General features: G+C 43.1%; 5 protein-coding genes and 1 long non-coding RNA gene across 13 annotated transcripts in view; 5 read left to right on the top strand and 1 right to left on the bottom strand.

Moving 5' to 3' along the window:
• Nucleotides 1-8076: 8076 nt before the first annotated feature.
• LOC310846394 lies at nucleotides 8077-55927 on the bottom strand. 3 transcript variants are annotated; one of them, XR_014565269.1, is made up of 5 exons: nucleotides 55847-55927; nucleotides 37249-37322; nucleotides 32055-32216; nucleotides 26843-26991; nucleotides 8077-9583 (listed from the first exon to the last, which is right to left on the bottom strand). It is a non-coding gene; the product is annotated as an uncharacterized lncRNA (long non-coding RNA). The 3 variants fall into 3 exon arrangements; XR_014565270.1 differs by having other exon boundaries at nucleotides 26859-26991; XR_014565271.1 differs by lacking the exon at nucleotides 26843-26991.
• JUN (Jun proto-oncogene, AP-1 transcription factor subunit) lies at nucleotides 10986-14578 on the top strand. Its single transcript, XM_083742798.1, has one exon. It carries the CDS (start codon nucleotides 12240-12242, stop codon nucleotides 13185-13187), a length of 948 nt encoding a protein of 315 aa, XP_083598924.1. The 5' UTR covers nucleotides 10986-12239; the 3' UTR covers nucleotides 13188-14578.
• On the top strand, nucleotides 50322-54858 carry LOC310846369 (CARD- and ANK-domain containing inflammasome adapter protein-like). Its single transcript, XM_083742739.1, has one exon. The coding sequence runs from the start codon at nucleotides 50684-50686 to the stop codon at nucleotides 52952-52954; it is 2271 nt and encodes a 756-aa protein (XP_083598865.1). The 5' UTR covers nucleotides 50322-50683; the 3' UTR covers nucleotides 52955-54858.
• A 152-nt stretch (nucleotides 55928-56079) lies between the features above and the next one.
• On the top strand, nucleotides 56080-75309 carry MYSM1 (Myb like, SWIRM and MPN domains 1). 4 transcript variants are annotated; one of them, XM_083742737.1, is made up of 20 exons: nucleotides 56080-56216; nucleotides 58377-58452; nucleotides 59042-59112; nucleotides 60967-61044; nucleotides 61142-61165; nucleotides 61507-61585; nucleotides 62098-62196; nucleotides 62901-63631; nucleotides 64375-64505; nucleotides 65889-65992; nucleotides 66767-66844; nucleotides 67769-67857; nucleotides 68161-68215; nucleotides 68296-68346; nucleotides 69164-69238; nucleotides 70235-70423; nucleotides 70713-70728; nucleotides 72662-72767; nucleotides 72890-72947; nucleotides 73723-75309. In XM_083742737.1, the coding sequence occupies exons 1-20, from the start codon at nucleotides 56140-56142 to the stop codon at nucleotides 73885-73887; spliced, it is 2352 nt and encodes a 783-aa protein (XP_083598863.1). In that variant the 5' UTR covers nucleotides 56080-56139; the 3' UTR covers nucleotides 73888-75309. The 4 variants fall into 4 exon arrangements, with proteins under 4 accessions (XP_083598863.1, XP_083598861.1, XP_083598862.1 ...); XM_083742735.1 differs by having other exon boundaries at nucleotides 70713-70845; XM_083742738.1 differs by having other exon boundaries at nucleotides 56102-56602; nucleotides 70713-70845.
• Nucleotides 75310-85620: 10311 nt separating this feature from the next.
• On the top strand, nucleotides 85621-87364 carry TACSTD2 (tumor associated calcium signal transducer 2). The gene has a single exon (XM_083745890.1). The coding sequence runs from the start codon at nucleotides 85734-85736 to the stop codon at nucleotides 86658-86660; it is 927 nt and encodes a 308-aa protein (XP_083602016.1). The 5' UTR covers nucleotides 85621-85733; the 3' UTR covers nucleotides 86661-87364.
• Nucleotides 87365-95999: 8635 nt separating this feature from the next.
• The window catches only part of OMA1 (OMA1 zinc metallopeptidase), a 32049-nt gene continuing 4436 nt past the window's right edge, over nucleotides 96000-123612 (top strand). Inside the window, exons 1-9 of one of the 3 annotated variants that reach the window (XR_014565266.1) lie at nucleotides 96690-97143; nucleotides 99784-100278; nucleotides 104867-105095; nucleotides 106365-106538; nucleotides 107233-107340; nucleotides 107900-108028; nucleotides 112528-112602; nucleotides 115131-115280; nucleotides 117230-117357. Coding sequence is in view for 2 of the 3 variants with exons in the window: in XM_083742791.1 (XP_083598917.1) it covers nucleotides 99806-100278; nucleotides 104867-105095; nucleotides 106365-106538; nucleotides 107233-107340; nucleotides 107900-108028; nucleotides 112528-112602; nucleotides 115131-115280 (1338 nt within the window). In the remaining variant the exon portion in view is untranslated. Of the gene's footprint in view, nucleotides 96658-96689; nucleotides 97144-99783; nucleotides 100279-104866; nucleotides 105096-106364; nucleotides 106539-107232; nucleotides 107341-107899; nucleotides 108029-112527; nucleotides 112603-115130; nucleotides 115281-117229; nucleotides 117358-123612 lie in introns of those variants that run through there. The other 2 variants (XM_083742791.1, XM_083742790.1) reach the window with 2 other exon arrangements.

Raw genomic sequence — 123612 nt, 5'->3', positions numbered from 1 at the left:
AAGGGACGGTTTGCATGGTTTCCTACTCTCTTTTCTTTTAAAAATGAATACCTGGGTGAATATTTATTTATTTAAAAATGTATCCGATACAGGGGTGCCAACTTGAATAAAATATTGGGGGAGCAGGTAAGCCCCCCCCATAATCGATCACATGACACAGTACATGCATACCAGTTGAATAGCAATGCCCCTTCAAATAGTTTATGGGGGGGGCTGCTGAAGACCCCTTGCCCCCTTGGAGTTGGCTCCTATGAATTACTCTGGACATTGCAGGGGGAATGGGTTATTGTCGGTCCTCACGAAGTAGAGGTAGTGATGGCTACCAACTTGGATGGCTTTAAAAGACAAATTCATGGAGGATAAGGCTGTGAGGAGATACTAGCCACTATGGCTACAGGAGGCAGTAAGCCTCCAAATACCGTTTTCTGATCATGTCTGTTGCACTGAGGTTCTGCTTGCATCTTTCTCATAGGCATGTGGCTGGCCGATGTGCAAACGGGACCTTAGGGCTAGATGGGTCTTTGGCTTCATCCAGCTGGGCTCTTCTTATGTTTTTCAGAAGAGTCGTCTGTGTTGCAGGGAAAACAGTAACAACGAATTTGCTGCTCGCTTCATCAGAGGCATGGAGTGATACCCTCAGCTGCAGGTACCGAGCAACGGGGTCAGAGGAAAATGAAATGTGACAATCCCAATGTATAGAAGGAATGTATGCAAAGAAAGCATACAGTGTTCCACCGCAGTTGTTATATTAACTCCGCATTAATAAGTTGAGTGTTTTTATCACCTTTCGCTTCTTTAGGAAAGGGTTGCTATGCTTATTTTGCATGCATTCTAGTCCTAATTGAATTGTCACCATCCGTACTTTTTTACATTTCATTTTCCCCTGATTGCACTGCTTCCACACCCACCCGCACACACCACGGTCTATATACACCAACAACCGAGGATTACATTTCCTGCCTCATTCAGACAAAGTGGACACTAGACCATGAAAGTTTATGCCATAGTAAAGGTGCTTGTAAGGTGCTGCAAACCTTGCTCTTGTTTTACTGGTCATGGGCATTATTCCAATAAGTGTCTGCTACTGTCACTCCAACCAAAACTGCAGCGCCAGCCGTGTTTATGGGGGCAATTTTAGATTCTCCAGCATCCAGCTTAAAAACCCTGCAAAACTGGTTTGTCTAGAGACACAACAGCCTCTAGCCAAATAATGGAGCATAGCAACAATTCAGTTTCCAGCATGAACCTGTCGACACTTCTGCTCCCAGACACAACAACATTACAACAAGGAGCACAAAAGCAGGCCCTGACAACATCTGCTTCCCAGAAATTGTGTGTGTGTGTGTGTGTGTGTGTGTGTGTGTGTGTGTGTGTGTTTTTCTCCTCGAAGGCTAGAGGAGAGGGCTGAAATCTGTATACAGCTCTGTAGCAAATATGGGGCTCAGTCTCTTCATTGATTAATAACTTACAAATCACCATTTCCAGCCCTAGAGCTCAGTGGCTGCCAATCTAAGCCAACATACAAGGTTAACATTGTTTATTATTTTTAATAAGACTATCAAAATCTTATGAGCAATGAGATACACATGCTTCTTTCCCTCTTCATTTTATCCTCACTGCGACCCTGCAAGGTAGGCCTATCTGACAGTAACAGGACAAAGGACACCTAGTAAGCTTCATGATTGACTGGAGGTTTGAACAGGAGCATCTACCAAAACTTGCTCAGTAGCACCCATCATCACACCTGCAGTCCACAAGGCAATTCTTGGTTACTTGCAATTGGCTTGTAGCTTAATTTAAACCAGCTTCCTTGTTTTATAGAAGCTCGGTTGTAAGACTGACTTCAAGAAGGATGTTGTACCATGCAACTAGGGATACCACAAACTTGAACTTATAATCTGCATCAGCAAGGGCCTTAGCTTCAGTTCAGGAAGTATTTCCAGATAAACCGTTTAGGCTTGTGTCATCAAGCATCTCTATTAAAGCATCATATATACTTCCAAGATGATAGCTCAGTGGTTTCAAAGCATGAATGCGACTCTCCCAACTTGTTTCATTCAATCGCTTAACAGTTATGCCTAAGTCTGACACGTGGCCAGTGCAAAGAAATAATTATAGATCTGTTGAACCAAACTGAAGAGACCATTTGCTTCCAGACAACACTTAACAGGCATCATTGACTACCAAGTTTAAAAGGTGTGCATTGCAGGGCACAAAAAAGTCCTGTGGACTCTCTTTTGCACACCATTTTCTTTGCCTTTCATGTTACTTCCATTATCCTAACCTTGACCATGCAGGTTCTCAATTGGTAATCCCATTTGCTCAAGCTGTTCAAGAAGTTTGTGTTACTGACTGCATTCAGGATGGGAAAACTTTGGCCCTCCATATGTTCTTCAATGACAGTTCCCATCATCCCTGGGCATTGGCGATGCTGGCAGGGTCTAAGAGGAGTTGGAATCCAGCATTTGGAGGTCCACAGGTTTATTTCCTGCAGGCAGGGCTGGATTTAGATTTGATGAGGCCCTAAACTACTGAAGGTAATAGGGCCCTTTATATGTCTAGCTGTCCTTTGTCAACAACAAATTGTTGCTGTTTTTTGTGTCAAGTATATGCTATATGGTAATTTATGGACCTAATAGGTATCTAAAGCCATTTGTACATAAATAGGAGCCTACACAACACAAAACACTGTTGCTGTATGTAGGTTTTATTTTATTTGTTTTTTATCTTATACTTTGGAAATGTACATCCAGTGGCTTTTTTCTGTAATTTTTTTTGCCCCCCCCCAAGAGAGTGGGGCCCTAAGCTATAGCTTGTTTAGTTTATATGTAAATCCGGCATTGCCTGCAGGCTTCAACCATGGAACTGGCCTTGTGACTTCCTTGATGATGTCTACCTGAAAACTGGCAATAAACTGAACACCTGTGCCCTGGACATTTATGCTGGATTGGCTGCCCAAACATCACCCCACACTCCATGCTTAATGTAAGGGATTAGGAAAAGAGAAAACAAAAACCAAACATGTCTTAAAACATTTACCCTTCTCTATGGTTTACCTAGCTTAGGCCAGCCTAAAGCTGAATTAAAGAAGCAATGAAGAGTGGCACCTTACAAATGATGCCCAGATATCTGAATGTTGTACTTTGTTCCTTTTTCAGAAGTTGTCTCCAAGTCATTGTCCTTAAAAATTAGACAGACCATTTTTGGGTGTCTCTTCTTGTACTGCTTAGTTCCACCCAGTGGCGTAGCGTGGGGGGTGCAGGGGGGCCCGGCCGCACCGGCCGCAATATCTGGGGGTTAGGATTAGGGGGGCAAATCCACAGGTTAGGGGGCGCAAATCCACGGGTTAGGGGGCGCAAATTACTTGCCTTGCCCCGGGTGCTGACAACCCACGCTACGCCACTGGTTCCACCTTAAATACAGGCAGAGATTTAGGCTGTATCCAGATGCGGAAAGGCAAGTGAAATGGCAATCGACTTCCCACATTATCAAGAGTATTATGCTTTTTCCTATAAGCTGGCTTGCACATAACACAAAGCCAAACCATGACTTAATGTGTTTACATTACGTGTGAGGGCTCCTGGAAGAGATGGAGGTTCCTGCACTCCTCCCCAGAGTCTCCTGCTTCTAAGCCATGGTTTGGCTTAGCTTGTCTCCTCCATCAAGTTGTAAACTCAAGAACAAAACTTTGCTGCAGGTGGAGCAAAGGAAGAAGACAAACCTTGAGCCCAGGTTGAGCTACCGGTAAGTCAAACCATGGTTTCACTGACACCAGCAGCAGGACCAAAGCAGGAGCAAAGCTGCCACAATGTCGTCTTTAGGTCAGCATCAGGGCTTTTTTTCAGGGGAAACTCAACAGAACGCAGTTCCAGAACCTCTCAGTTGGGTGTCATTGCTATTCTAAGATAAAGAGGGAGGCATTTATGGTGAGAAAAATAGCACTGCAAAAAGGGCTCCTTATGTCCATCCCACTGTTTTTCCTGGATGGAATGCTTGAACTCTGATGGTGACTCTTACTTGCTTGAATGGAAGACAGGAGGGGTGTGTGAGTGAGTGTTGAGTGCTGTGCGCAGGTAAAGTATATGTTATGTACTGAAGTTCTAACCCTGGGCCAGCAGGGGGATACTGTAGATAGTTTTCACTCAGGTCCACTTATGCAAATAAGGAATTGAAAGTGACATTCAGTGACTGGATAGTTACAGAAAGTGGTTACTGTTGCGTTGTAGCGGAGCTCTATATAAGCAGGCTGGCTGATATAGTTCAGTTCAGTTCTGTTCTGGCCTGTGAATAAACAAGAGCTGTTTGAAGAATCGCTGTGTCATCTGATATGTTCACCCACAACTTAACAGTTTACATTCATTACTCCACTCACGTTTGCCTCTGCCCCTGCCCAACACTGTCATGTTGCCCTCAGAAGGTTGTGCAGCCCTCAGGTTTTGCCACCCCTACTTTAGACCACACCCGGACCTGTTGAATATTCCTGGTTAGTGAAATTACACTATACCCAAAGGGTAGGAAGAAATGTTATCTGCCATTTTCACAATCTTTTGTCGCCAGGTGTAGGGCAGGCTACTGAAACTGTTTTGGCAGGTAACTATAATCCATGTGAGGTAATCCTGAGTGCCCACCTTGAGAATGTGCGTGCTTTTCAGTGTCCTTGTGTCAGCATCAGGTAACGAAGGTATAATCAAGAGATCAGCCAAGTGCAGCACATGATTATAGGATTCCTGAAGAGCCAGCCAAGTGCAAGTAGGTGGAGAAACCCACTCTGCAGAGGCCCCACCACATTTCCAAGTGAACAATGGCTTTTAAACAATTATATGAGCCCACATTTGAACCTGAAGCTCAGGTGTCAAGCTTCATCTATGTGTGGAGGAGGTGGCAGGTTCAGTCACTGCTGGTTTTTCCAGAAAGAGCTGGGGAAACCCTCTATAGACCCAGCAGAACTAGATGACTGGGAGCAAGGTTAACTTCCTTTGTTCAGTGAAGTCAAAAGGTTCACAACAATGACAGACAGTTTTGCTTAGGAATCCCTCAGGCTGCAATCTACAACTGCATCCTCTGATCTCACAGAGATTTACTTCCTTCCCTGTTTTTGGCTAGGCACAGTGCTTCCTTCCTGGTTGTCAAGAGTCCTATTGCTCTGACAGCTGCTGCAACAGTATGAGGTGTCAATCTGGATAGGATGCCAAATTCTGTTGGAAAAAAAGAATTTAAGCATTCGGGAATCTTTCTGGGCCGCTGGCTAACTAATCTGAAAACTGACAGGATCTTTCACTATTGAACTTTATCTGTTGGTAAACCAGATAAACTTAAAACTTTGCAAGAGGTAAAGCTGATGCTCCATTAGGGAGCACACTAATAAATACAAAATAAACATCACAATAATAAGACAGCATAATGATAAAATAACAGCCCCCCCCACACCACTTTAACAAGCCTTATATGATTTAATGGCTAAAGACCAGGGTAAAGAGGAATGTTTTTGCCTGGTGCCATTTTTTTGTTGATGATTATTGAATTTTACTGTGTCTGGTTTATTTAAACCAACAGTCTTACTGCAATTTTAATGGTATACTTTAATGCTTTTTATATGTTTGCTATTGATGTAAGTCACATTGGGAACACTATGGTCTTCACATACTTGGAAAATAATAATAATATTTATAAAATTATTATTATTATTTAACTTTTACTTTCCATCTTAAGTAGCATAGAAATTCTTTAGTTTGCTGCAACAGAAACAGAAAGAAAAGCAAAAAAAGACAACAGAAAACAAAACACTTGCTACACATAAATTCTCTTCTGCTTATACAGAATTATTAATGCATTATTATCCTTATATCCTGCCTTTCCTCCAAGGAGGTCCAGGTGGAGCACACACATCTCCCCCTCTGCATTTTATCCTCACTACAACCCTGTAAGGTAGGTTTGGCTGAGAGATGGCAGAAGCACACTTATTTCACTTTGTATACTAAAAATGGTATATTTGTATATTATGAAGGAATATATGTAGTTTTTTATTTCTGTGCTCAGCATTATTATCTCTGTTTAGCTTTAAGCTGTTAAATCAGGGTAGCTTATTAGTATTGTCTTATCAACAATGTTATATATATATTTTTAATACTTATTGATATTATGATTTATAATACATTTTTAGGATGGTTATATTTCTTGTTGTTACAAATAAACAGGTGATGGTGGTTGTGTTCTCTACAGAAGGATGCACAGCTGCCCACTCACAGGCTTACTCAGACATGCAATTGGAGGCCGTCTGCAAAAGACTGAGTTTATGCTCCATTTCAATAAAAAGAATATTTTCTTTAGCATTTGGCAAAAACATACCTAAAGGAATAGATTAATTGTGTAGATTTTTATGGTGCTTTTAAAAAACTGAGTTGCATGGCAGCAGGCCACAATTTCTTGATATTTATGTCTTTAAATTTTACTTTCCTTGAACTACTTTTGTATTATAGCAGGCATAGGCAAACTCAGCCCTCCAGATGTTTTGAGACTGCAATTCCCACCATCCCTGACCACTGGTCCTGATGATGGGAGTTGTAGTCCCAAAACATCTGGAGGGCCAAGTTCGCCTATGCCTGCGTTATAGCAAAGGGAACAGAGGGGATCTGCTGAGTGGAAAGCTGAGATTTCCAAGACTTTCCAAAGCCAACACTACCTGATATTTCAGAACACGATAACCTTGTACATGACTGCATGCCATATTAGCACATGATCCCATTCATGCCCCACGTCCCATTTTTCAACTTTTGCATGGAAGTAACACCCTTTGATATGCCAAAACAATAGCACAATAATATCAGGTGTGGAGTTGCAACAGAGCCAATTGTCTCATGGTGCTCTGTGGTCCTGGTATCGGGTCAACACTGTTTCAATGAATGCCTTTCTTCAGCTAGATATTGAAGGGGTGATGATGTGCAAAAGCCACAGGTAGGAGATATGTGGGTACAGAAGGGGCATGCTGGAATAGGCCTAAGGGCAGGACTCCTATATGCCCTCCTTAAGAGCCAAACCTACATGTCTCAAACAGGATACTACTGATTAACAGGTCTGCACCCATATGATGATTGATAGTATTACACCTTAATTGGACATGAATTACTTGGCCGTGTTACCTTTCGCCTCCTATAGATTGCCACAGTAGCATGCAAGAGACCAGTACTTTCAACTGACCACATAGCTTCCAAATAATTAAGAGCACAATTAATGCTCTGAAATATCATCTGCCAAAGGTACAGGCCTACATCTTGTCCTCAGAAGACTTGGAATGACCTGCTTTGGTCACACAGTCAACCCTTAAACGTCACATTTGTATATGAGAGAGGAAATATCTGTCTCTGTTACATTAAGTGCTTACAAAAGGAAAGCAGTGGGTGGTGAATAAATGGATAGCTTACTCCTGAGGTCTAACAAGCCCAACAGATACCATTTCATTGATGGCAGCATTGTACAGTTAGAAACTGAAGGGTCAGGAACCATTTCTACGTAGCAAACTAGATGTTTGAATCTTCATGTTAAGGACGAAGCTGGGGGATGGAAAAAACAACAAATTCATAAAGTTGACGTAACAGAACTTGCAGATGGAGCTAGAAAGTGAACTAATTGCTAGAACAATTGGGCAATTGACTGAGAAAGAGCCTATCCAGGCCTTCACCCAGGTAGACATCCTGAAAAAGTCCAGGTCGCTTTACTCCTGTTCTGTTTCCCATCCACCAAGCCTCCAAGGCAGCGGCTGAGAAAGAACAGCTCTCTTCCTTGTAAGCATGGCTGTGTGGGTTGCCTGCTGAGGACAGCAGTCAGAATGCTGTACTTGCACCTCACATCACTGCTAGGCCCAAGCATGGGCATAACCAGGATTTAAGGGGAGGGGGCAGAACCAAGTTAACAAACTGACCAATTATGTCACAGGTATTTTTACCTGTGCCCCCTGCCTTGCTATACCCATGGGCCCAGGCTAACCATACCATTTCGAAAGGTTTGCAAAGTTGAACTTTTGACTCTTCCTTTACCCTTTCCTCCAGTTTTACAGGCTTAGGACCCTTGGGCATTCAAGCAAATGTATCCCACAGAACATAAGCTTCCCAAAGAAATGCTTGTGTGTTTGGGAGTAGATGCCTTCAAATGCAAACTAGTCTTTCAAACCTGAGCTTTTCTGCCAACCAAATTATGTGTCCTGATGCTTTTATCATAATACTGGGGTTGTTGTTGTATACCACCTTGTTATTTTCTGTATGAAACTGTGATTTATAAATGTATCCCACTGTAAATGGTTTGCTTTGAGAGCCACTGTTACCGGCCATTGTTGCTGTCATGTTATCGTGGAGGAGCCAAAGGATGTTCACAAATGTATCTGGGCAGCCAATTCTTAGAAGTACCGTCCACAGGGCATTACGTACGATTTACAGTGTTGAAGGCCTTAGTCAGGTCAATAAACACCATATACAGGGGTTGATTTTGGTCTCTGCATTTTTATTGAAGCTGTCAAGCAGTGAAAATCATGTCCACTGTCCCACTAGAAGGTCAAAAACCATTTTGGGTTTCAGGATTGAATCTGGGCCCTTCTGCTTACAATGCAGTTGCTCTACAACAGAGCTATGGCACTTTGCGCACCTATGCACACTTCTAGGAGAGTAAACCCCACTGAGCAGAGTGGAACTTCTTTGCAAGTAAAGATGGATAGGATTGTGCTGTGTTGTTATTAACAGCTCCATCGAAGCTGAAGGTAGACTCTGTTTCAGAAATGGGCACTAGCTGCAGATCCTGATTAGTAGGATCTCTTCCAAGCTAACATGAAAACATTTTCATTTCTCATGGTTGCAGAGAAGTTTCTTACCAATAATGTGCCACGTAAGCTTTCTAAAACATCAGCTATGAAATAAAGAAGCCTCAGGAATCCAAATCCTATGCACCTTTGCCTAAAAGTTCCTTTGATGCTGATGTAGCTTATGCATAAATTACGCTTCTGTTGGACTGTGAGTACAATCCTATGAACATTTCCTCTGAAGTAAGTGTCACTGCCTTTATTAATATTGTTCAAATGCCACCCAACAACAGTGTTCTGTGGGTTGTTCATAAATCAAACACTAAAGTACAACAAGAAATTACAGCACTACACAATAAAACCAATAAACAAACCCCAGCATTAAAAATTCTGCATTTGAGTCAAACCCCACAGAGAAATAATCAGAGCCAATTAACCTATAAAAGCAATCTAAAGTTCATCGGAGTCAAAAATTCACGATTTAAAAGCAGGGAAATGGGGAAAGCTATTCCGCAGGGAAATGGGGAAAGCTATTCCACCCAAGTAAGTGTGTCTGCAGTTGCCTCTGGAGCTTATTGTGGGTTTTGCTTTTGCTTTGTTAACATCCCCGTCATTCTTCGTCTGCTTGCAGAGTATTCTGAGATTTAAGGCAGCTTCTGACCCTGGGATAGAAAGGGTTAAGCTATGTGGCTCAGTAGCCAAAACTGGCCAGGTGAAGTCACCTTTCAACCCGTCACGACTGGGTTGAAGCCGACGCTTCTCTTCCCGCTGTCCCCAGCATTTGAAACTAAGCACACCGATCTGAACCAAAGAGGGAGAAAAATAAAGGAGTGAAGGAAAAACTAGCAGGGATCGCGCAGACAAAGTGTTAACAAGTTCTTGGCGGGAGCTGGCCAAAACATGACGATTTTTGAACGTAAAGGGAGCGGGGCGGAATTGCAAACAAGCCGGAGATTTTTAAGATCTCTCGGAAAGGTCTATCGCACCAGTGGGCTCCGAAGGAAGCCTTTTCGGCTGCACGCGAGTTTTCCTTTTAAAAAATAATGTCACTGATTCAAAAACAAGCACACACACCGGACCGCCTCCCCACCTCGAAGGAGACCATCGCGCTCCAAGAGGATCGTAAAGCGGAAAAGTAGACGGCCCGGCTCTGTCCAAAGTGCCCACACCCCATCCCGGGAAGTTTGCTAAAGAGAGAGATCCTTCGGGGCAGCGGCGGCAGGTGTGTTAAAGAAGCGAGGTTTTGAGCCCCCTGACCCCGATCTCCTCCAGCCTCATGTGCGGGCTCAGAAGCAAGAGACAGCGAGTTCCACGGGACTGCCCCTCTCTCCAGCCGGTGAGCGCAGGACATCCCGATCCCGGCGCAAGCTTCCTCGGAAGGAAGCCGGTGCCAGCGGGATGCACTTCCAAATAAGTAGGCAGCCTCTCTCTTTCTCTCTCGCCCCCTCCCTCTTGTCCCCTGCCTGGAAGCTCTTAGGCTGCTGGGGAAGGACGCCGGAGGGGGGGGGGAGAGAGAGCCCGGCGAGGCGGAGGAAGGAAAATCACGTGAGAATCAGCCCATCGCACCTCCTCCCCCGGATCCATGTGCCGTGAAACAGCAGCAGCCCCGGAGTCCTCCTTAAAGAACGCGATTGCCGGGCATGGCAGAGGCGGGAGGGATTTCTCAGAAAGCTACTTAGGACAGGACTGAAATCCTATTCAGCCAAATCCACTGAAATCAGGTGGCATCAAGCCTGGGACAAACTGCCCCTATTTCCCACGGAAAGAGATAATCAATTAATAAATTAATTAATATTTTAAAAAATTGCACTCTGCGTAAAGTTACCCCTTTGGAATTCTGCGCTTGATGATGAAAACGATGGATTATTATTATTTCTACCCCATTACCTTTTGCCTAAAGTTGCCCTTTTCGAACTTTGCGCGTGTCGTCGTCCCCCCTTCTATTTCCCACTTGGTATCACCAGCGCCCCCTCCTCACATTTCCCACTTGGTATCTCCAGCCGCGCCCCGCGCGCGTATCTATCCCTGCCCGGTTCTTCCAACCCGGCCAGAGCTCTTAAGCGGGTAACCAGATATTCAAAAACAATACGTCAGCCCACAATGCCCTGCACCGGAGCCCAGGCATTACCTCATCCCACAATGCCCCGCGAACCAAAGAAGGAGAGAAAAAAAAAGAAAGAGGGCTGGGAAGCTTCTGAAGGGGGTGGGGTGGCCATGGAGATGGGCTGCTCTGCAACAGGCTGGGCCCGGCCGCCCTCCCTCCCCCTCCCCGCGTGAGAGGCGGCTGCAGCCAATGGGAAGGCCCCGGGGTGACATCATGGGCTATTTTTAGTGGGTTACTGCTCGCTGATAAGTGTTGGGCTCCACGCTGGGAAAGAGCTCAGAGTGGGGCTGAGTGCGCGGCAGAGGAGGAGGAGGAGGAGGTGGCGGCTTAAAGCGGCAGCGCGCCCAGCAAAGCAGCACCGGGAAAGACACCCGCGAAAGCGGCAGCGCCAGCAGAGACCGGGCCGGTTGGCGACGCGGAGCGCTCGAGAGACCCTCCCGTTGCTCCCCAAGGGAAGGGCGAGCGGACAGAGCCTCGCTTGGGCTGCGCGGCTGGGATCGCCTGGCTGGGATCTTGCCCGGACGTGTTTGATCGGCCGCCGCCGCCGCCAGCGGAGCGACAGGTTTCCGGAGCCTGGGTCCCCGGAGGAGAGCCGGTCGCGCGGAGTCCGGGGACGCAACTTCTCGCCGCAACTTGTGGATCGGAGCCCGAAGTGAGGAGCGACCGAAGTTGCAGCAACTTTCCCCCCCACTGAAAAAGAAAACTCTTCGTTCGGGGCGAGTCAGTGACTGAGAGCCACTCCGGTGTTGGTGGGGAAGAGAGACTGGAAAAGGAGGAAAAGCGGAGAGGACGCGAAACAAGTGTGTTTGAAAACTCGCGAACACTCCGGCGCAGCATAGGACCCTCCCACGAGGAGGAGGGAGCCATCGAGGAGTCGCGGGGGGGAAAGGAGGACTTTTCCAAAGTTGTGGGACTCGCGAACCTTATTCCCCCCCCCCGTCCAATTCGGAGCGATAAGAAGCCACGTTTTAACTCCTGGGATTCCTTGGCCGGGAGTGGGAATTCCGCACTTCGATAAAGAACTTTATTCCTCTCTTTTTGGGCGAGTTGTTTTTCTGGAGCTCCGCACTCTTGATGACTGCGCTGAACCTTGTTCTTAGCTGAGGAAGCCTCCGCTTGTCAAATCCAGACCTCCTTTTTGGAGTTTGGGGGCGGAAAACGGGGACAAGCGAGCCAATGACTTGTGGCAAAAAACCCAGACTTTAATTCATCACCTCTCTGGGTTCTTCTCCTCTCGGAAAAGCTGTTTGAAAAGTTTTTTTTAGAGGGGGGAACCCTGTGGCACAGCTTCCTCTCCTTGTTTGTTTGTTTGTTTGTTTGTCCTAAGTAGGACCAACTTGTGGACTGTATTCTATGACTGCAAAGATGGAACCTACATTCTACGATGATGCCATCAATACGACGTTTGTGCAGCCAGAGAGTGGTACTTATGGATATAATAACCCCAAGGTGCTGAAGCAGAACATGACTCTCAACCTGGCTGACCCTTCCAGTAACCTGAAGCCCCACCTGAGGAACAAGAATGCTGATATCCTGACTTCCCCAGATGTGGGCCTTCTCAAGCTGGCCTCTCCTGAACTGGAAAGGCTGATCATCCAGTCTGGCAACGGGCTGATCACCACCACGCCGACCCCAACCCAGTTCCTCTGCCCAAAAAATGTCACCGACGAGCAAGAAGGGTTTGCCGAAGGGTTTGTCAGGGCGCTGGCGGAGCTGCACAACCAGAACACCATGCCCCCCAGCGTCACCTCCGCTGCCCAGCCTTCAAACACCGGCATGACCCCCGTCTCTTCCATGGCTGGAAACAACAGCTTCAGTGCCAACTTGCACAGTGAGCCTCCGGTCTATGCCAACCTCAGCAACTTCAACCCCAACGCACTCAACACGGCGCCGAGCTACAATGCCAGCAGCTTGAGCTACCCTCCGCAACATCACCTGAACCCCCAGATGCCTGTGCAGCATCCTCGGCTTCAGGCTCTGAAAGAAGAGCCTCAGACTGTCCCAGAAATGCCCGGGGAGACTCCTCCCCTGTCGCCCATCGACATGGAATCCCAGGAGAGGATCAAGGCTGAGAGGAAGCGCATGAGAAACCGAATTGCGGCCTCCAAGTGCCGGAAAAGGAAGTTGGAGCGCATTGCCAGGTTGGAGGAAAAAGTCAAAACTTTGAAAGCCCAGAACTCGGAGCTGGCATCCACTGCCAATATGCTGCGAGAGCAGGTTGCACAGCTGAAGCAGAAGGTCATGAATCACGTCAACAGTGGGTGCCAGCTAATGCTCACACAGCAGTTGCAAACTTTTTGAAGAGACTGGAAAGTAACTTGTGTGATGGGGCAAAACTAAGCAAAAAAAGAAGGAAGTTGGGAGGTGGAAAGCTTCACTTGGGGGGCGGGCGGGAAGAAAAGGCTGAAAGGCATTGATTCCGGAGAGTGCCCCCCTCTTCCCCCAAAGCATGCGTGGAGAGAGACTGGTGTGCCTTTTGGTTTGAGGTGGTGGCAAACCAGTTGACAGTCCAGCTCCGCAAGAGGGCTGTTCTATTCAGACGAGGCATGAAGAAGCCTTGTGTTACCTTTTTCTTTTAACATTGACCAAGACCTGCATGGACCTAACATTCAACGATCATTCAGTATTAAAGGTTAAACTGCAGTAGACACTGTAGATTTGCTTTCTCTAGTACTCCTTAAATAAAAATAAAAATGGGGAGGGAGTTTGTGGGAGGCTAACAACAGAAGCTGAACTATACTGCCTGCCTTCAAGTCGAGTTGTTTATGTACATATATATTTTTTATTTTATGACAGCTGATTAATGTCAATAAAACTACTTCATGACTTTGTAAGTTATTTTTATGTTCATTTGGGTTCTGCCCAGTATTGTTTGTAAATAAGAGATTTTTTTTAGCAACCTTTGAGTTTTTCCCATTTGTAATAAAGTATATAATTTTTTAAATGTTTTTTTTGTTCTGAACAAGAAATGCATAAAGGGTTGGTATGTTTTCTTTAAAAAATAATAATAAGTCACCCACTTTCTTTGATTAGTACCATTAAGACAGGCATATACAGAATGAACTTGTGGTTAGATGTTAAACTATTGTTAACTAGTGCTGTAAAGGGGGGAGGGGGAAGCCCAACACTTCTGTAACAGTGCAAACCTGCCCATGCCTACTCAGAAGTAAGTCCCATTGAGTCCAGTGGGACTTGTTCTCAGAGCTATATCCATAACAGGATTGCAGCTTTAGCAACAACAAAAATGTCTTTTGGCATTCCTGATTTTAAGGTGCCATAAGACTGTTTCTTCTATCCTCTATTAACTGGAGGGCACATAAATGACCCCCTGTGTTGGAAAGAAACATAGATCCTGCCTGTATGATCAATTGAACTTGCAGTCTGTATGGTCTACAAGGAACTAGTGACATAGTTTTAAAAACTAACTGAAGTAAAATGGGATGGGCAAGAGTAGAGGTCTGTTGCTTCCACTGCTCTGCACCGTGAGTTATCAAATGTAACTGGTCATTCCCAATTTATGTGTCCAAGTTAAGCAAATATTCTTTGCCTGAAGACAAGGAAAAGTTTTCAAAAAGGGAACGTTCATCTGGCAATCTGTCACCTTCATGTTTTTGTTATCTAAAAGAGTCTCTGTTCATGAGTATTTATTGCTATGCCTGTTGTCCAATAAAGTCATTCTATTACTCTTTCAACAGATTTGAATTCCTTTTCCCGCTTATGACTTTGTTTCACCAGAAAGGGGGGGTGGGGATGCAACTTAAACTGGTTGGTGTGTTTTGAAACTTGAGCCATACAATGCACTTGCATTTTGGGCCGAAAGACATTAAGATTATTGCTCTTTTGTTTTTCAAAAGAAGATCTTCATATGCAGCAAAAAGAGGACTAATGTGATCTTCAGTCTGCTGAAATGAATGAGACTTACTTTTGAACATATATGCCTAAGAATGTATCTTAAGGTTGCTATTCTATGATCGAACTGCATTTTAACTTAGTGGGATTTACTTCTGAGTGAACACATTTAGGTCAGGCTGCACGTCCCAGTTGTTTCTCCGGGGAATACAAAGAACAGTGTCCTCTAGCTAGGTTTATTTGGAAGCAAGTCCCACCCAAGTTGCAGTCCTATGGAAACTTGCTAGAGAGCAAGGGGTTTCAAACTTGGAGCTTGTTTCTAAGTAAACATGTTTAGGTACATGAAGTCTGTTCAACAAGACACTTGAGTAATGCACAGGTTCAGTGTAATTCTAAAGACATTTATTTGGAAGGCAGTCCCATGTATTACAATGGGGCATCCTATGTAGTAAACATGGGATTGTAATCTTAAAATGCACCTTTATGCACAATTACTTAATAGTACCATTAAATGTGATAGTACTTCTCCCAAGTAACCATAAGATTGGGCTGTCAAAAATATTTAGCTGAGGCCAAGTGTTACTGCATTTTTTGGGACTTAGAAAACTCAAAAGGCAAAATGTTTTCTTAGGTTCTTCAGATTTGCAAGAGAACCTTTACCTCGGCTGAGGAGAACATCCCTTGCATGCAATAGGTCCTGTATTAAATCTCAGCATAAGCCTAGTGAACAAGATCTCTTGTCTGACAGGCAGTTTTCTATATTCTTAACTTTCCTCAATACTGATCTGTGTAACTTACACTTTCAAAATTCTAAAGCTATTTTTGAATTCAATTACTTTTGATCTTATTAACCCCCCCACACCCCTCTTTAAAACTCGAGACATTAGCAGGTAAGAGGTATTGGTCCATTAAAACATAATTCCAGCAGTGCCAGAGACTGAGTCTTGGGAGTTAATCGATTCTTGACTACTGAAGAAAAGACACAGGTTATGTCTGTCTGATTAATGGAACCAACCAGGCCTGTATTAGAGTTGCAACCTTTTTTTGTTTTTTAGAAGGTGGGGACAAGATTTGTTTGATTTTACTTCCTGACAAACAGAAGTTCAATGGGTGTAACTCTTCCTTGAAAGTAGGAATATATCCTTGCCTGTCCGTCAGCTGTTCAATGTATAGAAGGTCCTTAAGAACAAAAGGGGACAGCTCTAGCTGAAACAATATGGCCTGCAAAAATCAAAATTATCTTCTTTTAAAAGTTTCCTCAATGAATCACAACTCACAAGGGGTTCACTTAGAAATAAATGATGTTTACCTCAAACCTACTAGTGGGATAGGAGAGCTGGAAAAAAACAACAACACCTGGCAACCAATGCACCTCTTTGGTTTCAGATAGAACATCAGTGGACAAGTCTAAGAAGCCCGGGGCGCAGGTTTTCATGGCCTTATAGTGGCTATGATGGCTCATTTACCAGAAGTAATGTATTTAGCATTAACTCATGTGTATATTCGATTCTGACCAAACTAAGCCTCTTAGAGCAAAACATACACCAGGAGGCTTAGTTTGGTCAGGATCGAGTTTACACTTCCAGAGTTAACGCTAAAGACATTACTTTTGGTAAATGAGCCATTATAGCCACTAGAAGGCCATGAAAACTTGTGTCCCGGGCTTTTTAGACTCTACCCATGTACTATCCGAAACCCAAGGAGTGCATTGGTTGCCAGATGTAAAATCTATTCACATTATTTTCAGCTCTTTAACCCCACTATAAGGACACAGGTGGCGCTGTGGTCTAAAACACAGAGTCTAGGGCTTGCTGATCAGAAGATCGGCGGTTCAAATCCCCATGAAGGGGTGGAGCTCCCGTTGCTCGGTCCCTGCTCCTGCCAACCTAGCAGTTCAAAAGCATGTCAAAGTGCAAGTAGATCAATAGGTACCGCTCCGGCGGGAAGGTAAACGGCGTTTCCATGCGCTGCTCTGGTTCGCCAGAAGCTGCTTAGTCATGCTGGTCACACAACCCAGAAAGCTATCTGCGGACAAACGCCGGCTCCCTCGGCCAGTAAAGCGAGATGAGCGCCACAACCCCAGGGTCATCCGCAACTGGAACTAACAGTCGGGGGTCCCTTTACCTTTATCCCCACTATAATTCTGTAATGCCTTCAGCATTGAGATGAAGGGGAGAGCAAATCAACTTTGTTATATCATATAGGCTTCACCTGATGGATTTCTGCCTGTTGTGCAACAGCTAGAAAAGAAGCTTGCTGTCAAAGTTCTGAAGAGTTCGAAGCAATTTTCCTCCTACTCTTAGGAGCCCAGTGCCCCTAAGTGACATAATGAAGCAATAATGTTTTGGGGTGGGTGGGTTTGATCTTGTTCAGATTCTATATTCTGCCATCCTTGCATGAAATAGAATATATTAATAGTGGATAGAGACTTTGCCTTTCTGTTTCCAACTCATACATACTGGCAGGTATAATGTTGGGGCGTATTATTTGCTTACTGCTAAGTAGATGTATACGTTTGTATCAATAGTTACCAAACAAAGAGTTACTGGGAGGATCACAGACTGCTTTGCTGAGTGTACATACTGCTGACATAGGCAACCCGGAAGGTAGATGATTTTGACCATATGTGGAAGCAGGCAGCAGGGGAGTTGCACAGCATGGCTGGGTGTGGCTTTGCAGCTACTTAGCAAGAGCCAGCTAGCAAAATAAGTCCAGCTACCTGGGGAGGTAAAAGGTGTAAGTCTCACCGCAGAGATCTATTGTGAAAGAGCGTTCTAAAGCTTCCATGCTGCTCTGGAACCGCTCAGTATACATTTGGCACACCCAGAAGTTGAGCATCTTCTTGCCATATCACCCCCATTTTGAAGGCTTTTGGACTCTTAGTGTTGCTGCAGTCGGTTTTTAACAGCCTTACCCATGTGAAAAAAACAATCTCCACACAAATATAAAGAAGGAATTCCTAAACATACCACAATCTTCTCTAACCACCCCCCCCCAAAAAAAAAACATTGCTAGAGTGTCTCCAAATGTAGCAACTAATAATGTGCCAGCCCACTTAGTGGTCTTGAAGTCCAGGAACAAGAGAGACCCGTTTGGCAGGGAAGGGCTTTATTTCTAGCAAGCCGCCTCCGACTTCGACTGTATGACAGACAGAAATCCAGTAGATAAAGTCCCAGCATTGAGAGGCAGTGATTGCAAATCTTCATGGGTTGAATTTCTGCCTGCCTTGCAGCTGTTTGTGTCACAGTTACCCTGCCAGCAATGGTTAAAGGAAAGGTAAAGGGACCCCTGACCATTAGGTCCAGTCGTGGCCGACCCTGGGGTTGCGGTGCTCATCTTGCTTTATTGGCCGAGGGAGCCGGCGCACAGCTTCCAGGTCATGTGGCCAGCATGACTAAGCCACTTCTGGCGAACCAGAGCAGAGCACGGAAACGCCATTTACCGTATTTTTCGCCCTATAGGACGCACTTTCCCCCCTCCAAAAATGAAGGGGAAATGTGTGTGCGTCCTACGGGGCAAATGCAGGCTTTCGCACCGACCCCTCTCGCTCTCCAGGCTTCGCGCAGCTCTCTGCAAGCCATGGGAGCCCGGCGCTGGGCTCCCACGGCTTGCGGAGAGCTGCCTGTTCTGGGGGCTGGGGGGGAAAAAATATTTTCCCCCCTTTATTTCCCCCCCAAAAAACTAGGTGCGCCTTATGGGCCAGTGCGTCCTATGGGGCGAAAAATACGGTACCTTCTCACTGGAGCGGTACCTATTTATCTACTTGCACACTTTGACATGCTTTCGAACTGCTAGGTTGGCAGGAGCAGTAGATAAATGGGAGCTCACCCTGTCGCGGGGATTCAAATCGCCTTCTGATCGGCAAGTCCTAGGCTCTGTGGTTTAACCCACAGCACCACCCGAATCCCAGTGGTTAGTATAGCTTAAATAAAGAGTGGTTAGTAATAATATTTTTTATTTGTACCCCATCCTCCCCAGCCAGAGCCAGGCTCAGGGCGGCTAACATCATAAAACTAATTACAGGTAGGTAGCCGTGTTGGTCTGCCGTAGTCGAAACAAAATAAAAAAATTCCTTCCAGTAGCACCTTAGAGACCAACTAAGTTAGTTATTGGTATGAGCTTTCATGTGCATGCACACTTCTTCAGATACACTGGAACAGAAGTCACCAGACCCTTATATATAGTGAGAGGATGGGGAGGGGTACTACTCAGAAGGGTGGTAGGAATGGGCGATTGGATGATAGGTGTGGTAAACCTGTTGACTGTTAACAACTGCAATTGGTCTTACAGAAAAACTAAGACAGTATACAAAGAACATAAGAACAGGCAATCAATTAAAATACATCTCAAAATTAGTTCAGAGCAAATTAAAATCTGGACAGATGGCAGTCCACAGGTAAAATTGAGAGTGGTTAATATTCTCTAAGGCCAACTGTTACCACTGGTCTTATAAAGGACCTGTGAGCAGGCTAGGAGGCCTCTTTAATGCTTGTTCTTATACAGAAAGAAGAATCAGACTGAACCCCGACCAAATGCCTGACGGAACAGCTCCGTCTTGCAGGCCCTGTGGAAGGATGTCAAATCCTGCAGGGCCCTGGTCCCTTGTGAGATAGCATTCCACCAGGCCGGGGCCACAGCCAAAAAGTATTAGTCATGGATAGCTTTATCCTCAATGAAATTTGCCCGATTCCATTTTAAAGCCAGTGGGATAGGTGAGATTAGACCAGACATTTAAAAATCCCACCTTTAGCATCATTGTATAGGAATTTGAGTGGCCTGAAACAATATTGTTAACATGGAAACAGCACAGAACTAATGAATGCACATGAAATTAAGTACTTTACATGGGGTAGTCATGTGGCAAGTGCCCCCTAAAATATAGGTGTCTCGTGTGAACCCAACACAGCCAGTCAGTCAACACAGCAATGTGTCTAATAATCATCCGAAGAAGACAGGTAATCCTCGTTTTATAAATAAAATGTTAAGTAGCACATCAGACAAGTGGAACAGTAAGCAGGCATTGAGAAAAATGCCACTGGGATCCTGTGATAGTTGTACACCATTCTGGCTTAATGTCAACTGTACAGTCCCCTGTCAGAAAGCATTTTGTATTTAGTTATCACACATCTGAATTGCTTTTCATTCTAGCTCTCAAAGTCCACAATACTTAGATGCCTGTATTGCTATTATATAATAGCAAAGTACCAAAGCAGAAAACTGCTCCAAATGTTTATCCCATACACATCTATAAATTTGGAATGCTAGGCTGGGAAGTAGGCTTTTGCTTCCAACCCAGTCCATGCACAAAGACTGATATGAAAGGATCAGGGGCAGGTTTCTACCTTCTCCAGTAAAAGACTATCCCCCCCCCATGGTTCCATATTTTGAGACCTATTTGCCGAAGTGAGTTTCTTTAGCCACCTCCTGCACCCAGGGGTGCTTTCTAGAGAAATCCTTCATACCCTACAGGGAGTTTCTACCTAAGATTCCAGGAAACTGACTTCTCCTTGGCCCATTATGCTACATGACTTCCAGTTTGCTGTGCAGTCCATAGTGTTGCCTTCACATACTGAAAGTGGTCAGGTTTTAGAAAGAAAAGCACCTATTCTTACAGAAGACAACCCTTGTGTTTCCAAGCGGGACAGTGGTCACAGCTTAATGGTGCGATGAATATTTTCAAAGTCCCTAATGCCCGATCCTTGATAAACTCCACCTGGAAGAATTTGTATGGGCACACCTTGCTTTATTCTAAACAGCAGCCCTGCAGTGTAGATTACGCTAGCAAAAAATAGCACATCCAAAGTCATCCAGAAAGCTTCAGTGCTGAGTGGGGATCTGAAACGATGTCCCCCTGACCCAAGTTCAATGCCACATCTCAATATTGGTTCTGGGTTAGGGAGAAACATTGTCATTAGAATGGATGATAGTAGGCTAGGGGGACTATGGGTTAGTCCCAGTACAAGAAAGTCTTGGCCAACCTGGTGCTCTTAAGACCTTTCAGTCTAGGGCAGGCATAGGCAAACTCGGCCCTCCAGCTGTTTCGGGACTACAACTCCCATCATCCCTAGCTAAAAGGACCAGTGTTCAGGGATGATGGGAATTGTAGCCTCAAAACATCTGGAGGGTCGAGTTTGGGGTGGGTGCTTGGTCTAGGGCTCCCACCAGTCCTGGAATGCACTGCTGCACTGGCTGGAGCTGATGGGAGTTGTAGTCCAAAACAACCAGAAAGCACCAGGCTGGCTAAGCTAGCACAAGGCAACTCCTTATTTTGTTTTGTAATTTTTGCTTTAACCAGGAATGTAGGCAGCTGCCATCTGGACATGATGTGAAAGCCAGCACTGAAGCACATGGGCTGTTCTGTTTACACTTGCAGCATATCAGTGGAAATTTCCACATGATGGCTCTGTTCCATCAGCCACTCAAGATGTGATTTTTATCAGAGGCCACCATAACCGGGCATTGGCGTTTACCTTATTTATTTGAAACATTTTTATACCAACCTTTTAAAAAACCCAGAGTGCTTTAACATTTGACAATAAAACCAGTCCATTAAAACATAAGAAATGCAGTTGAAACAGCAACATCCACAGTAACCAGACAATTCAAAATGACATTGGTATCAGTGACCAGGATAGGCCTGGGTGAACTCGTTTCAATGCTCCAGAAATTGTTCCACAAACTAGAAAAGGCCCTGCCCACCTCCTGAAACCCTGGCCTACCTGGCAGCAAGTCAGTGTGCCGTTGAAAGTCCGAGGGCCAATCCACACACATGAAGCCCAGAGTCCAAAGGTCAGAAACTGAGGTTCAGGGGCAGTCCAAGTCACCAAATCTGAAGTCCAGGAGTGAGGATACAGGCCAAACCCAAAGCACAATGCCATAGAGGCTCTGAAGCACCCAAGTCCCTCAACATGGACAGCTGAGCAGACACAGCACCTCAGCTCTGCTTCCATCTTTGTATTCTACATGCTGATTGCAGCATCTGGGCTTAACGAGGCATGTGATCCTCACCTGTTCTGAGCCTGCTCCAGCTGAGGAATCACATAGTGAGCCTGGCCAGCTAGGGAGCTGGGCTGTGGGTTATTGCCTGCCCCAGCCTCCTACCTAGAGAGTCTCTTCTGCTGCTCCCTACGCTTCAGTCTGCCTTGTTTGTGGAGACAGGGGCTCTTCTGGCTCTGGTAATGGGTCCTGCTGATCTGGTTCCTGTGCACTGACCTCCAGCCCCTCACCATTCTCCATCACCCAGTGAGTACTTCCTACACCAACCTCAGCTTCCCCATTCCCAACATGCCTCGGTGTGTCCCAATCCCAGCAACACCCCTTGCTGGGATTTTCCTCCTCCTCCCAGTTCATGACACCCTGGTTACCACCAGAGGGAATTCTTCAGGATATGGCACCACCAGGATGGCCTTTTCGGTTGTAGCCCCTCGCTTGTGGAATGAAGTAACGTAGAGATTTAACAGCCAGAATTGAAACCAACAGAGTGAGAAAGGTTCCTTTAAAGGTATATATTTGAAGAAATGGATAAATCTGCTAGATATACTATGTTGCACTTAACCATTACCCCCACTTCAAAAGATGTGGCAGCAGTGACATTTATTTATTTATTGCATTTTTATCCCACCTTTCCTCTATGGAGCGCGAGGTGGCATGTATAGTTCTCCACCTCTGCATTTTATCCCCACAACAACCCTGTGAGGTAGGTTAGGCTGAGAGCCAATGGCTGGCCTAAGATCACCCAGTGAACTTCATGGCTAAGCCCTGGTCTCCCAGGTCTTAATCCAACACTCTAACCACTACACCACACTGCCTCTCTGGCATGTCTGGATTCAGCTTCTGCCTGATGCCGAACATTTAAAGTGACACTGCATATCTCCACAATGAGGGCAGGGCTGCCCAGGCAGGATTTTTTGTGCTTCTTCCCATCCTTGCTGTTTTGTTCTGTCACTGATATTTGATGCTTATTTTTACATTCATTAACTAACCATCATTTCATGAAACAATCAGATGTCTGCAGTGACAGTCAACAATCAGTCAGAACTGATAATGAACAGAAGCCACACATTTAAGTAAAGCATATGCATTTTATACATCCATTTCCGAATGTCTGGAATTGAACTTTTTTTTTTAAGGAGTCACTGTTCTAGCTGGCAGCTAGGGACCATTTTGCAAATACGCACATGGTGGCTATGTATTTTGTTGGAACCTGAGTGTTGTCAGCAGATTCAGGAACTGAAATTGGAAGAAAACAGGAGTATGGACACAACAGGCTCTACATCCAGGTAAAAGGTAAAGCGACCCCTGACCATTAGGTCCAGTCGTGGCCGACTCTGGGGTTGCAGCACTCATCTCGCTTTTTTGGCCGAATGAGCCGGCGTACAGCTTCCGGGTCATGTGGCCAGCATGACTAAGCTGCTTCTGGCGAACCAGAGCAGCGCACGGAAATGCCGTTTACCTTCCCGCCGGAGCGGTACCTATTTATCTACTTGCACTCTGACGTGCTTTCGAACTGCTAGGTTGGCAGGAGCAGGGACCGAGCAACAGGAGCTCACCCCGTCACAGGGATTCGAACTGCTGACCTTCTGATCGGCAAGTCCTAGGCTCTGTGGTTTAACCCACAGCACCACCTGCATCCAGGTGTTGTTGTTTAGTCGTTTAGTCGTGTCCGACTCTTCGTGACCCCATGGACCAGAGAACGCCAGGCACCTCTGTCCTCCACTGCCTCCCGCAGTTTGGTCAAACTCATGCTGGTAACCTCGAAAACACTATCCAACCATCTCGTCCTCTGCCGTCCCCTTCTCCTTGTGCCCTCCATCTTTCCCAACATCAGGGTCTTCTCCAGGGAGTCTTCTCTTCTCATGAGGTGGCCAAAGTACTGGAGCCTCAGCTTCACAATCTGTCCTTCCAGTGAGCACTCAGGGTTGATTTCCTTCAGTATGGAGAGGTTTGATCTTCTTGCAGTCCATGGGACTCTCAAGAGTCTCCTCCAGCACCATAATTCAAAAGCATCAATTCTTCGGCGATCAGCCTTCTTTATGGTCCAGCTCTCACTTCCATACATCACTACTGGGAAAACCATAGCTTTAACTATACGAACCTTTGTTGGCAAGGTGATGTCTCTACTTCTCAAGATGCTGTCTAGGCCTGTCATTGCCCTTCTCCCAAGAAGCAGGCGTCTTTTAATTTCGTGGCTGCTGTCACCATCTGCAGTGATCATTGAGCCCAAGAAAGTAAAATCTCTCATTACCTCCATTTCTTCCCCTTCTATTTGCCAGGAGGTGATGGGACCAGTGGCCATGATCTCCGTTTTTTTGATGTTGAGCTTCAGACCATGTTGAGCATCCAGGTAGGAAACTTTAAAAATGAAACCTAATATTACTCAGAGTATTGGAACCAATAACATATTTAAGCAGGAGCAGAGCAGCTGCTTTGAATCCAGTGTGGCAAGATGCCTGCCTATGGTCCCTGACTGCACAAACATTGCTCCAGTCTTAGATCTGAACTTTCCTTCAGCCTGAGGAATAAATGGTGCTGGTGCTGCTGTCACTGTTGATCAGCTGTTTGGCTGCCAGAGTGATTTGCTATTAAACAGCTGCTTACTGCCAAACAACTGCCTTGTGATTAAAGCAGCAATATTCTCCCATCACCCACACTGCAAGATAAATTCCAAGCAAGTTTTGGCAAAAACTCATGCAGCGACCACTTGAGTAATGCTAAGAATATAATCTCTTCACATTAATACAGTAATGATAATTACTTGTCATTACTTGTATCATCATCATCATTATTTATCTATCTAGAGACCGATGTCCGACCCTCATCAGAAGTGATCTCAGAGCAGATCACCACAATCTAAAATACAACAAATCAATTAAAATGGAAAATAAAATATATTATCAGACCTTTCTACCTTTTCATTAATAGAGTGTTCCAAGTGGTCCACATAAATTATTGTAGTAAAACTAATGAAAACTCAGTAACAACAAATTGAGGGGAGGTCCTGTAGTTCAGTGGCAGTAAATATGCTTTGAAGGCAAGAAGATCGAAGGATCCCTACACGGCATTTTCAGTTAAAAGGCAATCGGCAAAGCTAGGAGTGGAAAAATCCATCCCTCAGACCTTGGAGCAAAGCGGGTAGGATTCAATATGTGTTCATTTATGTGACCACTACTATCCTCACACTAGAGATGAGATTCCCAAGCAAAGAGTGCCTTTGTCTCAGGCAGGGGTAAGGAAACTGTGGTCCTCCAGATGTTATTGGAATCCAGTTCCCCTCATCCGATGCTGGCTGGGGTTGATGGGAGGTGGATTCCAACAACATCTGGACAGCCACAGGTTCCCTATCTCTGGCCTAAACCTATGCCCACTGTGTGAATGAAAGAGGTGAGATTTCCACCAGTCTTTTAGTGCAGCTGTGTGTGTTTTTCTTCTTTAATTAAGGTAAGTACTTACCTAACTAACAAGGTTGTTATGTGGATGCTGCTTTGAGCTCCTGGGTGGAAAGGCAAAATCCTGATCCTAACACACATACACATGTATGTAGTTTAAGCCCAAGGCTGCAATCCTAACCATACTTACCTGAGAACAAGCTCCACTGAACATAGTGGGATGTATTTATAAGAAAGTGTGCCTAGGAATGAACAACATCTCTCACTTGAAAGCCCACAGTACCCTGTGCTGAATTGTGGCCTTTGCTTTCTGAGAAATCAACCAAATATACAAAATAAACCAAATGTACAACAACAAAACAGTGCATTGTAATGTATTACATGCACACTGTTGGTACCTGGAGCCTGAAATAGGAAGCTGGGTCCCTATCACTTCAGGTCAATCTGATCAAGGAATGAGTGTCTGGGAAGATATCAGCACAGAGTCCTCTGCACTGCCAAGAAGGGGGTAGGGAAAGAGAGCCCCAAGGCAGAATGTGCCCTTGCCTGTTTCCTTTTTGTTTTGAGAATTGCCTTCAGAAGCCTATAAAAAGTTCAGATATTTCTAAATGTGGTGTGGTTGGGCGTGTGTGTGGGGAGGGTGTTTTTTGTTTTGTTTTGTTTTCTTTGCTGCCATACATGTTTTCCACCCATAATTGTTTTAATACAAACTACGAAAGGTTTTAAGACATACAAACTAGGAAAGGTTTTTTTACACCAGAAACAAAATTTCTCAAAGTGATGGAAAGTTTTATTAACAGAGCACTATTGTATGGAATAAGAGAGTTCCCAAATCAAGAAGTTATATATTTATTAATTGGGGCGGGGACATATTACTGATGCCACAGTTCTAAACTTTTTCACAATGAGTTCACACACAGGGCTGGATTCAACTAAATACTTGTGCTAGTGGGAATCAGCACAATGAGGCTTCAAGGTATGCAGACCCTCCAAGTGTCCCTGTTTTCCAGGGACAGTCCCTGATTTACAGAAGCCATCCCGGTTTCTGATTTCATCCTGGAATGTCTCGCTTTTCCTTAGCTTAGGATATCCCTTTTTTTAAAGGAGAAATGTTGGAGGGTATGGAGTTATCCAACTCCCGAGTTGTCTGAAGACAGCCCTGTACAGGGAAGTTGTTTAATGTTTTATTATGTTTGTTATATATGTTGGAAGCCACCCAGAGTGACTGGGACAACCCAGTCAGATGGGCAGGGTATAAATAGTAAAATTATTATTATGGAACAGGACATCCCTATTTTCACAGGGAAAATGTTGGAGGGTATGGGTAGGTGGTAGTGCACATACCTTGCATATAGACACTCAGGTTTGCTCCTGGGCACTTCTGGTTGGCTTAAACCCCTTGAAAGAAGCGAATAAAAACCCAGCTAAAATAGTTTTTAAAAACAGTACAGAAACAACTGAAAATGGGTTTCAAAACAAGACAACATGAAGTCAGAGACCTTTTCATTAAGCTAGGAAAGCTTGGTTTGTCTCTTTAGAAGACAGTCTTATGTATATTCATAAACCCAACCAAGGTCCTAGGTTAATGTACCCTGCCACTCAATAGGCCTAAGGATATCTTTTGCAGTTGCTTTTAGTTCTCCTCAAGCCCCATAGACTCATTCTCCTATAGTCTCCAAGTTGTATGCGTAATCTTCTCTGCCTTTGGGAAACACTCATTACCTTTCTGTGTCCTCACCAGAAGAATTTGACGAGCTCCAAGTTCACAACACCTTAAAGGGTGGCATTGTTTTCGAAGACAGCTCAGCCACTGCAATGAGGCCTCACTTAGGTTGCGGTTGACTTGAGGCACACCTTCATTTCAAAGTTACCTGTAAAAAAACACACACACACACACACACACACACACACAAAGCCTGCTACCTATAAAAATAGCCCTGGTGTTTGGCATGAATACCTGTTAAATATCTTTTCAAAGTATGCCTAGCACACCCTTAATTGCTTTCAAGAGCTCTCTGGCACTTTTTGTCTAGGGCCAATTCGTTCCTACGTGCAGAAATGCAGAGCTCTCAAAGTCAAGCCACTCCCTTGGCTCATGCAAGGAACCTCTGCTCTACCCATTGTGACACTGAAATGTACATGGTATGTATTTACTATGTGAATTTTTAAATGGCTGAATACCAAAGGTACATCTTCCCCCTACTCTTTAAAGAAGGAATGGGATAAAGGCAGGGGGCTCCTCCAGATGACACGTTTATTGAGCATCCTTCCTAACTGGTTTGCACAACACTTATGTGTAGCTGAGTTTGTATTCTCTCTTTATTGAGCTTTCATTCTGATTTGCTTGCAGGGCAGTTATACAACAACAAACATTTGTCCTGCATTCACTTGTGGGGCATTCATACATCTTCCTGTTAGCCATTTGTTCATGCCACACTTTTTGATGCATTTCCCCAGTGCCCTTCAAACTGCAAAAAGTCTGATTCTTCTTCAACATGGATTTGTTGCATGAGGTTGACAGAGCCCTTTATAATACTAATTTAATAATAACAATTTATTATTTATACCCCGCCCATCTGGCTGGGTTTCCCCAGCCACTCTGGGCGGCTTCCAACAAAACATTAAAATACAAGAATTCATCAGCTATTAAAAGCTTCCCTAAACAGGACTGCCTTCAGATGTCTTCTAAAAAATAAGAATAATTTAATCGGATTTAACTGCTCCAGGTGTGCACTTGGATCTCTACCACAAAATAGTCTGGAGCCACCCATAACACATACCCATGAACAGGAGGAGATGGAGAGCAGGGTGACTCTGGTTTTACCCTTCCACCTTTGCTCTTGAAAAGACATGCACACAGCTTGCAGATTGACTCCTGGTTGCCTCTTGACCCTCCTGCTTCAGTCAAGCTGTCCACTTTTCTTCCTGGTATGTTTACTCAATCAACCGTACGTCTGGTATTTTTTTTAGAGCAAATGCTTCAGGGTTTCCTCCCATCACCACAGAACTACTACAGTGCCTTCCCTTTTTTTAACCTCTACACAATAGCATTCTGAAGCTTAAATAAAGCAACAGGAAGGTTCTAACCAGGGACTTATTTGAACACCCTTCCAGCCACAAACACCACATGCTGAGGGCAGTTGTGTGCAGGCCAATGCCACATGGAGAAGTCAGTGTGGGTCAGCATTTTTGCAGACTGCTATGAATGGTTCTCATCTTGAGAGCAAGTCCTAACTGCTCTAGGTTAAGAATCCAAGATGCCTAGGAGACATGTCTGTGCTCCTGGGAGAGTAAGAGAAGATAACAAGCCAACTGATTTCAATGCATTTTCTCTGGAGGATGTTGATTCTGTGTTCTGTCTTTAACTAAACTGAAATAACAGGTCTGACATCCTTTTGGTGGGGGTGGGAGTGGAGAAAAGCAACTGGATCCAGTTTGTCCTTTTGATTGATTTCCCAGCATCAGCACTGAACTCACTGACAACTGGGAGCCAAAAAAATCAGCTTAGCTCAACCCAACATGCTGATAACTAAGTTGCGCTGCAGCTATCTGCCAAAGCAGAGGTTTCCTCCAAAATGATTTCTCTTTTTTTGATGTGTATGCACGTGTGTGTGTGTGTGTGTGTGTGAGAGAGAGAGAGAGAGAGAGAGAGAGAGAGAGAGAGAGAGAATCTCTTTACCCAGACAGAAAAGTATGATAAGAGGTAAGCTCTATGTACAAAGCAGTCGTGCTCAAATTCCAGTGTTAAAGTACTGCCGTATCGCTCTCACTTTTGACCTGTTCTGAGATATGCCCTTAAGATCTTGTCGTTACATTCTCCAAAGCAAAATAAGTTTAATTTCCTATTAAGAATGGATACCAAGGAGTCACTGGAAAACAGGGTTGTTGATACTATTTCAAGTTGCTGCTTAGGGCCACCAACAGGTGAGCAAGTGGCTTCAGGCATTTGAAATAGATGCAATGCCTCCTCCTTTCATGTAGCGATTCTTGAGCATTTTGCAGTAAACTGCTAAAAGCACTGAGAATTATACTAGGGAAAGGGTATAATACAGAGATTCCCAAACTTATTTGGCCTACTGCCCCCTTTTTTGGGGGGGGGGAATACTCAGCACCCCCTGGAGATCTCCCTTCTTTAAGCAAACAAACAGAAAGATGCAGACAAATTTGAGTTGTTTATTTGTTTTCTCTTCTTTCTTTATGCTTCCACCCCTCTTATTTTTATTCAATGTCCCTCCAGTTGCAGTGGAGGTTACTACTGCCCCCGTGAATCATTCCAGTGTCCCCCCAGGAGGTGGTATCACCCACTTTGAGAAATGCTGCTTAAGAGGAAGGGTGAGAGGTAAGGAGCTGGCCACTCAGGGATCACTTCCCATCAGCTGCAAAATCAGGAAAACCAAAGGTTTTGTCACTTGTGACTGGAAAATCAAAATATCCCCCCCATCTCTCTCTCTCTCTCTCTCTCTCTCTCTCTCTCTCTCTCTCTCACACACACACACACACACACACACACTAAACAATTATCTGCTCCCCTTTAACAGTGTCTCAAATATGCCACCAAAGGGTATCTCATAGCAAGGTGGCTCCTAAGTTGCTCTTCACTCAGAAACACAGCTGCATCAAGGAGGACTGCCTTTTTCACCCTCCCCCAAATTGTGCAGATGTTTTCCTGACATGTCCAAGTGTCCCTCCCAAGCAATGTTTTCCAATGTGTTGAAATCAGCCCTCTCAAGTTATGCTTCTCCTCCAAAGCAGAAGCTCTGACCTGAAATAGTAACATCTAAAAATATTCACTTGCCCTGGTCGGTTCCTCCACATTTTTCAACAAGCCCAATGGACAGGATTTTGTGCTTTACTTATTAGCAAGGGCTTTTTTTAAAAAAATGAATATTTATTAGCATTTTCAACAACAAACATAACAAAAATAAACAGAAAAAAGTAACAAAAATACAAAAAAAACTTTAAAAAGCAATTAAAAACATATACAATTTCAATTGCTTATTTTCATATAACTTCTTTCTCAGACCTCCTCACACCTCCCCTTCTTGTATTCCAATTCAATTGTTATTCCAGCAAATTCTTATTACTTATTTCTCAACCTTCGGTTAATAATTTTTACATATTATGGGGGGGGGGGCGGACTTCCTTTTTAACCCTTCGCCGCTCGTTCCTAATTCAACAAAATTTTCTTTAAATTCCAAATTTCATATTTACTCACGGGTTCTTATTTTTAGGTCCAAATGTTCCAAGGAAAAAGGCAGCGCTTCTCCGACAATGGCATGCGGCTTCGCTCCGCAGAAGTAGCAGTCTACTCACAGCACAGCACCGCGCCGTACCCCGTCCCCGTTCCGTAGCCTTTAAAAAGGCTCCTTCGCAGTTTGGGGGGGCGCAAATGGTGCCTGCCGAGTCACCACGCTCACAGGCATCTGCGCCTGTGATTTTTGAGGGTCCCCGCTTCGCCGCCGCGGACAAGACCCGATCCTGCGGAGCCGATTCCCGCCGAAGCTCAGAGGGAATCCACCATTAGTCGATGGCGCTAACCCGGAAGGTTTCATTAGCAAGGGCTTTTTGTTAAATAATAAGCTGATCAATAAAGCATCAAACCATCGCCAAGCAGGAACCTTCTTTAGTGAGGGGCAGCTCTTATCTGAGCTTTTATAACGGGGGTGTGAGAAATAGTCCCCAGACAAGCAGAAGGTTCACACAGTTCAACGTAGTGTCTCAACCCCTAGGCTAGTCAAGGAACTACAGTAGGGTGAAGAGTGCTGCAGTATGGGAGAATGGGAGCCGGTTGTTCACCTGATGCACACCTCATCCTGTGTTCTTACAGGCACCTTGAGATATACCCCAGTTTGATAACTGAAGTTTGGTTCACACAGATACATGCGACGTTTGATGGATTCATTCAACATTTGAATATGCGAGTGGCAGTCCTGTATGGTGAAATGGTTTGTTTCACCATTGAAAACTGGTGAAACAAACTTTCTACCTGTGGTGTTAAATCTGGGGGTGAGCATAGTAATAATTTGGTACTGTAGTCATTGATCAGTGATTGCGATAGCACAAAGCTTCCCTGAGAAAGAACAGGCCTTGAGCCATGGGTGTAGCCAGGATTTTTGTTAGGGAGGGCAGGACTTGGGGGGCAGAACCCACATGATTGGTCAGTTAATTAAGTATTTCTATTGTTTTACTTGATGGGGGGCGCAGCTGCCCCCTGGCTACGCCTGTGCCTTGAGCTGGTCCTGGTAGCCATGAATAGGGTGGGGAAAACCTTAGCTCAGTGCATAGGAGCCAACTCCTAGGGGCTGAGGTCCCTTCGCCCCCCTCCAATAAAATATTTGAGAGGACTGAGCCCCCCAAAAGATGGGCTTTGCCATTCAAATAGCGTGCATGTGTGCTGCATCTTGTGATCAGTTATGTGATGTTGGGCTTACCTGGGCCTCCTCAATATTTTGTTTAAGTTGGCACTCTTAGTTCAGTGACAAGAGCATATGCTTTGAATTCTGAAGATACTAGGAGAACTGTTGGTGGTCCAAATGCACCAATGTAGTTTCCTCTAACTGTTATGGACCCCATCAGTCTCAACATGTATTAGTCATTGGTGAGGGATAATAGGAATGAAGAGTCCCACATTATCTGGAAAGCACTGTAAAGGCCTGTAGTGAGCAACACTAAGCTGGATGGACAAATAGTCTGCCAGTGCAGTATATTGGGGTCTCGGGGCCTCTTCTTGAGTATCCAAGACATACCAGAAATCAGTAGATTTCAATGCAAAGGAAGATGCCTTTAAGGCCACAGCAAGAAACAAATTGACATTCCGGCAACGCAGCCATCTTTCGGTCCCTGCATGCTGCACATAGTGCAATAGTGAAGGAATGGACACAGGAGAGCAGCAACTGTTAAAGGTGATGACCTTCAGATGAGCTATTGAACTGACCTCTGTTCTGGTGGCTGTCCAGGTAGAGATTAAGAATTCCACAGAGCACTGTTTGCAGAACACCATCTTCTGCTTCAAATTTTCTGCTAATGCAGGTTTGGGTTTCAAAAGCCGAACTAGCAGTCCCAAAGGAAGAAGCGCCCCGGTTCACTTGATGGAACGCTACAAGAGCAAAACAAGCCGAAACCTGTTGTTGTTGTTTTAAATGGTTAAATATTAGCCCAGGTCACTAAGCTGAATGCAACCACCTGTATTTGATGATGGAGGCTGAGATAAGGAAGCCTCAACAATACAAATGCAACCGGTGGAGAGGCCAGTTTGGGCAGGATGAATTGGAGGAAGTCCCAATTGCACCCAGAAATGCCACATATACAAATGCACCAAAGATGCTGACATTCAGGAGCACCTGAAGAACTTGGGGTGGGGGACCTCAGGCCTGGGTGGCTAAATGTGGCCCTGCACACCTCTCTATCTGGCCCTGAGGACTCTCCCCAGCCACACCCTTTACTGGCCATGCTACACACCATCCACCAGTGCTTTTGCCTGGCTGGAATATGTCCTTCAGCTCTGACAATCCCTCTTGCTTCCCTGGATAAGAATAATAGAATCATAGAATTGTAAACTTGGAAGGGACCATAAGGATCAACCCCCTGAAATGAAGGAATCTTTTGCCCAATGTGGGGCTTGAACCCACAATCCTGAGACTGAGAGTCTACCAACTGAGCTATCACAGAGGATGGCGTGGGGTGTGAGAATGCTTGCAGAAACAAATTTAGTCATTGCTCGACCACCTTTTTCCTCTGGCCATGCCCACCAGCTGCATGTGGTCCCCAGAAGCTTGTGGAGAAGGGAAATATATATTTTTTATTTTTATAACTTTCCATTTCATTTCTATACCACTTTATATTTTTAAGGAAATAATAATAATCTCACAATGAATTAAAATATTTAATAATAATAATAATAATAATAATAATAATAATATCCCACCCTCCCCGGCTAAACTGGGCTCAGGGAGGCTAACATCAAAGTATATAATACATTAAAACATAAAATCCAAATGAAACAATCCAGAATAAAACATTACTGAAGAAAGTCAAACTTAAAGTATACATTCAAAGCAACAAAATTAGCAGGAAACTAAAACGTTTTCTTAAAGATTTCCAAATAAAAAAAAATGACAAAGGTGAATTACAACCACGGAATGCGCATTTAACACAGCAAAGTTACCAAAAATGAAAAGAAAAATTCCTTAAACATTTCAAAATAAAACATGACTAAAGGAAATATAAAATACAAATAATTAACAAGAGAATAAAATATTATCTCAAGCATATCTGCTGTTGTTGCAGCCAATCCTGCTCATGGTGGTTCATGGCGGGCAATGGCTGTGGAAGCTCAGGCTCACTTGGGTCTGCATGAAGCGAAAGCCAAGGTGGCCGGCGTCCCCCAGGCTGTAGAAGGCTTCCCACCTCTGAATTGGGCCAAGCTACATTTTGTCAATGAGTTTTTTTAAGAATGACATCAGGTGCCTGGATCACCTCCAAATATTTTAACCAGAAGAAGCTGATCTGCCATGCTTTTTTAACCTTGCAAGTTTCAACCTGGCAATAATCCTTCGTAACAAGAGGTGAAAACTGGAGCAGGGGCACTGAGGCTGGGAATGATAAAGAGAATCTGAAACTGGTGAAAAGTTAAAAGCTATCTACATCCCTTTCCAGACATTCTCCTTTCTTTCCAAAGAGAAATTAAAATTGCATCTTTTTTTTTTTTTAATTGCCACCGAAATGACATTGTACGCTGGATTAAAATGCTGAGCCCACCTTTAATTTCCTCCTCTTTACATGCAAGTTCATGACTGGCAGGTTGTGTCGCCCTGTTCTTATCATGTTAAAGGCCACCATGGCAAAAAGCCAGAAAGCGCTTTCATAGTCTTTTGACACGGTGCTGGGGATTTTTCTTGTCTGAATAGCAAGGCCTTATTCTCCCCGTTTCCTCTGTTCCCCATTATATAGCCCAGCAGCCATTCAAATCAAATAATGGTGTGTTGTGTTTTGTTTGTTGGCTCTGAACACACCAGCAGCAGTGAAGATGTGTGGGGCGCACTCACAATCCTTGGAAACGGTTGATGAAATACAAACTCTTGGGGAGGCGTGCGGTGCGGGTGGAAGCACACAAAAGGCGGGTGTCAAAAGGGTCACTTTATTGAGCCACAGGGCTTTTGATTCCGGCCACCAGTACGAAAGGACGACTTGCTGTGAGACATCAAAAGGAAACAACCTCTCCCGAACGCTTTCTGTCACGGCTTGTGCAAACAGCAATGTCACAGAAATGTTAGATGCTTGAGAGCCATGTGCCGCACTACCAGAGCCAAATCACAAGGCACCTTCTGCCATTACACACAGACACAACCCAAGCCTGCAATCCTAAACTCCCATTACTGGGGAATAAACCCTACCAAACTTGGTAGGGCTTCTAAGAAAGCATGTACAGGCTTGCAAATGACTTCTAAACTCAAGGTCTTCCATAGGCTGTGACCCACTGACATTTCGAATTTTTGGAAAGTTCTGCTCTGCATGCAAACTGAATGGGGCACTTTTGGCCGGCGGGGAGGCAGCCCGAGGCAGTGGGGAGAGGCAGGGCTTCAGCCAGTCCTGCAGCACCCTCATGAGATCCTGTGGGAAATTGTAGCATCCCATGCAATGGGAGTAGTAGAGGGTCAAGTGCAGGGGTCCCCAAACTAAGGCCCGCGGGCCGGATAAGGCCCAAGGGACTCGTTTTTCCGGCCTGCAGCAACCCCTGCCGCCCGGTGCCACTGGCCGCTTTTACCGGCACTGCGCGGCTGCCCACTTCTGGGTTGGAGGAGCATCGGAAATAGCTTGTGCGCATGCGCATGTGTTATTTCCGGTGCACATCCAGGTTGGAGAAGGCCCGTGCACATGCACACAAGCTATTTCCGGTGCTCCTCCGACCTGGAAGTGTGCCGGAAATAGCATGTGCGCACGCGTATGGGCACGTGCTCCCCTGCCCTCCGCGCGAGTGGCGCTGGAGATACCGGCCCGAGGCGCAATAAGTTTGCTTACCCCTGGTCAATTGCTTAAAAGCCTCAGCCACAAAGAGGCTGGGGCCATTTTGCCCTGCGTGCTTTCCCACTCGCTTAGTGAGGCCTTGTTAGGGCCTGTCTGTGCTCTTTGGGTCACTGGCTAACAGGTCCAGAAATGATTCCCCCCCCCCCAACCTCAGTTGGCTCTGGGTTTCCCACCTCTTTCCCTTAGTGAGCACTTCATCATGCTAGGCATTCTCAATCTTCTGCCACTACTTCATGCACAAACAGCATTGGGCAGGATCAGACTAGCAAGGATGTCCCCATAAAGGGCCTGGAGGGGATGATCGGTTCAAGGCATGGTCCTAGCTCGGATGGGGCACTGCCTGGCTGAGAGTGGACCTCTCCCCCAGATGCCCAGTGGGATCCTGGGTGCTTGGCTTGCCCCACAGCGGGGTCTGACACTGTGGCCAGCTCCCATGGGCTGGTTGGGTGCTTCCCAACCATCAAACAAAATGCCACTCCAATAGCAAGGGCTGGCTGGAATGAAGACTTTCCCTTTGCCCTCGTGCCATGCCAGCCCCACTGACCTGCCATATAATCAATAAAGCTGGACTTGTTTTCACTCAACACTCTTGAGCATCATGTGCCATTCCTACAAAAACCACGAGCCACAAACCTGAGATTCCCTGGTTGGTTAAGCAACTTCAAGGTCCTTGCTCTCCAATCTTATTGTTCTTTATCCTTCTACCAGACAGCCATTCAAGTGGAGAATGCCTCCAAACAGAGGGCAGCGCTCTGGAAAGTAGGACACGTGGCCGTGCTGGCTATATCTCGCGTAAAAATGGGATTCTGGTTTCCAATCTACTTAATTTAGTTTTCACAGCATCAAATAAGTAGGACAACTGTCTAAGTGGCTCATTTGTGCCAGTTTTCTCCTTCTCCTTCTTTATACAACTGTTCATGTTTGGATCGGAAGCACAGGAAGTGTGTACAGAAAGGCCTCTTCCTCCCCGATTTATGAAAGCTTTTCTTGGATAGAATGCCAGGCTGCGCTTGAAAAAAATCACATTGGCATCAATAATATAAGCAGCATCATAGGCATATACTTCTTACCAAGCATAAGCGTAGCCAAGAGGGGGCAGAGGGGACAGCTGCCCTCCCCCGCCCCAGATCAAGTAAAACAATAGAAATACTTAACTAACTGACCAATCCTGCTCCCCTCTAACAAAAGTCCTGGCTATGCCCATGTTACAAAGCCACATACAAAAACACACACAAAAAGCAAACCTCAAGTCAGTAGGCCAAAAGAATGGGGTGCAATGGGTTAGCAAACATCTTCTGCTGGAGGATATACTCTTTTCTTCCCTTTTCTGCATTATGCTAACACCGCTTCTTTCTTTCTTTTTCTCCACTCAGCAGGCTGCCAAGGAAGGGGCAAATCATTTGAAATTAAGCTAAGGGCTATATGAAATCCTAGGGTAAATGATTGCCCGTCCCTGATGTTATGCAAGGGACTCCTTCACTTTCCCGATGCAAGCCTACCTCCCCCCCCAAAAGAAATATGGCACTGAACAAAAGCTTCCTATTAGCTCCAACAATTTTCCCCTCAAGCCTAATTCTCAGCAAAGGAAGGGAAGGAGGTGAACAGTATAAGCTAGATAGGGAGGCCCCACAGTTCCCCGTCTAGTTGCATCAATATTCTGATTCGGTATACATGCTTGACTGGTTGTGATAATGGTCCCAAGAGACTGCCACCACTCAGTTTGCCCCTATCACATAGATTAGGAGAAAGAACTTTCCTTTCTAATTGAGACTTTCAAAGCATGTAAGTGATGGAAAATCTGAAAGACACCTGTGGCTGCTGGGTGCTTTGCTGAAGTTAAAGTACCTTCTGGAAGTTTCAGTTACAGATAGGTAGCCGTGTTGGTCTGCCATAGTCAAAACAAAAAAAATTCCTTCCAGTAGCACCTTAAAGACCAACTAAGTTAGTTCTTGGTATGAGCTTTCGTGTGCATGCAGTGTGTATCTGAAGAAGTGTGCATGCACACGAAAGCTCATACCAAGAACTAACTTAGTTGGTCTTTAAGGTGCTACTGGAAGGAATTTTTTTGTTTTGACTTCTGGAAGTTTGTTTATCAAATTTCTTACCTGTCCTTCACTGCACTGGCCCACATCCAGCCCACTGCAGCCTCCAAGCTGGTCTGGTACCTGATGTGCCTCTCCTGATTCAGATGAGAGATGGGGGTGGGGGGAGAGAGATGGTGACACTTCATTCCAAATTCCCTGCTGACAGCACTCAGCAGTTCGAGATACAGTGGTACCTCGGGTTACATACACTTCAGGTCACAGATGCTTCAGGTTACAGACTCCGCTAACCCAGAAATATTACCTTGGGTTAAGAACTTTGCTTCAGGATGAGAACAGAAATCATGCTCCGGCGGCACGGAGTTTCAGGTTAAGAACGGACCTCCGGAACAAATTAAGTACTTAACCTGAGGTACCACTGTAAATGTTAAATAGCATGGTGGAAAAGATGAAACCACATAGGATGCCACTGGACAATTCCCATAGTTCTTACGATCAACCAACCCCCCCAGCTCCCCAAGTCTACTCTGAACTCCATTTTGTGCTCATTACATCTCTACAGTTTGTGCCTCACTTTTGGTGTTGCTTTGCTGGCAACCCAGTTCCTATCCTTGTCAGTGGGAGGAGGTTTGTAGCTCAGTGCATATGCTTTCCACACAAATGTTACCATTGTTTGCAGGGAGAGCTAGGGAAGAATCCCATATGAAACTCTGGAGAGAAACCCCAACAGTCAATGTAGAGACAATGCTGAATATTGGCTGAACCACTCAATTGACTTGGTGTAAGCTCGGCCAGCCCTGCTATTAGGCAGAGAAAGCAGCCTCCTTAGGTGGCAGATGCGGATGGATAGAGAACAGATACTGTGTGAATTAAGCAGCTTGCCCTGTGCCTCTTAAGCTTGCCTGCTGGCCTCCTCCGGTGTGGTGGAGGCTCTGTCCCATTACCAGTGCTGAAGTAAGTTTCACCTGCCAGTCCTAGGCTTGCCATGTGTCCGGAATTTCCCAGACATATCTGGAATACTGCAGTTTGAAGCAGTGTCTGGGCGAAAATTGCAAAAAAAACAACAACAAAAAGTCCGGGAAAATCCGGATGTGTGGCAACCCATGTCGGCCGTGTCGTTTGGGGCAATTTCTGTTTAAAATTGCTCAAAAACTTCAATTTTTTTGCAGCCTCTTGTGTTCTTATGAGACAGTATGGAAGGTGAGCATGACTTGCAAATGTTGCTCTGTATTTTTTATGGGTGCTTGGCCTTTTAAAAAATAAAGGCTAAGAGATATAAGATAGCACGGCTATAAGCAGAAGGCTTGTGCAAGTTCAGAAGTGCTGTGAACTAGAACAAATCATGTAACCTCCTCATTTTCTTTTATTACACCAGGCAGGTACACTTGAAAATGTACTGGGCATGAGTAATAAATTAACTAAATATCAGTGTTGTCCAAGTAATCTGCCAGCATTGAGGAGGGCAGATTGATAGATAGGTAAAAGCAAAAGGGTACATTATCATTAAGCTGCAATTACATTCTCTGGTTGGAGCTATCTAAAAATGTAGCAGAACCTGGAGCAGAGAAAAGTGACAGATGCTACAAGGAAAAAGGGGGGGGAACCACCCTTGATTTCACAGCAAACTTCTTTTTTATATAATTAATGTAAAACGGCAGTTAGTAACCATTCCAGTTACTCCTCCACAGTGCAATCCTATGTTCCGCTTATTCTGAAGCAAGCTGCATTGGATTCACTGGCGCTTACTCCCAGGTAAAGGTGCATAAGCTTGTATGCTGAGACCATTAACAGTGCAATCATATGTATACGTGTCTACTCAGAAAAAAGGCCAGTGGTTTTCAGAAGGTGTGGTCCCAGTGAAGCTGGCACAGGGTTGCAATCAAAATGGATTAATGTGACACACCAGCTAGAAGGGCTTAATTTCCTTGAGTGCTGCTGTGGTGTGCAGGCTTGTGAGTTAGAGAAACATGGTGCCTAGGGTGTTCTAGGACAGTAGGGTAGTGCAGATGTTAAAAATGCATCTTTCAACCTCAGATCTACTTTCTACTCATAAAATGTACATGATAATGAGGTAAGGAATTTCTTTCACCTTGCTGAGAAAAAAAGGACATGTAAATAAATTGAAAATGAAGTGGTGTTGTTGTTGTTGTCTGACTTATCCAATAGCTTTTATTTGTCATGTCTGCTGCTGTTTTATTTTTTGTATGTAAATTTATTTTAGCTATATATTACTTGGACATTTGGGGATATAAAACCCAATAAACAATAGCTCAGGCCGTGTTGAGCACAACCAAATACTGGCTTCCATTCATATTGTATTTTCAACAAGCTTTAAACCAAGTCAGCGGCTGGCTTCATAGGCAAGTTACACCTGGAAAGAATGCAGCCACCCATCCTTCAACCATCAGTTGCAGGAACACCTGCTTGGGACTGTGTATGGCACAGGACAGTATCCACCAAGAAAGTTCCTTTAGATCAGACTTTCCCAACCTGATGCCATCCAATTGCTTTGGACTACATTCCCCATCAGGCCCAGCCGGAATGACCAGTGGTTGTGGGCCATGGGAATTGTAGTCCAGCAACATCTGGATGTCACAGGAGGCTACGATGACAAATTCCAGATGTTAAGAGAGCTGGCTCAAGATATGGAACAGCAAACGCCTGCCCTACCCTTGTTGATTAGCCATAGTACCCTAGGTTAGTCAAGTTGTTTTGGCACCTGAAGCAGATAAATCACCCAAATGACTCTCCTGCTCCCAGTCAGTAAAAACACAACAATGAATTAAATAATTAACAATTTGCTGTCCTTTTATAGCACCCCAAATCATCTACCTGAGGCGGCTCCTTCACTCTGCCTCACAGGAAGGCTGCCCAGACTAGCACTGCGGGCTATTTAAACTCACTGCAGAATAACCCCAAGACAAATTGGAAAGTTTCGTTGTGACCTCCCCTAGCACCAATCAACATCAGTGAAAGTGTCAGCCTAGAAAATTAATAAATCTATAAACAGCAGGAAGAACCTTCCTTTAAGAGGTTAAAGCAGGAAACATCTTACTTTCTGCAAAAATTTACTGACAGTGCCTCATCCTGACTGAAAACCACAGGAGGCCATTTGTGTTGAAAATAGGAAAGAGGAATTCTGGCCATTTTGCAAGGAACTCGAGGAGCTGTCTCATTTTGCTGATTCTTGAAGCTGCCTCAGCATTTGGTAACCTAATATCTCGGTATCGCTTAAACATTATGCTAATGAAAGGCTTTTGTGCAACTGCTTTACATTAAGCCTTGCCCACAGGAAAGTACAAGTTGTCATGTATTATTATTATTATTATTTTAAGAAGACAGATGGCAACTGTTATTTGTGAACAAGCCTCCGACTCAGCCCAGTTCTCCTCAAATCCAAGCTGCTCCCCTGCAGTGGCAGCGGCGCGGAGACGGCAGCCAGAGGGAGGCTGCCAAAACCCACTGGCTGCCTATGGCGCTCTGTTGCTCTTCGAGATTTCACAGGATGCGCTGCCGAGAAAGTGGCTGCGTGAAAGCTCCTACGGGGGGCCAAGCCACCGAGCTTCCTGGAGGAAGTGGTTGCTCATCACTCTAACCTGAGAAAAGAGGAAAGATGATTGGCTGCAACTCAGTCCTTCACCAGCCCCCAGTAGCACCTCAACTCTGGGCACCAGGAGACCACAGGAATATCCACCACACAGATTGAAACTTTTCCATTGCCCACTCCAGCTCCCTTCTGCTTGTGCCTCTGCTTCCCAACCCCTTTATGTTCTGCAAGATGCCTATGCTCTTGGCTTCTAGGGCCGGCCACTTGATTTCCAGACAGCTGTTCCAGGACATCAGTACTTGTCTCATGTCTTCCCCAGCCCTCAATAGCCCATTGGCTTTGCTCCACTCCCTTGGTGCCGTTTTGCCACAGCTTTGACACAAGGGTGAGGGACTTCTAGATGTTTTTGGACTCCAGTTCCCATCACTCCTGGCCATTGGCATGCTGGCTGGGGTTGAGAGGAGTTGGGATCCAACAGGCTCCCCATCCCGGTTTTACCATATCACCTCCTATGGTCAGAAGGCATCAAGGAAGGACAACAGGTCAGCTCAGTGGTAGAGCCAGGATGTCTCAAGTTCAATCCCCAGCATCTTCAGGTAGCGTTGGGAGATGCTTCTGCCTGAAGCCTTGGAGAGCTGCTGCCAGTCAGTGTAAATAATGCTGAGGAAGATGGACCAAAGCTCCAACTCGGTATAAGGCAGCTTCCTATATTCCTAAATACAGGGCCAGGCCAGCCATTAAGCAGGATGAAGCCTCAAGGGGCGGACAGGACACACCACTCTTGCCTTTTGGTGGCACTGAAGTCCCCCAGTGGTCACTATTGGGACTGCTCCTTTTTAACTTGTTCATAAATGACTTGGAGTGAACTGATTACGCCCAATTGTTCAGGTTGGTAAGAACAACAAGGGATTGTGAGGAGCTCCAAAAGGATCTCTCCAGGCTGGGTGAATGGGCATTCAAATGGTGAATGCTGTTCAATGTAAGCAAGTATATATATTGGAGCAAAAACTCCTAACCATATACCATATACCAACACGGCAGCTGCAGGCACACAAGTGTCTAGAGAGGCTTTACCTGGCCCCCCACTGAATTCAGACTTAAAACAAGTGGGGTCTGGCCTGCTGGCTAAATTTGGCCCTCCTGGGCTCCCCATTTGGCCCATGTCATGTATCTGTTTCAGGCAAGCCACAACCACTTGCTTTATATCTGATGTTGTTGATGAAGTCTGACATGGGGTGGGGAAGGGCCAAAGGGGGCTTTGCAGGCACTGTCAATTGGGGGTGCCTGCAAAGCACTTTGTGCAGTACTTCCCAAGCAGCAGATAACTAGCTGATCGTTGACCTTTTGGAAGTGCTGCCAAAAGGGCTATGCAATCCCTGTGCTTGGGAAGTCTGCGTAAAGGGATTGTAGAAACAAAACAAAATAAAAGTGCAGTGCTTCCCAAATGTGCAACAAGCTCTTTGACTGGTGTCACTCATCTGAATCACTATGACGTCAAATAAGATAATGATTTTGATGCAAAATCTGCATGCATGATTTACCCCTGTGGCATAGGACAATATGGATTTGGATTACATGGGTTACAATAGCTCACATGTGCACCATTTGTTGAATGGGCACTGGTGTTATAGTTTTTCTCATGAGTTAAACCCCGCCCCCACTTCCTCGCCCTAATAGTACAACGCTGGTCATGCAGATCAGAATCACCATCTGTACAATTCCTTGTACAATTCGTTTCAACAGTTCAGTGGTTAGTTGGACAGAGAGCTGGTGGCAAGGCATCACCTGATCGTAGTGACCTCTAAGCCTACCTCCCTTGGTGTTATCTGGATCACTTGCCCCATAATGTGTCCTTGTTGGGGCAGGAGGGCTCCTAAGTTGCTTTAATTAAGTTCAACTTGAAGTAATATAAATATACCATTTTTTCCATGCAGCACAACTTCAGACCACAGTTCTAGTACACTTTGAAGAAAGGTCTTCTAAAGTACAGGACATTTTTCCACATAAATATGTTTTAAATCTTAACATTCACTCTTAAAACACATTTATGTGGAAATAAGTCCTGTTGGTTTTAAGCAGCTTTCTTCCAAATAAGTAAACACTAAGAGCGAGGTGAAGGTTACAGTAACACTGCAAGGGACATATAAAACATTTGGATAATCAGCTGCAAGAGCTATATTTACACTGGGTTACTTTGACATAGAGTTGCATAGGAAGCAAAGTGATAAATAACAAAGACTTGCTGGCAACTCAATATTCACCATGTTTAATCAGAAGTCCTGTTGATTTCAATGGGGTTAACCTCCAAACAGGCAAAGTTAGGATTATGGCCTTAAGTAGCAAAATCCACATAAGGATTCAATTATGAACACATTTATGCAATGACGTTTTACAATTTAAAATGTAGTAAGTATTTGAGACCCCAGCATTGCCTTGCGATTTGTTCTGGCAAACCGTTATGGTCAAAGCAATCTGTAAACATTCGGGGCAACTCTAAGGAAGAGCAGCTTTCTGCTCATGGAGTCCTATGGAAAGTTGTCACCCTAAATATAGTAAACTCTATGCCTGTTTTCTGAGATCGGTTACACTATATAATGCAACAGGGCTTAATCAAAGATATAAGTTGGTAGGACTGCTGCCTTAGTTGGAAGTGGATTCCACTAGAATTTGCAAAGTGTACTTCTGTATAACGGTGATTAGCATGGATGGCCGAATCCTGTACATACACATAGGAAGGCCACTTATGCATTGCCGGGGTGGGGGATGGGGGACCAAACAAAGGAAATGCCTCACCAAAAGACACACTTGTTTGAAAGTGGAACAGTCTCCCTCAGGAAGTGGTGGACTCTCCTTCCTTGGAGGTCTTTAAGCAGAGGTTGGATGGCCATCTGTCATGGATGCTTTAGCTGAGATTCCTGCATTGCAGGGATTGGACTGGATTGACCCCTGGGATGCCTTCCAACTCTAAGATTCTGTGATAAAATGTGCATGCACAAATTTATATGTATACACTCACAATCTACTATATATCTTGAAAAGTTTTTGTTTGCTCAGAATTTGGATGTCTCTTAATGAACGCATTTTGCATGACGGTTCCTGAGAATAAAGAGCAGGTTTTCATTGTATGTTTGGATGCAGCTGGACACCATTTGGAATCAAGATGGCAGACCAAACCTTTCAAAACTGCACTGAACTTTTGGTTTCTTAGCACTCCTGAGGAAATACTGGATACAAAGCTGCTAGTTAGAAACAATCACTATCCTTTAGATAGAAATGCAATGGGTGGGATTCAACATCATGCTATTACGAATGTTCCACCAGCACAGGAATTTCAGCTGCTTCCCCCTGTGCACTCTTCTGGGGGTTCCCCCAACCCACCCCAGTCAATTTCAGGGGGCATGCAGAAGGAAGTCCATTGCACGTGTGGAAGTTCTTAAGCAGGGCTCAGGAAGTGAATCCTGCCCAACACATTTCACCAGGGTACAAAAAACTAGCCAAATGACCTGTAGGCCTGCTCAATCTGCTGCCCATGTACTAATTGTATACAAGCAATTCAATACTCCTACTGCTCTTCCTTCTTAGGATTTGTTCTCTTTAAAATGTGTTTGGATTAGCTAGCCCTTCAAATAGAAGACTGTAAATGAAGACACATAGACACTGTTTTGGGCTGGCTCTACCATTAGACAGAATGAGATGGCCTCCTTAGGCAGCTATTTCTGGGTGTCATGAGACAGCAGACAGCTCTTAGTAATTTGATGGTTGTATTTTTTTTTCCTGCCAGGAAGGGGCAGAGGAGCATGTGGGATTTTCAAAATCATGTCTTGGGCAAGCCCGCAACACACATTTTCATAACTGCCCCCTCTTTTCTAACTTTGAAAAGGTTGTAGACTGACTTTTCTTTAGCTGACCAAACCCTGATCAAGGTAAACGTAAAGGACCCCTAGACGGTTAAAGGTAAAGGGTAAAGGGACCATTAACTGGACCATTAGGTCCAGTTGTGACCGACTCTGGGGTTGTGGCACTCATCTCGCTTTATTGGCCGAGGGAGTTGGCATACTGCTTCCGGGTCATGTGGCCAGCATGACTAAGCCACTTCTGGCGAACCAGAGCAGCGCACGGAAATGCCATTTACCTTCCCGCCGGAGTGGTACCTATTTATCTACTTGCACTGGCATGCTTTCGAAATGCTAGGTTGGCAGAAGCAGGGACCGAGCAACGGTTGCTCACCCCGTCGCGGGGATTCGAACCGCTGACCTGCACAACCCACAGCGCCACCTGCATCCCTCCTAGATGGTTAATTCCAGATAAATTCTACTAAGGGGTGTGGCGCTCATCTCCCTTTCCAGCCAAGGGAGCTGGTGCTTTCCGGGTCATGTGGCCAGCATGACTAAACCACTTCTGGTGCAACGGGACACTGTGATGGAAACCAGAGCACACAGAAATGCCGTTTACCTTCCCGTCACTGTGGTACATATTTATCTACTTGCACTGGCATGCTTTCAAAATGCTAGGTTGGCAGACGTTGGGACAGAGCAACAGGAGCTCACCCCATTGGGCGGATTCAAATGGCCGACCTTCCAATCGGCAAGCCCAAGAGGCACAGTGGTTTAGACCATAGCACCACCCTGATAGTCTTTGTTAAACTCCTTCATAAAACTCTTAATGTCATTTTCTGCAATAGTTTGGGTCACTATGTTGAGGCAAAGCACTTGTTCATAATGCCACCAAGTAAAATGAAAACATTTGACATCGTCTTTCCAGAACAAGCCACTGCCTAGCTTGTAAAAAAGAAGAGGAAAAATAAAGTTATTGAATGTTTTCAATAAAGAGCTTGGTTGCATTATAGATAAGCGCTGTGCTTCAATGGCTGAATCTGAAATTAAAATGCATGCTGGGAAACATTAATAACACAACTTCACTCACTACTGATATATTTATGTTCATTTATTCCAGCTGTTATGTCAGGCCAAACACCCTAGAGAATGTAAAGAAGGCATTGGAAACCATTCAGTTACATTCAACCCGTTTTAACAGGTTCCAGGTCTCTTAATTAGTTTAAAGAGGACCTTCTGCCAACTGCGGCTGTTGAAAACACTCAAAAGAGAAACAGTGACCTCTTCTGGATTTTGTAAAGAAGTCAAAATTGTATTTGGCAAGCGTCTGATATAATATTAATCTAAGACAGGGGTCTGCAACCTTTAAGACAAAAAGAGCCACTTGGACCCGTTTCCGAAGAAAAAGAAACTGGGAGCCGCAAAACCATTGCGACATTTAAAACAAATATATCTCCGGAGCCGCGATCTGACAGCGGGTGGGAAGGTGACGTCAGGACGGTGCGTGACTAACCGCCCGCATGCGACGTCACAGCCAGTACAGCGCCCACCACAGTGGGGAGTGTCGGGGCACACAATGCGTCTCCTCCCTCACTAGTATCCGCCCTGGAGCCGCGGCAAAGGTGTAAAAGAGCCACATGCGGCTCCGGAGCCGCGGGTTGCTGACCCCTGATCTAAGAGGAGGGTTTTATTTGCTCTCCTCTATGGGAGAAAAATGTAAATAAAGGATGTCAAACACATTTCATGTTGACAAAGGATGTTGTTTTTGAAAACTGACTCTTTTATTAATTAAGAAACATCTTCATCTTGGGAAAGCCAGGAAACCATACAGCTTCAAAGCATGCAGAGCTTCAAAGCCAGATATAAAGACTAAACAATTAGTTGAAAAACACTCATCTCCCTCTTTCAAGTGAAGATTAACTTGATTTACTGGCCCAGTTATTGGACCAGAATTGCTAGATTATACAAACAAAACGCCTTGGCATGGTTTGGCGGTTACATTTCACTCCAATACAAAGGACCAAATAGAGAGTGCATTCAAATGTTAAATGTTCATGTGAGCATCACCAAAGCTCTGACTCCCCCCTACCTCCATGCTCCCTTATGCTAGTGGTTCACAGGGAAGCCATAAAACTTATAACATGGTTGGGGCAGATGATGCAAAGTGCCTTGATTCCATCATTGCAATGGCCACTAAAGTCAGAAGATTAGGAGTACATGAATTAGACTTACCCTGAATCACATCATTGGTCCCTATAGCTCAATACTGTCTACAATGACTGCCAGTGGTTCCCCAGAGGTTCAGACAGGAGACATTCCCAGCCCTCCTGGAGATGCTAGGTATCGAAACTGGGACCTTCTGCATACAAAGCAAATGCTATTTCTCTGAGCATGAAAATCTACCCACTGGGCCTCTCTGCTTTATCTACCAAATTTAACTTGTTCAATTCACCACCTACAGATGGGACACCACGTCTTCAGCTCAAACAACACATTACGTTATGTATGCATTCTTCTAAAGTGTGCACAAAACTGGCCATTTCCTTTTCAAAAACTACAACAGCCATTTGGGCCCATTGACAGAGATGTTACTACTGTACTTTCCTCTCCAAGCGCTTTCCCAGCCAAAAATCACACACACACACACACTTTTCCCTTAAAGGTGCTGCTTACTGCAAATCCCTAAGATTCCAGGAATACAGATCCTACCTGATCCCAACAGCATTTACACTGTTCTGTTTTATTTTGCTTTGCATTTCCCAACTCTCTAATTAATATGCAAAACTTTCTTTGGCTAGAAATTATCAAAGCATTTGTTCCAGTTTCAATCCTACTTTAACACAAACCGCACATTCCAGACCAAAAGACATTTTTATTTATTTGTATGTATTTATTATTCCATTTATATCCTATCTTTATTCATCCCTGTGGGGGTTCAAACCCTGGTCTTCCAGGTCATAACCCAATACTCTAACCACTATGCTACACTGGCTCTATAGGAAGAAATAAAAAAATGCTCTAAGATTGTTCTGGATCCCAGTTAGCCACTTACTTTCCTTTAGTTATTCAATCCATTTTTCAAAAAAACCCACCAATTTTCTACTATCTGCCTATGATTGTTCTAGGAAAAACTATATTCAGGACACAGTCTTGTATTTGACCATTGCTGGCTGAGGATTTGACAGAAACTCAGCACCATAAGCAGAATGCCAGGGATGGTGCAGACATGACAGATATGCTGATGAAATCTGACATCAGCAGAATAGTGGGGCTTGTGTAGGTTTTCTGCCAGTGAAGATCTGCCTGTGGATGGGATGGGAGTCAGGATGGGGTGGCCCAGAGAAGTGCAGAGTTACCTGATATGCTATACTCCTCTAGGCTCCAGTGACCATGTCATAAACAGCCAAAGATGCAAAGAGTTTCCCTCCTGCTGACACCAGTGGGAGATAAACTTCTTTAAAAAGATAAAAGGGGAAAAGAAAACCTCCTTGTGTCAATGACCATCCTGCTCACTTTGCTGGGTCAGGCATAGGATATGGTGTAACTCATCACCCAATCGCAGCACACCAGGTAAATAAATCCTGCATAGGGAGACTGCAGCTGAAGGCATGTCCCCACTTGCCCCATGCCTAGAGCTCCCAGAGGCCAGTGTTGGTGATGGGGAAACCGGGAAAGAGGTGGGGGGTTTTGCAGACACAGGAGTGGTTTCCAGAGACCTGTTTGTTGGGCATTTGGTCTCATTGGTTTGTACGACATTTCTGCAGAGGTTATACAACACTGCCATCAAGTGGGAATTATCCCACACTTTCTACTGCTTCCCCCCCCATCACATTTCTTACTGCAAAAAGCCTACTTTTTAAGCGTGAGAAGCCTGTAGTGCTGTTGCTGTTTACCACGATGTACCCATCTTCTTGGAAGGGGGTTAAGAAGAAGGGCCACGCTATTTCACGAAGGAGCATAATTGGCATCTATTCAAATGTGTGAGAGAGCCAAAAGTGATGCCAGTCTGGAAGCGTCCACAGAGAACCGGCTTCCAGAACATATGGGGGAACTTGAGTACCTCACTTCTAGGGGGAACCTCGAAACCCAACAATAACTCCCACTCTGATCCAACAACCACATCGCACACAGGCAAGCAAAGGAAGTAGGAAACACTGGCTGCAAAGTGTGACAATTGTGACCCATTTGTTCTATGTGAACTTTTCTTTTAAAATATATATCCCACTTTTTTTGAGGAACTTCCTCCACAAATGAGGAACTGCCCTCCTTGCGGAGAGCTGCCTATTTTGTGACCGCAACATGAAGCTGTAATAAAAAGACTATAAATCTATCAACTGCTTGTTAAATTCTTATCCGTGAAGTTATCAAAGGGAGGGGAGGACTTTCCGAGCCTGACACTCTGTGTTGTGCCATCCTATTCTGTGGCGTTCCCACCCCAGCACTGCTTGTGAGCAGCATAAGAAAAATGGAGCCCCTGCCTGGAGGGATGCTGGTAGAAGGAGGAAAGTTGTTGTTGCTGCCTGATGGTTTTGGGTAAGGTTACCAGATGTTTTTCCAATGAATCCGGGGACACTTTTCAACTTCAATGGATTTTGTATGGGGACTGATCTGTAAATCTGGGGACTGTCCCTAGGAAATGGGGATGTCTGGTTACCTTAGTTTTGGGTGCGGTGGCATTCTTTCATATGTTGTGTGGGGGTGTATCAGAATATACCCCTGCGCAGCATGCAAAAGAATGGCACAGTGCCCAAAAGCATGTCCTTTTCACTGTGAGTTCACTGGCTTCCTCTGTGTATGGTTCGTGTGTGGTGGATTTTGGCTATGTGTTCACGGATGCAGGGGTCTATCTTCTGCTTTTATGCTATTTTTGAATTTTCTGTTTTGTGTGTTTTCTCTTCTACTCCTGGGCTGAGCATGTATAGCCATCCTACCTGCTTAGCAGAATGCTGCTGACAGACCTATGCATTTATTGATTGATTGATTGATTGATTGATTGAGTAGCCAGTTATTTTAATGATTATTCCATACTGCTTTTAAAAAAATATTTTGTTATATTGCTGTGCACTGCCCTGATATTTTGTGAGAGGGCAGACTATGAATATGTCCATAAATATAAAATAGAAGTGATGCAACTTTACTCCTGGTGCAATTGCTATGTAAGATTGTTCTGCTAATCTTCTGTTTATTAGAAGCTGTCATTATAATTTGCCCATATCGCTTTAATGAAAATTCCTCAGTTGTTAAAATATTCCACCTTGAGGACAGATGTGTTTTCAATGAGAATTTGCCTTTATCGAAACACCATGAGCTCACAGCACTGATTAAATTATTACATGTTGTGAAAGGCAAAATAAATGTCTTCTTTCTTGATTTTCTTTCATGTTTCACCTATATGGCCCTTTCATAGCATGCCATTATGTTGCTGTCTGAAAAGTTTTATTGTTGTATGTACATTGCTTAGGATAGTCTTTTTTTAAAAAAGTGGCTAATGCATTTTTCTAAATAAATAAAATAAATGTGGGATCTACTTTTTTTGAAACATTAAACTCATTCTTAGCTACTTGCCCTGCAGCTTTTGATCACTGTGTGATATGCCGCTGTGTAACTAACTGACGGGTATACAATTTTATCTTAATGTTACACAAAGGCTAATTACATAGCAACAGTTACTAGCCTGCTGCTTTTCTTCTGACATGTTTGACAGATGGGTCACACATGCGAAATACTTTTTTTTTTAAGTTTCTATCCATCAACAGCTTAGCTACCAACTTTGAAAACTGCCTCTCGATTTTATATTGCAAGTTCTTGCAATGTAACCATTTTTACTGGAATATTTTTACTGAGTTTTGTTTTGTTTCAATTCGTCAACTCCAGTCTGTTGTTAAGGAAAAGAAAAGAGAATTGGAAGGCAACAGCGTTGCACAACGAAAGGTGAAAAGTTTATGCTCTCCCTTTCCCCCCGTGTGTGTGGTTGTCGCTGAGATTTCCAGTTGGATCACCAGAATATTTGTTGGCAGAAACTGGAGCAAACTTATGTAACAATCTGCACTTTCTCATGCTAAATGCCGAACTTCAAAGGCATGTTTAATGTATCGCGGGTGCATAATCTAAACACATCATGTATTCAGCTGGCATGTTCACAAATCCCTATGCCACAGAAGTACTGAGAACTAAAAAGAACGAACTTGTAGATGGCATAAGGAACCCTGATCAGCTTCTGAACTGGCTGATAGAACATGGCATTTTTACACCGGAGAAAAAAATGGTCTTATCCTACTACAGAACAAGAACTGCAAAGAACTCCCGGGTCCTGGATATATTAGTTTCTCAAGGTGAGCGAGCTTGCAGGCTCTTTTTTTATCCATGTCTGAAACAGATTGAGCCACAGCTATATAACAACATGAGGAGTTATGTCTGCAATGTGAATGAAAGAATTGGTGATGCCAGAAGGCAACTGATAGGGTATCTACTGGAGAAAGATAAAGGGTGGGTTCAAAAGGGTAAAGATCCTCACCAAGAAAAGAAGGATAGCCCCAGACATGTTTTATCCAAGCCAAAAAAGCTGACTCAGATAAAACGTAAAGTAAAACAGGATTCAGCTGCTGTGAAATCCCAAGACAATTCTTTCAATTCTCTTTCTGTCTTTGATTCTGTGGCTAAAGGTAATCTTTCCTATTTAGAAAAGATCTTAAAAGAGAATGATATTAACGCAGTAAACTCTGAAGATGAAACCCTCCTACACATTGCAGCAGCTCACGGGCATACAGAAATAATTGACTATCTAATCGGCAGAGGGGCTAAGCTGGAAGTTAAGGATAAGAAAGGAAGAACCCCGCTACACAGAGCTGCTGAGAGAGGTCACGGCGAAGCTATGAAAATGCTGCTCCAATCGGGTGCCAACATGTACACCTTGGATCAGGAAGGCAAGAGCCCCCTTCATTTGGCCCATCAGAACCACCACACCCATGTTCTGAAGAGCATCCTGAAAGAAGAGGCGAGGCAACACAAGAACCAACACAACTTCCTGCACATGGCTGCTCTCAGAGATGACAGTGAGCTGGTGCAAGCCATCCTAAAGAATGGCGCTTTGAAGGATGCCAAGGATGAGAGAGGACAGACCGCTTTGGGCTATGCTGTGTCTCGAGGGTTTGAGAAGACTGTCCGGGTTCTCCTGGAAGCTGGAGCCAACATTGATTCCAGCATCATCGATGTAGCCTTTAACAGCAACAGTCAATCTCTCTTCAAGTTATTGCTGGACTATTCCAAAGGCATGTCGCCGGCTACGATGGTGTCAGCTCTCTTTAAAGCCGTTCAAAAGGACCTGCATGGCATCGTAGCAGCTTTAATTGACAAAGGTACCAACAAAAATGCGCTCGATGAAGCGCAGTACACACCACTGCTTGTGGCATGTGAGATGGGCAAGACTGAGTCAGCAAAAGTTCTCATTGAAAAGGGAGCGAGCCTGACGGACAAGACCCCAGACTCAAGCAGTGCTTTACATCTGGCAGTTCAAGCTGGAGCCTCCTCCATTGCAAAGATGCTTCTGAGCAAAGGATTGGATGCCAACATTGCCGGGCAGGGAGATCAGACCCCCCTCCATGTGGCCGCATTGCACAATAAGGGAGGGCTAGTTGACTTATTAATTGACGGAGGTGCGAAAACTGATTCGGTCACTAAAGAACTGCTCACTCCCTTGCACGTTGCAAGTTATAAGGGCCATGTGGAAGTTGTGCAAAAGCTGCTGCGGCGAAAGGCTAATGTCAACGTTAAGGATAAGCAGGCAAAGACAGCTCTGCATCTTGCCGCTGAAGCAGGAAACCCTGCTATGGTAGAACTGCTGCTGAACTACAATGCTGACTCCAATGCAACAGACAAGGAGAAAAAGACCCCGCTTCATCTTGCAGCCATGGGAGGTCATCTTAACGCAGTAAAAGCACTGTTAGCGAAGAAGTCCAGGTTTGGTGCCAAAGACATGGACGGATGCACATCTATCCACTATGCCACCATCAATGGGAATGTGGAGATACTACAGGCCCTTCTGGCTGCTGGCAAGAATAAAAATATCGATGACAAAAATATTTGGAGGAAGACACCACTACATCTTGCAGCAGAACACGGACACAGCGACCTAATACATTTCTTCTTGAGCAACGGTTCAGCCATTAATGCTCTGGACAACAATAAGGACACACCATTGCATTGTGCTTGCAGAGCCGGTCATTTCAACTGTGTGAGTGCACTGGTCAGCTGGTCTGAGGGGGGTAAAGCAAATCTACAAGCCACAAATAGCCTGAAGAAGACTCCACTTCAAGTAGCAGAATCCAGCCCAACTGAAAGCCAGGCTCAAATTGTTACTCTTTTGAAAAAGAAAATGTTATTGATAAGATAAATGTGCTAAGAAGAAACTATGTAAGAAGCACAAGTTGTTTCTTATTGGTGTCTAGTGCCTTGTTCTCACCTGTGTCTGGGCTGCCCTATTTCAGGGTCAATGCAGGAAATCAGTGGTTGGAACTCTTTATTATTATTTTAAATCAAAATCTTAAAGGAGGGAGGGTTCCTATAAACAAGCCCACAAAAGGTCCTATCCTTAAGAAAACAACTAGTCTGTCCACTGGAGGCGGTTGGCAGAAGTGTTTCATTCCTGCCGAAGCAAGCCTCTCTGCATTCCTACAGAGGCAGGGCTTCCCTCACCTGCCAGCGCACTTGGTTTCTATTCTGAGCACAGAGGAGGAATGGGGCCCTCATCCCTCCTTCTCCTCAAGCCTACTCACTTGCCTGCATGCAATTCCATACTGCCTACAGGTACTAGGCTAGTCCTTAAATACAGTCATGGAAAGGTTAACCTTTTCCTGTAATGGCACCCAGCACACGGAATGCCATTCCATGGAGGGACTAAGCTATCTCCCTCCTTGCCAGTGTTGTTTTGGTTTGCTCTTCAAAATTATTTGGTTGGATTACCGCTTAGCATTAAATTTTAGTTTTAGATTGCCTGCCTATCTCTTATTGTTCCTGATTTGTTTTGATGTTTTATTGTTGTGTGCTGTTTTATTACAATTGATATTAGCTGCTTTGGACATAAGCTTGTCGGGGTGTGGTTGGGATTACAGATATTACTGTACTAGGAGGGTTCTGCCCATGGGTGTAGCCAGGATTTATGTTAGGGAGGGCAGGACATTGTTGGAGGGGCAGAACTGACGTGATTGGTCAGTTTGTTAAGTATTTATATTGTTTTACTTGATGGGGGGGGGGGAAGGGGGGAGCTGCCCCCTCTTGGCTACACCCATGGTTCTGCCCTCCCTGCTCATTCCATTTGGCAACACCCAATGCCCCCACATTAACCCCCTTTTTCTTTCCTTTTTCACCCCATGCAATTACGAAACCTCCATTTCACCTTCCCAACTATACTTTTGAAACAGCTACTCTCTTTTGTTCTGCAGCCCAACTTTGCACCTATTTCCACCCGTTTCCCCCTATGTCCATGCCTCCCCCTCCATTTGGGCACCCCTATTCACACAGGCCCCCCCATGCCTCCTCTTCTCTCCTATTCTGTAGTCCCATTTGCACACATACTCTCATGATTATATGTTATTGTATCTTTAAAACCTGGGACGCGGGTGGTGCTGTGGTCTAAACCACAGAGCCCAAGGCTTGCTGATCAGAAGGTTGGTGGTTCGAATCCCTGCGATAGGGTGAGCTCCCGTTGCTCGGTCCCTGCTCCTGCCAACCTAGCAGTTCGAAAGTTCATCAAAGTGCAAGTAGATAAATAGGCACCGCTCCAGCGGGAAGGTAAATGGTGTTTCCATGTGCTGCTCTGGTTCGCCAGAAGCGGGCAAGTCATGCTGGCCACATGACCCGGAAGCTGTCTGCCGACAAATGCAGGCTTCCTCGGTCAGTAAAGCGAGATGAAGCGCCGCAACCCCAGAGTTGGCCACGATGACCTCACGGTCAGGGGTCCCTTTACCTTTACTTTATCTTTAAAACAAACAAAATTTTAAGAGAAGGTATGTCAGTTAGCTTGTTCAGTTAGAGAAGGTTAAGTTTATGGTTGTTGTTTACCGGTATATATGGGTGTTTGCTTGATAATAAAATATCTGAATTACTGCATTGAATCTGGAACTTCATGTCGAAGGCAATACATGGCAAGAGTGAAACACTCTATGGGAACATACTATGAAAAATTTGTGAGATCCACATCCATTATCTCTCTCATATACGGTAGCTGAGGAGTGGAAGAAGGAAAGTAAGTGAAGAAGTGGGGGCTCTGAAAGGGGGAAAGTGACGATTTTAAGCAATGGCAGAAGTTTGAACAAAGCAAGGATGGAGAAACACCGAGAGTATTACTTGTTTCATAAAATTTCTACATTGCAAAAACAACAAAAACCTTCAAAACAATTTACAAAAAAAGATAAAACCAAATCTGTACTTGATGGTTGTACCTGTTCTTCCTGCTATATTGTTTATTTATGGAATTTGGGTCCCATTATTCCTTCAACAAGCTCAGAAGAAGCTTACATCAGAATAAAGCTGAGTCATGCTGACACCATTTAATGCAGGTGACATGCTGTCTGCTCTCACACAATTCTTGGTGCCTTAACAACTTTATAGTTGATAAGCTGAAAAGCTACTCCCAAATTTATTATTTCAGTCCCCTCTTTAGTTGTAAATATGAAATTTCTTGTTAAGGATCTGCGAAGTGCGTTTTACAAATCTCCTATACCTGAGCAATAGGGCAATACAGCGGTACCTCGGGTTAAGAACTTACAGTAATTCGTTCCAGAGGTCTGTTCTTAACCTGAAACCATTCTTAGCCTGAGGTACCACTTTAGCTAATGGGGCCTCCTGCTGCCGCGCGATTTCTGTTCTCATCCTGAAGCAAAGTTCTTAACCCGAGGTAATATTTCTGGGTAAGTGGAGTCTGTAACCTGAAGCGTATTTAACCTAAAGCGTATTTAACCCGAGGTACCATTGTAATCTAACATAGGCAGTGGCTACTGGCGGTGACAGAGGTATTTTAAACTGAATTCTAAGTAGGACCGGAATGTTACTTTTCTCCCGAGTGAGAGCTTTCCTTCAACTTCTATCCTTTGCTTTTGATCACCATCCATGGCTTGCAACCAGAAGAGGTCATTTTATCCCGTTTTAATTTCTCCCTGAGGACTCCCACTTTCCCTGCAAAATTCTGCTTTTTGTATGGTTACGTTGCGCTTTTAAGTTTTCATTTTGGAAGCTTCCCCTTGTCATCCAGCTATGTGTGTGTGTGTGTATAGAGACAAGAACATACCCTATTCTATTCTTCCTACCCTGCTTCTTCTCTCTTCCCATCGCGGTCCGCTTCCTATCAAGCTCTCTTCCTATTCCCACCTCGCGCACCCCACCGCCAAGCCCGCCGATTCCCCGTTAGAGCTTGAGGGCAAAAAGAAGGGCGCCCGCAGCTTCGCAGCTTCGTGCAGCGCATGCTCACAACTCTCTATGGTTGAAACGCATTCCCTGGGCCGGCCTTGGACTCCCCGTTTCCTGTTTTGTTCCCGCGACTTCCGGTGTCGGCGGCTGCGGCGTCGGCGGGCGGGTGTCGGCATGGAGGCCATGGAGGAGCTCGACGTGGACGTCGAGGGGGACGCAACGGCGGGGGGCGCCGGGGAAGCGGAGGCGGGGTGAGTGCCGGGAGAGGCAGGCTTCGGCCTTCAGCCCGGGCCCCGCGCGCTTCATGCCAGGCTCCCAACGGCAGCCTCTTCGTTGGCGGCGGCTGCCTCAGGCGGGCCATGGCTCTGACCGGGGGCTTCTGTCGTCTCAGCGCCTGGGCTGGGCCTCTGGCAGGGGCCTTTCGCGGTGGGAGGGAGGTTTCTTTTTCCTCCCGCATCTTTATGGAAGTGCTCAGATCTCGCTCTGGCCTCACAGCCGCGGCCCTTAAGTCTGCCTAAAAGAGGAAGAGAACGTGTATCCTACACCCGAGTGTCTTCCTCATGTGAGCAAGGCATGCCTCCCCGTTCTTCTGGAGCCAAGACAGAGAGTGGTCTGCTTGGCACCCTCACGCGAGGAAGTGTCATACCCTCCCGACATTTCTCCGATTAAAACAGGGACATCCTATTCCAGGTCCTCCAACATTTCTCCCGTTAAAACAGGGACATCCTATTCCAGGGCCTCCAACATTTCTCCCGTTAAAACAGGGACATCCTATTCCAGGTCCTCCAACATTTCTCCGGTTAAAACAGGGACATCCTATTCCAGGTCCTCCATCATTTCTCCGGTTAAAACAGGGACATCCTATTCCAGGCCCTCCCAACATTTCTCCCGTTAAAACAGGGACATCCTATTCCAGGTCCTCCATCATTTCTCCGGTTAAAACAGGGACATCCTATTCCAGGCCCTCCCAACATTTCTCCCGTTAAAACAGGGACATCCTATTCCAGGTCCTCCATCATTTCTCCGGTTAAAACAGGGACATCCTATTCCAGGTCCTCCAACATTTCTCCGATTAAAACAGGGACATCCTATTCCAGGTTCTCCCAACATTTCTCCCGTTAAAATAGGGACATCCTATTCCAGGTCCTCCAACATTTCTCCCGTTAAAACAGGGACATCCTATTCCAGGTCCTCCAACATTTCTCCGGTTAAAACAGGGACATCCTATTCCAGGTCCTCCATCATTTCTCCGGTTAAAACAGGGACATCCTATTCCAGGTCCTCCAACATTTCTCCGGTTAAAATAGGGACATCCTATTCCAGGTCCTCCAACATTTCTCCCGTTAAAACAGGGACATCCTATTCCAGGCCCTCCCAACATTTCTCCCGTTAAAATAGGGACATCCTATTCCAGGCCCTCCCAACTTTTCTCCGGTTAAAACAAGGGTGTCCTAAGGAAAAGCGAGACATTCTGGGATCAAATCAGAAACCGGAATGGTTTCTGTAATTCCAGGACTGTCCCTGGAAAATAGGGACACTTGTAGGGTCTGTGATGTTCCCCTCAACAGTATGCAGGTGGTCCAGGAGAATGACATGAATGAACTCCACAAGAGTAATTTCTGACCTGACCTACCTAACAGCTGGTGGGTGGTTTTCTCTCCTGGAAATCTTCTGGAGGAGAAATGAAACAAGAGTTCTGACACCTTGAAGACATTTAATGGATTTATTATAGCAGAAGTTCTTATGGACTTCAGTCTCACTTCATTAGATGCGTTGAGTGCCATCAGTTGCTTGCATGCATACTTCGTGGGGGGGGGGGGGGCTTCTAAAGTAGCAAGATCAGAGGAATATGAAATGCAATGTCAGTTAGGGTTTCAGTGTGTGTAAGCACAGTCGTGGGTTAGCCACTGCTGACTTAGATTAATTCCATCCTAATTTTGACACACACCAATGCATAGTCACAGCACTGTCAAAAATGTTTAAATCAGTATCCTTCCTTTCAGTTTAGATGGTTCTGTCTGTAGTGCAGGTGCCACAAGAATAAGTATGAACTTTCTACATTAGTTCCTCTAATGTAGATCACTTCCCCTCCCATATATTTGACAAAGGGAGGACTTTTTTTTTTAAATGAACACTTCCTGAGTCTCAGGATTTGATTTCCTACTTGTGAGAATTGTGAGGTAAAGCATCATATGGATACATCATATAATAGCTTAAAAATTTTCTCTGCTTAAATGTTTTACACCTCAAATTTAATATTTCTTGTACTAGCAAAAGGGGAGTATAGGATTGGGTGAAAAGCTTTGAAGCATTGCAACATGTTACATTTACCAAGCATTAAAATGCTGGTAGAATTTCAGCTTCTGAGAGGATCAGTTTTTAAAGTATATGGCTTTTTTATTTCATTTCAGAAGCTATGAAAATCCTTCATCCAGCTTACTCCAAGATCATTACCTTGATTCAACTTGGCGAACTGATATGGGTCTTGTAAGTGTCCTATGAAATGGGCTGTTAACTGAGAGAATGACCAACTTTTTGAAGACATCTTAAGAGGTCTTTCTATCATAATCACTTCAAAAAAAAAGTTGGGATTCGAAGGGCATAATAGAAATACAACTTGTGCTGTTCCATGGAAACATACTGAAGTCTTTGAACGATCTGTGTTCCCAGCTAGCTGTGTAAAACAGCTGATTGGAACCTGGATTTTCTATACACAGATCTTCAAGTGCTTGCACAAGGAGTATTGCTGATCTGTACATGACAAGGGACCTCCAGATTTCAGCCATGAAATATAAAGAGGTGTCATTCCTGTGTTCTTTACGATGTGCTTATTGAAATTCTTTTCCATGTTCTTTTATCACAGTTTTTAAGAAAGGTATTGGATTTTTGGTGCACTTGAGATTTCTGTTAATCTTTTAAATTCATTAATTGTCACAAATTCCCTGGGAGATTTTGAAAATTTACTTCTTCAGTTCAGCTCTGCATCTGAAAATGAGAAGTATTAGCCTCTTTTCTGGGGTTGGTGTTGGAATTAATATATAAAACAAGTGTTCCATAACTTATGTTTTTCTCCTAGCCATGGAGTCTTGATAGCACAATTAGTGAAGAAAACAGGACTGCCATTGAGAAGATGTTGTTGGAAGAAGAGTATCCTTTACTTATTAATCAGCATGACAAAATAGAATCCTCACCCAAGTAAGAAATTAAGCTGTAGTGCAGGATTATAATCAATAGGCTACACTTTGTGATTAGAAATTGCTCCCTGACTACCTGATGGAAACTCTCATTAATCACCAAGGTGCCAGACATCTCTGGCTTCTTTAACAAGAGAGCCTTGCTGTTTCTATCCTTCTACTTGTGTCTGATTAATAATTAAGGTCTGGTGAATTAACATGGCTCAGTCAGCAGGTTTTTGTGCCCTTTGAGTAGTCCTTTGTTTTTTATTCGTTTTCAATTACAGTCCAATAATAGCCTCATTATAACAACACCAATTTATAATACAGTTATTAATACCATTCATTCAAATACCAAATTATATAATTTAGATAAAGTGGCCCTCTGCATGCTAAATTTGATGATTTTCTTTATTTCTGCAATCCAAAATCTTATTAGTTTCAGCAACATTCCAGTAGTAATAATAATCCCTTATACAGCAACTGCAGTATTAATAACTTCTATTTGTGTTGACACATTAAATGATTTATAAAACTGCAAGTGAGGAACTCAAAATTATATCCTTGTTCTTCCTGTGTATGGCAGTTATTCTGTCCGTGGTTCTTCTTCCTGTCCTTGTAAGATATTATGTCTTTCTTTTCCCCAATTGTTGCTGTTATCCATCATGCCTTGGGTGGAGCTGATATCCCAGTGTTGTTCCATAAATTTTTGCATCCCTCCATCCCGTGCTTCATTGTTTTGCACGAAGAGCTTTAACAACTCCTGCAAAAGTTGCTCTGTCCCAGTAAAGACTGTTGTCACCATTTTTCCTCTCAGCCTGGGAAGAAGAGTGGTCTGTCGATCTGCAGATGACTCAATAAAGAACCTTATCAGTTCCTTGGCAGTTTGCAGACTCCTTTCACCCTTCCTTTCAACTGAAGATATATGAGCAACTATACATCCAATTAAATTCCAAGCCCTCTTAGCATTATTCAGTTCACTTTGTAAATAATAAAGACATTAGAGGGTTTTCTGCAGGCAAAGTGCTTTTGTTCTCACCGCCTCCCTGCCCCCCGCATTCCATGCCAGAGCGAGAGCCAGGTACCGAGACGAACTGCAAGTGAAGCCCATTCCCCTCATCCCTGGGCAGAATTTGCAAGGATGATTACCCGTAATCATCCTTGTTTTTCCTTTGCCAACAATATCCTGATGTCATGGGGGCTGCCTTCATTAAGGCAGAGTGCGGAAGCCCAAAAAAACCTTTTCATGTGTTTATTTCTTTGAAGTTATCCCAAGACAAATGTCTAAAATAAGTTTCAGGAAATTTTGCCCCTTTTGGTTTTTCTTTTGTTTGTTTGTAATTTTGTAACCCCAAAACAGCTGAGCTTAGCTCATATTAATTTAAGAACAGTGACTTATTTCAAGAAACAGCTTTTAAATTCTCATGTTATTGTTCTTATTTAAATGGGCTTGTAACTTTTGAAAGATAATTTTCAAGGTTACTGTGGTGAGTGCTTGCTATTTCTCTCTCTCTGTTCTTCCTCCAACCTGTTACTGAAAGTTGCACAGTTGGTATCAATTTTCTGGCTTTAAACTGTAATCGTATACATGCTTAATAGGGAGTAAGCCTCATTGGACATAGTTTGACTTCTGACCTTTGTATTTCTCTGCATTAAATAATGTTCTACTGGTGTTTGTTGTTAGTTTATAGCTAATCCATGTACTACAACTTACAATCCATTGGACTGCAGTTACAGATTTTTGGTATGATAAATTATTAATTATGAAAACAGTAGCATGCAAAGAACCTCATTAACAGTACTTTAGAAAATCCTTAATGAATTCCAGATACTATCTATCTAGCAAATCCCTTCCAGAAAAAATTTGGCATGAACTGAAGGAAAGTGATAAAAAGTGCACAAAAAGGTAATGTGGTGTGTAATATTTCAAAGAGGGGGGAATTTGTGTTAAAAAGACTCGCCATCTTTACAAACTTGCCTTTGTCTTGTTTTGCACTTTACAGCCACAAGAAAGAAGCAAAAGTAACGTATGTACTTCTAATGTCACGGCTAAGTATTAAGTGATTGTACTGAATATCTGAATACCTTTAGGACTCACGTTGATGCTTTTTAAAAAAAAAAAAACCCTGCAAAAATTGCATTTTTTACGCTGGTTTCTTTGTTGCATACCCTGACGCTACCTCCTGCTTCTTTTAAAAAATCTAGTTTTCTATTTAGGCAGTTGACTAAAATGCCTATACCCAGTTTCGAAGTATATTTATGTACATGTTATTTCTAGTGATTTCTTTTTTTAAAATGTATGTTTAGATACCGTTTCCTGGCATCTTTTTGTTTTACACAAAGGCATTTTGCTTTATTTTTATGTAAGGATACGCTCACCTACAAAATCAGCTAGTGGATCGCTAAAGTGGACAGTGAAAGAAAAAGAACTATTTGAACAAGGACTGGTAAATATTTCCTGTGGTTAATGTTTTTAGTAGTAAATGCCATTAGAAGTGGAAATCTCAATGTTCTTTAGGTAATTAAAAGTGTTTAAGGTACATTTGTACTGCATGGCATGTTATTTGTTTTAAAATGTAACAAAGTGTTATACAGTGTACCTTTAGTGAAGAATTTTAATACTAAAATAGTTTCATGCTGGATGAGATTCCTATGCAGCCAACATGAATTTTTAGATGAAGTGGATTACTCATGTATGATATTTGTGCCTAGCTACTTAATGGGATTTTTTTAGCCATGGGCTCAAGTACTTTTCCTTTTCCTTCACTTTCTCAAAACTCTTACCTGCTATCTTAACACACTTCTCTTGGTAAAAAGCTGCCCCAGAGTGGGAGAGAAAGAGGTTTTTAGTGAGCAAGTAACTTAGATGGGGTAAAAACAAAGCAGTGGAAGCTTCAGATACGATATTAAATTGATTTGTTTTGACTTAAGAGTTGAAGTCATGTTTATTTTCCATTAGGCTAAATTTGGCAGAAGATGGACAAAAATTGCCATGATGATTGGAAGTCGCAATGTTCTCCAAGTAAAGAGCTTTGCCAGGCAGTACTTTAAGAACAAGGTAAACTTGATATAACAACTTTCAGTTGACAGAATGACTTGGTAGCAAATCTTGCCAACAGATTACTAAAAAAGGATCACTTCGTTTGAAGCTTTCTTCGTTAGTCTCCCACAGCAAATGATTTTTGGATTCATTTTTAATTTCCTGTAATATTGACCGCCTGCATTTTTTCAAAAAGGGCTTTTAAATTTGATTAAACTTTAAGGGATAACTCTACCGTTCTTTGTCCACTGTCAACAAAGATCAACAGGGTTATCCCCTATCAACTTTGCTCAGACATGAGCAGCTGAGGTCCATAAGAGGAGGACTCTTACTCTACATCACCATACTGTACTGCTAAATTTACTAAATTTACTTCTTAAAGTCTGAAGCAAGAAGCACATATTTTTCTTTTCCACAGTCAAAAACAGCTGGATAAGTTTTTAGCTGGCAAATGCTGAGCTGTGATAGAAATTCGTATTATTATTTGGTTTGATAAGCTGTGTGTTTCCCTTGTGAATGTCGTTATCTGGTGAATGTCATTCACCAAAATTGGCAAAATTAAAGGTCTTTTGCAAGAGGGCCCAGTTTTTATTAAGAAATTTAAGGAAACAACAAACAAACATGACTTAAAATTAATAAATGTCTCTTTTTAACTACTGTTATTCATCTAGACTTTCTTCCTTTGTCATCCTTAACTCGTTTTAATGTACTTTTCTGTTAAGGCAAAAACGGATGGCTCAGAAAAAGTGGAACTGCAGCAGTATATCAATGTTCCTCTTCCCAGCGTCAATCAGGATAATGAAGGGAAGGTGGTGTCATGGGCACTCTTAAGAGGTCGGGCAGACCCTAATCTAAATGCAGTGAAAATTGAAAAATTATCAGATGATGAGGAAGTAGATATTACAGATGAGGTGGATGAGCTACTTTGCAATGTGCCACAGCAAGAAGCTGGAAAGTCTGATTTATTAGATATTCCAAAAAGTCCATCAGGAGAGAGCAGCTGGACAGAGCCTATCTTGGATTCTGCTGGACACATGCCTTCAGTTCTGTTAACATCAAGATTAATTCCAAAGCCAGAGCACAGCACAGTTGAGAGTCTAGAGACTGCAATGTCATGCTCTGAGAACAGTGGTCATGGAACCATGGTTTCAGAAAATCAGAAATGTGATGGGAAAGGAATTTCTGATGATACCGATTGGTTTCCTAATCCAGAGAATTGCAGAGAACAGACAGACTTCACTGAAAACAGTTTTCTTTTCCATCCTTCCAACCAACTGGAAGAGGAAAATCAGATAGATGCAGAGGAGCTCAAGCCACCAGATCAAGAAGTAGAAATAGATAGACAAACAGTACTAGAAGAAGAAAAGCAGGCAATACCAGAATTTTTTGTGGGACGACAAGCCAAAACACCTGAGCGCTACCTGAAAATTAGAAACTATATTTTGGATCAGTGGTAAGCAATATAAGCCTGTTGGAAAATTATACAGTAAGGGGAATGTATGCAAAGCAACGGTGTGGATATTTAATATCCTTCCTTTATGCAATCCATTTTCCACAAGTGATAGCCAGTTCCTTTATTGACTGCAGCTGGTTGATTGTATCTTCCTCCTTTGGAGCTTGACCAGGGTGGGTCATTGGTTAGCTCAAAATTACACATGTTGTGTGTTGGTTGCTTAGCCCCCAAAGTAGGGAACCTGCCAGACCCTTGTCATTTAGCCCATAAGGCTGTGTTGGCCAAGCCACATCCACATGTCCTACACCTGATGTCATATATGATGTCATGTATGAGGCATGAAAAAAATGTGATTCAACCAAAACGGAGCCCTGCACACAGCAAGACAAGGAAAGTAGCTGATTGTCAGGGCTCACATAATGCATTGCCTTTACCTTCATGGTTTGATTTCAAAGCATGTGGTCAAAAATGGGACATCTGACATGAGGTGATGGATAGGTAGGCAGCTGTGCCCACTTGTTAATACTTGGCCCATGGGGGGGTTGGGAGATAAGGCTCTGGCCTAGCCCATGATAGACGACTTCTGACCCAGGTGGGCAAATCTCTGCATGAGTGGAATGGTTCATGTTTAATGGACTCCTTCTACTCCCACTAATGGGATACATCAAGAAATATCAAATGCTGCTAACTTAATTGCCCAGGTAATGCTTTATTTTATCATTTGTGGTGGTCTTTTATTATAGGGAAAGAATCAAACCAAAATATCTGAACAAGACTTCAGTACGCCCAGGGCTGAAGAACTGTGGGGATGTTAACTGTATAGGACGGATACACACATACCTGGAGCTAATAGGAGCAATTAACTTTGGTTGTGGTAGGAAGAAAACTTCAGTCTGTTCATTTAGTTTTATATTTTTATTCTGCTTTTTCACAAGAGTCTCCAAAATTGCTTGTAATGTTCATCAGTTCTATTGTAACACATTTACTATATAGAAACTAAAACCAGAAAATAAATGGGCCATGGGAAGCATATAGGGGCACATTTAGAAACATATATTTTAAAATTCTGAACAGAAAGAGATGGAAAACATGACCAGTGTGGTTGTTGGTTGAGGCAGAAGTTAGTCCAGAAGGTGCCCTGTGGCAATCCTTCACTTACTCTTAATTATAAATTTTACTCCAAATATTGTCCTTCTACGTTGTAGCCTATACACCAGATTTAAATAATGTGCTTATGTAAAAAAAAGGGGGGGAGGACTACTGTTTAATATTCCTGTTATTTTGAGTCTCTTATGGTTACCATGGCTGTAGTGGTGTCTAGAAACATGTGACTTTCTTGGACAGGTGATGATTAGTCCTCCTAAGTGTTAGATCTGTTGCCATGGCAGCAGACTGTGGCCAGCTAACCTCCTTTGACTGCCTGCATAGATGCTCAGAATCTACATGTAGCTTTGTTTTTACTCAAGTTCCTTGTCTGTGGGAAAGCTAGAACAAAAAGCAAAGCTTCAAGCTCAAACCTATCCTCCAGTCATGGTCAAATGGATCCCCCCAAGAACCACAGAAAGAAGTTGTACTGGGTCAGCTAAGAACTGAACATAGCTGAATGGAACATAGTTGAATGGCAAGGGGAAGCTCTGCCATTATGTGACCCAGTTTGCTTGTCACATTAAGTAATGCTTCTAAACAAACTATGGTTTGAATACTGTGAACAAGCAACATGCTAGTTCACACTGTGCAAAAGACTTACTAAACGTCCCTGAGGGGGATCTGCACCATTTGGGCCTAGCTTCATTTTTGTATAAAGCCATTCAATATTTTTTCACATTAAAAAAGGACAACTCTTTGTCCTTTTTTTTCTTTCTTTTCTTTTAAAGCTTTGAGACATAATTGGACCGGTACTATATATTCAGTGAATAGAAGCTAAGAGACACCTGCTGAAATAGTGTACTGTTCAATATGGCCTAAATGCCACTGCCACCTGATATCATTCATGTTTTTTCCTCTTAATTTTCCTTCTAGTGTTGTCTGTGTAGCCCCCTTGGCTTGGTTGGCTCAGGTGGCTAAACATTAGGTGGCATTATTGTTTTGTTTGTGAGACACTTACTTAGCCATGTCATCACTTTCATTTTGTGAAGAACAATTTAAATGATTTATCTTTAACTCTTGGTGATTAGAATCTAAAGCCATCATTTGCTTGTGAAAACCAGGTCCCTCACTTCTTACGCATCTGAGTTAGTTCTCTTGCTCATTTCTACAGAGCAGGCGATATATAATAGACCACAGCAAGTTGACAAAATTCGACCCAGAGAAGGCAAAGACACTATAGAAGCATATCAGCTTGTGCAGCGTCTACAGTCTATGGTACGATGGAAATGTAATTTATGTGCCACATTTCTTCTTTTACTGCCTTTTGATCACATTCATGCAGTGTGTGACTATAGTATTGCTGATTGGGAAGCCAACTAGAGTACCTTTTCTCACAAACATTGCTTAGATCTTTCTGGGCTAAATAAATTATGTATTGGAGTTCTGCTCATACTACTATTTTTGTATGGGGCTTTTTAAATTATACATTGCTTTCAGGAAAGAATGTTTGTCAAATACATAAAAAGTGGCTCTTTGGATCCAGTGCATTTCACTTCATTGACTGAAACCAAATAAACCGTCTTTTAAGAAATCAAGTGAATAGGAAAGAAATGTATATGCAAGGTGTGTGTTTATGTGTACTGAGTATCTCTACCATAAGTAGAAACCTTACAAATGATTGGTGCATAGAAGCAGAAGTATTGGATGCTGTGCTTTATGGAGTGAATAAATGGTAGTGCTGGTTCTTTAATTCTTATAAAGCATATTTCTACACTATCTATTGCCAACTTGGAATTGACCCACATCATTTTGGAGTACAGTAATGCAATGTTCACTATGGGCCCAGGTGGCTGATGGCTTAACCTTGACACAAGTTCAAAAAGTAGGTTCAGACCAGTCCAAGTAGACCAGTGATCTGTATTCAGAAGCTTATTGTGAGCATGCCCATCCACATTCTGCTACTCCACAACAATATGTGAATTGCTTATACAAATACTGCTGAGTTTATGCCCTTGAACAGACCTGCACATGTGTTTCTGTTTGCCACAGCGTACAAGGAGACGGCGTGTCAGAGACCCCTGGGGAAACTGGTGTGATGCCAAAGATTTGGAAGGACAGACTTTTGAGGTAACATCACTTTTAAACTTTTCTGATATTTTTCAACTCCTCGCGAAAGTCAAGCTGTTCCTGCAGTGAAACGCTTTTATTTAATTATGTGAGCTGTGACTGTAACCCACCCTTTGAGGTTTCAGGGTGGCTTACAAAAATTTAAACCTAAGTAAAAATGCTAAAATATTGCAAAATAAAACTAAAAAGTTCCACATTTTGTAACCTTTCCTTTTAGGGAAGTTGCTCCAGCTCCTTGATCATTTTGTTATTGTGTCCTAAAACATGATTCAAGAGCCATTGACCTAAAGTTCAGAACCAGAGGTCATCCATGAAATTTATATGCTGTAGGTTTAAAACAGGCAAAAGCATGATATGCTTCATGTAATGTGTAGAGTAAACTGTTGCAGCAGTAGCATAAGTAAATAGATTTAAAGTTCGTGAATGAAAGGTCTTCATGTAAATAGGAGATAAAATACTTGGGTTTGGGACTTCTGTGTTTCGAACCAGCATACTTCTTAACATCAAATACCACTGAGAAGCCATCTTTCCTGTTTCACGAGCTTCCCTAGAACATCTAGTTGGCTACTCTGAGTGCTGAAGTAGGTGAACTTTCAGTTTGACATACTATAGCTATACAGTGGTCTTAACAGAAGCACTATGTAGCAGGTAGGAAGGAAGGCCCTTGCCTAGAGGTGGAGTGTCAAAATCTTATGCTGTTTCATAGTTTGCTTGAACTTGGAACAGTAAATGGGAAAGTGAAGGAAGTTCTTCCAGCTTTCTATAAAAACAAACAAAAGAGCTACTTTTGGTCTTGGTTCCCTGAGGCCCATCTTAACAGTGACAGCAGCACCTACTAAATTCAGGACAACTGAGGTTCAGTGTGCTTAAGCCCACTGATTGAGCTTCAGGCTGTTTTAACTAATCAAGATGTTTTGTTCTTAGCACCTTTCTGCTGAGGATCTAGCTAAGAAGAGAGAAGAGGAGAAGCTGAAACCACGGAAAGCATCTAAAGGACAAAGGCAGCCCAAAAGGTTTACATTTTTGTATATGCCTACAATATATTTTAGAAAAAGTAGCTTATGTTACTTTCAGTATAATTTCTGCTTATCAGCACACTTACATTGTACTACTTCACTGAGCCTAAAGCGCAGTTCACAAATGCGGAGATACTCCTGTGACTCTTAAAAACTACCACATAAGTCTACAGGTTCAAACAATTTGCTACTTTTGTGTATAGTAATTAAAACTACAATAGAATAAATGTGATTTTTTAAAAATGAGTTTTCCCCTTTATTAATTCTATATTTTCAGAGCAATTTTCTTTCATTTTATAGTTCATTTGATCCCTTTCAGCTGATCCCTTGCTGTTCCTTCACAGAAGAAAAACCAGTAAGTATGAGTTAATAAATAAGCAAGAGCACACCTTTGTTTACTTAAGCAGGCTTTCCTTATCATTTTTATCTTTTCAGGAGCCATTCCAAGTAACGGTAGCTGCAGAGGCACTTCTCATCATGGATTTGGTAAGAACTATACTTTATACCCATTTTCCCGATTTGTTTGGTTCACTTCAAAGCACAAAGGGAAGGCTTGATCTATACCAAAACCACAATTACCCTCCATATTGCTGCTGTTGAGACTACTGCTATACCATCTGCACCCTTTAACTGGCCAAGCTTTTTTTTTCTGGTTTACCTAAGGCATGGGTGATGGCTGTAACAGCCCATAATTTCTTGTTTCTGTAGAAGATGATAACCCTGAGAAAATATCTAACCAGGTATGGGAATAAGCTGTCATAAATGTGATGCTGCTGCACAACAGTATAATGCTTCTTAAGAGCATGGGTGATTAGTCATGCCAGAAGAGAAACTCATAATGTTAATATAATCACCTGCAAGGGAAAAGTAAATTCTATCTTTTAATACCTTTCTTGCTGAAATGGGGGAATATTTGTACTTTTGCTTTTTTCATCTGTTGTTGATCCATAAGTAACTGTTGGAGCCTCAAGGGCACTATTTAGTGTTTATCCTACTAACTAAGTAAAGATGGCTGTGTAATTTTTGATCTTCACAGTCCCTTATGGGAGCAACTGGCTTGATTTTTATCAGCACTGGCAAAAATGTCCAGGTAATAACCTGGTTTAGCCCCAGGAAAAGGGAGGGAGTACATAAAGCACTGAACCACAGTTTAGGGTTGGATCTAAGTGCAGCATCTGTGTAATTATTGGTGATAAAGCAGAGGTATGAAGAGCTTTCAGGGTGTGGGTGGGTGGGGTTATCATACATGGTTTCACTACCGAACTCTTTAAGATATCCAAATGATTTTTTCTTATGTCTTTAGCATGCCCATGTTTCAATGGCAGAAGTAATAGGACTGCTAGGTGGAAGATACTCTGAAACTGATGGAATAGTTGAAGTAAGTATCATGCATGTTTAAAATACAGTAACATGGCTCCCAGAATGTGGAATGCCCTTCACCTCAGAGGAATGGCTGGTGCTCACTGTATTGCCCTTTCAGCACTAGCTAAGACCAATCTACTTTTCCAAGGTTTTATGGAATTTTTTTTTGAAACTACAGTATTTTTAAAAACTTTATTATTATTATTATTTGGTTTTATCTGCTCCTTTGGGACATTATTATAATATTTATGGTTTAATATGTTTGTAACCTGCAGTAATAAACATAAACACAAAACAGCCTTAATCTAGTCTAGTGCAATAGGCATTAAACCAGCCTATTACGAGGACCAGATCTTAGTACCTGCTCACGTACCTAATCCCCCAGAGGGATTAGAGGGAAACAGGATTTTCTTATGATTTATGGGAGCATCTTTGAGTAGACTGGATTAACCCCAGAGGCAATTGCAGCATCCATATATAAGCATCCTTTAAGCATCTTACTATATCCTTGTAATACTTTTCCTGGAGTCAGTATGGAATCCAGGAAGCTGCTAGTTTTTTGAACAATGGAGCAATCCTACACCCAAGAAGCTGGTTCGAAGCAAGGTGTGAGTGAAGCTGGTGAAAAGTATACCAGATTTAAACTCTCTTCAGGAGCAGGGCTACATATGGCTGACTTGGCTTAAGTGTAGCAGAGGGGAAACAAGCCTTTAAGATAGTGTTTGAGTTATATCACCTTTTTTGCTCTCTTAACTGTAATCTCTTGCCATGCCAGTTTAAGTTCAGCCAGGCTCTGGGGGGAATATGCCAGCCTATCTCTTGCTGGACCACAAGGATGAGGAGTTATGTCAGCATACCCTTGACTACCCTGAGACGTTATGCTGGATCCTAGCCCTGTTCATCCAAGCAGATCTTGCTCTATCAGATTGCTCCCTATGTGTATTGTCCTCAAGAATCAAACACTACACCACCACTGAATTGTAAGGCCTCCAATCTGATTGGTTCATTACAGATTTGCGCAGCAGAACCGTGCAATAGCCTCAGTACAGGATTGCAGTGTGAGATGGACCCAGTATCTCAAACACAGGCATCAGAGACACTTGCTGCTAGAGGTTACAGTATTATTGGGTGGTATCATTCTCACCCTGCCTTTGACCCTAATCCTTCAATACGAGATATTGATACGCAGGCAAAATACCAGGTAACAACCACTACCCCCTGATGTGTGTGTGTGTGTGTATATATATACAAGGGGACTGCTTTGTTGATGTTTAATTTAATAATGTTGAGAAAAGGAAAACTAGAAATTATGTAAATGGTAATATTTCAAAGTACTATCCAAATAATTTATCGACCCTTTAAAGTGACTGCTTCTAATTGTAAGACGGGGGGGTTTTCAGAAAGCAAGTTTGCATTGCATTCTTGATTATTTTCATAAACACAAACTTAAAAAAAATAAAATTATTGCCCTTTTATATTTTTCCATACAGAGCTATTTCTCCAGAGGTGGGTCAATGTTTGTTGGTGTGATCATAAGTCCTTATAATCGAAATAACCCTCTTCCGCATTCCCAGATTACTTGTCTGGTAATCAGTGATGAGACCAGTCCTGATGGATCCTATCGTAAGTGTTTTTTAAAATTTTTTCCTAATGCCTATCTGCTTCCTATCTTCATCATTTAAGTTACATTTTGAAAGAGGAAAAATTCGGTGACTGGTAAGACAAGGGAAATAATATATATAATTTTAAAGAAAGAATAAATATAATACAATAGGCTGCAGCCTTAACCCTGGTTACTTCCAAGTAAGTCCCATTGGATCCAGTAGGGCTTCCTTCTGTGCATACATGGTTAGGATTAGAAACTTTTGGAATATAAGATTTGCACTGTAAATAATATGGGGGTGTTTTACTGGAACGGAGACCATAATGTTAATCCTCACGGAGAGCAATCACTGCATGTTTTAGGGGGTTGTGGTAAGGGTGTATTTTAATAAATGAAAATAGCAATAGCACAAGATGATCAGAAATCAAGGATTCATTTGAATCACTCTGTTAAGAAGAGAAATGTTTTTGGGCGATACTCTAACCCGATAGTTAGAGTGAAATTGTTGAGATTAGTGAATCTAAGTAATTTATGTTGACTGACTGCAGTGAATCTACTCTGCAGTAGATGGATATTGCCTTCTGTGTGTAGCATTCCATGGCCTGGTTGGGATGGAACCATGGAGTCAGGATTTAGGGGTTCAGATAGCACAGATTCCTCACACCCACCTCATGCATGCAAATTCCCCAACCCCCCTCTACCCAGATGCTGAAAGGTAAATTAAGAACACTTCTGAGTTTGTTTTAACTAGAGTTAATAACGATAACCTGTAGATAGAAGGGTCAGGTAGGGAAGGAAATTCATGCACATGGGGTGGGGGTGAGGCAGCACGTAGATTTGAGACTATTCCCTGAACACTAGGTCCTGTTACAATTAATCTGGCCCAACTGTTTAACCTTGTGCTCCTCGTTTCTACTTGTATACAACTTCCCTCTATGCTGCAAATTATTGCTTATCCTATAAGTGGGGAGGGGGGGAACCTCATCAGTATCCATGAAATGTCTGAGGGTCTGTAAGTATAGGAAGCACTTTTTTCTGAATTTGAATAATCTAGTTAAACCTGAATCTTAGAAAATATTATTATTCACAAAGCAATTTTGATAAATGTGAGGAAAAAATCTTTTAAAAATAGAAATCTGATCATATGGAATAGGGTGAAAATCTAAAAGTGCTGAAGTTAGTCTTTAATCTCTCAGTGACAAAGCCGGTCTTGAAATCCCTCTTTTGATATTATCATTAATACTTTTTTTAGCAGATATCCTGAGCATGCGGACAATTGGAGTTTGAATAAATGAAAATGCAGATTTATCTTGCTGTGGAAAGAGGGGGAGGGGGAAAAAGTAATGTGAATTTCAGCCATTGAAGGTTTACATCTGCAGAATGTTGTGCATATAAGAGAGAGAGAGAAACGGCCTAGTGCTCTCCAGATACGTTGAACTACAACTCCTATCAGCCCTGGGGTAATGGAATTTATAGTACAAAACATATGGAGGGCACCCAGTTGGGGGAGCCTGGCCTAAACAGACATTTGTCATGTGATACAGGACCAGAAATAGAAGTCCAGAGCACTTTGAATGAACAAGAGTTGACCCGTGCTTCAGATCAGAGTCTTACTTTGCATTCAAACAAATATTTCTACTTCACAAAATATTGCTGTTAAACCTAATTCTGGGATTGAAGCTACTTCAGGCTACAACTAGGCTAAATGGGCTCACTCTTGACAGTACATTGCTGTTTTATGTGCACATATTTTGCTCTTCCCAGGGATGTAAGATACGCATGTCAAAAAGTAGGAAGTGTAATATTCCATGCATAATATGTTTTAATGGCTTGCAGGCCTGCCATACAAGTTTGAAGTGGGACAGATGTTGGAAGAACCTAAATGGGAATTAGTACTGGAAAAAACACGATGGATAATTGAAAAATACAGGATGTCTCATAGGTGTGTGGCTGCTTGCATTTCAGAATCTTGTAGTAAGCCAGTTCCAAATTACTGTATTTGCATTTCAATAGAGAATGTTTTTATATATTGACTGATACAGTGTTGTCATATTTTTCCAACAGCTGGGTGCCCATGGATAAAATCTTCCATAGAGATTCAGATTTGACCTGTCTGCATAAGGTAATAATTGTAAATACATTTGCTTCTTGCCTATAAATACCTAAAGAAGTCTAATCTTGTCTAGTTATAATAGAAACCTTAAATATTCGTGGAAGCAACAGGCATATGCAAAAGCTACCCAAATGTAACTAATGTTTGTTGGCTACTAATGTTTTGTGTTTTCCTCCAGGGTAGCTTGTCATTTTGGTTTTTGCAAATAGGTTTCAAAATGTTTTCATAAAAATGTCTTTTGATTTAATTGTTACATTTGAGGATGGGCTACAAAGTAGGATGTTTTCCTGTCATGGGCATCATTTTAGGTGCCTGTCTCTTAATAGTGGAATGGGTGTCTTACATAGGCAGTGAAAAACAAATTTTAGATGGTGCTGTGTGGAATTGTTTTTCTTGGACTGTTAGATAGAGATATCCACAAATTAGAGGAGTTCTTTTGCTTTGGTCACTTTTGCATGGATTTTGGTAAAGGATACTTAGAGAGTTATGAACGTTTGTGACAAGTTGCACATATAATAGTACATGTTAGTAAGTTTTAAAGTTCAAATGTGTTAACACACTGTAGGATTATTCACTCCTTTGACAGTTCTTTGAACAGAAGCCAGCTGTTGAATGAATGAAAGATCTGTGTAAATGGTCAGATAAAGTTCAATTAGTGCTAACATGTATAAAGCAAGTCCTCAGGGTATTCGGATTAAGGAATACCAATAGATTTGTGATGGCTTTTCTTCCTAAATGTTGCTTCAATGCTGGTTTGTTTGTTTTTTCTTCGATCTGAAACTAGTTGTTGGAGTGTATGAGGAAGACTCTAGGAAATGTGGCAAATAGTTTCATCGCTGAAGAATTCCTGGCACAGCTAGAAAACTTATTCCTTTCAACATACAATAGTGAGAAATGGAATGATACTACTGAAGAAAATAGCATGTGTCCAAATGACCTGCCAGTATGATAGTGCTGAAAAGAATAAATGCTCACTTTATTATAAAGTGTCCATTCTTGAACGTGACAGCATCCACTGCGGGTCAAGAAAATGACTGTTACTGAAAGACAGTGTGAAACAATCATGACAAACTATCTGATCTCTGACATAACTTCTAATCTTCTGAAATTATGGTTGTGTTGCAAAGAGTTGAATGAACTACTTGGCAGCCCACCACTTGGATAAAACAGTTGTGCCATTTGTTACCCCAAATAGCTGAAGTGATAGTGTTCTGCTTGGACCAAGAGCTATTAGAAATTTGATGTTAACATAAATTAGTTATATTGCCTACCTTGTGCATTTTAGGGAACACCCCTGTGTTATTTATTTCAATGTCTAATGTATCTGCAAGCACATTTTGTCCAGTGGATAAACTGAATTGTATTGGATATTGCTGAAATCGGGAAAGGATGGAAAACCACAAGACAACAGTGATATGATTTCTCATTGAGCATCTCAGCCTTGAGTTTCTCACTTGATTCGTGCCCAGCCCATTCAAGAGGCTTACTGCTTGCAACAGAAGTCTGCAGTAGCAAAACAATATTGGACTAATAAATCCTTCATATCAAATTCTTCTATCCAGATTAATTGTATAGCTTTGCAGAGTTTGGGTGGCCTTGTTCATTTCTCAAGAACTAGGGAAAGAAGGCTGAGACTTTCCAAACAGAAATTATGAATTGTGCTTAAAACATTCCCTTGACCTTTGGGTATCACAACTCAGAATATGTACTAAATATGAAAGACATACAAAGGAGTAAGAAATTTTCTGAAGGATTATAGAACTTTATTCTTGAATCCCAGGTGGACTTTTTTTTTATTTTTACCCTGTGGAAGTTATGGATGAATGTGCAACATGTTCCACTTTAGCCTCTTTAGTTCAGTATTAGAATATATTTGACTCAGTAATCATCTGCATGCAAGGGACCCTGTATCATAGTGCACTAGGTGTATTTGCATTGCTTTTGAAATATTACCTGTTACTTGACTCCTTAGACCATTACGACTTCCAAGTTGCATGTGATCCAATGCCTCATCTTCCCCATTGAAATTCTAGCATTATTGCTAAATAATATCTGGGAATTCCTCTGGATTGGAATATCCAAAACCATAGTTTATGTTTTACAGAGTTATGTGATAATCATATTGCAGCTTCTAAATTTTATTGTTTACATCCTTATTGTAAATCTGCATATTGCCATATGACAGCAATGTAAATATTGTATATTTGTACAGAAGAGAATTACTGGACTATTTGACCCTCATATAAAAGCACAATACAGGTATATTTGCCCGTGATGTCTTTATCAGGAATTGAGAAGGATTTTATCATTAAAACAATGCAAAGAACTCTTCTTGCTCACATTGCCCCTTCAATAAATTGTGTGAAGATGATTTCAATGTTGTTTGGCTTCAAATTAGTATTTCTGTACATTAAAAAATTGAAAAAAGTCCCACAAACATTGCAGATTTGTTTGTTTTTCTCTCATAGATTTGCATTTAGGAGCATCATTTTGTATCAAACCATTAAGTGCTAAATGTTCTGGGGTTCAGCTAAACAGTACAAGATCAATTTCAATTTCTAATTGCACATATTTCAAACTTTGGGTCAAAAAGCCAGGCAGACTTCGTTGCTTGTTCATTGTGTGTAAATACTAAGGTTTTGCACCGGCCACAAGATTTGGTTTTCATCCTGATTTGGCATTTATTTGGAAATTGGACAGTTTCATAGTTTGTCTGAGTCAGTTCTGGGTCCAAAGTTGCTTTAGAAAAATGAAGCTAATTCCCCCTATCGTTAATCAAAAGTGACTGAGGATTTTTTTCTCCTTTTCTTTTCACAGAATTAGATAATATCTTTAGGCAAAGTAGCCCCTCCAGAGTGCATATAGCCTGCCAAATCAGACAAATTGGTCAGGGATTTATTGTGCTGGGCACCTTTACAATTTGATATATTTTTTTAAAAAGAGAAACATCTATAGTTTTTTTTTGGGGGGGGGGATTGGATGAAATCTACAGGTATGACAGACTCTTCTGAAGGAATGTATGCTGCTAAATTGCATAAGGATCACTCCAGTGGTTTTTTCTGAAAGGGGAAACCATTTTACAGTTTGGGAAAGGTACCCCTCAGGTAAGAAACCTGCCCAGTCACAGACAAAGGGGACTTTGTGGTAGGCACATTTAAAGTTGATTTTTGTGGAGGAGAACTATACATTGCAACCACTTGGTTTGGTGTGCAATGGTTTTTAATGGAAACAGCACACATCAAAAAAGTGCCCCATGGAAAGTAACCTGCAAAATTTCAAGCAAACAGCTCTAGCAAAGAGCACAGGACAGAAAGGAGCAAGGAGATAAATTTGACATCCCTTCACCAAAGCACTGTGATTGGAGAGCCTTGGTATAATAATTCCCTCTGATTTCAAGTTAGGCGTGTCTGTCACAAAAGAGCTCTCCACGTCCTGGTGTTATGTCAACCCTTGGGGAAAATGCTTCAATTTCTGGAGACACAAGGCCATAGTTTAACATCTCAATTTCTGAAGTGTTTCATCAGTCCTCTGTTCAGGATACACTGAAGAGATGCCCCTTTGGTTCAGACAAGCCCAGAATCTTCCTGAAGCAGCCCCACTTTGGTTCTTCATTTGGGAGTTACCTGAATTGTTTGCACATCCCTAGTAAATATTCCGTCGTTACAGCATTTAGCCCTCTCTCCCATAGGAAAAGAATCAGTTTCTAAACAATTATGAGCAGGCTGTTTGCAGTATCTCTTTGTGAGGGCTTTATTTTGCAAAGCAAAATAAACCATATGACATCTTTATTTTACAACATCTGAAGATGAGAATTATCACTTCTTAGAACCATACATTCTGGCACCAGTGAGCAAGTTCAGGCTATTTTTATTTTCCTACTAATTTCTTCTTTCGGGGGGGGGGGGGGATTAAAATTTCGTGTAAATATTACAATGGCTGAAATTAGCTGTGGTTGAAACCTGAATGAAGCCAGCAGAGGGAGCTATGTGACAACTAATTTAAAGGAGTGACTCCTTAATTTATAGTAATGTCCTAGTTATCTCAAACACATTGAAATACTTTTGTCTTTGCAATTACTAGTACCTACATAGAATCATAGTTGGAAGGTGGTATATAGTCCGAACTCTTGCAATTCAGGAATCTTTCACCCACTGTGGAGGCTTATATGGACAGAAATGCTCTTTCTAGAATTACAGCAGTAAAGTGCTGAAGTAGTTAGCATTTTACCAGTGATTGCAGCTACTTGATTCTAACCCTCTGATTTCTGCTAATAATAATAATAATTATTATTATAAAACAACCACCCATCTGACTCGGTGTCACCAAGCAAAATATTAAAAACACAATAAAAAAATCAACCATTAAACAGTTCCCTGAATAGGACTGCCTTTAGATGTCTTCTAAAAGTCATAAATACAGTGGTACCTCGGGTTAAGAACTTAATTTGTTCTAGAGGTCTGTTCTTAACCTGAAACTGTTCTTAACCTGAAGCACCACTTTAGCTAATGGAGTTGCCCGCTGCCGCCGTGCCGCCACTGGCGCGCGATTTCTGTTCTCACCCTGAAGTAAAGTTCTTAACCCGAGGTACTATTTCTGGGTTAGCAGAGTCTGTAACCTGAAGCGTCTGTAACCCGAGGTACCATTGTAGTTGTTTATCTGTTTGACATCTGATGGGAGGGCGTTCCACAGGTGTATCTCCAAACCAGAGAATTTGGACCTAAGCAAATTCAAGGCTGCACCTGAGTTCTGTTAAAGGTAAAGGTAAAGGTACCCCTGCCCGTACAGGCCAGTCTTGACAGACTCTGGGGTTGTGCGCCCATCTCACTTAAGAGGCCAGGGGCCAGCGCTGTCCGGAGACACTTCCGGGTCACGTGGCCAGCGTGACATCGCTGCTCTGGCGAGCCAGAGCCGCACACGGAAACACCGTTTACCTTCCCGCTGGTAAGCGGTCCCTATTTATCTACTTGCACCCGGAGGTGCTTTCGAACTGCTAGGTTGGCAGGCGCTGGGACCGAGCAGCGGGAGCGCACCCCGCCGCAGGGATTCGAACCGCCGACCTTTCGATTGGCAAGTCCTAGGCGCTGAGGCTTTAACCCACAGCGCCACCTGCGTCCCTTGAGTTCTGTTAGGTTCTAACTAAAATTTAGGCTGCAAAATGAGCTTCAAACTGTTTCGCTGACCCTCCCCTTAGAAGGAGGTCGCCATCCAAAGACTGGGGAGAGATTCCCAGCCATCAGGGGACATAGGTGTCTTTGTTTTTCGTCCACTCTGTTGCCCAGTAATAGGCTTGCTCACTCACAGTAATTAAGCTGGTCAAAATTCACAGCACTAGTCTCTTAACTCAGTAATAAAAGGCTTACATAAGCTTGGCATCAGTGTGTCAAAAGATAAAGAGGCCGGAAAAGATAAGGCGTGTAATAAGCAGGAAGTCATCCAAACCGTCATGACTCATTTTATAAGCCTCTGACCTAATGGAGGTGAGACACAGGAAGATGAGAGGCAAGAAAAGTGGTTCAGTGGCTGTCGCTTTTTGGACATGCAGCTGAATATTAGATCAGAAGTGCAGTAACAACAAGCAAATGATCAGATGTGTAGTAACATTTACTCAAATCCTAGGTAGTAGGCTTAATGAGGAGTGGTAACTGGTTGCATTAAATCTAAATAGGTGTGTTTGTGGGGTGGTGGTGACTAGTGAGATGGGTTCTTCTGTTCCTCTGCCAGGCTGGAAGCCACAGCACTGCAGCTTCATCCTGCACTTAACATGGCAGCACAAAAAGGCCAAGAGACCTTCTGTGTGAAGGTGCTTCCCCATGCCAGCCCTTGCGTTTTCCAGCAACTTGATGCTAGTGTGTGGCATGGTATGCCACTCACGCATGCACCCAGAGCTTGTTACGTCAATAGTCTGGGACAGGAACTGTCTTGGGTTTCAAAATAGCATTAAAGAAAGGTGGAAAAGTCAAGGATACAGAGTTTAAGGGTGATTAGCAGTTTGTAGCCAGCTACTGGACCAGGCATTCCCAACCTTTGGCCCTCCAGACGTTTTGGACTACAATTCCCATCATCCCTGACCACTGGTCCTGTTAGCTAGGGATCATGGGAGTTGTAGGCCAAAACATCTAAACATCTGGAGGGCTGCAGGTTGGGGATGCCTGTGCTGGACCAATGCTTCAGAGTTATTTAGGCTGCAAGCCAGTGCACAGTTACCTGGGAGGAAATCCCACAGAACTCTGTGGCAAAGCCTTCTGATGGATGGGATTCAGCTATTAGAAATATTCCTGATGTGTTCTCCATCAGATAATGTAATTGAGAAAAGTCTCTATGTTTTTTAGCTGAAATTTATTTTGAAAGGAGCTTTCTGGAGATAAAATGGTGTTGTCGGTAGGGCAAAATTCTACCAGTTCTTTCTAAGGGCTAAAGCATGACCCAGGTGTGTCAAGTTTTTTAATACTTAGGGTGATCTTTCACTTAAGTGTTGCTTAGAATTAATGAACCTAACTTATGCCGTTCATTGAATTCTATGCGTCTGATTAAACTCCACCCTTAGTGTGTCCTAGGTGAGATTTGCACCACTGAGCCGCATGTTCTTGACCACTGTGGTTGTTTCCAGACAGAAGCTTAATATTTGAGAAAATATGAATTGGCATTTTGATTCAGATGATGTATGGATGTGCCAAGGCTGCAGTAAACACCCATCTGCAAGCCCCCTGTATTATAATGGTCTCTTAAATGGTATTGTCTTCCATGGATTATTCTTTCATGGGAACAGAAGGGGAGTTTGTAAAAACGAATTAGGCTTGCCTAATCATAGTTCAGGATTGGATTGAGTCCAAAGTATAGTATTATCCAGGATTCATGTAGAATGAGATGTATTTACCAAGCCAATTGCATCTTCCAATTAATTATGGTTCTCACTCGTTGCTGAGTGACTTGTAAAAAGGAAGCAGAATGGAGACCAAGCCATCTCATTCACTTCTCGACTTCACCCACTCTTGTAAAAGTAGATATATGGATCTGGACTTGTTAAGCCAGAATAAGATAAATTGCACACATACTGACAAGCTGCATGGTTAAAACAATTTGGAAAGCGTTTACAGTGAGCCTTGCCATGTGTGGATTCAGTTAAGAGCACATCCTGGGGAAACCCCATAGAAAGAACAGCGTGATATTGTTGCAAATACCTTACTTATTTATATGAATTCTTATCCACTCTGTACCACAAAGGCCCAGGAAGGGCTACAACAATAAAATACACCATTATAAAACAAAACAGTGACAAACCACAAGAAAAGTGTAAAAGCTATTAAAAACAGTTCCACATATAAAAAGGAAGGAAGGTTTGTTTCCAATGCTGGTCTTTGGAGACTCATTGAAGTTAATGAACGTGGCTGCCTGAGATTCATGAATTTCAATAGGCCTACTCTGAGTGGGACTAGCAACCCAAACATTTAATTTCATATATAAAGTGCTTAAAAATAGTTTGAATGCAGATGCAAGCTGGCATACATATTTCCACTTAAAGGCTTGTTGAAAGAAGATCTCCAGCAGGCGCTGTAAAGATGGTGCCAAAAGACAGACAGCCAATGTTATTCTCTGATCCTGGTGATAGGATCAGAACCACTGTAAAACTGCCTCCTATACTCATCTCACAAGGACTTATCCACACCTCTGTTTGCCCCATTGCTTTTGCCTGGGGGAACCCGATCTTTAGCGCAGAATCGGAATAAACAGCAATCAGGTTTTCTGTGGATTGCTGTTTGTTCCAATTTAGCACTAAAGAGTGAGTTTCCCAGGGGGAAGTGGTGGGGCAAAGACAAAACCACTTGGATTTGCGCCTAGAAAGTGCAAGTCAAACAGAAAACCACTTGGACCTGTGCTTTCTAGGAACAGGACAAGTAGAAGTGTGGAGTAGCCCTTAGCTGGCTCATAAGGATACCAGGAGCAATGGCATCAAATATCACTAAGATAGTGAGTAAGAATAACAGTGTGACACTCACCCTCACTTTCTTCCAATAAAGGCCAACCATCTGGCCAGGGCTGATTCAGTTCCACAGTCAGGCCTGAACCCAAATTGGAGTAGGCCAATCTACTCTTAGATGAAACATCATTTGCCATTGTTGCACCATAGCTCTCTCAATCAGCTTTCCTCCAGTGTCGGTATTTAAGATCGGGTAGTTCTTCTCAGAAACCGAGAGGTCCAGGCAGTGCTTTTTCAGGAGTACCTGGGTTTCAAGATGACCAGGGCTACTATCTCCTGCAAAGTTGCATTGACCACCCCCTAGATCCCCCTGGCCACCCCCCTTGGGAAGATTTGATAAACCAAGAGGGGCAAGAATCAAGGAAACACATTGTTTGCTCCGTCATCATGTCATCTGACCCCCAGCAGCTGAAACTGGTCCCACGATGGTTCTGTAGACCTTGCACTGGACATCTCACTGAAGATGTAAATGTGGCATCAGGATTGCTATGAAGGCGAGTAACTTTACCCTGAGTACCTTATAAACAGATCACAGCGGGCTTCTGAAGGGTCTAAAACTCCCCGGAGTAGATGTTAACAGGCCCTGGACATTGAGAGCACTTGGTGTTTTACATGGTAAATTTGTGGAAGAAATAAGACTGATCTCTCCACCCCTTTCCATCTGTTTTCTTCTGCTGGCGATGTACTGTTGGTATATTCTAGACTTTGGCTTGTTTGCCTCCATATGTACTTCAGAAATAATAATACTCAACATTTGCATAATGCTTTCAAGGTACTTCATAAGCATCATGAACCTGCAATCGGTGAAACAAACTTGAAAAGTAAGTTATTATAATTATTTCCCCATACTACAGATGAGGGAACTGCTGATGACTGAGTGAGTGGCCTGCTAAAGGCCACCTATTGACTTCCTCAAACCGGGGACTTCCTGGTGGCAGTCAGTCATTTAATTACCATGCTATAGTGCCAAAGTGGCAGAATAGACAAGTACCTTCTCATATTCCTCCTATATATCTGGTGGGATATATGCTTGGTGGATGGGGGCGCCGTGCAAAATAGAAAACCAGTACCGTGGTCGAATTTTCCTCCATGACGTGCTAGGTTTCTGTTTGCAGGGAGGGCTTTTTATTTTATTTTAAAGAAGACAGAGGACCTTTTGCTTGCAGTGGTGCAGTCAGTTCTGCCACTTTAGCAGTTTGTCACTTTATCCTGCTATGTGAGTACACCAGGCCTGTGTCCAGGGGCTCATTTTGATGGCAATAAATCTCTGATGAAGTATGAAATGATCCTGTTGTCCTGCTTCTCAGCTCTCTGGCTGCTGTTTCCGGTTACTCCTCTTTTTTTACTGTCACTCCCTAGACACCTTTCATCAGCAGAAGAACCCTAATAACTTTGCCTGGTATTCCCCTAGCATTTCCTGGCCCCACCCCTATTTTCTACCTACTCTCCAGAGAATGTTGGTATCTGTGATGTAAAAACACACCCAGACGGATCATAGAAAGAGTCGTCTCCTGTGGAAAGATTTCCATGGCTCCAGAAACTATGAGTACCTGCCCTCCGTACATTTTGGAGGGTATATTCACTGGGGTTGATGAGAATTGTGGTCCAAATTTCTGGAGAGCACACAGTTGGGGAAGATAAATGGAAGGATATTCAAGAGCTGGTTTTGGATATATTTCGTCCCAAACCAATATATGCCAGAGTCAGTTCTACGAATTAACTGGATATGTACTTTACCCCGAGCCTTTAAAAAAGAAAGAGCAGAGTCTTTTGTTAGTGATTTCTCAGTGCACAACAGAAAGCATGTTAGAGCAACCTTTAGCACACATCCACCAGCTCTGCAGAGGTTGTGTAAACTTGGTCTTGGGTGACTTGTGACAGTGGTAAGCGGAAGACAGGTTTTCTTACAGTGCAAAAACCCCTTAGAAATCAGAATCCCATTGAGTTCAGTGGGGGTTCATTCCCAAATAAGTGGCATTGCAGCCTTAAAGAGTGCATGTGTGTGTTTAATTCTGTGTATATGCACTATTTTATTCTAGAATCAATGGAGCCTGAGTACTTTTTCCCCTATGCAGTCCACACACATTCCAGATCTACTGCATATTTCTGCCCCCTAGAAAGGGGCTTCCTGAGAAACTGGTTTATTTCAAAAAAATAAAAGCTCATTCCAGGTTGGTTCTGCAGTTTGTCCATTTGAAAAGAGGTGAAAACAGACATCAGCAGTCCTGACAATGGGGGGGGGGTGTGTGCCCACGTCTACACCTGCCCAATGACATTGTGGGTGGGCGTATGCCAGGATGCCAATCACCACTTCCTTCTTCAGTCATCTGGGGCATGTGCATGGAGGAAAAGGCATGAATAACCCAACCAAGGGGAGGGTTTGAGATGCTTATCAAGTAACCATGCCCATCTTTGTGGGAGGTAAGATCTAGAATAATTTGGACTTAAACTAAGTGGAAAACAGCATGTTGAGGATAAGTATGAATAATTCTGGATTGAGAGAAACCTGCATTTTCCCGCCATAAACGGGTTAGTGTGTATGCAGCCTATAGTTATCACCTTGTCATCTCGCCATGTCAAATTTGGCCCGCAGGGGGCAAGGAAGATAAGTGCCTGTCAGCTGATCCCTAACATATGAGCAAGTGGGAACTTTGACTGGCCAGCCCTATTGGAAGTTCAGTAGGGACCAATCCAAAGGCAGGAGCTTCTCCAACTTTGTGTGGAGCAGTTTGGAGGACCCTGAAGAACTGAATGGGAGGGAACTGCTTAAAACCAAAGTGCATGTATGGAGGTCCATATGCAGCTCTTTGAATCATGTCCCACATCTGAGATCTCAGCAGTCAAAGGGTGGCAGTTTTCGTTGTGTTTTTTGACCACTTTGAGATCTGTAGCCCCCACCCAAGCTGCTGTCTCCATGGTTCCTTTGGGGGGAGGATGACTATTTAACCAGACATGCCTGCTGCTTAGATCTTAGCCTCTCTGTCTGCTAGAATGCCACCTATGAAGTAATTACTCAGAGTTTTGATTGCAAAATGCCTCCTGAAACTTCCCTGATGATATTAATCATTGTATTTTTAACTTTGCAAAGCTCAAGTGAAAGTTGCTGTGTCTTTTATTGTCTAAGCTTGGAAAATTTCAAAAGGAGCAGGTTATGTAGTGACCATCCACAAGGAGCAGAAACATGTTTTGTTTTAAAATGAGATAAATAGCCAACCCATCAAGGATGTGCAATAACACCAATTTTGAAGATCGTATTGGATAACAAGAACCCTACAGGAAAGACTAGCTAACCGTATGCCCTCACGGTTTGACAAAATAATGGACCTATGGACCCCTGGAGTAATGTGTTTTTTGTGTATACAGGGCAGGTTTGGATGGTCATAGCAGAGGACAATGGTAAAGAATCCTGAAACCTAATAGAAAAAGAAACTGTAATTGGTGTTATTGTGTTAAAACAGCCAATATGGTGCCCTCCAAGCGTTGAAACTACAACTCCCATTAGCCCCAGTGAGTACAGCCATGCTGCCCAGAGATGATGGGAGTTGTAGGCCAAAACACTTGGAGAGCACCCTGGTCAACAAAGGCTGAATGCCCCTCACTGATATCATAGGGTTATTTGTGCTGTTGTTTTCAATCTTAATCCTGCTCCCCTGATGTAATTTCAGGACTGGACAGGGCCTCTCCATGAGGGTCAAGGCAACAGAGATCCATGGTATGGAGAACAGCATTTCCTAAGAGATGATTGTGAAATGAGGGCCACTTCACACATTACACACAGGGAAAGCCCAATATGACATTCGCAGGGCACACTTAAAATAGGGAACTATGGCCAGTCACAGCTACCCCAATCCACACTTTTGGTGTACTGTACGGTTGAATTTTATTAGGTATACACTTTTAAAAAGTGATAGAAGGCAGTGAAACCCACATTAGAGGAAGGCAGTTACCGTGGCTGGGGATGGGAGTTGTCATCCCAACAAAATCTACAGAGGACCAGGTTGGGATTGGCTGCTTTGGGCATTCCAAAAATTTTAGGTATAACACTGCTTCCAGAACTGTCCTATTGTCTGCTCACCCCCTCTGACTTTCTTACCATAGTCTGGTGGAATATCCATGGAAATGGCTCAGCATTACATCTTGAATCACTTGACACATAATGAGGATTCTAAAAAAAAAAAAGACAGAGAAAAGAAAAGGGGGTTTTCTGGAGGCTGTGATCTTTTCCACTTTACATCCTGACGACTATGAGTACTGACCACTGGAGCTACTGTTTGTCTTCCCTGTTTAGTAGGTCTCCTGAGCTGAACAGAACGGAGGCTGACTGGGCTTGGCCTCACAGTAGCCTCTTACCCAGCACTTATGCAGAGTTTGGCCCATGGGGTAGGCACGTTTCTATTTGCAAGAGCTTAATGTAGTATTGGTTTCTGTGTTTCTGGCATGATGTGCTTCCTCCTTCAGTGGGAGGAAAGAAAAGCAGGTGGTGGTGGTGGAAGTCTTGGCCATTATTTCTGGAATTACCTCACTTGTGATTACCAGGAGGCGAGGCTGAGGGTAGGGAAGTATGAGAAGGCAGAGAGTTGCTGCCACTCCCTACTGAAGAAGGCGCAGCTCTCTTGGTCTGTGGGTTTTCTGTGTCACCACACACGTGCTTTGTTTGAGCGTCACCAGCCAGACTGGTTGGGCAGGTCCGATGGTAGAAAGAGAGGCAGCTGTCCCGCCCTATCACTCAGAAACCGGGAGGCTCTTGTTGTGGATGTGTCTTGTCTTCAGGCTGCTGTGTTGCCCTGTCTCTCCCTAAAGACCTCTTTTGCTCATCCTCCATGGAGTCTGCTTTGGGGGCTGCCCTCGTGTTGATGCTTGTGGCCACGTCGGCCGCCCAGAACGACTGCTTTTGCCCAACGAATAACCTGGCGTCTTGCAGTTCGGAGTCCGGCAGCTGCATCTGTACGGCACGCGTTTCGAACCAGAGGCTGGACTGTTCAACGCTGACTCCAAAATGTCTGCTGATGAAGGCGGAAATAAAAACCAAAAGAGGCAGAAGTTTTACCAGGCCCGAACATGGGTTTGTGGACAACGATGGACTTTATAACCCAGAATGTGATGCCATGGGCTTCTTCAAAGCCAGGCAGTGCAACCAGACAGATACTTGTTGGTGTGTGAACAGCGCTGGGGTAAGGAGGACGGACAAGGGGGATCTCAACATGAGGTGCAACGAGCTGGTCAGAACAAGCTGGATCTACATTGAGATGAAGCACAAAGAGCGAAAAACTCCCTTGTCTGAATCTGAAGTGGCAAACAGCTTCCGACAGCTCATTGAAAACCGCTATATGCTCCATCCAAAGTTCATCACAGCTGTTGAGTACAAGGAGCCATTAATCCATATCGACCTAAAGCAGAACATTTCGGACAAGTCTTACAAAGATGTAGACATTGCAGATGTAGCTTACTACTTTGAAAAAGACATCCAGGGTAAACCCATTTTCCCACCCGATAATATGTTTGGTCTCTATGTCAATGACGAACCTCTAGATATTGAAGAAATCCTAGTATACTATGTTGATGACAAACCCCCAGAGTTCTCTATGCAGCGCCTGACAGCGGGCATCATTGCAGTGGTGGTGGTGGTAGTCCTGGCCATTGTTGTTGGGATAACTGTGCTTGTGGTTACCAGGAGGCGGAAGACGGGCAAGTATGAGAAGGTTGAGATTAAAGAGATGGGAGAAATGCGAAAAGGACAACATGCATAAGTGCCTTAATTTGACTGTAGAACTAAGATGACATGGGCGGAATGGAAAGAAGAAAACAAGATTGCTACCATGTCTTTTGAAGGTGGGGAGGGCACTTGGTTTTCTTTTTTAAATTAATGTTTAATCAAAGATAAAAGAAACAGCTTTGTAAAACGTCCACAATTCCAGGTTGGAAAATATTGGGATATAGTTAGCATTTCCCTTTAACTATAATGTACTATGTGATAATAATAATAATAATTTGAGATGAATATCAATGTGTTAGGGACAAAATCCCTGTACTGTACCCGCTCCTGAACTTTTCCAGATCTGTAGTTTTTTAAGAAAACAATGTTCTGTAGCTACACGGTTAGTTTAATTTATTTTAACTGCATTTCTACATCTTTTTGGGGTGTGTTTATGTGTAGCTATCCCCCAATCCCCCGCCCTGTTCTCTTTGGCCCATGCTGCTAAGGTGTGTGTGTTCTGTCTGTGCATTTGAGACAGACTTTCTATTATTAAAAGTGTTGGAAAGGTTCCCTTCTTCCATTTAAACCTGATTGTTTTTTGTCTCGGATCTAAAATATTTCTTTTGTAAAATAGTAATACCTTCTGTGAACAAATGTCAGCGTTTACCATGGAACTGGTGTGTGTCTGTGTGTTTGTGTGTTTGTGTGTGTGTTTCTAATGTAATCTTCATTGAAATAAATTTTCTTAACTTTAAACTGTTGCTAAGTTTCATGCTGTGATTCTAAAGGATTTTTCCTCCCAGCATAGATCAGGCTGCCTGTGGTCCTTAACTATCTTCTGGTGTTTTACTGTAGGGGTAAGCTTTTTCTGTCCTTGCTGAATTCCAGCTCTGGGAAAACTACTTGCCAGTCATGTACTGGGTGGTGTAATATAATCAAACCATTGCCAGCCATTGCCATTTCTTGGAAAGTATCACCCGTTTTCATCTGGTGACAGCAGCTGCTGGTAGTAAGTGCACTGTTTGCTATCTAATCTTTGCCATCACAGTCTAGCTGGCAAGAAACCCCCGAAAACCTCTCTACTGTTTTAATAGACCTAAAATGACTCAGTACAACATAGTTGCATAGGCTATAGAGTGTACTCCTCTTGTTAACTAACTTGTCCAGGCAAAATAGGACCTTTCATGCTATTGTGACACTTTAGATAGGTCATCTTAGCCACAAAGGCTCTCCCCCAAAGCAGTAAGTCACTACAAGCTATTAAAATTGTCATTACAAACTATGGTAGTCGTTACAGGCCACCACAATCTTTGCACCATAATTTGTAACCACTGCTGCTGAATGAACAAGCACTCCTCCATATAGCTGTGAGTCACATATAGCTGTAAGCACAATGTTCCTTCGTTGTAGAGGCTGTCAAGTCAGAGGTACCCAAGTGATCTTAGAGCTTCTTTAAGATGTTCTGCAGAAAGGTTGCAGAATAGTTGAGAACATCTGTACTTGGTCCTGCTCTTAATTTTTTCTTTTTTCTGACAACAGATATCAAGGCTATTTTGACCAGGGACAGAGTTATCAAATAAGCTAACAATGCCCCGGGCCCATGGTTTTCATAATGTGGGTGGCAATGTTGCGAACATACAGAATGCTCCTATTTCACTCCCCCAACAAACAAGCGGGAGCAACAAACCTTGGTTTAGTGTTATGTCCAAACCAGGGATTGTGGTTTGTTTTGTTCCAAACAAACCATGACCATGATTTGAAGCCAAGGTTTGCTATTTACTCACCAATTGTGGTTTATAAGTTTTGTTCAGAATTTTATTTTGTTCAGAATTTTATTTTTGTTTTAAAATATATTCTTTGTATGCATCTCCGGATAAGATCAAATAACACACCTGATACACGAAACAAACCACAATCCCTGGATTGGACATAACATTAAACCAAGGATTGTGGTTTGTTGCTTCTGCTGCTAGCAGGGAGGACTAAAGTAATCAATGTTCATGGTAAACTATTGGCCATGTGACTTACTATGAATTGTAAATGTAGCCAATGTATCCAATGAGTAAGAAAACTAATGAGTAAGAAAACAAGTGTAAGTAATCATAATTGTTTCAAAAAAGCAGAAAAAATAATTGAGATTTGATGGGTTAGGAGAAGACTTTTGTTTCTGTGTGAGAGAGTAGACTAGGCCATGCATAGCTACAGATGTATCAAAGTTTCTATAATTAATTAACCCCATCTAAAAGTGGATGGGCTTTGGTATTTCTGTGTATGCCGTCAAGACTCAGTTGTATATGCTGCTAAGGGATAGAGAAAGCTCAGAGGTCATAAATGGGGAGGGATACAGTATATGCCAGCAATTAATCAAAAGAACAGAAAGATTAATTGCAGCAAGACATGCAGTGAACATCTCTGGCCATATGCCATTCTAGCTGGCATAAAGACGCAGGAAGAAACTGACTTTGACAAACTCCACGTCCTTTCTGAGTCAGGTTGCATTCCTTTCTTGCAATTTCAACCTTCTCACCACTCCTACTTTTCCTCCTTTACGTACCTGTGGCTGTTATTATCACATTCATTTTTAACCGGGACCTTGTGATGACTACCAGTGTTTTACCAATAATGTTCACAGAGATATTTTAATTTCATGGGAAGTGCATGAAAGGGAACCATAGACTGTGAGAAAATTCAACTTACCCTTTCAATATGCTGAGTTGTAGACCGACTTCAATCCATACTTGAGTGAGTACTCATAGGACGAAGAAGCTATCCAATTACATCACCCACACACTCAGATCAAGTTCATTAGAGGTCTTAGCACAGACCCATTCCAGTGTGCAATGAAATCAACCTGCAACCTGCTCTATGATAAATTAATCCATAATAGGCATTGGAAAAGACAAACAATTTACTGAGGCAGGCATGCTGATGGATAGCTGAAAGGGCTGGCTAGAGGTGGGTTTGGGGAAAACCACTTTTATTGTATGTTATTAGACCCCAAAACTGAAAATAACACTACAGGAGAATCCTAGAAGCTCTCTCCTCGGTCTTTAGCCTTAACAACTTTTGTGTACTAGCAACTCTTGCTTTAATAGCCGGCCACAGTTCACACTCCTTGAAATTGTTTATTCTTTTTCAATGAATTCATGGTTAAAGCCTCTCTGTCCTGCTTCTACTGTAATCTGGTGTAGTCATTTGTGTGAGTGGAAACAGCTCTTACCAGGACATCATTGGAGGTTGGTTGACTAGGGGGCATGGGGCACTGCCCTCAGCCAGCCCTCTTCACCTGCATCCAGTGGCGTAGCGTGGGTTGTCAGCACCCGGGGCAAGGCAAGTAATTTGCGCCCCCTAACCCGTGGGTGTTAGCAGGGGGCAGAGAGCTGCGAGTGCGAGCGCCCCCCCGATGTTGCGGCCAGTGCGGCCGGCCCCCCCTGCACCCCCCACGCTACGCCACTGCCTGCATCCCTACAGTCCAGGGGGTGACCGGAGCTGTTAGCTGCCTCTTCTTTAGCCTCAGCTTTGCCCCTGTAGAACTCAGCAGGAAGGAGGAGAAGGGGGGCAAAAGTAGAATTAGTTGACTAAGACTGAGCCTTCAGTTGGCTCCCAACTTTACACCCCACCAGTTCCAATAAGCACTAGACACCATCAATGGAACTCTTGGGCATGACAGTTTCTAGCCTGTCATTCAGTTGGGGAGAATTACCAGAACACACACACGATTCAGCTTTTGGTGTACCACCTGCCTTTTGAACATTGGCTGTGGGTGTCAAAAACTGAACTTGATGCTAGGCCTTGGGTTCACACAATTGGCTGATCACAGGCCAGGATGTAGTGCAGAGGGTTCTCAAATGCTTTTCCTGTGGCTACTATACATCCAGTGGGTCATGTTCTACTTCTCTGATCTATGTCACCCAAAAGCTGCTTTGTTCATGCTTACCCAGTGGGCAACATTCACTTGCTCTATGAATGTGGACAGTCAAAATGGTTGCCTCATTAAACATGATCTAGTTGTCGTTAGAGCTGAAACCAGCCAACAAAAAATATTTCACTTTAATCAGCACATAGTAATAGGTTTTGCACCCAGTTTCAGTAATAAGAAAAAACAGTGATGATTGTTTTATTGAAGAATGAAAGCCTCTTTTTTATTATTTAAAGAAACATTATAATATGAAGAACCCATGAGCAGGATTTGAACTATGAGCAAAAGGAATAATTAGAAATTATTGCATTGTGATTATAATATAAGAGACAGAAGATAGGGTGCAGCAAGGGGCCGAAATAAAAAAAGGGGAAGTTGATAAAACAAAAGAAAAAATTATTATGTATTGGAATTACATGTGAAATTTGTGGAAATTTAATAAACATATTCATGCTTTCTGATGAATTGGAATCTGGCACACAGAAGTTTGGGTGACAATAAATTTAATAGTTGTTGAGGTGTAAGAAAACACTGTTGTTACCAGTGCAATCATACTGTATATAATGTAAAGTGATCTCACCACACTGGAAATGGTTTTCTTGTCCTTTGACATGCTTAGGAAATATATAGATATATCTAATCACAAGTGCTTTACAAAAAAGCTAGGTACATGACAGTTGGAACAGTTTAAGTAATTAAATAATCGTGATAAAATACTGATAAACACTACATAATTCATATCTTAGGGTTTTAACCACTTCTTCAGAGAATGGGTTGTAATATTAACAAATTGCCCCCTCAATTCCCTATTCCTTAATTGGGATGGTTAATACTATTACAGCAATAATCTTTCCCATGCAGGTACAATTACCCTTTTCAAAGCCTTCCCATTGATCTGTTTCAGGGTTTTGATAAATTTCTAAGTGCCGCAATTACTTCATTTTAATGCTAAAATTAATCTTGAGATGTTACAATTGCCTATCAGAGCAGGAAGACTTGACTTTCCCAGGTTTTATATATATTTATATATATTGTTTGGCAGCCAGAGCACTATTCCTTATGCCACAGTTTTGCCTCGTTAAAATTTTGCACACGCTGAATAAGCTGACAAGATCCTCATTTTATTTTCATGAAGGTCTTTGCTCCCTGAGGGACAATACACTTAGAATCCTACTCCAGTACACTTCACTACCTAGGAAACAATTATGGGGAGACACATGGTTGTTATCTAAATGAGAGGCAGAATGAGAATAGATTTGTAATCCTCCTCTGAGGTTTTAGAGATGGACCCCAAAAGAACCGGTGACATTTGCTCCCATTATTTCTCAGGCAATTTTTATTTGGAATAAACGTCTGTCCCCACTAGACTTGTATGTGTGTGTGTAAAAAAAAAATTGTCTTTTTTCTCACCGGAGGAAATATGCTGAACAACAGTATAATAATTGGATCTTTCTAGTAAATGGCCTATTTGAATGGGGTCCCCAGTGCACAAAGGGTGGGGGGAGGGGAATCCTAGTTCTAATTCTCTCTCTAACCTCTGTCATTCCCTGAATATTTACACAGATACAGTACAGTTTCTTTGTACAAAAATGTTAAAATCTGTTAATTCTTTCTGGGGACTATTGAACAATATCTGCAAGCATAAAAAGGTAGAGAAAAAAACAATAAGTTTTCACCTGTAATCTTTTAGTAAGCTATCACACTGAGGGACCTGGCAGCCAGGAAAAGTTTGTATTTTAGGTGTATTGTATAAACAGCACTCCTTGGAGGTAAGGTAAATTCCATTTGGGCTTGCATTTACAAAAGCCATGTATCTGTCATACAAAGGGACTGCAATTGTTTTAGCAACATTTTATTCAGCCATTTCAGGGTTTTTCACACATACTCTCCAAATCCGCATTTTGACATCCATAATCCTATGAAATTTTAAGTTTGGAATTCCTACGCATTTCAGCAAAATACAATTTCAGCTCCTCCTGCTTTTTTTTGCCTTTTCTAGACACGGTGTTTGATAGGCAAAGCAGGCCTCCTGTTAATGAAATGCAGATGGTGTTTTTCTATTTTCTTTTCTCTTTATCTCAGTAGCAAAATGCTCGAAGCATATTTTAAAGGGCTGCTATATTCCTGGATATACCTCAGAGCTTGCCCTTGGTAAAACCCGTAGCAGCCAAGGTCTATGTACAATATAAGGTGTCAGGTTTTTTGTATAGAAAATAATGTTAGTTCAATTGTCCAAAGGTTGACCTAAGGCCAGAGTCTCTTGGGAACTTTATTTTAAAAAGCTCTTTTTGATCCTTTCCTCAAAATAAAAGGTGCTATGTCTTCATTAAAATTCATGAACAGCCACAGCTTTAATAACTACTTATGTCTGTAGATCTAGCTGCCTATTTAAAGAAAACCAGCACTTACACGTTTCTAATTGTATGACTATACATGTTACATTTTTATATTAAGAGGTATTCACTGTTGGATTTCAATGAAGCTATCCTGTAATTACTCATGCTACATTTGGTGACGACTTCAGAATATTAATATGTAGGATTGCCAGTCAGGGGTGTTTTAGAAAAGCAGGGTGCATAATGTGAATTTAGTACCATAACATAAGCTTCATACACCCACAATTGACAGAGTATCTGTGCAGCAGCCACATTCGGATGGCAAGCTAAACCATAGTTTAGTGTGACAAGAATGAGTCACAGCAAGCTGAGCCTCTGGCATGTTTGAAATGGCATGTCAGAACCTTTCACTCTTCCATTAACCACAGTTTAGTGTGTTTCCCTAAACCAAATTGTTGTTCATTTTAACTGTGGTTGTTTAAACAAGTCAACTTCATAGCCCATGGTTTTAAGGTGCCTTGTTTCAAACAAACCATTATTAACAGCAAACACAGTTGTTTGTTGTTTCTCACAATATGAGAAGCTGGAGCTAAGGCCAAATGGATGTGAATTCCGCATAGCCAGGCTGGAAGAGGGGCAAGCCTGAGGCTCACTGTGGCTCGTTCTGGTTTAGCAATTTCCAAAGAAGGATTCGGTATCAATATCAGCAATTGCCAGGTGATTATGCCAAACTGTCCTTGCTGCCATTTTGAATCTGGCTCTGCCCTATTTTAAGAACACAGGAAGAGCCTGGTTGATCAGGCCAATGGCTCATCTAGTCCAGCTTCCTGTTCTCACACTGGCCAACTATGGGAAAGCCTTAAAGGAGGACATGAGAACAAGAAGTCTCTCAGGGTGGGTGTCATACGCCCTGTGGAGACATCTTGGCAGGGCTGGTCCAAGGGGGATGACGAATGGGAAGAGTGCCTGGCATCGGGGATGGGCCAAGTGGTCTGTTGGGAGAAAGCACCACCCCAGTGGCATTGGATGTTCCAGCTGTGGGAGAGCCATCTGATCCAGTCTCCACCCTGCCGTGAAGCTTTTCCCACCTCAAGGAAGGTTTCCGAGCCTAGGTCGGACCATGAGATGGATGCACTGCTCCATCTCTAAGGACATTCCATTGGCCATGTCAGCACCAGCAGAGCCAGTCTACTTGCAGGAGCGCCTGCTTGCCTGCCCAGTCTTTGGTAAGAGAACAAACACAAATTACCGCACCTGCCCTGCTCTTCAAAAGGTGGGTCAAGCATGTGTGTCAAGTGTTGAGACATCTTAGCCATTCGTCTTAGAGCACCTTTGAACTCCTGACCTGTGTACCTGTAACCTGACCTATTTTTAGACCCTGCAGAGAATTTTGGAATAAAGCCTTTGGCAATAAAGTTGAAAGTTCAAGTACTGTGTCTAGGAGTGGGAGCCAAAACAGTGGGTTTCAGTAATTTTCAGTTGTCTCTGGTGAGAACTCTGGTATCTGAACCAGGCCAGCCTGCAAATGTGAAGGTGTGGACTGTAATCCTAGGTGCATTCGAAAGCACATTTAAAAAAAATGGCTTCCCCTAAAGAAACCTGGGAACTGTCATTTAACCCCTGCAGCTACAATTTCCCAGCACCCTGAACAAATGAGAGTTCCCAGGATTCTTTGGGAGAAGCAATAGGCTTTAATATATGGTGTGGATGCGAGCCTATACTTGTTTGCCCTGGAGTATGCCCCATTGAGTTCAGTGGAACTTTCCCCCAGAAAGGAGCGTATAAGATTCAGTCTGAGTAGCGGGTGCTAAATGAACCAGGGAATTTTAGTGTCAGGACTGGCAGCTTGACAGCTGCAGCTAATATTTTATTGCAAGCCTCATAATTTTATGCCACAATTATTTTTTTAAGAAACTCAGCTCCCAGAGCTACTTATTTCAGGTTCATGGGCAATATCTCCTTTCTTGTTTGCAAATGTCATCTTCAAAAGCAATGCATAAATATATCTCTAAATATTCAAAATCTCAGTTCCAAATCTGTAGAGTAAACCTGTTCCTTACTGCTCTATAAATATTTCACAGTGGTTTAACATTCTTATTATTTTATGAATACTTAATGAAAGATAAGCATTTTTTTGAAAATAGAGGAGCTAATGACTTGTAAGGTTATGCCATCCGTCTGGCTGAAGGGCTGACAGGATGCAAACATGACTTGACAATGGAGATAGTGTTGTTTGCTGTTTCCAAGATTCCCTAGAAAAACTATCACGGCTTCATATTTCTGAATAAGGCACAGGAGAATTAAACCCACCGCAGTCCTTTTAAGGTGATTTGAGGGCCCTAGTTCAGTTCCCAAAATAGTCCCCCCTTCCTCCCAAAAGGAACAAATGGAATAAAGTCTCACAAAATAAGTCTTGTGGTTTATTATCACAAAAGCTTTCATGGGCTAGAAAAAGTACTTGTCTGTTCAGCTGCACAATCATCAGCAAACCACAAATGAAAAGCATTTCCCCAACCCTGATAAACAAAAGGAAAACACCATGAGCATGTGTAGTTTCACATTTTAAACTCACTTAACTTGTCCTTGTTTTTGCTCACTTCCTACCTTAGGCTATTCACCTACTCTCAGCCTAACCTACGTCATAATGCCTGTTGTGAAGATACAGAAGAGGGTGTAATACGGCTGCAAAAGGGAATTTAGTGCTTGCATCATTTATTTTGTTTACATATTTATAAACCATACTTTCCAATGAAAGATCACAAGGTGGCGTTTTGAGTTTGCTCCCAGGTTGGTGGGGGACTGTGGAAAGCAGAGTGATCTGCTTTCATGAGCCGCTTTGGGCAGGGGTTTGCGGCGCTGCCAAGTTCTCCATGGGGAACTTAGTAGCACAGCTGAACCCGACAGGATCACTCTCATTGCCACTGACAAGAAGCCTCCCTTGCCGGGGCACTTTAAGGCCCCTGATTGTGCAAAGGCAGCTGTTTTTCTATCAGCCCCACTCCTCATGTTGCAGCTGTGGGGCAGGTGGGCATGGTTTGGGGGAAATGGCTTTTTGTCCCAAACTGGAACCCATGCTGAGCTAAATTAGTCCTGCAGGTCAGAGGTTTCCCACCCCTGAGCTGAGTGAGCCTAGTGCATGCTCTGGATCCTGCAGCCACTGAAAAGTACCCTCTTCACACAATGGTCCATTATGGCATAATTTGGCCAACCACTGGTCTGTCTTCCCCTAATTTTGAAATCCAGATGTCCAGAAGGAGAAAAAATCTCTGTCTTCCCTTGCAACAAGAAAGGCTGTTGAAGAGCCACCGTTTAAACGTTTCTTCCATTTGATTTCTCCAGTACCCCTGGGCTATGGGAAAGCCACCACACGTGGACATTTATTTCCCAGTGTTACTTAGTTGCATGTAAATGCACTTGCAATATGTGTGTGCCCTTTTGAGGGTAGTGTAAGTGCCCCAACACACTTCTGAACCACCCATCGCTGGTGTACTAATGGAAATATCGGCAGATCCGCATCTGGCAAGCATGGGCGTAGCCAGGACTTTTGCTGGGGAAGGGGGCGCAATACCGACGAGATTGGTCAGTTAGTTAAGTATTTCTATTGTTTTATTTGATCTGGGCGGCATAGCTGCACCCCCTTGGCTACGCCCATGCTGACAAGCACATTTAGAAACCTGGTTCTACACATGCCACCGAATATGGCACATTTCTGCATTGCAGGGGGTTGGCCTGGATGACCCTCGGGGTCCCTTCGTTACAATTCTATGACTGCATTCCATCACTCCGGACTGCCGGTAGATAGGTGCAGAATCACAGCTCTGAATCTCCTCCACGCTCAATTCGCTGACAGTAAACACAGCGGCTGGAGGCGGCCTTCTCTCGGTCGCGAAACAAGGAAACTCCGCCACCGATTGGCTCCCTCCCCAGCCCGGAAGGAAAGGCAAGCGGCCGCCCCAGCCGTAGAGCGCAGGGGGAAGAGGCCTGGTGCACGGGGAGGACGAAGGGCGCGCCTCTCCGCGGCCAAAGGGTCCCAGAGGTCACCATTGCGTCTTTACGCGCAGCGCCCCTTCTTCTCTCCAGGGCTGGGCGGACGGCTAGTAAGGGTAAAGCGCTGGTATCTCAAGCCCCCCCCCCCCATCACGTCTTTACTTGCTGGAGGGATCGCCGAAGCAGGGGATCTTGCTCCTCTCCCTCCCCCCCCCCCCCGCGCCTCGTCTCCGACTTGAGCTTTTGGCAACCTCGCCTCCTCCTCCTGGAACCAGTTTGTTCTGTTGCGGCTGGTAGGTGACGGGAGTGGCGATGGCGGGGGAAAGGCAGTTATAAGGAGGCGTCTCGCTTGCTCTCTATTGGCTCAGGTTTCCCTGCTGCTGTGTCTTCTTCGGAAGGCGTTTCCCCTTCCTGCCCTCGCAGCGTCTCCTGTTGACGTTGGCCAAAGAGGCTCAGGTGGCGCAGGTAGGCGGCGGGTCAGTCCCCCCGCGGCTCTTCTGCGCCAAGGGAAACCTGGGTTCTCTCGCATGGCTTGAGGCGCAGGAGAGAGGGTGTGCGTGCCCTCGAGCCTAGGAGCTGAAGGAGACCCTGGGGCACCAGTTGCGATGGGTGCTTCTGGAGCCACAGGGGCCTGTAGCTGGAAAGATCTTGGAAGTTAAAAGCGTGCGAAATTTATTTAGCCAAGCAATACGTTGCATCGTCTCTCTGGTCCCTCAGGCCTCCACATTGTGACTGCTTCTGTGGGACAAAGCCACCCAAGTCACAAGGCGAACCTGCATTTCCTCTGATATGGTTATATAGCATATAGCAGATAATATGGTTTAGGATTCCCACCTAATCCAGCCATTCATTGCTGGTTTTAATTAGCAATGGAAATTTGACTTGAAATTTAAGTGAGAAATATCTATTCTATGAGGGAAAGAAGAATGCCTCTACTTCCGGGAAAAAACACCTGCCTGCTCCTCATTTTGCGTGCCCCTTTTTTGACATTTGGATAGTCAGCCTTAGTTAAAGCCTCACCTATTTCGTTGTGTCATTCTCTCCATGCAATTGTCTCTGGGTTTGAATATGACGGCCAGATATTCCCTCACAGGGAGTTGGCTCCTGATACAGTCAGTACATGAACTTTCATGAGGGTGTTTTCCATGGGACACAAGTGCATTGTTAATGGATCTGTCCTGGACTGGATAGTGCCAGACTTTTGACTTCTCAGGCTAGATTAACCTGGTGCCCTGTAGATTTGGACTGTAACTCCCATCAGTCCCAGCTACCACAGCTGTGTTGGCAGTGTTGCGGATGGGAATTGTAGCCCAGAACTTATGGAGGGCACCAGGTTGGGGGAGGCTGGGCTAGTTGGTAAACAAAGCAGGGGGTTAGCTGCTAGTATACTACTTCGTGCTTATATAGCACTTCAGAAAGCTCAGAGCATTTTACTTGGAATCTCTCAATAATCCTTACAACAACTCTGCCAGGTAGATCAATATTACTATCTCCATCTTGCAGATGGAGAATAGGGGGTGAAGATGAGAGATTGTGGCTTGCATAAAGACACCTAGTGATTTAGTGATGGAAGTGATATTTGGAAACTTTGAAAGGGAAGCCAAATCAGAGAGTTAAGGGAAGGGGTTGACTGTTGGCCCGAGGGAAGGAGTTTGCTGCTGACACTGAACAGAGAACAAGATAAAAAGGGTGGACAGAGGGCCATGGGCTACGGATGCCAAGGAAGTTGCGTGTGTGCCGAATTTCATGTGGTGGGTTGTATTCAACTATCTTTTATTCAGAGTAGGCATCTTTAAATTAATGGCTGCAATTAACTTAGGTCCAGTAATTTAAGTGAGTACAAGTTAATTACTCTGAGTAAACAGTAGTTGACAGCAACCCAGTGATTTGAAGTAATCAGCCAGAGAAATGGTCAGCTAAAGATCAGAAGTGGGACCTGCATTTACTGCAGTGGGATATTACAGCCAAATCAACTTTTTCAACTCTGCAGTCACTTCATTGTATCCCAAATTTTGGTTGGAAACCAAGGTGTCACATATGGAAAATAAGTGCCAGTGGCTGTGGTCAGGATTCTTACATTGGTTCCAACCCTTGATGTTCTTATAGGGACCACATATTCTCTCCCACTCTATGTGTAAATGGGGTTTGCATACAATTCACACAAGTTTAAAAAATGGGGTGGATGTATTATATAAGTCCTACTCATGCAGGTGTGTCCTGTTGGGAGAAAAGAGTGCAAGGCTCACTCCCACACATTGCTGTGTACTAACTGGTTACCTGAACTATGTGTGATGTAGCTCATGGATGTAAAGATTCTGTGTGACCCATTGGCTTAGTTTGGACTATTTTTCTGGGCTTCCGAAACTGTGGTTTGGCCCAAAGTGGGGAAAGTCTATCATAATAGTTTGTGAACTTGGGAACTAGCAATGGGATAGGGGGAACTGTACTCGTTTTGACCCTCTTTTCCTCTTCAGTGTGGATTTTTTTCATGTTTAATAGTGTGTCTGTTCAGCGCTTCATTTCTGGCTTTTACTAAGCCTGAGTTCCCTATTATATCTGGAGAATTTTGGCTTATTGTCAGATATTATCCTGGTTGCTAACTAACTGACAGATTTACACAGTTTTGGACCCACAACTCTGGCTTTTTGTAAATCAGAAATGAAGCAGAACAGTGGAAAGGGTGTAGGTATTTGGCCCTGGCTCCTGCTCCTAATTTAATAAACCATAGTTTTTGAAACCTGGAACAATTATCTGAACTAGGCCATTGTCCCCAGCAACAGCTCCCAGCACTTCGGGAGAACCATGCTGAGGTTTTCCCAGTACCCAGTACTGAGTTCTAGTGAATACACACCCTTAAAGAGCACAGTGTCTTATAGCGTTATCATTTGCTATTGCATCATTTAAAAATATATACTCTTGATTTACATTTCTAGGTGTAACACGTGAGAGAGAGAGATGGCTGCTCTTAGTGGCTCAAGAAACTGTCTTTTAACTAGATTTACATCTTTGGCCTGTTGGGGAAAGTGCATTAATCCTTATAAGTTTTCTAGTGAAGCATTGAACAGACACCAACATCAAGTGACTAAGTGCCAATCATGGAACAAAAGTAAAAACAGAAGGTGCTACTTAATGACTGAAAGTTCCAACACCTACAGTAACCTCATTAATAAAAGTCAAGTGCGGTTTTTGAACCCTAAGAACGCAGGAATTTTCAACGTTGCACACAGCTCTTCTAGGAGGCCTTGTATTCTCTCTGAACAAAGGGCAAAAGGACTTTCTTTTCAAAAATCTCGACACTTGACTGCTTCTCACAATGTCCAGATTCACAGGCCTTTTCACAGATCTTCAGCACTGAAGGCGGCTCCCGTTCCAATCTTGTGGATTCTATTGAAGCCAGTTCAGAAACTATTTGCTGTCATCCTTGGGAGGTAAACATTAATATTGCTCTGCTACACACTATAGCAGTATAGAGTATACTACATTGTTGCAATGTAAATTTAGATGCAAGCTTAATAGGATACTTTGCAAACTTCACATGAGACTGTCTGGCATGCTCATAATGTTGCAAAGGAGCCTTGCAAATACAGTGGTACCTCAGTTTAAGTACTTAATTCGTTCCAGAGGTCCGTACTTAACCTGAAACTGTTCTTAACCTGAAGCACCACTTTAGCTAATGGGGCCTCCTGCAGGAGCCCGATTTCTGTTTTTATCCTGAAGCAAAGTTCTTAACCTGAAGCACTACTTCTGCGTTAGCGGAGTCTTTAACCTGAAGCGTATGTAACCTGAAGCGTATGTAACCTGAGGTACCATTGTAGATGGTGAAAGCTCGCTTTTTGCGAGAATGACTGCTGATTTTGTGTCTCTGCTCACCTCATCCTCTCACCTGCTTTAAAGCCTGGTGAGGTAGCTTGGAAGAACATGTGTAACTTGGATAAAAAAGGGTAAAGTACATTCCTATGCTGTTTCCCAAACTATGTGAATATTCTACCTCTATCCTCCAGCAAATGATGCTAGAATAGCACTGTGGTACTTTCTGGTCCCTTGCCCTCCCTCCCAGTACTGAGGGATAATGCCTCCTGGCTCTAGGCACTAGGTTGATAGTACGGTACCACTTTTGATTCTTGTAAAGAGGATGGGGCAGGGGCTGTAGCAAGGAGAGAGTGAGTATTGTCCATTCTTGGCCTGGAACCATGATAGATCGCACCTCTGTTTCTGTGCTTTCCCATGAAAGCAGCCCCTGCCCCTGCTTTGGGGATATGTTTTGTTTTTATTGATTTTCATTTACCTTAGTCAAGTTTTAATTACTTGAAAGGCCAACTGCTTCCTTGATTTGAAATCTGTGAAGCTCTCAAACACCTCTGAAGTGGAGTATGCAACTCTTTTCATCACTTTGGTGGGAAGGTGGGAAAAAAAGCAGAAGAAATAAACATGCTTTAAATATGCTTGGTTTGAAATGGCATAAACTTGGTGGCTTAGGTGCGGAGTGTTCTTCCTGTGCTTTTAGTTCTATACTGTCTGAGCAGTGCCTTTTTCTCTTAAATGCCACCAGCAGTTAGGCACTTTATTATCCTTTAAAAACATTTCCTCTTTATAATAAAATAAAATTTAGAATGTTTTTAATTGTGTTGCCAAGACACACCTTGTTGTGTAATTTCCACCAAGGAAATAGTTGCGTCTCTCAAGTTTTTAACAGTGACTCAGCGCAGTGAGTTTCATTCCTAGCTTGCAGACCAATCGGTTAACGAAATTTGGATCTTGGTAATGCACTTCTAATATTAGGAGCACATCCTCATTTCTAGTCACCTTTTAAAAGGTAATTCGGCTACTAATCTCCAATCTAGATATCATGTGCACATCAGAGGGCTGCTGCAGCACTGTCCCCATGCATGTACTATCCTGCTGAGGAAGCCACACCTTTGCAAACTTCCTGGGAAAGGAGTGGAAGGTTCTCAGAATCTGGGGCACTGCATATATAGGCCTGCGTCGCCCTTGGATTTATGAGCGGTGGTAAGGGCATGTGTCTGATGCTTCACCTTGTAAGCTGTTTTTCTGGATTGGAGGTTGAGTAATTTGGGCTTAAGAATAGGTCAATCACAAAGCATGCATCTAGTTTTCTAGTACAGTGGTACCTCTGGTTACGAACTTAATTGGTTCTTAACCTGAGGTACCACTTTAGCTAATGGGGCCTCCCGCTGCTGCCGCGCTACCAATGCGCGATTTCTCTTCTCATCCTGGGGCAAAGTTCTTAACCTGAGGTACTACGTCCGGGTTAGCGGAGGCTGTAACCTGAAGAGTTTGTAACCCGAGATGATTGTAACCCGAGGTACCACTGTATGTGTGTGTGTATATATATATAGTTCATGATCCAGAAAGTTGAGGCTCGTAGTAGTGCAGTAGAATTTTTGACTTTGAAGAGCTGACTCCTTTACTTCCCCATGCCATGTAACAAATCGCTTTTGAAAATCATCCTTAGTTTTGGAAGTCCTCAGGTTTGCCTTGTGTCATAGAGGGAGGACTTCTGTTTGAGGAAAACAAGTATAAAATCTCCCTTGGAGCTGCTTTTACAGTGTTCTGGATTCTGGCCATAAACTTTACATATTCGCTATGCAGGCCAAAGCATCAAATGATGCTCCACTTGTGCTTTTGCAATATGGATCTTCTGTTGCTGCTCAAGGAACCATCTATTAAATTTAAATTGTATATACAAGTTGGACCCTGTGGAAAACCATCGTGGTATATGTGGCAAATCCCATCCCTTATTAAACCTTTTCTTTGTTATTAAATGAACACATTTTTCTTACTGTAAATAAGGTGTCTCACTGTTTTGAAACTTGGTTCTTTTTCTTATTATTCTCCAGAGCAGAATGTTGTTTTTTTAAAATAGAATATAATAGTTAATGTTTTCTCAGCCTTTAAATATGCATTAGATTTTTGTTTTGGCTTCCCTTTTGCATTCTCAAAGGCTTCATTGTAGCCAGATTTTAGATCTGTAGAAATTAACTTTAAAAAAAAAAAGTTTAGAAGGAGAATAGCATTAGATTATTTAAACTGCTGTTTGGTTCCTCAAATTTCAATTGAGCAATCTCCCACTTTTTTTTTTGTATACAGTGCAGCCTCAGGTTATGTTCTGTCCTGCTTACGAACACTTCAGGTAATGAGCTCCACTAACCCGGAAGTAGGTGCTCCTGGTAGCGAACTTTGCCCCGGGATGAGAATGGAAGTCGCGTGGTGGCAGCATGGCACAAGAGGGAGGCCCCATTAGCGAAAGCGCACCTCAGGTTAAGAACAGTTTCTGGTTAAGAACGGACCTCCGGGACAAATTAAGTTAGTAACTGGAGGTACGACTGTAATATCCTGCTACTTGCCTGGCATTATATTAGCTGACTTTTGCTTCCTCTTCATTTGAAATGGAAGTTCTTTCTGTACAAACATGTGCATGCTACGTAGGTACTGCACCATCTCTCCCTATTTATTTATTTGTTCTTGAAATCCATCTTTTTTTTAAACTCACCTTCTCAGCCTATGACTCGCCTTAACCTGGACAGCTTAAAAGCTGCCTGATCCACCTATGTACAGAAGCAAGACTTTGTGTAGATCCCTAGCTTTGTGGGCAGCTGTATGCAGAAATGGGTCCTGGGTTCCTGTCCAGCTGTAGATATGTGCACATAACCTTTTAAATCCCAAATATGATGCTGCCCATTTGTTTGATGAGAGTGATGGTGGTTCCACACTCTCTGTTTGCCATATCTTCCTCCTGTTTACATCTCATTCAGCTTTCCTCCTTCTCTGCACCAGCTCTCTCCCTCACCCCTTCTTGTTGTGCTTATGCCCTCAGCTGCCTTTCCTCATCTCTCAGACTCCTCATAACGCACAGCTAACCAATCTCCTTAGTTTGGGAGGCCCCACACTCTCTAGGTGTCAGAGACCAAGCTGAGGAGTACTGCTCTGATGAGGAGTGGTGGGACCCTCCCCCTGCTCCTGATCAGGATCCTGAAGCTGCTCTAGAGCAGTAAAGATTTGAAACAGTGGTTTGCAGAGGGGCATAGTTCTGATGACTAAAGTTGGGAAGAAATGGGGGGTGAACAGCAAAGCGAAGAAGAACAGGAAGAGAGAGAGTTAACAGACTCTCTCTCTCGCTGGAAAATATTCAGCATATCAGTCACGTAGAGCAGATAAGATAGCTACACAAAAAGCATGGCGAAATGGTGGTTGCGAGAGGGGGGAAGTGGGGGGAAGCCTTAATTGGTAACACCTTCAATTCTGATAATGAATGCTTTGTTCTTTTGCTGTGATCATTAAAGACTCTTTAAATGGTAAGGGACTCTTCACTTTGTCCTGCTTATCTACGGCCAAAGGGGGGGGGGGAGGAAGCCAAGTCCCCGGAGCCTGACACCGGGTTAACCAGAAAACCCCCCTAATTCTCCATTTCTCTCATGTGTACAAGAATGTGCAGCATATCCGTTTTACTCTTGTAGAGTGAGGTATCAAAGTGAACACTGCTGCAGCCTCATAGCTTGTTGTATCAGTGTCACATTAAACCATAACTAAAGACAACTAACAATGTTAACTATGGTTTAATGTGAGAACTCCACATGTTAGTATATACCACTGAAAGGTTTTGCTCTGCTCTTTTTCTGTTTCTGCTGCTGCTAAACTTACAGGAAAGAGTCTGGCTTGTTGTTACGTCCAAACCCTATGGTTGCTTTCTTTCCAAATAAACCATGTGGCAATCAAGGTTTGCTCTTGGCATACCACTTGTGGTTGACACACCAAGAGCCTCAGGTTGGGCACTCAAAACAAGCCAGACCATGGTTTGTTTCCTGCTGGCACAGCAGGCGAAAGAACTTTGGGGCATCATTCACTAGCACGCCATTTGTTTGCATTAAGCAGAGAAGCTTGTCTGTTAAGTTTTGACATTTATAACACATGCTGGTAGCACTGATGAGGGTGCAGCAGTCGGGGACACTTGTGATTCGCTCTGGCTTCCTCGAACTTTGCTATATTTGTGCCTTACAGGAGCATAAGAAAATGGTGGAGGGCACTTCCTCCAAACAAGAAGGAGCTGTTTAAAGAAGCTGCAAGAAGAAATAAATGGAAGATAGCCCTGGGCCTGTGCACTTTAGGACTTGTATTTATCCTGTTTTATTTTACTCACTTGGAAGAGACACCAATCACTGGGCGTTCTCGGCTTCTGGTGTTTCGGAAAGACCATTTTGCTGAATTGTCCCAGATGGAGTATGCCATGGTGGGTAGCTGTTCAAAAAAAGCAAACAATAATAATAATAATCCCCCTGCCCCACTTAGCAGTAACTGAGATGACTCACAGTAACAGTTCAGGGTCTCCAGCTTGAGACCCTTATTAATGCACAATGCTGGTGATTGAAGATGGGAACTTGTATGAAGCATATATCCTGTTTTCTGGCCTTCCCACATAGCTGAGGGAATTTTTCTTCCATTTATGGAGTGTTGGCAGTGCAAGGATTGAGAATATCTGTTTTACTGCTTGTTACATGAGGAAGATGAATATTGCTTGTTAGTAAATAATATATGTATATATAATTGCTGATGTATTCCATGTCATTAGGTCACCTTTCCTGAGTTAAATATTTTGCTCAAGCACATCTTTCAATTTTATTCCCTAAATGGATATCGTACAGCAGGGCATGTCATTTTAGGGGGTGAAATTAAATTTTTGCAAATTTCTTCCATGAGGGGGTCTTAAAAATACATTTTTGGGTGCGAGGGATTCAAATCTGCTGTTATATTTGTGATTGGACACTTTTTAGCTTGCTAAGACTACGTTTGCTTAAGAAGCAAATAAACTGCTTTTGGAAAGCCAAAGAATTTTAATTTTGCCTTCTGAAAGTGTCAGGTAAAATCATAGTCAAAACAAAAAAAAATTCCTTCCAGTAGCACCTTAAAGACCAACTAAGTTAGTTCTTGGTATGAGCTTTCGTGTGCATGCACACTTCTTCAGATACACTTCTTCAGGTATCTGAAGAAGTGTGCATGCACACGAAAGCTCATACCAAGAACTAACTTAGTTGGTCTTTAAGGTGCTACTGGAAGGAATTTTTTTTGTTTAGACTATGACAGACCAACACGGCTACCTATCTGTAACAGGTAAAATCATAAATATACATAATATAAGTAAACAAGAATAATATTAAAATATAAGTGCTTGGCAATCATTTTAAAATTATTTCTATGCAATATTACACACATTTTATTTACCAAACAAAATTAGATTAATGTAACCAAAATATCTTTTGAATTCCCAAGACATTCTACAACTTTTTAGCACCCTTCATTTGGGGAATTTGGGAGTTGAAAAATTCATCATGCTCTAATAGTATGGTGGATGTCTCCTCCCTGCTCTGAATTAGATTGCGTCATATGTTTTTTTTATTTATACTGACCTCTCTTCCATGGATATTCATGCATATTGTATCTCTTAATTGCAATTTTACTTGCCTTGAATCGGTCAGTATGCTGCATCTTCTTTTTCTTCCAGTGGGTTGAAGAGTTTAAAAGCAGAATGTTGCCTGAAACAGACCCCCGTTACCAGGAGGTCAAAAAAGTCTTTTTGCATTTGGTTGACAGCAACAAGGATTTTCCAGGATTCTCTGAGTTCAAGTGGACTATCCATGTGGTGGAGGGGCCAGACATTAATGCTGTTGTGCTTCCAGTAAGTAAAAATCAAACACCAAAGGTGAGATGTAATAATTTGGAAAAAAGCTACTAACAGCGCATTCCTGTTGTCCTTGGGAGGACGTCCTAGAGGCTGAAGGATTTTGTGCATCTCCCTCTTGGCAGTGAGGGTGGGGGTGGGGGGGTCTTAGCTCAGAGGCAGAGCATCTCCCTTGCTCTTCCAGATTCAGTCCCTGGCTTCTGCAGGCGGGGCTGGGAATTTCACCAAATCTGAATCCCTGGGGAGCCTCTGCCAGCCTCTGCCAGCAGACTTGGTACCGCTGTCCTTTCTCTGCCCTTATTGCTTTCACAGTAGAGAGGGCAAAAAGGTGTTGGGGAGAAGAGGAGCTTCTGGGATCCAGCCTCCCCCAATCCACATACATGGGTTGAGAGAAAACATGTCCTGAAGTTTGCGTGCTGATTTTCCCTCCTTTTCTGACCAACGTGCAGGAAAGTCTCCCTTCCTCACCTCGCCCCCCAAAAGAAGTGCGCTGACCAAAAGGAGAAATAAAGAAGAAACACAACTTCTCTTTTTTCCCCTCCATTCTGTCTCTCACCCCCTCTCCCAATTTTTCTGCTCTGCTGGTGCTGGCCTGGCTGAGCTCTGGGTTCACCCCCACCCCCACCCCCACATTGGATTGCTCTGTGAAACAATTTGTTTGCAGTATTATTTTTCCTCTCTTTGCCTGCAGAATGGACAACTGTTTGTTTTCACTGGTATGCTATCTGCTGTGTCAGATATCAATGAGCTGTCTTTCATTCTGGGACATGAACTTGCTCATGCTGTTCTGGGACACGGGGTATGTATCCTGTTTTAAATAGTGACGTTGGCAAAGCCCTCTGAAACGAAACACATGCTTGTAGCCATAAGTGACCAATGTGGAGACCACCATATTTGACTGGGATTATCCAGCGATGCTCACAGCCTGCCTCTTAGGGCTAGTAAGCTTTGCTCCAAACTCTGCATCTGTGATGTTAATTGAACTGACATAGTCAGAAGTTAGGGGTGTGTTGTACAACTGAATAGCTCTTTATAGGCCTTCCTTACCCAGGGTTGGTGCTTTCCAGCATCCAGTGCTTCTTCTGCCAGTATTGTGGCTTCATACAGTGTTTCTCCAATTGGATCTCCAGTTGGACTACAACTCCCATAATCCTTAGCTAGCAGGATGTGATGGGAGTTGTAGTCCAGCAACAGCTGACAAACCAAGTTGGAGAAGTAACAGCAACTTCTGCGTCTTCACGTTTTGTAAAAGGGGTCGGTAGACAGCGCATCGTTTTGAAACAGAAAACCTTAAATATCCATGCGCAAGATTAGGACATAAATAGGTGGTTTTTAAATACTGTTTTCCTTGTTTTAAGGCAGAGAAGGCGAGCCTGATGCATTTTGTGGATTTCGTGCTCCTCATTCTTCTCATAATGATTTGGGCTGTTTGCCCTGTAGACAGCTTAGCAATCGTAGGCCACTGGCTCCAAGCTTGGTTTCAAGAGGTAAGATGATCACCGTTCTACAGAGCATTCGTCTAGCTCCTGCATCGGGGGTGTTCTTTGTGGGGGGAGGTTTCTGTATTACAGGACACAATGCTTCATTTAATAGACTATGGACCTGATCTAGCAGTAAACTTACGGTCTTAAGTCAGCTTGTGTGTTGGCTCTAAGAAGGGGAAAGAAACTGCAGTTCAGCCTGGGTGAGTAGCTGATTATAAGTCCTAGCTTGCCTTTTCCCCATGGGAAGCAGGTCTTGATCTCACTGTTTTAAAAATAAGATGGAGTCGCAACAAAGGTAGGTCATTTTGTGGGTGTATTATGCACACTGTCATAGGTGTGGTTTGTTTGTTTGTTTTTTAAAAACACCACTGGATTGATTCACGAAAGACATATATATTGCCTTCTAGTTTGTAAACTTCAGACTGTTGTGAGCCAGGAATGAACGCTAGGAAATGGAAGTACTTTGTTATTTCCCTGGCCGCTGCTCTGAGCCAGTAAACATTTTTCTTATAAATTCGTTCTGCTGGCCCTGGACATACTACTGAGTGGGGCATACTTACCTAGAATCAATAATTTAAATTCTACTGTAGCATTCATCACCCACAATGTTCAATCTCTGGAGGATGGCATGCATCTTGCAATAGAACTTCCTTCTCCTTTTATACCTTTGCATTTTTAAAGGTTAGCTTGATCACCCGGAAAACGATTTAAAATGCAATATTGTTCTTTGTACATCTGTTGAGCCAATATTGTGCTATTTTAATATGCTTGGGTGAAATCCACAGATCTCCCCAAGTGATCCGAGAACCTCGGATGCCCTGAGATCCTTCCACTTGGCTTTCTTTCTTTCTTTCTTTCTTTCTTTCTTTCTTTCTTTCTTTCTTTTTCTTTTGCTCCGTGCTACAAGGCTCATTAACCAGGAACTGAGAAGAGAATAAATGGTCCTGCTCTCCCTGCAAAGTTTCTTATTACACTTGAACTTCCTGCCAGTCAGGAATAAAATCAGAGATGTAGGAAAAGGCAGTTCAGTAACCTAACCTAAAATGGCTGAGGGAACTGTCAGGATGATCAATGATACTTCAGCACCAGGCTTGCTTTATAGTACACAAGTTGCCAAACCCAGTTCTTCGCTCTCTGTCACATTTGGCAGTTTCTTTCCCTTCACGTTCCAGAAGTGTAAAATGCCTGTGGTAGCTCTTTTCTTTTTAAAAAGGGAGGTGCCTGGAAAAGTTCTGAGGTTGCAGAAACGTGGTGATTTTATTCTTGCTGTTTCTTGGTTTCCACAGCTGTCTGGGCTGAGTACGGTGCTGCTCCCTCTAGCAATATTCCATATTATCCTCTCAAGTCAATGTTGTAACTTTGTATTATCACTCTGACAACCGGAAGTCAATAAGTCACATAATTAAATGTGATTTCTGGTGACCCACAAGGCACTGAGCAAGACCATTTTGCGGTACCTCTTTGAAAAGATTGGCTTCTCAAATTATATTTTTTTATTTCATTTGGTAGTGTTCATAAACCACCTTTCGTTGTGAAAAATAAGGCGGTTTACAAAATAAAAGCTCTACAGTTAAGTAACAATATAACATAGTTTGTGCCCTGTAATAACCATGTGGCCAGGTAGGTTTTTTTTACCAACTAGTGAAAATGTATTATTGCAAGATTAATACGTGATTTTTTTGAAAAACTGCGTCCTCAGAGCACCAAATTAAAAAGGTCCCAATTCTACCATTGTCAGTGTCACTGAGAGACTCTGGAAGGGGAGTAAGTTTATGAAACCTGTGGTCCGTGCAAAATATGAGGTATTTCAAATGCAGCTGGAAATATGGTATCAATTCAAATGGACTCTGGTCCATTACAGAACTAGCGCAAGGGCCCCTGTGGCCCTGCAGGTGGTTTCTGACCACTGGGTATCAGACTGGGGCTGATGGGAGTTGGAGTCTATCCCCATCTGAAGGCCCCATGTGCTCCCCATGCCTATAGGGTTAAAACGAAACAAAATTTGGCAGTATTGTCAAATATCAGGCGGGAAAATCAGGTTTTTTGTTTGTTTGTTTTTAAAGGGAACAAACATGGAAACTGAATAAACTCTATTACAGCTGAGGAGAGTCTTGAGGCTGTAATAAGGCATGTCCATCTTTCATATCCACAATTTACTTTCAGCTGGGCTACTACACAGAAAACCTGCTATACAAGTCTTTTGCTGTCATAATTGCAGTGTGAGGCCTTACAATGTGTGGGTAATTTCCCATGACATTTTGGGAACTGGGCGGCAGGCAGATTGGAGCTGGGCAAGGCTTTCTTTGGGGCGAGACAGTGCCTCTTCTACAGTCATCCTAAGTTGTTACCATCCGCCCTCATCACTGCTTTCTCTGACTTCGATCTCTGTGCTCTGCTGTCACCGCCAGTCGTTGGTTTACACTGTATTATAATTCATGGATATTTGCATTACATTTTGCATTGAAAAGCTTTAATATGAGGGAGAAAGCACTCTGCATATGCTCCAAGGTGCTTTTTTCCTTAAGACCTCCGCCATGGATTTAAAGGTGAACACATATTGCGGTGCCTCAGTGTTTTTTGTAACCATCTGTAAAATGGGACCAATGACAGCTAAATGGTCTAAATGCAATAAAGCACATAGATGTCTCTTTATCTGTATCTGATGTGTCTGTAGAATACCTCACTGCTTTTATTATCAAAACCCATCTGGCTGCATGCATTTTAGTTTTCTTTTTCACCTGTGGCTAGCTCTGGCCTCTTGTCATTATTTGCCAGGCCATGCAAATACTCCCCACTTAGCGGCACCCACTACAGTGGTGCCCCGCAAGACGAATGCCTCGCTAAATGAAAAACCCGCAAGACGAAAGGTTTTTCCGATTTTTAGCGGCTTCGCAAAACGAATTTCCCTATGGGCTTGCTTCACAAGACGAAAGTCCATAGGGAAATCTCCGGGGACAGCGGGGAAGCGCAGCGCGCCTTCTCCTCTGTTCCTGGACCTGTCCTGAAGGCTTGCGGTGGGAGGTCCAGGAACAGAGGAGAAGGCGCGCAGCGCTTCTCCTCTGTTCCCGGGGTTTACGGTGGGAGGAGGGTTTTTCCTCCCCACCGCCAACATTCAGAACAGCATTCTGAATGTTGGCGGTGGGGAGGAAAGCCCTCCTCCCACCGCAAGCCTTCAGGACAGGTCTGGGAACAGAGGGGAAGGCGCGCAGCACTTCTCCTCTGTTCCCGGACCTGTCTTGAAGACTTGCGGTGGGAGGAAGGTTTTCCTCCCCGCCGCCAACGTTCAGAAGGCTGTTCTGAAGGCTGGCGGTGGGAAGAAAAGCCCTTCTCCCCTGCCAGCCTTCAGAAGAGTTCCCCGCAGGGCTCTCCAAGCTGCGGATAGCAGCCTGCTGCCCCTATCCGCAGCTTGGAGAGCCCTGCGGGGAAGTCCTGCAGGGCTCCCCAAGCTGCGAATGTCAGCCCCGCGCGAGGGGCGCTCTTCTTCAGAGCGCCCCGCGCGCCGGGCAGCAGGCTGCTATCCGCAGCCTAGGCAGCCCTGCGGGAACTCTTCTGAAGGCTGGCGGCGGGAGAAGGGCTTTTCTTCCCACCGCCAGCCTTCAGAAGGCTGTTCTGAAGGCTGGCGGTGGGAAGAAAAGCCCTTCTCCCCTGCCAGCCTTCAGAAGAGTTCCCCGCAGGGCTCTCCAAGCTGCGGATAGCAGCCTGCTGCCCCTATCCGCAGCTTGGAGAGCCCTGCGGGGAAGTCCTGCAGGGCTCCCCAAGCTGCGAATGTCAGCCCCGCGCGAGGGGCGCTCTTCTTCAGAGCGCCCCGCGCGCCGGGCAGCAGGCTGCTATCCGCAGCCTAGGCAGCCCTGCGGGAACTCTTCTGAAGGCTGGCGGCGGGAGAAGGGCTTTTCTTCCCACCGCCAGCCTTCAGAAGGCTGTTCTGAAGGCTGGCGGTGGGGAGAAAAGTCCTTCTCCCCCCCCGTCAGCCTTCAGAGGAGGTCCGGGGACTGTCCTCGGACCTGGTCTGAAGGCGGTCTCCCTAGGAACACATTAATTGATTTTCAATGCATTCCTATGGGAAACCGTGCTTCGCAAGACGAAAAATTCGCAAGAAGAAAAAAATTGCGGAACGAATTAATTTCGTCTTGCGAGGCACCACTGTACTTCACTCTATAAAATGCTGGAGCACATCCTATCATTCTGTCTACTGTAGACCAGAGAGAGAGAGAAAAGTGAAGAAGCACCACTGGCATGCATGGCTTTTATTGGAACCAAACTCTAGAATGCAGCAGGTCCTCAGCCAGGCTGCTAATGCAACTGCTGATTTAACTGCTTCCTAAATTCCCCAGGAAAAATGTACATCTACAGCGTCTTCTCTAACCCCTTTACAGAAAGAGCAGGAGGGAGAACGTTTCTGCTGAAACTTGTCTGTTTGTTGCATGTAAGTTAGGAAAATGCTTACTTTGGTTTCAGAAACTGGCAAGAACAAAGTTCTGATGTCTCTTTCCTTTCCCTTCTAGTTGCTGTTCAATAGGCCATATAGCAGGACATTGGAAGCGGAGGCTGACAAAATTGGGCTTTGGTTTGCTGCTAAGGTAATAATAGTTTTTGGCAGCAGAATAGAAAAAGTTCCTTTGCTTCATTTTAAGTAGGCAGTGTTTTTCACAAATGGTTTTCTGTGTATAGTTGTAACACCTTAAATAAATGGGTCTTTCCCTTGCCGTCTGCTGTATTAGGCTTTTAGTCTTGTTTTAAATGTATTTGCTGTTTTGTGTTTTTAAATGTTTTTGATTGTCTTGTGTGTAACCATGAGATGGTTGCTTGGAATGTGATTAATAAAAATGCTATTATGAATAATAATTTGGGATTTCAGTATGAGGCTCATCAAAATACAAAAAATCCTTACCATTTCATATGTACAGGAATAGGATAACTGTACCACCACTGCCACCTAGTGTTAGTATTATTATTAGAATTTATTATTAGAACACACACAAACTAGTTAGCTTGACTGCTGGGAGAGGAACAAAGTTAGTGGACCACTTATTTTCACAGGCATTTTTGCAAACAGTGCTGTTCACAAAAACTTTTATTCCTCTGGGTGAAAATCCATCAAGCTTCTTTCTAGGGTTTACGATATTGCCAATGCTTATTGGTTTGTTGCAATTATTTATATTTGGCCTTTGAGGATACAGAAAAGTAGGAAGCATTTACGCCCAAAGGAGAGAATGATGCTTCAGCATATAGTTAAAGGGTGTCTGGATGAGGGAAAACGGCCTTTATCATATTTATTTATTTGCTTGTTTGCTTTTTCACCTCACTTTCCTCCATTCTGCAACAAAGGGCAGCTTCATATAACAAATTGTTTAAACTACCCTCTTCAATGAAATATAAAACATAAATAACAAATTACCCCCTTATAATAGATACCATAGTGCAGCTGCATTAATAACCAAGGGCCATAGGTGCTGGCTCCTAGGGACTGAGACACTTCCACCCCCCCCCATGTGTTTTGTGTTCAGAGGGCTGTATGCACGATGTCAGGATGTCGCACAACATCTCCTCAATCTCCTGGAGAAGCTGGTGCCTCAGATAAGGGCTCACATCTCCCCAGAACACAGTAATATTTATTATTCAAATGCCTGGAGCATCTTTAACCTGGTGTGTGTGTATCTCTCAGTTCTGCGTCCGCAGCTATGGAGACCTCTAATTTGCCCTGGAGAGTTGTGGGTTTCAGACCATCTCAGCCTAGGAAGCTATCTGAGTACTAAGCCAAAACAAGGGAAAGAGTTAATCAGATCTTTATTGGAAAAGTGTAGTCGCTGAGAAAAATATTTGAAAAGAAATGTAAGATGAGAAATTTCAGTCTATGAGAAAGAGACGCTTTGTAGTTGTAATACAGAACTACTTGTTCGAAAAGGGAGAAAGAATGAAAGCACTGGAGACCTGTGTTGCAGTTATCAACTTGAACTTGTAACAACACCAATTGAAACAGAGGACAGCCTGGTTCACATGTCACAGTGAGCCATACAGGGACCATGTAAATGTTTTGGTTGCTGGAGAGACTCAGATCTGTGGAATCAGTGCTGCTACAAATGCTTTGATTGTTAACCAAAACTCTTTAAAAACAACTCTCTTTCTGTGTGTGTGTGTGTGCGCGCGCGCGCATTAATTCAGAGAAGTATTGGGTTTTAAGCCAAATACAGATTTATTTAAAAATAAGCTCTTCCCTTCTTTCCTTCCGTGGCATGTTTATTTGTCTCAAGCACTTTATAAGTCTGTTTCCATTTCATCCATTTTGCTACAGCAGCTCCTTCTTTGCCTGTAAAGGTCAAGAACTTAACCCAGATGGTTTTGCTTCTATTAGCATAATTGGTATCTCCTCCTCTTGCATTGGCATATGTGCAGAAATGCCACCTGTTCCGTTTCAAGAGTTGTTTGCATTTGCAGGCACTGTGCAGTTTCCCCATGACTCGAGTTCCAGTCTTCAATACCTTTATTTGTTAAAAAATAAAAAATCAGTATAGGTTGTTGTTGTTTAAAAAAACAATTTCCCAGTGTTAGTTTGCTAATGTTAAGCCGTTCTTCCTTTTACTCTTCCTTTAGCATTTAGCATATGCTACGGAACCCAGTAGTTCCATAATTTTAATTTTAATACCATTAGCAAGCTCCAGCCTTTCATTTGATATAAATGCTCATTTATTTTACTTTTTTCTCTTTCCCATGGTTTTCTTCTTTAACCATGGAAGTAAAACAGTTTCCCCTTGATCATTGATATCATAACATTTATGATACTTTGCCACTTACATTTCTCTTCTAGAAAATGTATTTTTCTGCTGCCAGCTCTGACTATTATCATCTCAGGTTTCACGCATTGTTTAGAGTTGCATCTGAACCAGCTCACCTGCGAAGCACTTTTTTGCTCGGCCCAGAAATTAACAACTTGATTTTATTTCGTTAAGCTCCCAAGAGTTTCAGAGCACTGAAGACGTAGAGAAACCTACTTATCTAACTGTGCTTTTTCTCTGCTTTTGATGTGAAGGAAAAGGCCATTGATGTTTAGAAGCATCTTAAGATTGCAGTTCAGTATCTTTCTGAAATATCACCTTCTCTTTCTTTCTAGGCTTGTATGGATGTAAGAGCAAGTTCTGTATTCTGGCAGAAAATGGAGCTAGCTGAGACTCTTACAGGGCAACCAAGAGTGCCAGAATGGTTTTCTACACACCCCTCCCATGAGAATCGAGCTGAGCATTTGGACAGACTTATTCCAGAGGTGAGGTGGTTTGGGAGTTTTGGTGTGTTTAAACTGAGTATCATTTTTCACATGTCTGTCCCATCCTTCTTTGAGTTGCCAAGGGCAGTGTGTATATATAGGATTGATTTCGCACACTCACACACTCCAAATCTAATAGTCATTATGAGTTGCTTTCTTAGCTGGCAATTTTCTAAGACAAAGATACCGTCGAAATACTTGCTGTATATTGCTTAGATTTACTGAAATCTATCTTGGTCCCCCCAAGCTGCAGACCTTCAGCTTTCTCGCAGGAACAGATGTGCCTCTCTCTTCAGCAACTCTTATCCTGTTCCCATTTCCTATGTATCATTTATACATTTTCAAACTGCTTTGTAATCTTTGCCCTCAAATGATGCTGTCATTGTTCATATTTCAGTCATGTCTAGGGCCATACAATAATCCTATGGCAAAGGTGAAATTTGAAACCAGACCTCTTAGTCCAGGCTAAATGTTACCTAGTATTGGAGCACAAGTTTGTCTGTAAGTAATCTTAATGGAGTGCTTCAATCTCAATGCTTTTGGATTTTTAGCAGTGGACGCCAGTCCAGGCGATTATGAACAAGCTGTTCCTAAGCTTCTGTCAAATCTGCCATTTCATAGGATTTGATCTCAAGTGCAACTGCTTGTCTCTTGGGCCCTAACTCACAGGCACTAACTAATAACTGGCTTGCATGCAATGTTAAACCATATTTAAACAGAAACTAATGTAGAAGGGACGCGGGTGGCGCTGTGGGTTAAACCACAGAGTCTAGGACTTGCAGATCAGAAGGTCGTGGTTCGAATCCCCGCGACGGGTGAGCTCCCGTTGCTCGGTCCCTGCTCCTGCCAACCTAGCAGTTCAAAAGCACATCAGAGTGCAAGTAGATAAATAGGTACCGCTCTGGCGGGAAGGTAAACGGCGTTTCCGTGCGCTGCTCTGGTTCGCCAGAAGCGGCTTAGTCATGCTGACCACATGACCCAGAAGCTGTATGCCAGCTCGCTTGGCCACTAAAGCGAGATGAGCGCTATAACCCCAGAGTTGACAACGACTGGACCTAATGGTCAGGGGTCCCTTTACCTTTACTGGTTAATGCAGAGCATCATGACACATGCAGCTAATAAAGTGCAAACTTCACCCCTCCTCTATTCCTGCTGCTGTTGCACCGCCATGTGACAACTTGCAGAAAACAACATCAAACCTTGCGTTATGTGAAATACATTCGACAAACACACTAGACGTAACCGGCTGTGCATTCACATAAACAATACTCTTCTATATATTCTTATCACAATATCAAATGTTTATCTTGCACATAAACAACGCATAAAGCGCAATAACATAGACGGAAGTCCCAATAAATCAGTTCATTCATAAAGACCAAATATCTGCTGGTTTCTGTTCCACATTTGTTCATAAAGTCCAAATTGGAGCCTACTAAAGTTCCACAGTGTTGACAAGGATTTCCGGAATAATGCCTTGTTTCGCTCTCATGGGCTTCATCAGTGGTACATATTCTAAGTAATATAAATGAATATAATGTCATGATTCAACATATTTTAACAAATTAAAATTATATAAACAATTGTGCTAGAGAAGTACGTACCATATATGAAGTATCAAGATAATAGAACTTATAACATAGTGGTTTCTGCAGTGAACAACAACTGTTACAATGTAAGATTATATAGACAGGCGCAGCATTGATTTTAGTTACAGGTGACAGCAATCTGCAGCTGTAAGGTTTTCTTCTTAAAGTGACCCCTTTAAAACAACAAATGCAAAACAAACTTTATCCATAGACAGGTGTTATACATACAAGCATTAGTAATGACTCATAGAAAGCAACTATAATCAATTTCAGTATTCAAACCTGAGGGATGCAAAGAATCAGGTAGGAAAATAAATCTAGTTTCTTTCTGCATAAGAATTTTCTTTGCTCGTTCTACAGGACCTAGATATACCCAAATTACGAAAAATGTCATATCTTCATCTGAATGTGACGCTGTACTAAAGGAGCGTCAATGAAGCAGGAGTTGGGAAAGAGCAAATCAAACACCTGTTTGCATTAAACTATAGGTTGTTTTTTAAAAAAAACATTAGAGGGGCCTTAATATTTTAGGAGTAATGTTTTCTCTTCACATTCTGTTTCTGATTTCATGGTACTCTTGGCTTGAGTCCATACCAGTGAATCCCTGGTGCAGTATAATACTTATTAGTGCTGTGGTCCCCAGTCTTTTGCAGCAAACATTTCCTGAACCTTGTATGCTATGTCTTGTTTGTTCTGTAATAGCAACTTTTCTCATCATAAATTGGTTTACTGTTTAGGGATGAGATGAAAACCAATTTATACAGAGCAAGTTATGTACTCCTTTTTATATGTTTCTAAATATGCTGTTTTGAAAGGCATCAGTTGACATGCTTAGTGTTTTCTCCTTTTTTTTTAATGAGAACAACTACCAAATCTGAAAATAGAGTGCAAATTGCAAATACACATATTAGATGCAGAGTCTGCAAAATAATGGTGATATATAATGAAACAAATTTATATACAAATTGGCCAGTACAGACATAATCTTAGAGGGCAAGAAGATAATTTATATTGGTTATCTTCCAGTCTCCTCTTCAGTCAAATATTTCTGTGACAGGAATAGTAAGTGGATCACTAGAAGTGTGACATGAAGGATCTTCTCGCTCTGCTCACTCTCCTAGCTAGCAGTATCTGGAAAGTTCATTAACCGTTTTTGTTGTCCTTGGATTTAGGAAGAGAGTTGTGGTTTGCATGTTCTCCTTTAGAAATGGCTTGTATATTGTGTGTTTTGTTTGCTGACAGTTAGTTAAACTGAAGGTTGCTCTGCTTTATTTGGAGACATAGTTCATTTTTGTTTTATTCCATAATGTTGCATGTTTACATATAGATTTGCTTTAACCAGTCTTTGTTCCACAAATCATAAGCTGTCTCACAGATGAGAAAACACACCATGACTCCCCACCCCCTCCCTCAGCTTGCTTTGTTTTCGAGCTTAATGAATGTCTGGGGTGGGGTGGCTGAACAAACATGGTTAAGCAAATTTTATGGATTTGGAGATAATGCCAAACCATAGTTAAAACAAACCATGGTTCTGTATCAACAACAAACCACAGCTTCACTTCATGTTTTGTTGGCAACTCCCATTAGCCTTTGGGCTGGATTGAATGTTCAAACCATACGTAGGCCAAACAAACTACGGCTTAGTGTTTGCGCGAAACCGCTCAGTATAGCTTACAATTCTTACAAACTCCTTAGGATGTCAGAAATTATGATTAGGCAGTTTTTGATGATGATGATGATGGTGTGTATACTAGCGTTCATCCAAGACTGGTTCTCAGGTGGTTCATAACACGTCTGGTATAGTATGCTAAGGGTTGAGTCAGGCATTTGATTCTAAGGAGGCGGTTGATGAAGAAGTTGAGATGATCAGTAGAGAAGCTGACTCTGGAATAGAAATGCAGCCTGCTATGGATTGCTTTGTACTCCATCCGAAGTCCCAGTGGGTTTAGGAGCTGGCATAGCTCCTTGATATCCAAGTGGCTGTTGCGGCTGGAAATGCCTTTGCCCAGCTTCACCTCTTCCTGAAGTACCAACACCTCCCACAAGAACTGGCCCAACAGTTGCCATTGATATTAGGCAGATGCCTTATTTTTTAGCATGAGCTTAAAGCATTTTTGTTTAGGCAAGTCTACCCTAGTTTTTAATTATTTGTTTTTAACAGTAAACTGCTTAGAGGTTTTGCTACAATCAAGTGGTATGCAACTTTTGTCACATAAGAAGAAGAAGTTGTGATTGTCACCAAAAGGCCTGCTCTGTGTACACTTGTCAATGACACGAAACCAGGGCTTTTTCCGTGACAGTACCCTGGTTGTGGGACTCTCTCTTTGTAGTTCAGCTGGTCTTGCCTTTGGTGGCTTTTAAGCAGGCAGTCAGGACCTTTTTATTTTGCCAGCTTTTCTTGGTTCTTAAGTGGTTGTTAAGTTTTCTCTCTTGATGCTATTTTGTATTTTTGTTGATTTGTTTTTTAATGCTGGGGGTGGAGTGAGTCTGGGGGAAAGCAGAGAGAGAGAGAGAGAGAGAGAGAGAGAGAGAGAGAGAGAGAGAGAGATTGAGATTTAGTAGGGCCACAGTTGCTGCATATGCACATCCCAGTAAACCATGGTTAATGGCTTGCTGAGAGTGTGCCAATTGCTTTCGCTTCATTCTTTCTCTCTAGCAAGTGGGAGCAGCAGACCATAGCCCTCTGCTTACTTTTATACTTGAACCAAGGATCATGGTTTGTTGTTGTGCCTAGTTTTTAATTATTTCATGACCAACAAGTGGTCCCTTGTTTGCAAACACAGCCATTCGACCACAAGGCTTATGATACCTTCATCATCTTAAGTACCATGCCTTCTTTCTACAAATCTACTGATCGAACTATATAGCGTGAGAAGAGGAAATACAGAATTTCCTAGAGATGACCTAAAGTATTTCTCTCCCCAACCCCCCATATATGAGGTATTGGTATTGGAGCCTTCCAGGATTAAAAGCAAGTGCTGACTCTTATTGAAAAGCTGTGAGATCCATTCTTCCTGCAAGGCTGACTGTTTTCAAAGCACTGACACATTTATGTAAAGAAAAGCCATTCCTGGCTTACCTTGAGCTGTGCAGCAGGAAGTGGAAAGGGGTTTTAAATTGGGCATGGGAAGGGAGGAACATTGGTTTTCAGGGTGGTTGGGGAGATATTTTAAAATGTAAAGTTAGGTTTCAGAGATTTAGGATGAGAAGGAAGTCAGATGGGAAATTTAACACATGGATAGTCAAAGGTAGAAAATGCAGAGAACCAATAATTTTAAATGCTCTTTTTGGGATGACTTTAGGTTGCTGTCGGACCCATGAGTAAAAAGCCCCCTGGTTAAGCAGCTGCATTAATGGTGTTAGGGAGGGGTTCCTATGAAGGAATGCTCATTGCATTAATTTCAGATTTGTCCAAATAGTATATATCACATAATTTCACTGCAGCTTTCAAGGAAACATATGTGTGTTGGGTGCATGACCATTTCCTCCTTAGAGTTGATAATGCAAAATGTGCCATTTAAAAAGAAATTAATTGAAAATCCAGAGGAATGCATGCATAACTGTCTGTGCTGCTACACGTGTGTGCATGAGAGAGATAGACAGAGGGAATAGCAGAGATATATTTCAGTTTTGTATCTCTCAGTGGTAAGATGAAGATTTTCCAAACTGTGGATTATAGCTACTTAAATTATGATGAGTGGAATGTTGAAAGCAGCTATAGTTGATACTGAAGTCTAGGAAATATTCTGTTGTGAGCTTTAAAACACAAACAAAGCATATTTTTATTTACTGTTCTCTTTCATATGATGTCACTTTGTGAATTCCATTCTAAACTAAGTGTTCAGTGTTTGGGGAAAGATTTTCAAAAGCAAAAAGTGGCATTTACATCTCATTGAATATGGCTATGTCGCGCTTTGTCGTTGCCTGGGAAAAGCTGTCCCTTGGGTTTCATTCACATGCCGGCCTTTTAAAAGGTAATTGTACTTCCTGGCTACCAAATCCCTAAGTAGTTGCGGTGACTTTCCCCCTACATCCATAATTAATGCAATTGTGGCATCTGCATTGGGGGTCATAAGAATATGTCACAGAACACAATATACTGATTCTGTGGGGCTGCTGCCACGAGATACTAGACAGTTGAACTTTCCATAGGCATGATTTACATGGTAGGACTTGCATCTGTCATTTTAGAAGTTCTCTCAAATGCCACAGCTCTTTCTGCTGAGAAGCTCAGATTGTGTATGCATGTGATTGGGGACTTACCAGTGGGAAAGAAATCGTTGCCTGGTCCCTAACAAAAATGCTGCTCTACCTGGTATTTGCTAACCCTTATCTCAGGATAGTTCTAGGCATTTCAGGCAAATCACATTGCTGTGTCCCTTTGCATGCCCATCCAGATTAAAGGTCATGAAGGCGCTGTGCTGAACCATTTTAGGGCTTTGTTACAGAGGCAGGGATAAAGACACACAGAGCCTCAGCCCAGTCATGTCTTTCCCCTTAATTCCTCTGCAACACAAGCAATACTGTGTTCTTGGTCAAGCAGTACAGCCTGATCATGTTTCCAAGTTACATGTTGATAAAATCATTTTGCCACTGGAAACACAGCTGAGGCCTCTCTATCTTGTGACCAGGGACCACTTGCTCTGTTTTGAATTGTGCCCTTCGAGGACTGACTCTCTTTTTTCTGGCATGCCTCCTTGAACATGCCAGTACAGGCAGAAATTCATCCAGAGCAGCTTTTCCTAGCAGCCTCTTTACCTTTCGTCTGGCTGCTTTCATTGCAAGGGCTCCCAGTGACAGCAGCTCCTGATGGGCAATCTGGTTTTCCAAATCTCTTCCATAGGTATTCCCCAAACGTGACAAAATCCTGCTCAGCATCTTATCTGGCATTTAGCATAATGGTTAGAGCATACAGTCAGGGCTTGTTCCAAAGCAGTGGTCATTCCATCCTAGGGTAGCAAGGATAACTTTATGGAGCGCCCACCCACTTGCTAACGGCCATCGCTGCTGAGGCCTACGTATCCCCCTTGGATGTGGAGATATGAGCTCAAGTGGCTGCCCTGTAGATTTTTTCCAGGGGGGTGCTCTTGTGGAATGCAGCTGTGGTTGCCACCCCCCCAACTGAGTTGGCAGGGATCTGCAAGTGTGAGGTCTTAGCTTTGGCTCTGAGGCCCTGACCATGCAGACGTTGGGCAGGACTATGTCTTGATGTCTATGGAAACTGGTGTTAACCTTGAGTAGGATGTTGGGGTCTGGTTCCAGGAGCACTTGGTTGGGATGAAAGGTGCATAGCTCCTCCTTGGCTGAATTGATACGTGCCTTAATGAGATTGCCTGTGTCATTTAAAACTTTAGAATTTAAAACGACTCTCAGTTTAGCATTATGTGCAAACTAGGGATTTTAGATTTAAATAAAGAGCTATCAGTTCAGGCAGCTTCATACCCCCTTGTTTGAAGATGACTTGTTTAGAAACAGGCCTGAATACGCTGCAAGTCAGATTTCTCAGTAGGAAACGTGTGAATAATTTTGGACAACATGGAAGAATAAAAGAAATGCAGATTGTACCTTTAGAGGAGAGATTTTCCTCAATACCACAAAAGGGGAGGGAAGTGTTAAATACCCGCTCTGTATTGGTGTGATCCCTAAAATAATCACCCCCCCCCGCAATGCTATCTGCCTGTTAAAAAACCTGCATGTTAAACTCAAAGGCACTTCTTTATTTAGGGGCCAGTGGTGTAAATAGACTGTCCCTGTTTGACAGGAGTAGGACATAAAGGTAATCTTAAAACAAAACAACACAGTATAATTGTCCAATGTTCTGAAGCACAAGTATTGGCTATAAAGTATGCTCCAGGTTTTAGATAATTTATGGAGAAGCTGCTTGCTCTGTACAAATATCACTCATTCTCAGTCCAGATTTCACGTTGCTTGTGACACAGACAAACTCAAAGGTAAATATTTTACTAGCTGGTATAATTGAATTGGCCTTGAAACTGCACGAGGCTAGAAAACCTAACATTTTCAGAATTGGAAGAAAAAAACACCCCTTTGCTTGGATTATACGATGTGTACCTACTGTACAGTAACGAACAGGCTGTCAACTAAAGATTGCATTTGTGAGAATATGTATTTTCTCAGGAAACCTGTTAGAAGAGAATGTGGCCACTTTTATTTCTACTTCTAAAGCATTCTTGTTCTAAATTACCTGGCAAACCCTCTCAAAGCTGCATATTTTTAAAGCAGCTTGCCTTTCCATAGTATTTTCTTGTTTTTGTTTAAAAAAATCTGATAAAGTAGATTACTTTGAGGACAGAATTCACACTTTCCCCATGAGTTCTGTGGGTTTCCTTCCCTCAAGTGCTTTCTTGCTATGAATGAGACATGATAGAGCAAACGCCCAGATGATCTTCCGTGGTGCATTCTAAGTATATTGCTGTGCACAAGTCATTTGGCTGTGTTTTCTAAATAATATCCAGTCTTTGCTTCAGGGGGAAAGATGCGGATATTTTACATGAGTGAGAAAGAGAAGTTCACCATCACATAATAGGAACAAGCTACATAAAGAAACTTCCACCATGAGCTCCCGTGGCCAAAGAATTAAATTGAAAAATATTGACTTATAGGTCACTACTTTAGTGTACTTAAACATACAATAAATTAATGTGTTTTCACGCTATCTAAAGCACATTTCCCCCCAGGGTATGGCCTTAGGCTACACTTAGTGAGTAACCCCCATTGAACTA

This window comes from Podarcis gaigeae (genome assembly GCF_964106915.1).
Source record: "Podarcis gaigeae genome assembly, chromosome: 6".
NCBI lineage: Eukaryota > Metazoa > Chordata > Lepidosauria > Squamata > Lacertidae > Podarcis > Podarcis gaigeae.
The sequence above is the reverse complement of the archived record's forward strand: the minus strand, read 5'-3'. Positions and strand labels throughout refer to the sequence as shown.

Coding starts and splice junctions, on each gene's coding strand:
- JUN (XM_083742798.1), top strand. CDS start 12,240: ATGACTGCAAAGATGGAACCTACATTCTACGATGATGCCATCAATACG.
- LOC310846369 (XM_083742739.1), top strand. CDS start 50,684: ATGTATTCAGCTGGCATGTTCACAAATCCCTATGCCACAGAAGTACTG.
- MYSM1 (XM_083742735.1), top strand. CDS start 56,140: ATGGAGGCCATGGAGGAGCTCGACGTGGACGTCGAGGGGGACGCAACG. Junction 68,216..68,295: donor CCTTCACAGAAGAAAAACCA/GTAAGTATGAGT, acceptor TTATCTTTTCAG/GAGCCATTCCAAGTAACGGT. Junction 72,948..73,722: donor ATTTGACCTGTCTGCATAAG/GTAATAATTGTA, acceptor ATCTGAAACTAG/TTGTTGGAGTGTATGAGGAA.
- TACSTD2 (XM_083745890.1), top strand. CDS start 85,734: ATGGAGTCTGCTTTGGGGGCTGCCCTCGTGTTGATGCTTGTGGCCACG.